The sequence below is a fragment of the Monodelphis domestica genome, chromosome 1 (assembly GCF_027887165.1).
Source record: "Monodelphis domestica isolate mMonDom1 chromosome 1, mMonDom1.pri, whole genome shotgun sequence".
NCBI classification, from domain to species: Eukaryota; Metazoa; Chordata; class Mammalia; order Didelphimorphia; family Didelphidae; genus Monodelphis; species Monodelphis domestica.
In genome coordinates this window covers 71,182,525-71,326,703 of record NC_077227.1, presented here as the reverse complement: position 1 = coordinate 71,326,703, position 144,179 = coordinate 71,182,525, and the positions used below count along the sequence as shown (strand labels likewise).

The 144,179-nt window shown below is 39.9% G+C and overlaps 2 protein-coding genes and 1 long non-coding RNA gene across 3 annotated transcripts in view; 1 reads left to right on the top strand and 2 right to left on the bottom strand.

Annotated features, from left to right (window-relative positions):
* The window catches only part of ZNF488 (zinc finger protein 488), a 46,101-nt gene extending 36,445 nt beyond the window's left edge, over nucleotides 1-9,656 (bottom strand). Inside the window, exon 1 of the mRNA XM_056800654.1 lies at nucleotides 9,637-9,656. The gene's annotated coding sequence lies outside the window, so the exon portion shown is untranslated. The remainder of the gene's footprint in view (nucleotides 1-9,636) is intronic.
* Nucleotides 9,657-33,776: 24,120 nt separating this feature from the next.
* ANTXRL (ANTXR like) lies at nucleotides 33,777-139,502 on the top strand. The gene is made up of 18 exons (XM_007478571.3): nucleotides 33,777-34,803; nucleotides 57,614-57,685; nucleotides 58,327-58,398; nucleotides 62,169-62,250; nucleotides 62,368-62,401; nucleotides 64,177-64,256; nucleotides 64,373-64,441; nucleotides 67,207-67,287; nucleotides 67,725-67,785; nucleotides 82,897-82,995; nucleotides 90,883-90,952; nucleotides 93,291-93,369; nucleotides 96,747-96,842; nucleotides 99,156-99,194; nucleotides 100,190-100,288; nucleotides 101,269-101,436; nucleotides 103,960-104,040; nucleotides 135,711-139,502. Exons 1-18 carry the CDS (start codon nucleotides 34,652-34,654, stop codon nucleotides 135,945-135,947), a joined length of 1,671 nt encoding a protein of 556 aa, XP_007478633.1. The 5' UTR covers nucleotides 33,777-34,651; the 3' UTR covers nucleotides 135,948-139,502.
* On the bottom strand, nucleotides 62,131-66,614 carry LOC107650588 (uncharacterized). Its single transcript, XR_001626143.2, has 3 exons — nucleotides 66,556-66,614; nucleotides 65,646-65,746; nucleotides 62,131-62,769 (listed from the first exon to the last, which is right to left on the bottom strand). It is a non-coding gene; the product is annotated as an uncharacterized LOC107650588 (long non-coding RNA).
* Nucleotides 139,503-144,179: the final 4,677 nt, after the last annotated feature.

The window sequence follows — 144,179 nt, the reverse complement described above, 5'->3', positions numbered from 1 at the left end:
AAATGTAGAATCAAAAATAGTCCCTTTCTTCAAGGAGACTACATTCTATTAGATGGATACAATCTATAAAAATCTAAGCAGATGAAAGAAAACACTGGTGACATGTCCAGTAGAGAAAAGAAATTTGGGGTGTCCCTCATCTTAAGCCCTCTAAGAGCCATTGGGACTCTTTGATGGATATTGGAGTTCTCCCCTTCCTAAAGGGAAGCTGTGTGAAACAATAACATTTGAGAGTAAGGAGCCAGAATACAGGCAGGAGATGGGAATCAGCAGAGCTCTGTGTACAGATGCTGGTTCAACCAAAAAAAAAAAAACCCAATACAATAAGAAAAGAAATGTAGCTAGGATTTTAGGCAATGTAGGAGCCACATGGAACAGATCCAGAATGTCAGGAGCCATTCAAGAAACTGAGAACAGAACTGGCGATTCTTCAATTTTCCATCATTTGCTTCACCCTCACTCTCTTGCTCCTTCAAGTAAAGAGAGGAGCCTGTATTCTCAACACTGATTTCTCAAGAGATCATTTGTTTTCTATTCACCATTGTTTTAAAGGGAACTTTTCTCCATGATGGTATTGATCAGTGAGGGTCCATACATGTGTATCTTTCACAGATGGGACCAGAAGGAGAGATCAATATGTAGGAGAAAGGCAGAGATAGATGTCTACAACTTCTGGGACCTTTCCAGGTTTGGAGATAAGCAAAGGAGAGAATTAGCGATTCCTATTTTTAGAACTTTCCAGAGAAGAAAAGAAAATCATGGATCCAGACTCATTCCTAGGAAAAAGTGAACAGCTCCCTTTGTGAAGAGTTGTAGGTAGCATGAAGCTGTGGAGACCACCTCAGGCACCTTCTCTTGCTCACAAGCAGATTTGAAAGGAAAACCATTCCCCTTACGGGCAAAGCCAGGGGAGATGATTAGACAGAGAGTCATCACCAAAGGGAGGAAATGGAAGGGGGGGGGAGTAAGGGAATAATTGCCATCTTCTCACCAGCACAGTAGCATCTACTTCACATCTACCCAGCTGCTGCTACACATCTATGTTATAAATGGAAGAAAAAGGAAAGAATATTAATTAATTAAGAGGATGAGAAAATGCTTTTCTAAGAGCTTACACATGCACCAAACGTTGAAAGAAGCTAGGAATTCTAAGAAATGGAGCTAAAGAGGATTCCCCATCCTTTGTTCTCTGAGATCTGGTCCTGTTCTCGTGAATAAATAAAAATTCCATTCAAACAACTGATTTCCCTTTTCTGTGCTCTATATCCTCAACTGTAAAATCAAGATAATATCCCCTCCTACATTTCTTCTTAATGCAAAATGAGGGAAGTGGTGTGAGTTTGCCCATTACACTCCTTGAAAACACAATATGTTACTTTTTTTTAATTTTTCTACTTTTTTTCTCTCCAAATAATCCATGTCCTTCCCTTTCACTAAATGTGATGCTTTATATTTGATCTTGTTGAAGGCCTTCTGAAATACTGACACTGAGAAAAAATCAACTGGAACCTGCTAGACTCCTCCTAGAAGTCGTTTGTGGTTTCATGTCCAAGTCCCTTGGCTTTTGTCTTGCTACTGGACTTCAATGACTAGGAGAGAGAGTGAGACTGAAGATTTTGTGCAACTGTCTCATTTAAATCCAATTTGTGCCCAAATCAAGCTATGATGTGACATTATCGGTCCTTTTCAGGAGCAAAGGACAAATATCCACATCCTCAGGCCAGTGGGTATCAGGGGTGAGATTTGAATCGAAGTCTTGCTAAACCCAAGACCAATTCTGTAATCATTGTATTTAATAAAAGAAAACTGAATAAGTATAAATTGGGTTTGGGTCAGAAGAATGACACTCGTGACCTCCTGATTCTTTCTGTCTATGAAAGAATCTGATTTACTAGTATAGCTACAATGAATCTGAAAGTTGATCAAGTTGACAGTTTGAAAAGTCAGGTTTATGAACTAGATACAGATAGATATTTGGCTATAGATATTTTCACATAAAATATATTATTCTATATACACAGGTGCATATACAAGTGTATATAGACATATATATCAGTATATACACTCAGGAAGTGGCACAGATGACTTAGGACTCAAATATGAGCCTTTCTAAGGCTTCAAAATTAGTGCCAAATCAATTAGGTTTTTACTTTTTAAAATTACTTTCATGAGTGTGTGTATATATACACGCATACATGTGTATACATAAACACATACATACTGCATATATACACATTACATGTGTATATCACATATATAATATGTAAATATATGTGATATTACTATATGGATACATATATGACGTCTGTGTTTACATGCATGTATGCACTACATGTGTGTGTAAATGTTCATGTGGGGGGCAGCTAGGTCTCAAAGTGGATAGAGTGTTGTGCTTGGAATCAGGAATACTCGACTTCCTGAGTTCAAACCTGGCCTCAGACACTTATTAGCTGTGTGACCCTGGGCAAGTCACTTAACCCCATTTGCCTCAGTTTCCTCACTTATAAAACATGATCTGGAAAAAGAAAAAGGCATACTACTCCAGTCTCTGCCAAGAAAATTCCAAAGAGGTTCATGAAGAGATGGACACAACAGAGAAATAACTCACAAAACATATAAAATCCTCATACATATAACAGAAAGAGCCAGAAGCAGAGTGACAGCAATTATCTGGATCTAAACTCAACAGTACTCTTTGTCTATGTAAAAAAGGCCTGATTGACAGAGTAAACTAGAACCAAGGTCCAAGCCTCCTGTAAACTGTAATGAATACTGCCTAGTAGCTGGTGATGAGATGGGGTTTGTAAATAAAAAATCTGGACCTTGGCATGATGTAATGAAACATCTGGATGACTAATTGTCTTTTTTCTACTTCATTAGAGTTAGACATCCCTTGACTCCAACTTCTTTTGGTCAACTGAAGCCCTCTTTCCCACCAGTCCTCCAGAAGCCTGGAAGAATAAATGGGGGGGGGGCATCTCCCTAAGGTTCATTTGCATCTGAGGTAGGCAAGGCAATGTCCATAGTACTATATAACCAAGTCAGATGAGACCTCAAGAATAAGAAATGCTTACTCTTTGCTTTGAATTCAGCAGAGCACTCTAAGAGCTTCACCAGAGAGCTTTCATGCATCTACAATACAATAATAATTGATGTTCTTAAGGATGATCCTAAGGAATTAAATAATCCCTATATGTTATTTGAAACATCAGAGAAAAAATAAATTATTTTCATATACAGTTTGGCTATTTTGCTGAATTTGAATCCTTTGAAAATATGTATATGATCACTTTCAGTTCAATTCAATAAATCATTATTAAATGCCTCCTGTGCAAAGCTAGGTGCCCTGGAGAATATACAAAGTTTAGATAAGATATGGTCACTGACTCCATGGCGCTCACAGCCTGGTCAGAGGATTCTTAGTGTTCAGTAGCTTCTGACTCTTTATAACCCTGAGGTTTTCTTGGCAGAGATACTGGAGTGGTTTTCCATTTTCTTTCTCCAGTGGATATAGGCAAATAGAGGTTAAATGACTTGCTCAGGGCCACATAGTTAGTTAAGTGTCTGGGGCCAGATTTGAACTCGGGTCTTCCTGACTCCAGGTTCAACACTCTACCCATAAAACCACCTAGCTGCCCCAAGAGGATTCTATCTGAACACAAGCAGCTATCACAAATATATATTAGATTTCATCTGATTTGACTGCATTATTATAGATCTGACCAGCAGGAATGCACCAGTTGGCCAAAAGAAGGTATAGTCTATCAATAGCACACCAAAGATCTGTGATTTTTACAGTGAAAAATCCCACGTAGTAATTCTCTCCACCAATTCCTATCACGACTCCTCTATTATTTAGTCTTAAAGAGTTGCTTGTAGCTCCAAGAAATTGCATGGCTTGTCCATAGTCTCATACCAAGGGAGTCTGACTTTTTTTTTAAGCATAAGAGGTGTAAGCAAAATAAAGGGGAGAGAATCCAGTGAGACATTAGCAATTAGGGGGATAGGGGGCTTCCTGGAGGAAAAGGTATTTGAGTTAATCTGAAAGGATAGGGAGGAATTCAATAAGCAGAAGGCATTGGGGTAAATGGCATTCCAGGCAAAGGGGTACAGTATAATCAAAAGCAAAAGGGTGGGAAAATGTAAGATATATGAGTACTGAGCAAGGTCAGTACAAGAAGAAATAAGGTTAGAAAGTCAAGGTGGTACACAATGTGGGTAGCTTTAAATGCCAAGCCTGGGAGCTTGACCTTTAATCAAAAGAAAATAGGAAGCCAGTCAAAAGCATTTGACTTGCCAGATGACCCTTTTCTGCAATGATAATTTGGTTCAATTCAAACACATATTTATCATGTCTCCATTATGTCCTAGAAGGCAGCTAGGTGGCACAATGGATAGAGGGCCCAGCCTGAAGTCAGAGAGACCCAAGTTCAAATCTCGTCTCAGATTCTTGTGGGGAAGTTTCCTTATCAGTTTCCTTATCTGTAAAAATGAGCTGGAGAAGTAAATAGCAAAGCACTCCAGTATCTCTGCCAAGAACCCCAAATGGGGTCACAATGAATTGGACAAGCTGAAATGACTGAACAACTAATACTATATCCCATGGGCTACGAGGTGCCCTGAGAAGAGAATGCCCTGCTCAGACACACTGTGACTAATCTATATGCCTCCTTATCGGGACTAAAAGATATTGATCAACATTTTCATGGAAATACCAATGACATACCTTTCTAGTGACCTCACATGAATTCCATGTCCAAAGCAGGTTTTTTGGCCCAAATTAACCCCACAATTACTTCAATTTGTCTACACACAGCCAGCATTCATCATTATTCCAGACTTCAATGTTGCCACTGAGTTCTTCAATAAGGGTACACCTCTTTCACTTCAGATGGTTTACGGAGCATATTCTAAATCTGAATCCATTAGGGCTGCATTTACCTACTGAATTTGATTTGGAAATTCCAATATGCTTCCTCTTTATTACTGACTGACCTTCAACTATTGGTGGTCTACAGCTCTTCAGCCTCTGCCTCATGGCATCTCAAAATTATGTTCAAGAGAGTCAAATACTTAAATGCACTGGGGAGGTCAATATCGATGGACATCTGGCAGTAAACCAGGGAATCATTTTAAGATGTACATATTTTCCCCTTCATTTATTTTTACTAGCTGCAATTTCTGGGCTTTCTTAAGGCAGAGACACTGAGGCAGGCTAAGTTGGTTCCCATCACAGTTATCATCTGTAGCACCATTTTAAAATAGGAACCATAAAGATATACCATCTAGAGACACAATCTTTTTATCTATGGGAAAATAAGTCAGAAGTTCCAAATCATGAGTGTTTGCCCTGTTCAATGTTGTAATGGATTCTCCATAGTAACTGGTAATGGGGACAGAGACTAGACCAGTGATTTCATTGGCATAGGAAACTCTCGAATGAGGAAACTCCCTCTACTGGTGTAGGTTGGCACCTCCTCGTCAATGTATAATCTTAAAAGTATTGCCCAGAGAGATGGGAGAGTTCAAGTGCCCTTTCCCCAGAGCCACACAATCAATATGAGTTAGATGCAACACCCCTACCTAAGTCTTCCTGACTCCAAAGCCCCCTCTCTGTCCAATACACCATACTATCTTGATAATGAGAAAAGATTCATAAATGGAAAATCCAAAATTGGGATTTCCATTAAAAATGAAATCTGGTTGACTAAACATTTGACATTTGAGCATATTCTTCTTACAACTCTGTTTGTTGATCATTAGATAAAGAGATGGATATAGTGGAAGAACCTTTGACAGGATGTGCTGGTCCCATCTAGACTGTACTCCTGGACTCTTCTCTACAGTGATTCTGAAGTCTTTGCACCCTTTTAGTTCACTCCAGCCATGGGCTTAACACATTGAAGTTTTTTCCACTCCTACAGTCCCTCCACCTGATTGGTTAGTTCCTCCCAGAATCTCCATTTCAGGGAGTGCATTCACCCCATCCACCTTCTGTGTCTCATTCCTCTTTAGATTGCTCCTCTTACTCTCCTCCCAGGCTTTCCCTATAGCCTTTTTTTCTTTTTTTGTCCTTTTCCATTAGAATGTACATTCTTTGAGGATAGGGAATATCTTTCTTCCTGCTCATATTTGTATTCTCAACACTTAATTATGGGCCAGGCACATGGAAGCATTTAATAAATGCTTAATGATTTGACTTACCAAGGAGAATCAGGTGGCATTGTGGGGCTTCAAAAGAGCCACTTACTGTAATATCCTAAAAGACCAATGACCTGCAGAGATGACAGACTTGGCTTCCTGAGTAGTTTCATTAGCCTCAACAATAGGCTCTACTGAATGACAAAAAACAAGGCAACATGGCCAAGAAGCATTTTTGAGAACGTCTTCCTAAAATACAGACCCCAGGGAGATGCTTATTCTGGACTGGGATGGAGGGTGAATAAAAAAGCAAAATTTTCAAACACATCCTATTCAGTGAGCTAAAGAGGACAATAGAAGGCAGAAGGGAGAGCAAAAAAAAATGTCAAAGATGTCCTGTCTCAAGCAATGTGCCACGGCTATGGCTTGTGAAGAGTCCCCAGTGCCAGACACGCTGCCAGGCAGCATTCAGAAATGAGGTGGCATTTTTTCCTAAGCAAAAACTCCAGCCATATCTGTATGAGGCTGTGTCCAAACATACAGCTGGTTTGTGTGAATTGACTGCTTGTTAGACTTTACTGGATGTTTAGTCTCATTAAAAAAGAGCCTTCTGTGCTTATAGACTAAGGACAGACTCACAAATGGGCTATAGTTGCAAATAAAATGACAGGCTTTGCTTTATGGGTACAGCCCATGGGGAGAACTGTGGGTTCTCGTCACAGCTATCTTCTGTAGTACCTTTTTTAAAATATTAACCATGAAGATTACTAGACATAGACTCAGCCTACTTATCTGAATGAAAATAAGTCAGAAGTTCAGAATCATGAATACTTGCAAAATAAGTGAATGATGAAGAAATTACCTTTATTAAAGAGAAAAGTTTTTCACCCACTCCTTTATCATAAAAAAAAATGATTAGGAGAATTGAATGAAATCTCTGGTTCTCTTTTAAAAATTCCTTTTTACCAATCCTAACAACTTTAGGCAAATGATTAAACCACTAAAGGAGAACTTGGTTCTATGATCCAGAATACAAAATATACCATGTAAATCATATATTAAAGTCATAACATGTAATTTGTTTATGATCTGTAATCTGGGTAAATATCATTCAGGTCACTGAAGTTTACATCCACAATTACTTTTGCTATTTTGAGTTTAAAAAAGCAACTCTGAAATTTTAAAAACAAAAGTCCAATGTCATTTTTCCATATATAATTCCTTTAAAAATGTTTTCCATAATGCACTGATTATGCTTCTCCCAAAACATATTCAGATTACAAATCTAGGATTTTTGTATTGTGATCATTTGTCCAAGAGTATTTATATGTAGATGAATTCACCATATATATTATAAATGAGATAAGCTAAAAGATCATTAGGGATCAGAGTAAACTAAAAATAAAGAACTAAGCTACCTCCAACAAAATGGATAGTTCACATCCTTAAAATAAATTGTATTTATTTTTAGGAAAAAATCACTCCTAAATGCCTCTTGGTCCAATAAAATGTCTCTAATTGTTACAGAAAATAATACTTTGGCATTAGAAATATTCATATTTTATGCCAAAAATAAAATTGAATTTTCTTATTTTTCTGTCAGTTTCTCTGAAATAATCTTCAAAATCAGAATAATTATTTTTCACATTAAACTGATATTTGTGTAGGTGACCACCATTCTTGACTATAACAAAATAAACATTCCATCAGACAATAGTTATTGTATCATCCAGAGCTCCCTACAATCCAGATTGTTTCTATTTTGTAAAATTTGGAATCCAATTTCCAATATTGGCTCCTACTAAAATATTCTTGTCACTCACATATTCATCTATTGTCTTTATAGAATAAAGCTCTGTGTTCTGTATCAATAGCCTTTATTTCTTGACAGAAGACCTCACAAGCACTGTAAGATATTTTGCTCAAGAATAAAGAGAATATAAGGAATATTTCCCAAAGGGTCATTCTCTTTCCAGGCACTGAAAGGTCCTTGTGTTTATTGCTAAAAGGAAACTGCTTAATGGACACCTTCAATCTAAAGCCCAAAGTGACCCTTCCAAAGTAGCCAGACCTTTGTTTCAAAGCTTTCTTCTACTATTTAAATATTTTCCACAGAAAAATCCAAATTAGCTACTGGATAAAACCTACTCACAGAACAGATGACAGAGTAAAATATAGAAACCAAAGTGAATAGACTACTATGAAAACAGCTGTCATGGAGGGAGAGGGGAGGGAGGCTGTGTTATCTATTCCCAGGGATAGTCTATGAATAGAATTCATCTTCTGTGTTGGCTATTCAAGCCCAAAGTATCATGCAAGGATTTTTATTTCTGCACAAATAGATATTGTAATTGGGTCTTCACCAAAGTGGCAGCTTATTTCAGAACATCCCCCAAAGTCAGTTTAGCCTGCCAGGGAAAGGGAAGCAAATATTTAGAATCACAGAATCTCAGAGTTGAATTCAGACCTTGCATCCATTCCTATTTCCTAATATATGCAGGAATTCATAAAGATTATTAGTCCTGAAGGAGACTTTAAAGACTACACAATTTAGCTCTTTAATTTTATAGATGAGACCCAGAGAAGTTGAGAAAGCTTTAGAAAGGGTAACAGAAGAAACATCTGAACCTAAGCCTAGTGACTATCCAGCATCTTTCACAGGTGATCATCCACCTTCTAATGATAAAAGTCCTACTGAACAAGAACTAACATCATAACCCATGCATTACATTTAAGAATGTCTCTAATTGCTAGGCAGTATTCCATGTGAAACTAGAATCTGCTTCAAGATAATTTCCATCCATTGTTCCTAGTTCTCTCCTCTGCAGACCAGCAGAATCAGTCAAACCTCATTTCTAGAGACTAGACCTTTAGATATTTGAAGACAGTTACCATGCCTTTCCCCACTAAGCTTTTTCCTCCTCTGATCTAAGTAGTCACAATTTCTGGATCCAGCACTCATATGGCATAGGTTCATAGATTTAGAGGTGAAAAGAACTTAAAAGCCAATTAAGCTCAACCCCTTACCTCCTTTTACAGGAAAAAACAGAAAAAAATGAGTTTCCGCACAGTTTGGCTGACCAAGGTCACATAGTTAATAAGTGTCTGAAGTGGGATTTGAACCCAGATCTTTCTGACTACAAATCCAGTATTCTACCCATTCTGTCAACCAGCTACATAGTTCCCCAGACTTTACACCATCCTACCTTCTTCATCCCCCTCTGGATCAGCTTCAGTTTGATAATCGCTCTTACAATGTTGTGTCCAAACCCACACTTGCAGAATATTCAGCTGTCATCCCTTAGCTTTCTGGAAACAGCTTCCCATCCATTTGTTAGTTGAAAACACAGGCAAGTTTTGTGTGTTGTGAGCTAACAAGTCCTAACTTTCCTTCCTGGCCCTTTTAAATGTTCACTACCTCCATCTGGACTCTGGTTGTCTGACAGCTAATTTCTGGAAGAGAGAGAGCAGTGAATGTCTATCTGATTCACCTACCAGTTCTCTTGCCCACTGAGCATCCTAATGTTCTCTTCCTATACTTCCTTAAGCCTGGCTTCCCCCTGCGAAACAGCTCCCTCCCTTTGCTTAGGCTTCTCTTTCCTCCTCCTTTTTCCCTATTAGTCTCTTCCTCCAGAGATTTACCTTAAAGGTAAAGCCTCCCATCAACCTGTCCAGCATTGACTTTCTCCATTCACCTTCCAGTCCCTCTCCCAGTCCTAGACCAGGTTCCTGACCTCTGCTGACACCCCAGGATCTGTTAGCCCAAAGAAGGCAAGAGAGAGGAATCCAGACCTTAATGTGATGGAAAGCAAACTAACCTGGGGGATTTAGCCTGGCAAAGGCATGTAGCTTTGTCGAACCTGGAAGCCTTTGGATCTACTGTTAGTCCGTGGAGCCAAATATCTCCTCTCCCCCCATCCCTCCACCCCTACCCCCCCACACACACACACACATACACACCCGCACCCTTCCTGTTTCAGGAATCTTGAAACTGAAAACAAAACAGAGAGGTCCAGTTTCCCATTCCCTCCTGGCACGTCTCCGAAGCATGTCTGTCTTGAAGGTTTAGCTTTCGCCCACCTGCTTGCTCCCTGGGCTCACTCTCCACTGCTCTCCTGTCAGTCTCCTTAGCAGCCCGGAATAAGCAAGGGGGCAGCCCCTTTCTGACACAGCCTTACCGGTTCCTGACGCTGCAGCCGCCGCTACAACTCGTCTCCAAGTCACCCGAGGTCCCTGCAGGTGGTCCAGACACTCAGAGGCTCATCCCGAAGCCGGTCCTCTTGAGAACCCGTAAGGGATGGATGTGAAAGGACCTGGGGATCACGTACGAAGACCTGGATGCCCCTCCAGCAAAGGCCACTGTCTGAAGGCAGAGGAGAGGAGGGAAGGAAGTGTTGAAGGGGTGTCCGAGAAGTGGAAGTCCTGATTGGGGGGATGCGAAGGGGTTCCCCGAATGCTTGCGTGTGTTCCTGCTGCTGGGGAGGAAAGTGGAGGCTGTCTCTGACTGGAGAGTGTCTCCAACCCGCGCGCACCGAGAGCCACTGAGGCGTGAGACGAGGGCAGGTCCCTTCCCTGCCTGCTTGACTGCCTTTGCCTGGGCTCCCTCTCCTCCTCCTCCCTCTTGCTCCCTACTTTTCCTCCCGCCTTTCTTTCCCTCCTCCCGCTTCCCCTGCGCCTCCCCCGCATTCCACCCCCTCCTGGAGCCCCTTCTTTCGCCTCGCCTGTCCTATTCATTCAGTTTCTCATCCCTCATCCCCATCCTCATCCCCATCCCTCCTGTCCTCTCCTCTCTCGCCCCTGCCCTGCCCTCTGCCTCTTTTCTTTCCTGTATGGTTCCTTCTCCTGATAGGGTTTTGTTTTGTTTTGTTTTTTGGGCATTGTATCCCTGGTTCTCCGATAGTCCCATCTTGCTTTTCAATCTCATTGCCGTCTTTTGGTTTTAGCGGTGCGCTCCTTGGATTGAGTTATTACATTTTCCCTACTCCAATTCCCCAGTTCCTGAAGCCCGTCCACTCTCCATTTCGCTTCATATCTCGCTTCTTTTTCCCTGACTCTTCTTTCCCCATTTTTCCTATTCTCCATCTTTGCTACCAACTCAATACTTCCGGCGCCTGAATGCCTTTCACCCCCTCCCTTTAGCCCCATTTTCCTTCTTATTTCAACCCCTCAGCTTCCTGTGCATGCCATCCGCAAATTCTACTCTCTTTCCCTAAAGCTGTTAGTGTACCTCTTCTAGGTACTCTCTTACACCTCCCACCCTGGCCAGTTAGCTCTCCCAATAGGAGCCATCAGGGCTATTTTTTCCTAATCTGCATAATCCATATGCGTTCTGCCTTTGCTTATAAACAGCTGCTTTTATTTACAGCCCTTGCTTTCTGTGGCCGAATCTCTTCTCAGACCCATTATAAATATGCTTAAGAGAGAGAGAGACTATAGATATGCTTTCTCTACTTAATTATCATTTACCCTCCAGTTATATATCTGATTGTTTCTCTGACCTGACTTGACTAGATTTCTTGAACTTCCATTACTTTCCCTTTCCTTTCCCACTATTTCTTCCTCTTCTTCCTCCTCCTCCTCCTCCTCTTCTTCTTCTTTCTTCTTCTTCTTCCTCCTCCTCCTCCTCCTCCTCCTCCTCTTCTTCTTCTTCTTCTTCTTCTTCTTCTTCTTCTTCTTCTTCTTCTTCTTCTTCTTCTTCTTCTTCTTCTTCTTCTTCTTCTTCTTCTTCTTCTTCTTCTTCTTCTTCTTCTTCTTCTTCTTCTTCTTCTTCTTCTTCTTCTTCTTCTTCTTCTTCTTCTTCTTTCTTCTTCTTTCTTTCTTTCTCTCTTTCCTCACCCTCAGCCCTCCTCCCAGTTTTTTCTGTCACTCTGTATATTTCTCTCTGACTTTCTTCCTGTGCATGTCTTTTTATTTCTAGATCTTTCTCCTCTATTATGTTTCTGTTCATGACTGGATAACTCATCTATTAGACAGTCTTTCCCATTCTCTCTTTCTTTTCCCATACATTACTCCACAGTCCTAAATGAAGAATCCCCTGATACTTTGATCTTCACATCAATCTAGGGGCTGGCCTAGTACTAGATTTCCTAAGGTCTAATTGGAAATACCAGGAAGAATCTCTTGATCAATAAAATATTTACCTTTACTGCTACCTGAAATTCCTCTAATTGGAGAAAAATTCTTTGATCCCATAAAGTTAGCAAAAGTGTAATAAGCACACACACACAATTTAGGGGTGGCAGTATATCCAAGGCAACAACAACTATTAGATTTTTCCTAAGAGCCGGTTCTGCTTGGCATTGGTGTCCCTAAATTGCCTCCCACCATCAACATCCCTGGGGTGGGACAAAAACAAGGAAAAGAGAAACTGAAGATAATTCAGCTATAGAGCTTCAAAATTTCCCCAAGGTCAGTCAGTCATTTTTATTTTTCTCCTCCATTCCAAACACCTTTCTTAGTCATTTTTTTCCCTTTCTCCCTTACTCCCAGTCATTTTTTTCTCCTCCAATCTTTCCCATTGTATCTGGTCCTTGATCTAAGTCCAATTCATAATTCTTTTTCCAATGGCTTTCTTTTCTTGGTGACCCCTCTATTCATGTCCCTACCATATCATCTTCTCTTAGGTTAGTCCCCTCAATTCCTGCTATTTTTCTGAGCATTTTTACTATCCTTGTTTCCTCATCCTCTTCAGTTATCAAGCCTCCTCCCTTGCTGTTCCAAAGAGTTAGAGGTTAGTTCCCATAAGTTTTATTGTCACCTCTCTGCAGAGAATTCACAGATCTACATATCCTGCCCATATCCAGGCCACATCACAAACCACACCCACCATAGGCATCTCAAATTCAGTATGTCCAAATCAGAACTCATCATCTTTCCTCAACCCCTACCTATTTCCTAACTTCCCTATTTCTATAGAGTACCACCATTCTTCTAATCTTCCTAGTTTGCAATTTTGGTGCAATCCTCAACTCCTTATTCTTCTACCACCTTATTCCAAAATTGTGCAGATCTTGGCATTTTTAATATCCACCAATATCTGTCAACTATTCCTTTCTCTCACTCACTTGGCTACCACTTTAGTTCAAAGCCCTTAAAACTTCTTGCCTGGACTATTGTACTAGCCTTCTAATTTGCTTGCTTGCTTCAGGTCTCTCTCTTTAATCTGTCTTTGACATAGCTGCCAAAGTAATTTTCCTAAGGAATAGACCTAACCCTGTATATTACACCCCAACTCAATAAATCATAGTGGCTCCCTATAGGATCATATAAACTTTGTTAGGAATTTAAAACTCTTCATGATCTGGCCCCAATTTGCCTTTCCAATTGCATTTCCCATTCTTTCACCAACTCTATGGTCCACAAATTGGCCTTCTTAACTTTTCCTCATAAAACATAACCTATCTCCCTGTCTCCATGCCTTGACACTGACTTCCCCTCAAGCCTGAAATGTGTTCCTTCTCCAATAGTACCTCTTAGAAACCTTGCCTTCCTTCAAGGCTCAGCTCAAGATCCACTTTTCACTAGATGCCTTCCTGATCACTTCCAGATGCTGGTGCCTCATCCCCCCCCCCCCAAAAAAAAAATTACCTTGTATTTACTTTCTAATTTGAATATGCCTAGATATATACATGTTCGTCTCCTCTAAATAATATGTAAGCCACTTGAAAGGAGGAAATGTTTTATTTTTGCCTTATATCCCTAGCAGAGTCCCTGGTACAGAGTTGGAGTTTAATGAATATAATATGATGGTTGATTGATTAGTTGGGGACTCCCAATATCCCTCTCTAGTAAAGAAGTATTTTAAGTAAATATAGAAAGAATAGAAGAAATATAAGTAATCTATTTAAATTCTTGGCCTCCAACATCAAAAATATCAGAAAGAGTTCTTTTTTTAATTACCAAATAAAATGTCCACACATAAGACTATGATGTTGAATGGGTAAAGAGTTAGACAAAAAAATTTTAAATGAAGCAACTGCCCTGTCTGGAGCTATCTTGTTACTTTGGTAATAATAATTCACATTTATCTAAAACATTGTAGTTTTCAAATCTGTTTCCTTACAAATAACCTATGACAGTCGATATAAGTATTTTAGCCCATTTTACAGACATGACAAGTCTCAGGATTTAGCCATGATTAAGCAGCCAGTAAACACCAGAGCATAATTTGAATGGAAGTCTGACTCTATGTCAATATTTTCTAGTACATAATTTCTTAGGCAAGAAAAAAGTTGATGTTCTTTGATTATATCCCTTCGATGGCTCAAGATAAAAAAAAAAGATGAGAGTCTGGTAGATTCCCTTTGTCAAAATTGTCCCTAACAAAGCTCAGAACCAGTGTATAACTACTAATATACGCTCACTATTGAGGAATAAGCACTAATGATTCAAACTCTTGATCAACTATCTTTCATCAATAAATCAAGATTTTGTTTACTGCCAAATAAATGGAATCTCTGAGAAAAACCATAACTAGGTGGCATAGTCTGTGCTTTGCCCTAGCAGACTTCTATCTTTTAGGGAACACATTTCTTCCTCGTGGCAGTCTTGAGAATATCCTTTCCTGATCCCTTCTCATGGTGTGTCTCCCAAAGGGCTTACTTTCATCCTGAACAGGATCTAGGCTGCCTCATTTTCCAATAAGACTTCATACAAGATGGAATGATCCTCTGTACCTTCAAAGCCCCTGTCACTACTGACCTCTACTCCCTTCAAACTGTCTTCCTTGAGGCTTCTCCTGACCTGCTGTTTTTGGCCCTGGATACAGCTCTGACTCTGAGATCTAGTAAATAATCATAATAAAGCTAATCAACATCCTGTCCTAGTGTTACTCCGAGCTGTCTAAGCATAAAACTGTGAGGTAAGAGGGGAAATCTGGCTGACTTACAGTTCGACCAGAGTGATTTCCTTTAACATCAATTCACTGAGTAGAGATCGCCTCACTCGGTTCATCCTGCTGAACAGAGATCAAAGGATATGACACATAGTGTAACATTTCCTGATTGGAAGTTAGCCTAGGAAAGGTGACATTTTGGGAGCTCCTCTGACCTATGGATTCTAAATGTGAGGTCTAGAGTAATTAAGCTGGTGAGTTTAAAACAAGTACACCAGAATGTAAGACTATAAGCAAGTATTGTCCTCTTTGAAGCTGAAACCTTGAAAAAAAGGTAATGCACTTGGTCTGATGCTACTGCATTGTTTATTTGGTAATTAGACTTTAAAAACAGAAACATTGGCATAGCTGGGTGGCTCAATGGATAGAGAGCCAGGACTGGAAAAGGGTTCAAATCTGTCCTCAGACACTTCTCTGTATGACCCTGGGCAAGTTACTTAACCCCCATTGCCTAGTCCTTCCCACTCTTCTGCCTTGACACCATACTCAATATGGATTCTAAGACCAAAAGGTTAGGATTTTTAAAACAAGCAAATACTATTACTTAAGATGATCACTTGTGGACTGTATATCTACTAGCACCCAATACCTTATTGCAGTCCAGCTATTTATGTGGGCACCCACAGGTTACTGTCTGAAGACAAAAGAAAAGATCCAGGAAGGACTATGGAGACTGTATCAACTCCATTGGCCTCCAACTTCCAAAGGTATATGTCAATGCCCTCGGAGTCAGGAAAACCTCCAGACAAATCCTACTTCAGAAACTTAGCTGTGCAGCTCTGGGTGAATCATTTAATAGCTTTGTGCCTCAGTCTCCTAATTTGTTAAATAAGAGAACTGAATCCACTGGTTTTTAAGGTTGCTTCCAACTCTAAGTCTATGACCCTTTGAATGTAACACCCTTTGTTCAGCTGTTGTCTGGTCATTAAACACAGAGCTTGTTTCTAGGGGTTTTGTTCATTTTTTGATGTTCCAAACAAAATGACAGTCTGTAAACAGGTCTTTTATTCCCTTTAAGTTATCTTTAATATAAATTTTAAAGCCCTTTTCAGTTCTAAGTCTATGAAAATATGGAATATTTTAATAATCTTTATTTCCAAACAATGTCTCTATCTTAAAAAAAGATCAATAATTTAAGTTGTCTCTACCTGGACTATTTCTGTTAGCCAATCATTTAGTTTAGTTTTGTTTTATTTTTTTAATTGAGTTTTTTTTCCTGTCTCCCCCTACCCCCTGCTTTATGGATTTGTCTTCCATTTCAAACAGTTCTATAAAACATTCTTTTATTTCTCAATCATTCCCATTTTCTTCTGAATTCTAATCAATTTTAAGTTGGCCATTTTATCTTTAAGGATTCTAAACCCTGCTCTCAGTGTTCTTGTTATAGCCTAGCCTAGCAATTAAACAAATGTCTTCCATCTGTTTCTTGGAATCATCGGATGTTAATGCTGGAAGAGATTATGGAATTCTTATAGGCCAACCCCCTCATTTTACAGATGGAGAAACTTACTTGAACTGTTCATTTTCATTTGCTAATCTAAGTTTGCATTTCAACTGGTCTTTTGCAATCAGATTTGGTGACATGTTGCTCTTTCCTTCTTTCATGTTTCTTGTTCTCTGTTGTCAATGCTTTGTGAAAACCTCTCAGCTTCTTATTTTCAGTGGCATGAGCAACAAACTTCCATGCTTCTTTCCCATCCTGCCTCTGCTTCTGACCGGCTAGGCTTCATAGTCATACTTTAGCTACCTTTGGGGGATGTGGGGAATTCAGGGAGGACTAGCAGCTCTGCTGTGAGGGCTGGCCAAGGCGTTTTCAGGGCTGCTCATCCACCTCACCTGGGGCTCCAAAAAGCTAAAGCTTGCTCAGCAGCCACACCCCAATAACACTGCCTCAGCAGATGGGCTAAACCAAGTAGAAGGTCTCAGATTCATCCCTGAGTGTCAAACATCTAAAGACTTTCCCTTGTGGAATGGAATGATCCACTGTTCCTAGTGCTGCTTGTCAATCAGTGCTGGGGGGAGCTCCATTGGAGGGATGCATCAGTCTGCAGCTTCAAATTCCCCGACATTTGTCACATGTGACCCACAGATTGGCATATACTATTTCTATCTTGGGGAGGAACTGAGCTGCAAGGACCCAGTCTCTTTTGCTGATGTGAACTTATCAGAATTGTCTTTGGGGTAGCTAGCTGGGTGGCTCAGTGAATTGAGAGCCAAGCCCAGAAATGGGAGGTCCTGGGTTCAAATGTGATCTTAGACACTTCCTAGCTGTGTGACCCTGAGCAAGTCACTTAACCTCAATTGCCTAGCCCTTACCACTCTTCTGCCTTGGAATTAATATACAGCATTGATTCAAAGATGGAAGGTAAGGGTTTAAAAAAGAATTATCTTTATCACCAAAAGTTACCATTATAAACTGGTTGTACCTTGAGAACTTGCTGATCCCCAGTGATTAGCCTTTCAAGATCCTACTTTCTTCATGTATTTTAATAAACTCCTTTTAATTTTCTTTGTCCTGAGTTTTGCCTTGTTAATCAGAATAAAAACCCAAAAGAAAGAATTTTCCATTCAACAGGCAAATGAGAACAGTTGGTTCCAAAGACCATGAAGGTTGTCGAAGCAAGAGCTAGGTCAGACAGTGAAGGCACCAAGGCCACCCAGCCGTCACCAGTCATCAGGACTTTCACTTTGCCATTGGACTCCGAAAAATGAAGTCAATTTCCCATAGTCACACAGTTAGTAAACATCAAAGGTGGAATCCAAACCCAGGGTTTAGCAGACTCCAGATAGCCAGCACTCTTTCTACTGCACTATACTGTCTCAAGTAAGAACAATAATATTAAAATTGAGCGAGTTGAAAATTTTAAAACAATGTTAGATTTTCAAAACAGTCATAGTGGGTAAGATTGAACCTGGAGTCCCAAAGATCTGAGTTCAGATCCTCCCTCAGATGCTACTTATGTAACCCAGATAGAACATATCTTACTAAGTCTGGTTCCTCATCTGTAAAATTGAAAGGATGAGGACTAGATGAGAACCTTTAAGTCTCATCCAGCTCTAAATCCATGATTTTTCCTTTTGTACTGTAGGATGTTAATTTTTTTTAAGTGTAAGGATTCTTTGTTTAATTACATTTTAATATATAATAATATGTTGATATAATTACATGTATAGTATAATTATCTTCAGTAGTTTTTCAGTTGTGTCAGACTCTACGTGACCCCATTTGAGGTTTTCTAGGCAAAGTTACTTGAGTGGCTTACCATTTCCTTCTCCAGCTCATTTCACAAGTGAGGAACTGAAGCAAACAGGGTTAAGTGACTTGCCCAGGGTCACACAACCAGAAAGTATCTGAGGCCATATTTCAACTCACGAAGATGTGTCTTCCTGACTCCAGGTCTGTCACTCTATCTATTATGCCACCTAGCTGCTCTATAATATAATTATAATAATACATAATAGTAGATATTTAGGGATACATATTCCTTATATGTTTGAGGGCAAATGAAAGTTTAAATTATTCCACATAAATCTGATCTCCAGGAAATAAGGTGCATCTTTTTTTTGCCCGTCCTTCCCACAAATTGAGACTCTGATTTGGTTTATGCCACTGGAAAGAAAGAAAGGGATCTCTGTTAGGCTGAGTCACTCATTTTCAGCAACAAGTGTTTGTCTACAATTACAAAGAGTTTAATAGGAAGGGAAGGAATAAGTATATTCAGTATTTCTTAAAGTTCTAGCAGGAAGTTTTCTGCAAAAAGCTGTCTGTAAGACTAAATGGAAGGATGAAACATAAAGACATTAGATATCCTACCATTGGCAAGACCAATTTGATCTCTACTAAGTCCCTTCTAGTCCCCCAATTAAAAGCTAGTTGCTGTGGATTTACAAGGCAAACTCTTTTAAGATGCAAATAATAATAGACATTTGTTTGGGCTCTTCCTTCCAACAACCTTGTCAGGCAAAGGGCTTTGCAAACTTTAAACAGCTATAGAAACATGAATTATCAATAGATAGTAAAAAATATTGCCATCTTTGTATATAAAAAATATGGGAAAACAGACATTTACTACGGTTAAATGACTTATCCAAAGACATACTGAAATGATTCAAACTCAAGTCTTCTGATTCTAATTCTAATATATTTCTACTATACTATAGCTACCTGGAAACCTGAGAGAGAACACATTAAACCAGATTACCACTCACACTATTAGAAAGTGTTACAGTTGCTGAACTCTTTTTCTTTCTAAAAGCAAGTCATGACACTTCATACTTGTGTGCCTTTACAAGCTAAGCAGGACACTTAACCTATCTCTATCTCAGTTCCCTAATCTGAAAAAAAAAAATTGATAAGGAAATCCCAGACTTGGTTAAACTTTAAGGTCTACTGTCTTGCAGAAAAGGGAATTTTGGGGGCAGCTGGGTGGCTCAGTGGATTGAGAGCCAGGTCCAGAGATGGGAGGTCCTGGGTTCAAATCTGGCCTTGGACACTTCCTAGCTGTGTGACCCTGGGCAAGTCACTTAACCCCCATTGCCTAGCCCTTATCACTCTTCTGCCTTAGAGCCAATACACAGTATTAATTCTAAAACGGAAGGTCAGGGTTTTAAAAAAAAAAGAAAAAGGAATTTTGAGGACTGAGAAAAGAGGAATAATTTCTGAGCAGCTAGGACTACTCAGGTTGTTATGGAGGACTTTAAATTCCAAGTTGAGGAGCTGGTGTTTTATCCTAGAGGAAAGATGGAACCATTGAAGGTTCTTGAATAGAGGAGTAACATAGTTGAACTTATGCTTTAGGAAGATAATTTGGGCAGCTATGTGGAGAATGAATTAGAAAGAGGAGAGGATGGAAGGTGAGAAACCAATCAGGTAGTTAGTGATAGTCTAGATGAGGGATGAAGAAGGCTTGAACTAAGGTCATGGCTGTGAAAGTGGAAAGAAAGGTGGAGATTCAAGAGATTTCCCCTATAAATTACCTTGCATTACTCAATAAACACCCCTAATATAAGAGATATTTATCCTAATAAATTATTACTTTTAAAAAGTCAAAGGAACAAGACTTGGCAACATTGCACATCAAGGGGATAGAGAGAGAAAGATCAGGGAGTGACTGAGGGCAACAGTCAAGAATGACTGAGATTGTGAACCTCATTAACTCCTTAGATAACCATATCCTCATCTGGAAGTGAAAAGAAGGGGTGGTTTGTTTGGGGGGAGGAATTACATTAAGGGACATATGAAGACACACCAAAATGGAAATCAATCGTGTCGTGAATTTGACTAAAATAAATATGGGTCTCCTTCCATGGAATTCACAAAACAAGGAAGTGAGAATGTCCAGTGTGCCGGTCCCACTCCCCACCCCATGCATTTAATCCATGGCTCCTTAAAGATTTCTGGGGCCTCGGGGACTGCAGCTCTTCTCCAGCCAAGCTGCTAACACGATTGCCTTTTTCCCTCCCACACCTCTGAGCTCAAAGCCCAGCATGGCCTGCCTAGCTAAGCCGCCCCTGTGCAGGGAGATGGATGCTCTCCCAGCAGTCAGAGCAGTGAACCAGAGACGGGGATCTGTACGCACGATCCTGTCACCTCTGCCAGCCCACACAGCTTTTGATGGCTGTCATTCCACATAAGCGTGCTTAACGCCTGGTCGAAAATGCTTGTGAGCATGTTGACAAATGAAATAAGTGAAGGTATTTGATTAATGTCCCAGCAATCTGAATACTGGCTTGTACTTGGAGCAGAGATGTCAGGCCTTTACCACACCATGCCAATGAAGCATTTCTCTTTAACTGGTGTGTGTGTGTGTGTGTGTGTGTGTGTGTGTGTGTGTGTGTGTGTGTGTTCTTGTTGGCAGCGGATTCTGCAGGGATCAAAGGGATGAGATGCTGTAGCACTTCGCCTATAATTCTAATGGGCCAATCAGAAATAAACTTGGACCTAGATCAAATTATATCCTCATGAAATGAACCTACTGAGACCACTTTCCTATTTGAGGAAAGGATTTGCTCCAGAGCCCAGAGCTGACGAGGATCTTGGGCTCGGGCTTGAGCTTGGGCTCTTGGGGTCTGCTGTTGTTTTCTAATTTGGAGATCTATCACCTTGAAGACCCCTAGAGGAGCTTGACTAGCCTGACCAGTGAGAGTTGAGACTGGGATGACAGTCTTAGAGCTTGAATTATTCTCATGATTATGAGAAGCCTAAGAATGTGTGTCTTCTAATGCCCCCAGACAGCTTCCCAGCCTCCTGCCTTGTCATCCTGAACATGCGATAATATAGAGGTTACCCCAAAAGAGCACAGCCTTGAGGCTGAAGGAACAAATGACCTTGGGTCTTATTGACATGTGCAAGACACAGATCTTACCATTCCACTGATTGGTTAAACCAACAGAACGAAAAGAATGTTCACCAGAATTCGTCAAAGAAATCCCAGAGCTATGATTCTGGACAGGAAAGGGGAAAGAGGGCAGTGAAGGAGGAAGGAGGGAGAAGACCGAGTCTTTTTAGCAATAAATAACTAAAACCCAGCTTTTTCATCCATTATGAATTTGGCAACAAAACTTTATTCAGAGAAGGGCTCCCTAGCTTTCACAACACTACCAAAGGAGTCCAAGATACAAATAAGATTAAGAGTCTCCCCTCTGGGAAAGGGTTGAAAACAGTCATACCTAAAGGAATGTATCAATCGTTATCACTCACGGTATCATTATGTAGTAGGGAAAGTACTGACTTGGGTTAAAAATCCTGACTATGCCACTTAAAACCTGTGCAACCTTGAGTAAGTGATAAAACATCTCTGAGCCTCAATTTCCCCACCTCCAAAATGAGGGAGTTGGATTAGATGACCTAATAAGGTCCCTTTTAGATCTAATCTTTGATTCTAAAAACAAAAACAGGGACTAGATTAGGAACATAACAAAAGAGTGCAGTAGATGCCTCTTTATAACTAAGAAATGCTGTCCTAGACCCTATGACATGACAGATATTTTGTTATCTCAGAAGGTTTAAGACATAGAAGGTCATATGGAGCCTCAGAGGGGAAAGTAAAGAATAGAATGAATATCCTTGACACTATTTTCTAGATGAGCTAAGGGAAAAGTTAAAGGAAACCAGCTGAATTGGGTAACATTATAATATTCAAATATTTTTATTTGTCCAGAGGGGAATACCACCCAAGTATTTTTGCTCTCCAATTCATTGGCCAGAGGTTGCTACCAGCATGACTAACCGTACAGCCTTGAGACAGCTATTCCACAAGTGTAATACAATAAAGAATCTGAAGTACTCTTCCAACAGACACCTGGGCCAGCAGCCTGGGTCCCTCTAGGGTGGTGACTGTCTCCTCAGAGCTCTGGGGGTAGCTCTGAAAGGCTAGAGGGTATTCTTCTAATACTGCATCTCACAAACTCCTCCTGCTATATGCCTCCTCCCTTGATTATCAATTGAAATAAGTTAGCCAGACTCATTACATTTTAGAAATTTTTTTAATATACTATAATTTTTTTTACTATAATACTATGGTAAAAAACAATTGGCACAAAATAGCAAACATCTATGACACATTCTCCTTCCACCCATACAGATTTCAGGAGAAAGTGAGCTTTAGAAAGCGGCAAAGGTTCCTGGTTTCTGGGAAGACTTTGTCTCCCCTTAGGTATGGGGTGGTTTCTTGGTTAAATTCCATGTAGATCTCCAATCTGCCTTTCCTTATGGCCTCCGGTCTGTCTTGACCTCCATTTGTGGGCTGTGACATTAGGACACTGCTAGGATACTAGTGGAAAAAAGTCCAAATTTTCTGGTCCTCTGAAGTTGACAGTCTTCCTCTAGTCAAAGGGGAAATGAATGATGGGGGTTGAGGAGAGAGAAGAAGACATAGATCTAAATTTACACATGTCTTTAAATGTATTTCAATCAACAAGTATTTTTTAACCCCTGACTTTGTATTGATTCTAAGGCAGAAAAGTGGTAAGAGCTAAGCAACTGGAGTTAAGTGACTGAGCACTGATCAACAACAAGTATTTATTGAGTGCCTACTATGTGCCAGTACTGTTTTCAGCACTGGGAATATAAAAACAATGAATGAAACAATCCCTACATATAATGAACATAAGTTCATTAGAACTTATGTTCTAATGGGATAGGTACACAGAACCTATAAAAATTAAAACAGTATGAATATAAAGTTAATAAATACAAATACTGTGTATACAAGGTATTTAAAATAAGGTAATTTGGGAGGGGGGATATTGGGAGTTGGGGGGACCAAGGAAGACTTTGTGCAAAAGATGGTGTTTCAGGGACCACTAAGGGGCTCAGTAGATAGAGAAATACACCTGGAGTCAGGAGCTCCTGGGTTCAAACCTAGCCTCAGACACTTCCTAGCTTTGTGACCCTGAACAAGTCACTTAGCCCCAAATGCCCAGTCCTTTCCCATCTTCCACTTTGGAACCAATACTTAGTAATAATTCTAAGACAGAAGGTAAGAGTTTAAAAAATATGGTGCTTCAGATGCATCTTAAAGAAAGGCATTCTGTGAAGTGGAGTTAAGGGTCAAGTGTATTCTGAGCAAGGGGAAATATACAAATGGGCCAAGAACAGAGATGGAATTTCAGGAATGAAGAATAGTGAGAAGGTGAGTGTGACTAGTCCGAAGAGTGTGAGAGCCATAACATCCATTAAGACTGGAAAGATAGGTTGGAAGCAGACTGGAGAGTGTTTTAAAAGTTAAATTGAGGACTTCAGATTTTATCCAAGAGGAAGTCATTGAAGTAGGTTGAGTGGGGAGTCACATGGTTAGAAATGTGCTTAAGGAGAATTACTTTGGCAAAAAATTGTTGGATGGACTAGAAAGGTGAGAGATTTGTGGCAGAGAGGCCATCCAGCTGGGAGGCTGTTGCTGTAAGACAGGAGAAAACTGATAAGAACTTGAACTAAGATGGTGGCTATGTGAGAAGAAAGAAGAAGTCAGATCTGAGGGATATTCTCAAGATAGATACAGCAGGATTTTGGCTATTGAGTAAATAACCATATGACATGGGTCAAATGTATGTGTGTGTATGTGTGTGTGTGTGAGAGAGAGAGAGAGAGAGAGACAGAGAGACAGAGAGACAGAGAGACAGAGAGACAGAGACAGAGAGAGACAGAGAGACAGAGACAGAGAGAGACAGAGAGAGACAGAGAGAGAGAGAGAGAGAGAGAGAGACAGAGAGAGAGAGAGAGAGAGAGAGAACATTAGCAGCAGCTAGGTTGTATAGTATAATAGATAATGGATTAGACTTGGATTCAAGATTATGGTCAAATCCTGCATCACACACTCATTAGCTATATAGCAAGTCACTTAATCTTCATTTGCCTCAGTTTCCTTAACTGAGGATAATGAGTAAAATGGGGATAATAATAGCATCTGTCTCACAGTAAATACTGTGAGGATGAAATGAGATCATATGTGAAAGTATATGGAGACATACAAACATTTATTGTTCATCTATCATTGGAAAATTATCAGTACTCCAAGAAATGAGCCTATATATAGCAGATATTCCAAAAGCAAAAACAAACCTCTTCAAGTCCTTTCAAATGGGATTGACCCTGACACATCTCTAGAAATAAGTACTAAGTTTAAAATCAGGAAGACCTACATTCAAATCCTGTTTTAATCTTACCAGAGTATGACCCTAGCAAAGTCATTTAATCTTAGACAATTCCCTAAGATTTATCCACAGAGTTAGAGATAGATTGGGATCTGCCTTATTCAAAGGAATTCCCACACCAGAAGTTTCCAATACTTATTGTAAAACTTCAAGCTCATATTCAATGCTATTTTTCCTGCATATAACTTACTTTGTATGTATTTATTTGCATGTTGTCTCCTCATTAGGTTGTAAGCTCTTTGAGGTTAGGGACTTTCTTTTTACCCTTTTTTATATCCTCAAACCTTAACATAGTGACTGGCACATGGTAGACCCTTACTAAATGTTTATTAATTGGTTGATTTGATCTCCTAGTAAATGCTTTTGGTACTCAAAGATGAGTCTGCTTTTTCCTATTAGAAATCTAATAAAGGGTTAACAAACCAAGATGGTGCCCACAGACAACCAGGAAAGCTACAAATCACGTAGCCCCACCAGCAATAAGATTTGAAAGCTTTATTCAAATGAGGTTAGAATTATAAAATATCCGCACACAAAGGAGTCTTTAGGATCATCCCTAAGTGAAGAAATTAATGTCCAAAACAATTAATTAGATGCTCAGGATCATGCAGGGTCAGTGGCAGAACTAAAACTAGAACTCAGGTCTTTGATGTGGTTTTTGTAATGGTCATAAAAAGGGGAATGAAAAGAAAGGTTTTCCAAAGTTCAGTTGGTTGGAATATAATGCTAATGAGGCAGATAAATCTGTGGATTAACTAGTTGGCTTTTCTGTGTTTAGTAGTCATAGACAATGCACAGCTTCTGCTCTGCTGGTCAGTGGCCAAAATGCCTTTGGTTACAAGGAAATAGCATGCAAATAGAGTAGCAGTCACAGGAAAGTCATTACCCCAGCTAGGGGGGGAAAAAACAATGGAAAGAGCATACATGCAACTTCAGACTGAGCACAGCTGTGAGGGTGTACCCAACTTCAGAATTCAATAAGTTCAAAGGTCATAAAGGGTAAAAACTGAAAAGAGAAGACCTTTTAAGTGAACATAAAATACTCCACACCTCAAGAAGGATTTGAGGCTTGAGTAGCTCAGTTTCAAATAGGGAAGCCATCTTGGGTCTTATAGCATTTACCTAATGGTATCAAGAGTCTGCTTGACCTGATTGAGCAGCAAATTGACCCATATCACTAAAACATCATTCTCCGGGAGGAGAAAGCCCAGCTGAGCAACTGAGAGATTTATCTATCACCCATGGTCCCCACTTCTCTGTGTGAGAGGCCTCCAGAAAAACAAAGAACATCATGTTCTAAAGTTGTTAGCTGCCATACACATATGCCTCATTGCCACTGTAGTGCCCACAATGCCCCACAATTCTTTTATATTTTTGGGAGTTGTACCCTAGTTTATTAGGAGGGGGGATTGCTACTGTTTTTCCTATGCTATTTGAGTAAATGCCTTTACTAAAAAAAACTAATCTACTGACTGATTGTTAAGTGGAAGCACTCTGATGGGGACTTGTAAGATTTAGAAGAGTAGCCACTCATAGGAATGCCTCTAAAACACCAAAAGTAGGTATTTTCCTAGGAATGCAACATCTGTATTGTTCATATCAACTTCCATTCTTATAGCTTCTGCAGTAATAAACAGATATCAGAATTTAACATTTGGACAAGTACATTTTCCCAAAGGAACTGGTCTGACTTCTAAAGAAAACCAGAAAACACATTGCTTATTTACTGTCTAGAAAAAATTGCTAATTTTCCTTTACTGGATTCATTCAAAGTAGGGTATCCAATTAGGAGAGTCATTTGTAGAGAATTTTGCTAGTAAACCACCTCAAATCCAAAAATCAATCAACTAAAAATCCTGAATGAGCTCCACAATGCATCACCTTCTCTATGTTTATTCTCCAACTCATGCTGACTCCGGCAGGTAAATTCCCCAGATGAGAAGATATCCACATCTCTCAGACTTCTAAGGGTAATCCTATGGGTAACTACAATACTCAGAAAATAGAGGATTGACCACACACACACACACACACACACACACACACACACACACACCAGTTAGCTCCTTCTTAACAGCCACCCTTACCAGTGGACTCCCTAATAATCAGTGAGTAGACTCATTTAATTCTTAGCAAAGACATTTATTGAAATGGCATAAGAGGCAAAGTATTCATTCCTAGCATAAAGAAGGAATTCTTTCCCAGGGAAAGAAACTTATGCCACAATATCCCACAAATATACATGGAGTCCATTGGTGGGGACAGAGTAAAGTGACAATTACTATAATCTAAGTGAGACACACATGCACACATTAACCAAAATAACTTACAACTTCAGGACCTTCATGTTCCTTTTTATCTCTGAAATGTCTTCATAAAGTTCACTAAAGAACCAGGTATTATGATAATTGAGTTGATCTACTACTTACCTGGGATGGCCTTTTCTAGGGTTCAATAGCTCAGTAAGATAAATCAGTTTCTAGTGTTAGGTCAAGCAGATCACTCAACTATGGAGCTAATTCTACAATAGACTCATTTGCTTCTGGGATGGGTCAAGTAGATCACTTGGCAACTGGACAACTGCTCAGATTGGACCAATTAGATTGCTGAGAAGTTTTTTCATCTCCTGGCAGGAGACGGAAAAGTCTAGATTCCCCTGTTAAACAATCTTTTCTAGTTAAGAACTGACTTCCCTCAATTAGGATCTTCACCTTTACTCTTGCTCAGTTATAGTTCCCAGATTCCTTTAGGGTTTTATGAGTAATTGGAGACGAAGGTATTCAATAAGTCTATGTCCTGGAACAAGTTGGTTTTCTTTCTGGTCTCTTCCTAGCAATTGAGCTATTCAAAGGCTCAGGCATTTTTGAAGATAGAAAATGTTTACTTTGCATTAGAAAGCCTTTCCTTCCCCTTTAGAGTTCACATGCAGGCCCCCTTTCCAACCTTTAATCCAGCTCATGTCTAAACAGGATACATCCATACACATAGTATAATGTTGTACAAATGATGGGGTATCCCTTGAATGATGAAGAAAACTCTTATATCTTTGCAAGTCTGGGTGAATTGTACCGATAACACCTAAAGCCCACTTTTTAGCTTATAGTATGATAGACAAAAGATCATGTCATATTGACCATCAATTTTCATCCATTTTAGTAGAATTGGACTAAAATAGCCCACCATTCCCTAATTATGTGTGGTGGTTTAACAATCTGAGAATTTGTCTCAACTATTTTTGTGAAGAACATTAGATGAGCCAGTTCTTCCCTGGATATGAAGTAGGAAAGCTATACACACAAATACATACCATAATGGGGAATGAAGTCAGTCATGGAACCATTAAAATTAAAGCTTAGATGGATCTGAGATGGCAATTGTACTTCCTTCTGGTTTTGGTCCATGATCCGACAAGGCCTAGAGAGATCAAATGATTCACCTGAGGGTGACACAGCAGCATGGCCCAAAATGGAATTTGGAGGTTTGACTCTAAAACCAATACTATCTCTACTTTACCTATTATGGCCAGGTCATTTGGCTTCCTTGATTTTCAGTTTCTTCATCTGTAAAATGAAAGAGTTGTATTAAGTAATGATAGCCAAAATAACTTTATATATGTAGTCAGAAGAATTTGGATTTCTCATGGCCACTGAGAGCATCTGGTAGAGAATAATGTGGGGAGTTGAGTAATTTATAGCAGGGAACAGAAACATATACTCTCCAGACTCTCTGGGGAGCTGTGTAGAAATGCATCATTCAAGGCAGGAAACTGACACAGGGACTATGACATCTGGAGGAAGAGAAGAGAGCTGAGCCTAGCTTTGAGACAATTAGCCCTGAGGGTCAAGAATTGAGCTCTGAAGGGAATAGATCTGGGAAGCCCAATTCATTATCAGATGAGATCATATTTAAAAAGCTCTTAGCACAGTGCCTGTCACATAGTAAGCACTTAATAAAGGCTTGTTTCCTCCCTCTCCAGCTGAAGGACACATTTGGCAAAGACACATACCTGGGGAAAATCAGAATGAGACCACAAGAAGAAAAGTAGTAATAGCAGGACCCTGGAGTACTAGGGGTAAAAGTTGTTTCGGGCACATTTATTTTCTAGATTACCCCTCACTACTCTAAGTTTGTTTCCACTCCATATATGGGTACTGCATGAATATATGAGAGAGTAAACCCCAACCTTATGGGGGGAGGGGGTTTGTAAGCAACTGTTCTGATCTGTCTTCTTAGTACATGCCTTTGCTTTTGACTTAATTGTGTCTTCTGGATGACTATTAAAGGGAAGGTCACCAATAGGGGCTCATGAGTGAGACTTTAGGAGCGTAGAGTTAATGAATAAGTCAACAGGCATTTATTAAGTGCTTACTATGTGCCTGGCACTGTGATAAACATTGAATATGGAAGAAATTGTAGGAATACAAATACCAGCAAAATGATAGTTCTTAGAAGACATAAAAAGGAAGCTGAAAAGGGAGGCAGGAGAAAAGGTACCTAGATAAAGGGCATAATGAAAAAGTTCAGAGAAGACTATGAAAAGATGGCTCACAGTGTGCCCCTGGAATGTGATAATAATTGCCCCTCAAATAAACCAATACTGACAAGTTGGAGCACTACATATACTGCCTCATTGGAGGCTCCCACATTTGAAATGACTCCTGAAGGCCATCAACAAGTACTTATTAATCACTTACGTGCCCGGGACTGTGAAGATAAGAAGAAAAGCTAAATCAGTCTCTGTTCTCCAGGAGCTCTAATTCTAAAGGCATTTTTGTCCCCATTTTACAAATTAGTGAAAAAAACTCAGGTTAAATTGTTCTAGATCACACATCTAATACCTCAAAGGAAGAACTTGAACACTGTCCCTATCTTTCCCTCTCCCAAGTCCAGCTACTACACAATTCTGGGTCATTTCTAAGTTTCTTTCCAGCTGGAAATTCTGTAATTGGCTAGTCAGGGAGGTAGTAAATGGCAGATCCAGTAGCCAAATGAAGGAATACAGGTCTTTGGACTACAAATCCAACACCTTGCTACTTCTCCTAATAAATTCCTCTCCTAATCTAGATAAAAGAATTTCTTTTGTGAGCTTAAAAAAAGAGTATAGATAATTGTCTCCCCTTCGATTTGGCCTACGTACACAGCCTAAAATTGCATACACAATAGAGAACTCTTCGGGCTGATCAGAGTAGGAAAAAGTTTAATAGCCTCCACTTCACGACTATTTTTCTTAACCGACAAAGAAGTGAAGAACCATTGCCCAGATAAATTCCTGAGGTTTCTCCTTCTCTCCTTCCTTCCACGCCTCCGCCCTCTTTGCCCTGTCTTCTGTGCTCTCCTTCCAGTCTGCTTAGACTGAATCCCTGCCCTTCTCAGGCGCTCGCTTTGGAGTGGAGCTTGGTTCTCTCTTAGGACCAGTTCTGCCTCCAGATGTTCCAGCAGGGAGGCGGGGCGGGGCTGGGAAGAGAGAGGCGCCAGACAAACCGGAAAGCAGAATGGACCGCTCTACTGAAGGAAGAAATACTCTCTGAGGGCCGCTGGGATGATGAGCCTCGAGCCAGCAAGCCTTCCTTCTCACCAGAGTTCTCAGGGTTCCCCTTTTCGCGTGAGCTGGTCAGAGGCTTAGAGAAAGGCTCGAAAAGGTTGATAGAAGACTGGCAGGGATAGATCAGGACTGGGGAGAGAGAACATTAAGGGGAGTTGGGAGTTGAGGAGCTTGGCAATGAGGCATTCAAGGGCTGAGATCCTTTGCAGCAGATTACTGCCCAGACTCATTTCCCTAACCGTCTCCTGAAGCTCAGGAATTTGCCTTTCCCCACTTTTTAGCTCCAGGCAAACCACTAGCTCCCCTTAAGAGAAGGTCTAGTTGCTTTCTCTTAACTCGTTGAGATCACCCTGGACCTCGACAGAAGAACTCTCTGGCAAATGAGGAAAGCGCTGCTGCCTTAACTGTCGACCCCAAAGTGTCAGGGCAACTGGAGGCTGGAAAGGGAGAGGAGGCTAGGGAGTGAGACTAGTATTAGCATCACCACCACTCCATGCCCCCTGAGAACTACATTTCCCAGAGGGCTATGTGATTGGTCCCTGAAAATTGGGCTGGGAGGAAAGAGGAAAGAAAGAATCAGAAGACTGGAGGAGATATAGTAATGGGAGGTGAGCAGAGGAGCTGGAGAGGGGAACGAAGAGGAGGGGAAGGAGAGAGACACACCAAACAGAAGTGGGGAGAAGAAAAGAAAGCAGAAGAAAGGAGGGGGGTTAATAAAGAGAAGATGAGTCAGAGGAGAGAGAGGAGAAAGAAGGGAGCAGGAAAAAAGAGGGAAGAGAACATTATGGGAGAGAGGAAAGTAAAGGAAGGGGAAGAGAAGAGAGAACAACTGAGCAGTGGAAGGAGGAGGAAGAAGAAGTGGAAGGAGCAGAGAAAAGGAGATCACCAAAGGAGAAGAGAAATGGGGAGACAGAGAAGAATTGTAGATGTTAAAGGGAAGCTGAGGGAAAAGAAGAGAAAATCATCAGAATCACTCAAGCTTTAATGTTTGTATTAATGTCAGAACTACCAACAACAGTTCACCCAAAGGGTTCTAAACAAGGTACATTATAGTGTATATTGCATTGGCTGGAAAGGAAAGTACCCTACACAAACACATTTGTATCTAAAATTTGGCCCTGTCCCCTCACTGGATGAAATCAGAGCTTGGCCTCCAGTGTGTCTGTTCTTCTGAGTTCAGCAATTCTTCAGGCAATTTCCCCTACCCTGTCTTCCATGGTCCCCAGGCAAGAAAAGTAAAAGCCAGTAAAAGGACACTTTGCATGTTCTAGCAAATCTCTTCTGCCACCCAGGAAATAAATCTTCTTTCAAAATTCTTCCACATGGGTTCTCCCTCCTCCTCCCTCTCTCTCTTTAGAAAACCAAACCAAACAAAACTGCAGCTGTACTTAAGGCATCTCCTTAAGGCAAGCCTAAACTAGAGAAATCAAATGTGTTAGTAATTTACTATGATTTCAGCAGTTCACATTCCCCCTCCCTTTCTATACCTCATACCAATGAATATTTGAGAGCAGCTGACATTGATTCAGTACCTTGTAGGAACACAGGAGAAGCCATATCAATATAACTTTATATGCATCCTCCTTTAGGCCATCCAGACTTCTTCCAGCCTGGATGTCACAGCTATCAGCCAGGAAAGCAACTTTAGTTGCCACTTGGCCATTTTCTCTGAGGTGCTGCAACCTCTGTTTATATAACCCTGTTATATCCCATTAGGATATGAACTTATAGGAAACAGAAACTGAGTCATTTTTCTATTTGTATCCCCATCACTTTGCACATAACCTATTGATGAGTATTTTTTTCATTATTTCACTTTTATCTATGGTATATACTCAGAAGGATGGGCATATGGGCATATCTCTGGGAAGTAAAATCTCTGTTTAATTCTAGAAGAATTCTAAGCAATAGATTCCTTTCTAAAATTAAGACACAGAAGCCATAGCACAGTTACATAGATATGTATGGAAGAGTTCCCTTGAAAATAATAATAGCTAGCATTTATAGCACTTTTCAAGATTTGCAATGTTTTGCAAATATTATTTCATTACATCCACCCTGGTAAATAGGTGCTATGATTACTCCAGTTTTATAGATGAGGAAACTGAAGTAGATAGAAGTTAAATGACTTACCAGGATAACACAGTATCTGAGGGCAGATTTGAATCCAGGTCTTCCTGATTCTTACTACTTTGCCCTCTGAGAGAACTATTTAGTCTAATCACTGGTCGATCAAATGAAGTGTGGATTTCTTGGTGCTTGCCATAAAATGCCTGTCTCCCAAAACAAGACCCACATTAGACATAACTAGCTGTATATTGGGACTGTGTAATAGATGAGTCTGAGGAAAGGAGAAGGGGGAGGAAAGGGATAATTCACATAATAAAGACAATGATCTAAAAATAGAAACAACTTAAAAATCAGATAAAAGAAAAACTATATCCATGTGGTAATGATCATAATTAGCAGTAGTAAAAAAAAAAGATTAAAGACAGAGGAAGTGGAGGAGATGATGAAGATGGCCATCATTATCATCCTTAGATTTCAAAGCTGAAAAATCTAACATTTAGAGATTTAGTCCCTCACTTGACAAATTAGTAAACCCAGGTCAGGAGAGGTTAACTATATATAAATGTTTTGCCCAGGACCACTGAGGATCCTGTATTAGCTTCAAGATCCAGGGCCTCCCACATCAGGCTTCTTTCCACTACCTCAGATTGATTTCCAGTGTCCGATTCATCCTGTGTTCAATGAGACCTTGGAGGAGGTGGCCTCTGAGGCATGTTCCCTTCCTAGTATCCTGTGATCCACTCAGTGGTTCCATCCCATGTGCAAATAGCACCACACTCCTAAGGCCCTCACTAAGTACTAGCTACTCTCACTGCTGTTGTGACTCATGACTGGGATCATGGGACAGAGTTGGTTTGGTTCTGTTATGCTTGTGAATGGTTTCCATACTTGGACCAAAGTTGGTATTTATCTGTTTATTAAAAGGAAATCTTTTCTTGGTCATCTGCCTCCTTCTCCAGCAGGAATCTATATAAAGCTTAATTTGTGGAAAGTGACTGAGTCACCTCCCCAGTCTGTCCAATGGGATGCCAGGGAGGGTAGAAAGCAATAATTTTACTGTTATATTGACTATTAATTCATCTTCCAGAACATCACTTACAGGATATTATTGCCCTTTACATAAAAAATAAAGATCATTTCTCTGCTCTCTACCCTACCTTCCAAATTAGACATTATAACTCCCTTCTTCATCATTATTGCCTTATTTTACAAATGCTGAAATTGATGTCTAAAAAATTGATGACTTGCTCAAGGTACCATTGGTAGCAAATAGCAAGAAACAACATCTAGATGTTCATACTACAAAGCCAGGGCTCTTTGTACCTCCATCATGGTCATCTATCATCCTCTAGTAATTACTAAGTCTTTGCGAATGGAATATCAAATTTAATATGGAATTGGTTCTGCAACAAGCATGGAAAATGCTTCGAGAAAGTCAACCAGCCAGCTAGCTGGGGATCCTCGGAGATCAGTGAGGAGAGTACCTGGAAGGTCTCCGCTCTCTAGACAAACTCCCTCTGGTTTCTCCAGGCTTTGAACCTCGCTTGCCTGCAGAAAGTGTGCAATTATTTCTCTTAATCCTTGGAAGCACAAAGAATAAAACACACTGCGGAAAGTGTAGTATGGGGGGGGGGGGGATTCATTTGGCCAGCAGATGATGACCTGGCCGGCGATTTCCTGGAGCCCGACGATCCACAAACTTCCCTCAAGTACACAGGGCAGGCCAATGTCTCGAAAACGTGCAGTCAGCGCGAATTTCCCCCGCCCTTCCCAGGCGCCCAGTTTAATTCTCAAACTTTTCCTTTAGCTCATACAGCATCTTTCGGATGGTCTCCACCGTGGAGAACTGGAGGGCAGGCTTGCATTGGTCTGGAAGTTTTGGGGGCGCGTCGGTGCAGCTCTCGACTCTCTCCCGGAGTCTCTAGAGCCCCTCGTTTTCTTCCCGGAACAGGAAAAGCCGAGCCCCGGATCCCCCCTCTTCCGAGCCATCCATCCTTCCCAGCGCGCATTGGACGGGAGGGAGGAGGGAGCCAGCTGGGGCTGGGCTCCCATCACCAAAGCCAGCCTCCTCTGGAGAAGCAGGGATGGAGGAGGGGAGGAGGAGATCGGAGGGGGGCGGGGGGAGGGCGGGTTGAGGTGAAGCCGCCGAAGTCGCTCATCCCCGCAGCAGCGCAGAGGGAAGTCTGGGCACCGCAACAGCGTGGGCTGGCCCCGCGCTCCCAGCGGCGACTTTCCTGGGGGATCACCGCGCAACTTTGTTGCTCTTCGCCTTCTGTGTGCCTGAGCCGAGTGCCAGCCCACCCCTACAAAGTTACTGGAAGGGGGCGGTCTGGGGGGGAGGAAAGGCAAAGAAAATGGCGAGTCGTGGGACTAACGTGCGGGCCTCAGCTCTCTTCTTACTGCTGCTCTTCGCCACTTGGAGTGGTGGCTGCGCCCAAGCCGAGGAGGAGATGGAGGAACAGCGCTCCTGCCACGGTGCCTTCGATCTCTATTTCATCTTGGACAAGTAAGTGGCAGGCCTGGCCCGGCTCAGGGCTGGACTTTCTCTGGAGAAGGCGAGGCTGCTTAGTCTAACGCTTGGGGCTGATCGCCAGGGCAGTTCCCCCTTCGGAGCTCCCTTAGACACAAAGAGTTCTGTGAAAGGGAAAGGATAAGCCAGGCATGCATTCCTTTGGAGGGAAATCACGCCAGATTCCAAACAGCCCCCAACGCGAACCAAGAAAGGTAGTCTGTGCACCCCCGTGCGCCCGGGCGCCTAGGCAGAAGGACAGACACACGCAGATGAAGACGAGGGTGCGCGCACACACACACACACTCACACACACTCACACACACTCACACACACTCACACACACTCACACACACTCACACACACACACACACACACACACACACACACACACACACACACAGAGTGACAAGCCACAAGCGCACTGACTCCTCGCACAGGAGGTCAGGAAGCGCAGAGGTGCTTTGTTTGGGTGGCTCTGGTGCGATCTGATGGGACTACTAAGTTATTTCAAAGGCCAGCCCAGACCTTAAAGACCAGGCTCCGGGATAGGAGACACGCTGCTGCTAAGTTGGAAAGGAGAGGCTATTGGAATTGAGGCCCGACGTTTCCCTAGTCCTGGAGATGGGAGGCGCTTCTCATTGGGAGCAATGCCCTTAAGGAGCTAACATTCCCACCTAACTTTTGTCTGGCCGGCATTTGTCAGCCAGAGCTGCACACACGGGAGCAGGGTTCGTCCTACGTACATCCTCGTCTCTCCGCAGCTGCTTAAGCGGAGCTGCTCGGCTGAGGGGTAGATGGGGTGAAAGGCTGGCTCCAGGGGGTGGGACTACACCAGATGCTGGGCCAAAAAAAGGCCAGTAGTTACAAAGGCTTCCAGAGGGAAAACTGCTACCATTAATCCAAACAGGCACCAAGAGATTCAGCTACTGTAACTTCTTTGTCTGCGGAAGACAAAAAGAATCCTTAGGGCATCTATTCCACTTTCCCTTCCAGCTGGAAATTCTCAGATTCCCTACAATTCTTTCTTTTCTTTTTTTAATTTAAAAAAGAAAAAGCAGCTCAATGGAGTTTTGTTATGCTTTTTGCCAGAGCTGGAACTCAGGCTAGGCAAAGTGGACCACTTCCCAGGACAAAATATACAGGGGGAAAGAGGACCCACAGGACCTTTAAAAAAATATCGATTCCTTTTAAAAAGTGCAAATATTTTTATATACTCTCTATGGTATATAGGAATGTTGTGATAAATCAGCTCTAATATGTTGTAATGAAGATCTGGTAACCTGAGTTCCTCTCTCCCAACCCATTCCTAAAGCTTTCAGAATGCTGGATACTCTTCAAACTTTTGCTAGGGTTCAAACGATGTTTTACTCCTTTCAATCAACCTGGTGCTACTAAATATATTTAGTTGTTATTGTTAAAGTGTTTTCAATTCTTGGTGACCCCATTAAGGGTTTTCTTAGGAAAGATATCGGAGTAGTTTGGTATTTCTTTCTCCAGCTCGTTTTACAGAAGAGGAAACTGAGGCAGATAGGCTGAAGGAACTTGCCTAGGATCGTGCAACTTTTGTCTGAGGTCAAATTTAAACCCAGGTTTTCCTGACTCCAGAGCCTCCTACCTAGCTGCCCTACATACTCTATATGACCTCATAAAAAAAGCATTTAAACATGTTGGTTCCTTGGAACTTTGTCTTGCTTTCTTTCTGTAAGCTGTTGAACTTTTAATATACGTTTGTATGTATGTGTATTGGGATTTACATGACTTAAAAACATTTCACAACCAGATTTTCTTGTAGATATCTTATTTTAATCTAGTTTATTAGAATAAATATTTAAAGTTATTATTAAGAGTAATATTAATAAATAATTGTTATTCTTATAATTATATTTTGTCTAGACTTGTTATTATTTCATCTGTGCAGGAAATTCCTGCCATAACATTTCTCTAACATATAACTTGGACTACTGCCTCAAGGCACAGAGAAATTTAATGATTGGCCCAGGATCACACAGCCATTATATGCAGTTAGAATCTGAATCCAGGCCTTTCTGCCTTCAAAACTAATCCTCTGTACTCCGTTGATGTCACTACTCTGAATAAAGAGTGGCTTGAGATATTTCTTTTAACTCCTAAGGCCATATTTCACTTTTTAATGTGTTTTACAAAAATAATTTAGGTGGTTGAGATGCAGATGAGGGAAAAAATGAATTATGTAAAATATACTTTGGTTACTTTTTAAAAAACTCTTACCTTCTGTCTTAGAATCAATATTCTCTACTGGTTCCAAGGCAGAAGAGCAATAAGGGCTAGTCAATGAGAGTTAAGTGACTTGCCCAGGGTCACACACCTAGAAAGTATCTGAATTCAGATTTGAACACAGGACCTCCCATCTCCAGGCCTGGCTTGATATCCACTGAGCCACCTAACTTCCCCCTATTCTTTATTTTTATTTTTAAGGTTGGCCCCTGAAGACCTCTTCATGGACTCTGTCAGTTTGCAAATATTTATTAAGCATTTGATTTGTGGCTGGCACTGTGCCAAGTAGTCAGGCATGCAAAGAAAGAAAAAAAAAAACAGTAGGCCCCTTTCAGTAAATGAGATCATAGTCAGATCTTGAAGGAAGATGGAAGACAGCATTCTAGGCATAGAAGATAGTGGGAAATGCCAATGGGTGACAAAATGTCAGGAAAAAAGTTATTAAAATTATATCTAAAGGGGCAACTTGGTGAATCAGTGGATAACGATTCAGATTCAGAGACAGGAAGTCATGGGTTCAGATATGACTTAACCACTTAACCACAATTTACCACTTTTCTGCCTTGGAACCAAAGTATTGATTCTAAGACAGAAGGTAATGAATTTTTAATTGTATCTATGTGTAATCTGGAAAATGTTTTAAAAATAAAACATGAAATAAAAAGTCATTGAAGCAGGAAGATAGTGTGCTATATATGAAGAACTAGAAATAAGCCATCTGAATGGGATTGTAATTTGTGGAAAGTGTGAGGAAAGTGGAAATATAGAAAGGGGTGAGTTTGCTTAGACCTTCAATTTCCAAACAAAGGATTTTGTATTTTAGCCTAGAGGCACAAGGAGGGGACAAGAGCTTATTGGGGTAGAGGGCAGGAGTTAATCGGTAGGATATGAGTTTGGGGAAGCACTTTGGCAGCTGAAAGGAGAATGGAATGGAATGGGGAAAGACTGGAATCAAGAAGGTTATTGCAATAGTCCAGGTGTCAGGTGATGAAGGTCTGAACTGGGCAACAGATGTGTGAGGGCATGGAGAGAAGCAGATGTTATCTTGGAGGTGTGAAGGTAGAAATGATAAGCATTGGAAACACATTGGATGTGTGGGGCGAGAACAGATGAGGATCCAAGGATGGATGACCCTGAGGTCCTCAGTAGTGGGAAAGTCAAGAGAGTTTCAGATTGGGTTGAGAAAAAGAATTAGTTCCATTAATTTAGGGAAGTATGAGTGTTCTGGAAAGGTCTTTGGCTGAGATGGTAGGCAGGGGGATGCCAAAGGAAGCTTGAAGAGGGATAGGAGCCAGGCACTGACCTCATTGAGGAGAGAAGAATGCCCTGGGAATTCATAGAAAATGACCAGCATCTGCACTGGATGATACATTTGGTTATTTTGAACCATTAATTGGTTCAATCAATCAGAGGTTGCTGATTGGTGTTAGCAGAAAGAGACTGGAAGCAGCAGTAGGGAGAAAGGAGCATTCTAACTTCAACCTTGAGAAGTGAGCTAGGCAGGGGCTTGGGGAATGTGCTAAAGCTCAATCTGTACCATAAAAGGGGGCCAGGGAAGCTGGGCCATCAGGAAGGAAGATCTTAGAGAAAGCCAGGAGATAGGAGGGAGAAAGAAAAAACGTTTAAGGTGGAATCAGATTTGGTCATTATGGAGCAATAGTGTAAGAGGAGAGTACAACTAAAAGGGAAGAGTAAAGCTTCCCTATTCTGGTGCTGAAGAATAAAGGGGAAAGAGTCTCTTCTGTGGCTCAATGGAATGGTAGCCTGCCTCCATTCCTGCAATAGTTCTCTATGAAGTTGGAAAAATATTGCTGATGACTAATTAATTATATTAAATTCATCATAACAATATCTATAGTACTTTATTCTTTAGAATTTTTTTAAACCCTGACCTTAGGTCTTAGAATCAATACTCTATAATGGTTTCAAGGAGGAAGAATGATAAGTACTAGGCAATTGGGATTAAGTGACTTGTCCAGGGTCACACAGCTAGGAAGTACTAGGTCATATTTGAATCCAGGACCTCCCATCTCTAGTCCTGGTTCTCAATCCACTGAGTCACCTACCTATCCTTCTAATTCTTTATAATTTTGAAAATGCTTTCATATACATCATCTCATATCATTCAATTTTAAGCACCTATCATGTGCCAGGCATCATGTGAAGTACTGAATAATAGTCAGCACAGACATTATTATTGCCTGAAGTCAGACAGCTGTAAAGGCTGGAACTCCCCTTCTGGCTGCTAGTTCAATGTTTGTTGGTTTTTTCCACTAGATGAGATTGTATCACAGAATGTGCAAGGTAGAAGGACCTCAGTGTCGATCTAGGCTAACACATCCTCCCAAGGAACCCCTTACTCTAACATGGCCAGCAGGTGGTCCTCTAATGACTAGTTGAAGCTCTTCAAAGAAGGAAGGGAGCTCATGCCTAAAGAAGAATGAGCTTGCTTTGGGATTGCTTTAATTATTGGGAAGTTTTTTCCTGATGCCAAGCCTAAATTCATCTCTTTGTAACTTCCACTTAAGGCTCCTAGTTCTGCCTACTGGGATAAAACAGAACAAGTCCAGTCACTCCTACATATGATAGCACCTCAAATGCTAGAAGACAGTTCTCATACTCTCTTTTTTTAAAACTCTACCTTCCATCTTAGAGTCAATACTGTGTATTGTATAAGGGCTAGGCAATGGGGGTTAAGTGACTTGCCTAGGGTCACACAGCTAGGAAGTATCTGAGGTCAGATTTGAACCCAGGTCTCTGGACCTGACTCTCAATCAACTGAGCCATCTAACTGTCCCCATATTATCCTCTTACGTCTTCCAGGCTAAGCATCTTCAGTTCCTTCATCAGATCTTCCTACAAAGGCTCTTTACCATCTTTTTTACCCTCTTCTAATCACTCACATCCTTTGACTGGCTTTTTTACTGATGAGGAAAGTGTCATTGAAGTGACAAACCAATGGCAAAGCAGAGCTAGCAACTTGGAGCCCTGAGATGTTCAGCATACCACCCAGCTGTGGTCAACTTGAGAGTAGTTTTCTGACTAGAGAGTGCATCTTTCTTGGGGTGTTTAGTATAATTTATTGCTCCATTCATCTCCAAACCACTTCTGTTGGGGGAATGGGGCACCTCAAATCATTTTATAAGAGTAAAGATGGAGAATGAAGTGGACATTTGTGTAAGGCCAGAGAATTAAATCTCTTGGTTTTTTACTTCAAGGAAGATCTCTGTGCCAAAAGAATTCTGGCAACATATTTCTTTTGCCCTGATGCTGTATTGTTGCTTTAGGCATATCTGCTTCTTTGAAATCCCATTTGTGATTTTCTTGGCAAAGATACTAGCATGGTTTGTCATTCCCTTCTCCTGTTCCTTTTACAAATGAGGAAACTGAGGCAAATAGGATTAAGTGATTTGTCCAGGGTTACACAACTAGTAAGTGTCTGAGGCCAGATTTGAATTCAGGAAGTTCCAGAGTCAGTACTTTATCCGCTGCAACACCTAGCTACTCTAGTGCAATACTGTTGTTTTGGGGTTTTTTTGTAGTTTAGGCTTGTCCAACTCTTTGTGATCCCATTTGGGGTTTTCTTGGCAAAGCTACTGGAGTAGTTTGCACTTCCTCCTCCAGCTCACTATACAAATGAGAAAACTGAGACAGAGTTAGGTGACTTGCCCAGGGTCACACTGCTAGTAAGTATATAAGGACAAATTTCAACTCAGGTTTTCCTGACTCAAAAGCCAGCATCCTATCCACTACACCACCTCACTGCCCAATGCCATATTACTTAATTCCATTTCCTTTTGTCAGAAAAGATCAGTGTTCATCACTATTCCTGTTCATATCCACTGTATATCTCATGTAGTTCTCATGACTACCCTCACTTCTCCAAAGAAGGGAGAGTAGTTTTATGTCACTTGCTGCTTTATTAGTTTACAGGAGGAGTACAAAGTAGGAGAACTTGAAGAATCCTCTAGTCAGAACCAGATGACAGAAAACAGATAAGGAAACTGAGTAATAAATGGCGGAGTTCGGATTTGAGCCTGCATGCTCTTGATCCCAAATCCAATGTTCTTTCTGCTCTTCCATGATCATTTGGAAATATTCCTTTGCCACGTTAGCTGTTAACAAAAAGAAAATGAGGATGGAGATGGAGTCAGAGATCAAGCTCCTGCCATATCTTCCAGGTGCCTCTTACTTCCTGTAGGCTATGTTTGTGAGGTCATCACATTCACTGGTCAGATTTTTATCAATGAGGACACTGAGCTACTTCCACTCCTCCTCAAAGCTGGCTATGACTGATGTAGCAGAGGGACTTCTTGTAAGAAAAACTTCCTAACAACTAGAGCTAACCAAAAGTGAAGTAGACTGCTTCAGGAGGTATTGGCTGCCTTAAAAGTCTTCAATCAGAGTCTAGATGACCACTTGTTGAGTATGATGCAGTGGACCTTTTTAAAATAGAAGTTGTATGCTTCTGTGATTTGTCTACTTTCTGGACACATAGCTTGAGGCAGATTGGGAAGAAAACAATAGTTTTATTGCTTTTGCCCCATATCTGATATTCAGATAAATTACCAAGAAAAGACATAGACATACACATGCAAAGTATGTCAAAGGAATTGCATTTGACAGTGGCCTGCCATCAAGAAAGGGGATTCTGTCAACAATTGACAGGGCCAGGGTTTGGGGGGTCCTGTCCATTTTTCTGCCTCCTCAGGCATTCAATGAGGAGCTGGCAGAATCTTGTAGCTCACGATTGCAAGAACGAGCTTGTCAACAGCTAAATCAAAATCCACTGCCCCAGGAAAATAACATGACTGTGGAGCTATAATTTCACAGTTACCTTTAGTGCTGAGTCCACACTTGTGGGTATAAAAGACCTAAAAGGAATACATCCAAAAGAAAACATCTTTCTCAGCTCTCCAGAAGGGCTGGCAACAATCTGATAAACTCAACAGGGGTAGAAGAGAAGGTGGGGTGTAATGGGACACCTAAAAGGCAGAGGACTGACGGGTGATTGAACGCTCTGCTACAAAGGCTGATCCATACAACTTTGAAGGGAAATAGGCCGTTAGGAAGTGACTCGATGGGCTAAGATGACATCTTCCCTTGGGCACCTAGTTATTAATGGATGCTCTCTGAGTCAAAGCCTCTTTGGGGGAATGTAAGACTACTTGGACATGGGTTGGCCAGGAGAGACCGGGGCATGAAAACAATCAAGTTTTTGTTGCCATGGAGATATTTTTGGAATGCCTCAAGGGTAAAGAATCTGGAGGCTATTGGGATATTAATAATAAGAGCTGACATTCCTATTGCAGCACTTGAAGGTTTTACAAAGTACTTTATATAATTCTGCCTCTCATAATCCTCACAATGACCCTGGGAGGTATAACTTCCAGGTATCTGTCTCTTTTATGGAGAAGTTGACCTAGATTCAAGGAAGTTAAATTATTTGCCCATGATTACACAGGGAAAGGTGGAATTCTATCCCAAGGCCAAGACTAATTCCCTCCCAAAGTAGTGGGTTTTTATTTCACTAGTCAATCAATGAGCGTTTGTTGGGTCTTACTACATGCCAGGTTCTGAGATAGGTGTTGGAGATCCAAAAACAAAAAGAAAACAGCCCCTGGCTTTAAGAAGCTTGCATTCTACCCAGGGAGGTGTACACACATGTAAGTGTGTACAAAGTAAATATAGGATATTTTTCTTGTGCTGGGAATGAGCCACTAGAAGATATAATGTTCCTATAAGTGACCAACATCTACTTAGTCATAAAGTTTTTCAGGGCTACACCTGCAAGGGCATGGCCATTTATTGGTAAAGAGCCATGGGGCCATCTTGGAAGAGTTTCTCTAGAGCTGGATATACCTAGAGGATAGGACCCAAACTTGAGTATTCTTCCAAACTCCTTTTTGGTTCTATTTTATATGTTACAGAAGCTCTAGAGTCTGAAGACTCAAGTCTACTGGTTAAAGAAACACAAAGGATTCTTGGAATGAGGCCACCCAATGAAAGACTTCTTGAGGTGCTAAAGCCTAGGGTAGGGCCCCAAGAGTGCCTTGAATTTGAAACCTGATTCAAAAAATGATGTCATTTGTGGAAAAGCATATAGAGAGCCCTCAAAAAAATCTCCCCAGCAGTGAGGGCCTTAACTGTTAATGCTACCTTCCTTGATAAAACAGTCCAGCTACCCACTGAATCCCACTTGGTTATGGTAAGGGGAAAAACTATTTGTAGGATCGCTAATCTAAAGTTCAAAAGGACCTCAGGATCATTCAAATCCTATTAATAGATGAGGAAACTATAGGTCAGAGAAGTTAAGCAACTTACCCAAGGTCACATAGGTCTGAAGTATCAGAAGCAGGATTTTAACCCTGCTCCCTAGAATGCACAATCAGTGCTATTTCTACTGCACCAAATAGAAATCAGAAGAATTTGGAAAACTATAATAAGAAAATGTCAATACATAAAAGCTGGCTCAGAGTTTTGGAGTGTTTTAATATTTGTTGCTATCAGTCACCTAATAATAATTTAATTTTCATACCTTCCCACTGTCCCCATTCCTCAAAAAGAGAAGATGATAGAGATAGAGTTAAACAGGGATCATAGTCTACTGGTTAGTGAACTGAACCTGAAGTCAGGAAGACTTGGTTCAAATCTGATATCACCAATGTGACCAATGAACAAGAGATTAAGCCTCTATAGGTCTCTGTTTATTCATATGTAAAAGGGACATAACAATTTTCATAATATTTTCACAATGTATTTACACGGTCCAGTTAAGATAATATATGTTCATATATATATAGTGCTTTGTAAATTTCAGAGTACTAAATGAGATTTTAGATTTAGAGCTACAGAAGAATTTAAGGTCATGTATCCAATCTGTTCTTTTTACCATTGAGGGAACTGAATTTCAGAGAAGCCTAGCGACTTATCCAAGATTACACAAGTAGGAAATGTCAGAGGTAGGATTTGAACTGAAGTCTTTCTGAATCCAGTGCTAGCACTCTACAACCTCATGCTGTCAGTTATTATGATTGTTTAATTCTATATATTATGGGCAGCAAGGTGGTGCAGTGGATGGAGTGGCCATGGAGTCAGGAAGACTTATTTACCTGAATTTGAATCTGATCTCAAATACTTATTAGCTTGTGTGACCCTGGGCAAGTCTGTTTGGATCAGGTTCCTTATCAATAGAATGAGCTGGAGAAGTTAATGCCAAACCACTGAAGTATCTTTGTCAAGAATACCCCAAATGGGATCATGAGGAGTCGGATATGACTAAAGACTGAGCATCAACAAGTTCTATATTTTAAGCCTTAAAAGAAGTGACTTATCTTTGATCATCCAAGCTTACCAGTGGAGATGGGAAGAAAAATTGAGCTCTCTGGTTTTAGGGTTAGATACATTTCAAATCTATCCTTCCATAAATGGAGCCTGTTATAAGGAAACTCCTATGACAATTTCTCCCATATAGTAACAGGTAGCCCAGTTCCTCTACATGAATTATGACTATAGCACCAAAGGGAGGGTTCATGTATAGAAAGAGGGTTGAGCTATAAGTGTATGAGCACAGTAAGTAAAGTGAATAGGAAGAACCATTGGGATGCTCTTTGACAGAGACATATTGTCCTTATGAATGGCTATGACATATCCATGGTCTCTACTGACCTTCCCAAATACTTCCTCTTTCCTTTTCTCATGTTTTCCCATTGCTTAAAAAGGGATACAGGAAATCACAGAATCTTTGGAAATACAGGGTCTTTGAATCATAGATTTAGAGATGGAATGGAACTAATCTAACTTATTCATTTTGCAGATGAGGACATTGAAGCCCAAAGACATTAACAAACTTGGCCAAAGTCACACAGGTCACGAGTGACAGAGTCAAAATTTGAACCCTTGTCATTTTACCCTAGATGGAGGACTCCTTCTACAGCACTGTAGTGGTGATATAGTCCTTGTAGTTTTAAAAATGACCATTTTCCATCTTTTTGAAGGTAAATAATTCAGAATTAACTTGTATAATGAATTAGTTCCTGTCTTTCTGGAAAAGAAAACTAAAGAGTTAAATAAGGAACCTTTTGTTTAATAACATGGCAAATGTAGTTTAACATCCCTTAGCTGTTTGTCATCCCCTTCCTGTTATCCTTTTGTCAGAGTAAGCTCTGCACTGAATTTAGTTGCCTATTACTTCAATATGGTCCATTTCCCAAGAATGTTTTAAAAAGCCCATATACTGACTAATCCTTGAATAACAATAATAAAGATGCATCTGAGGTCTCTAACTGAAAAATGTGGTAAAGGATGGCCTGGTTGGGCAATTGCATACCTCATAGACCAGAGCCCTAGGCTCATAAAGATCAAAGATTTAGAGCTGGAAAGGACCAATGAGGACATCTAGTCCGCCCCCAAATCCCTCTTTATTTTACAGATGAAGAAATGGAGGTCAATAAAGGTGAACTTGAGTGCCCCCACCATCCTAGTAATGTGTGGTAAAGCTGGAATTTGGACCTCCTTCTCTGATTCCAGGGCCAGAATTTTTCATTGCATGATAACTGCCTCTCTGCAGGAGCCTTTCCTGTGATCTTGACTTTGTTTGTGAACTTAAGGGGAAAAAAAGAAAAAGAAAACTAATTTCTCTGTGTCTTTTCTTCTCTAGTATTTTTTTTATTCCTTGAAGTCTGGGAGAAGCATGCCCTTCACCATATTCCTCTTCTGGCCTCTGAAATCAGAGCAAAGAAAAATGAAAAAGAGCAAATGAATGTCTTATCCTTTCCCCTAGTATGTTTTTCTCTTACTGCCTTCTTCGGCTTTGGAAGGGAGGAATGAGCTCAAACCACTGGTATGCTAGTTCTGTGGCATTACTCTTAGAATTGAGGGCCCTGACCCATGAAGAGAGCCTCACCACATCTCCATTTCTCCTTTTCAAAGCTGGAGCAAAGACATTGATCTAGTTTCTGGGGTTATGATAGTTCCCTTGTATGCTGTCCGGGTGAGACCACATCTGGACTTCTGTATTTAGCATCTGGACTTCTGTATTTAACTCAAGCATCACATTTTGATCAGCTGGAAAGTGTCTAAAGAAAGGCTACTAGTATGCCGAAGGGTCTGAAGATCTTGCTATTCGGTGTTCAGCTGAAGAAATTGGAGATATTCAATTTGGAGAAAGAGAAAGTTTATATGAGAAATATGATGGTTGCTTCAGGCACATGAAGGCCTATCATGTATAAGAAAGATTAAGCATTCCATAAGATCATAGAATAGAAGTTGCAAAAAGTTTAGGTTTGATGTCAGGAAAAAATTATCTGATTATTATCTACAAATATTCTAATAAATAATGACCAGATGGGTCAATGGATAGAGCACTGAACATGCAGTCAAGAAGACCTGAGTTCAAATCTGACCTCAGATATTCATTAACTGTGTGTCCCTGGGCAAATCACTTAAATTCTGTTTGCTAAATCCAGCAGAGAAGCAAACTACTCTGGTATCTTTGCCAAGAAAACCCCATATGGAGTCACCAAGAATAAGACATGACTGAACAACAAACAACTAAAAAAAGTGGAATGGGTTGCCTTGAAAAAGAAAGGGATCCCATGACCACTTCTAAAGTATCTTGGAGGGGATGTTTGTTGACTTACAGTTTGGAATAGAGGACTGCTGTAATCCCTTCTAACTAGCTCTGAGTATTTTTATTTTGTTGTTGGGGCAATTGTTAGCTGTGTTTCTCTTCCTTTTTCAGTTGGTGGTCTAGCTGTGATCTACTAATAGGAACTGTATTTGACTGCCTTCTCCTTTCAGGGAATTTCAGATGGGAATATTTTCTCCCTCTCCAGCAAAAATACAATTTCTTTTTCTCACTGGACCCCATGCTTCTCTCATGTACCTAAGGTTTTTCATAATTATTTCCCTTGGTTTTTGGCTGTCTGTTCCGTCTTCTGTCTATCTGCATTTTCCAGCCTAAAAGAAACACATAAAAACATATCAAGGACTTGTGATTTTAAAGGTATAGGAACTAGCTTATTGCCTTAAAGAGTTGTCCAAGCTTCAAGTAGACTAAGTGTCTTGTCTGTGACCACACAGTTCGGAAGTGTCAAAAGCTAGATTGAGCCCAGACTTCCTGATTCCTAAGCCCAATACTCTTATTTGTGGCACCATATATGAATGGGTTCATATACAAATGGTGAAAGGATAGAAGAGAAAACCACAAGGGATCTCACCAGAGTCGCCCTGGACACTTGTAAGGAAGGAGTGCCCTAAAAACACTAACAATGATTTGAGGAAGGAATAGTACATTTGCTCCAAAGAAAGAGATTTAATTTATTTCCTTTCTGTTTACAACTTAAGTGGAGAGTGTATGGCAAAAAAAAAAGTGTAGAACTTGGTATAAAAGCTTAGTGTTCCTGAACACACCTATTCTGTTGTGCTAAGTGATTGCCATAGCAAAATAATTTGTGGCTGTTCTGCAGACAAGTGGCCTTACCTCATTAAGTGGAGGGAGATTAAGAGGCTGTCATAAAACTAATTTGTCCCATTTGAAGAGAGTAAAGACAACATTAAAAAGAAGAGTGGAAAATTCTGACCAGTAACGAGGAAATCCTTGCCTTTGCAGGGCAAGAATTCACCCATCATGAATTCTGTAGACTTTAGCTAATTCCACATAAAGGTTAAGTTATGTGGTGTAAGGCAGGATGACAACTTCTCTTAGTAGAGAGGAAATCTGCTCCGAACCCTGAGGATTCCTCTAAAAATGGGAACCTATATTCATCCTCTTCATCTCTCCCAATTTTCTTCTCCCAACTTCTACAACTAAGTGTTAAGAATATGCCTGTCCATTCACCCCTTTCTCTTCCTTACTCAAAAGGAGTCACAAAAATGTTTTTAAATAGTAATAGCCACAAAGAGTTTTTTTAAAAAGGAAAACAAGCATCTATTTGGAAGGTTCTGTGGTTTTCTATCACATATGTTCCATCCCACCCCTTCCCCCCTTCTGAACACTTCTGAAAGGGTTCTTTGAAGAGTAAATGGGAACCCTGCTTATCAGTGATTCAGAGGACGATGGGTGCTAATCAGAGACGTAGCAGATGACTACTCAATCAATAGATCCCCAATCTCTCTCCTGAACTTCAGGCCCATACCCACTAGCTGTCTTCTGAACATCTTCTTTTCAGTGTCCTATAGATTTCTCAAACTCAGCAGATAAAAAAATCATCCTCTTTGCCATAAGCATCTTTAAATCTAAACCTCCTTACATTGGTTGAGGGTATCATTATTCTTCCTATTGTAACATAGGTTTGTAATCCATCATGTGGGAGAAGCCTTGACTATTTCCTCTTGCTAAATCCCAATGGCTAATCAGTTACCAAGATGTTGATTCTACCTCTACCTCCAAAAAGATTGATATATAGATATATATATATATATTTGTATATATATATATATACATATACATATATTATCTAGACACCGCTTTAGTTTTAGCACCCATTAACTCATCTTAGATAACTTTAATAATCTCCTAATTGATCTCCTGATTCCAGCTTCTTTGCTCTCTGATTCATCCTTCATATAGCTACAAAAATAATCTTCCTAAGGCACAAATCTGACCTGGTCCCACTATTTCCCAAAAGAATAATCAAGGGATAACTAAGTGGTTTGATGAATTGAGAGTCAAATCTGGCCTCAGATAATTCCTAACTGTATGACCTGGAGCAAGTCACTTACCCTCCCCACCATTGTCTAGCCCTTACCACTCTTCTGACTTGGAACTAATACACAGTATTGATTCTAAGACAGAAGGTAAGGCTTTAACGAAAATAATAACTCCCTATTGCTTCACGTTTAAAGATATGAAGTCCTTATCTCAGCACTTAAAATCTATCGTCATTTCCTTGTCCATTTCCAAACCATGCTCCTGGTAGTCCAGCCATCACCCTCAAACTCCTTCCCCTGGAAACCACATAGCGAGTGCTTACTAAATGGTTTGTCATTCATTCATTCACGCAATATAGTTCTGTTCTTCTTTTCAAGCTTTATTTCGTACAATTTCTGGATTCTAGACAAGCTGGAATGCTAGCCATTGCCCAGATTCAATATTGCATCTCTTATTTCCGTGCTATTACACAAGCCATTTGTCGTGGCTGGAATGCACTCCTTCCTTTCCTCTGTCTCAAGACTTAATTCAAATGCCACCCCCTATAGGAAGCTTTTCCTGATGCCCACTGATGCCCACCCGGGATAGTTAGTGTTCACTCCTTCCTTAGCTTTCCTAGTGCCCCATCCTCTTTGAAGAGTGTAAGCTCCTTGATGGCAAAGAATACCTCCTTCTTATCATTATACCCCCCCTTCCTAGCAGTGTCTTACACATTTGTTGTTGTTATTCAGTCACTTTAATCATGCCCAACTCTTCATGTCCCCATTTGGGGTTTTCTTGGCAGAGATTCTGGAGTCATTTGCCATTTCCTGCTCCAACTCATTTTACAGATGAGGAAACTGAGGTGAACAGGGTTACGTGACTTGCTCAGGAACCCCCAGTTAGAGTCTGAGGCTATATTTGAACCCATGAAGATGAGTCTTCCTGACACCAAACCTGACACCGTATGCACTATGGTGTCACCTAACGGCCCCTACACAGCAGGTATTTAAATATTTGTTGAATTAAACTGAATGGAATTAGGTGAAATTGAATTGAATTTTGGTTGTTGTGGCATTTCCCCTGCCTGGATTTTCTCCTACTCTTTATTTTTTAAACCTTTACCTTCCACATTAGAATCAATATTGTATATTGTTTCCAAGGCAAAAGAGAAGTAAGGATTAGGCAATGGGCGTTAAGTGACTTGCCCCCAGTCACACAGCTAGGAAGTGTTTGAGACCAGATTTGAACCCAGGACCTCCCTTCTCTAGTCTTAGCTTTCAATTCACTGAGCTCCTCCTCCTCCTCCTCTTGCTTCTGTGCCCTCTTCAACCTCCCTTCTTCTATCTCCCACTCCCTAAGTATTTGTCCTACAGTGCTCTGTCATGGTTCTTCTCTCTCTATTCTTTCTCCCTTAGATTTAACTCGTTCTCTGATCCTGGACAAGTCACTTAACCCTATTTGCCTCAGTTTCCTCATCTGCAAAATGATCTGGAGAAGGAATTGGCAAACCACTCCAATATCTTTGCCCAGAACACCCCAGGCAGACCCCAAATGGTATCACAAAGAGTTGGATACCACTCAACAATAACAAAAAAATGAATAGAATGCTTCAAGAATTGCAAAGCACCTTTACAAATATATCATTTCAACTTCACAACAACTAGCTTGGGAGGCAGATGGTATTACTTGTCTCTATTTTACAGATTAAGAAACCAAAATTTAAGGAAGGTTAAATGACTTTTCCAGGGCCACACAGTTGTTGTCTGAGGGTGGATTTGAACCCTGATCTCCTTGACTCTGGGTCTAGTGCTATATCCACTGGCCTTCCTAGCTGTCCCTTTGTATCTGGAATGCCTAAGAAAATGTCTTGAACTTAGTAGATGTTTAATAAATGTCCAGAGATAGCTCCAAAGTAAATCCATTTTGAGACATTATCTTGTTGGGTGAGGAAATCTAGTACTACGCAAGGAACTTGAGGGCAATCCAGGTTTGGAATCTGTCCTGTGAGACTACATTCTCCACTCAGGAGAATGAGAGAGTGCAGGCTCTTGACCATCTCTGCCCAAAATCATACACACCAGTGGATTTTCCATTGCATACAAAATGATGGGTCTTAAGTGCTTTGAGTTTTCCTGGTGGTTTCATAGTAGGGAAAACTCCTGAGGAAGAGCCATGTCATTGTCCCAGAGAATCTGGAGCTAGAATTGGACTTCATTCTATTGGCTCATGGATATGGAAGAAGGAATATTGCCTCCTTGAAATCCTTTGTTGTGTACATCAGCCAAGACAATCTCTTGGTTGCAGAAACACTTACTCTGCTAGATTCTAACCACTGTGGGCTTTTCTGTTTGTGCATATCCCCTCCTTCATGTGGTATATACTTTGTTGGCTTGTGATTCATGCCCAGGCCCTTACTTGGCGCTGAATCAGCCATGGGGGAAGGGAGAGACAGAAATCCAGATGTTTACAGAAAAGGGTTGGCATTTCACAGTCCATCCAAGAAAGTGGGCCATGTGGTGAATCTTTCCCCCATGAGTTGCTCTTATAAATTCAGGCTCAGGTTCTATCCTCAAAGCTTAGACTTAACCAAAGGCAGGCCATAATCTGGAAATACTAGTGGATTGGTCCACGAGTTATGGGATTGAGTAGAAAAGCACGTTTCAGGTGTGGTTCTTCTTGTGTGGCCCCAGATTCATGAGGCCAATAGTTAATGGCACTTATGGAGGGTCCAGGGTGCTCTCTGCTTAAGACTACCACCCATAAAGTCAGGAGACCCAAATTTGGACCCTGCCACCAACAAATACCCTCTAGCTTTACTGGGAACATCAAAAGATCATGTATACAAAGAGACAATGCGGACAGGGCACTGGCCTGGGAGTAGAAAGACCCCAATTCAAACCCTGCCTCAAACACTTACTGGAAGTATGACCCTGAGCTGGTCTTGATTTCCTAATCTATAAAATGGGATGGAAATAGCACTTACCTCACAGAGTTGTTGTGCGGATTAAGTGAGACAATATATGTAAAGTGCTTTGGAAACCTTCAAGTGCCATATAAATAGGATCTGTTATTATTCAACCTTCAAACACTATATAAATGTCAGCGATTATTATAACCAGCTGTGGGACTCTTGGCCAACTTTTTAGCTTTATTACAAAATGAAGATAATAATACTTGTACTACTTACCTCACAGGGCTGTTGTAGGGAAAACATTTTCTACATCTAAAAGGGCTGTATAAATGTGAGTTATTATCTGTATTATTTGACCAAGAGAGTAGACAGTGAGTTTGGGAATGGAAAGATCATGGTTCAAGTCCTGTCTTTGACACAAGCTAGCTGTGAGGCCACAGGCAAGTGATTTAATTTCTCAGTGACACCAGGCAACACTCGAACCCCAAAAAACTATAGACTAGCTGGCTACCTGTACTGGAAGAGAGAGATTTCACACCAGAACTCCCCACACCAATGAAATCCTAGATTTGCTACCACCATACCAACAAAAGACTTTATTTTTGTTTTCTTTTTAAGCAACTGGGCATTTCTCATTCCCTAAGTATCCACATATATACTCATCCCTCTACCATCAGCTTGAGAGGATGAGTCACATGGAATGAAGAATCTACATATGGAGATACCATGGGATTAGGGATACCATGACAAACAAAATTGTCATTTTGGTTATTGAAGGAGGAAAGAAGTAAATGGTGTTAAGGGAGCTTGTCCTCAGCCTACCATTCATACAATCAAACTTAGCTTCTGGAATAATGAGACCCAGGTCTACTCATTAATATGATGACCCACAGCAGACCTTGTAGTGTCAGGAAGAAACTCCTGTCTGATGGGCTAGCTCTTTTGTCAGTAAACAAATTAATTAACAAGTCTTTTAGTTCTCTCTCTCTCTCTCTCTCTCTCTATCTATCTATCTATCTATCTATCTATCTATCTATCTATCTATCTCCCTCCCTCTCCTGTCCCTCTCTACCTCACCTCTTTGTTTGTCTCTTCCTCTGTCTCTATCTCTCTGTCTCTCCCTCTCCCTTCCTCTCTCCCTCTCCCTCTCTCCCTCCTTCTCTCCCTCTCCCCCTCTCCCTCTCTCTCTTTCTCTCCCTCCCTTTTCCTTCCCTCTCCCTCCCTCTTTCTCACTCCTTCCCTCTCCCTCTCCCTTCCTCCCTCCCTTCCTTCCTGTCCTTCTCTCCCTTCCTGTTCCTTTCTCCCTCTCTTCTTCTCTCCCTCTTCCTTCCCTTTCCCTCCCTCCCTCTCCCTCTCTCTCCCTGCCTCCCTCTCCCTCTCCCTTTTTCCCCCTCTTTCTCCTTCCCTCCCTCTCTCTCTCTCCCTCCCTCTTCTCTCTCTCTATCCTCTCCCCTCCCTCTTCCTTCATCTTTCTCTCTGCCTCTGTTTCTCTCTGTATCCATCCCTGTCTCCCTCTTTGTCTCCCTCTCTCAGTCAAGGATGATAAGGATAAAGAATAGCCTTTAGATTTGGTAGTTAAAAGACTGCTAGTGAGAGAGAGCAATTTCAGTTGACTAATAAGATTGGAACCCAGATTTGAGAGGACTACTGTCTGTGATTCAAGGAAACATAGGGTCAAAATCTTTAGTGCTACATAAACTGTCTAATTCAACTGAATTTTACAAATGAAGAAAGTGAGGCTCAGAGAGGAGAATGACTTGCCCAAGATCCCTAACTCACTAGTGCAGAGCTAACCCTCTCAAATCCCCTGAGTACCAATTCAGGGTTGTTCCCAGTATACAGTTGTGTTGACCTGCCACATTGACCTATCAAAAATGAGTTGTAAGTTATATAATAATGAGATTCTGGCATATAGCACAAGTCACCAGCTCTAGGTGAACACAGAGGAAGAAATGCTCTGACACCAAAATTGTGGGGTTTGTTCCTGAAAAAGAAAAATCAAATTTATTGATTGAGGATGTTCTTTTTTACTGTTTGCTAAACCTCAACATCTCTGAACCTCTGAACCTCTTGTTCTAGGCAGCACACTTATCTCAGCGGGATTGAAAGGATCATTGCCAAAGTCATCTTTTCATAAAAATCTTTTCTTTTCAGGATTAAAAAATTAATGGGAACTTAAATAATCATAAACATTTCTGTATACAAAAAGCAGAAAGAGGCCTGTACCTGACACCATTCTTCAACAGATTTCAGGGCTGGAAGAAATTGGAGGTCATTTAGTCCCACCTCCCACTCAATTCAAGGATTTCCATTATAATAACCCAGTTGGGTATTCTACTTTTGCTAGAAGTCCCAGTGATGGGCAAGTCAGGACCCCTTGAGGCAGCCCATTCCATTTCCAGCTAGCTCTAGCTGGTAGAAACTCCATTATCATAAATGAGCTGCCTTCCTGTAATTTCTCCATATTAGCCCAACTCTTCTCTTGGGAACTATATCAAATAGGTCTAGACCCTCCTCCATAGTCTGATCTTTTAAGAGCAAGATAATCTTGTCCTTACTGAGCCTTCTCCCTTCTATTCTAAAACACCCCTGGTTCCTGTTACTGATGGATCCTAGATCCCTATGTTCTCTTCATTCTTCAGCACTATGACCAGTTTCCAGACCCTTCTTCCAATCAGGACTTGGTGCTATCCCCAAATGACCCACACACACACCTTATCCCCAATTCTGCCATCTTGTGCATATCTGGAATAATCTTATGCAAGATCCTGACCAACTTTTATCCTGTTTTGCCAGACTCGGGTTAGGATAAAAGGAATGAGCATCTTTATATCTCATATCATTTGTATTTGATGTTTACTTTCCTCTGTGTGTTTCCACTTCATGTCTTTTACAAGATGGTAGGGAGAAAAGAAAAGAAGAGAAAACAAAGGAGCTAATATGAACACTCTATTTGGATAGTCTGTTTGATGGGTGTTTCGTGTACTTTGAAATGTAAGTTCTTTGAAGGGATAGAGTCATATTGCTTTATATAGATTCAGCATTTATTGCCACACCTTGAATATATAATCTTGGGTCATTTGCCTCAATTTCTTCATCAAGAAATTAGAGATAATATTTTGACCATCTACCTTAGAAGGTCATTATGAGGCTTCATTGATTTGAATCAGTATGTGTTGTGGGTAGAGCACTGGACTTGGAGGCAATATGACTTATCACATCTTGCCTCAGATATGTAGTAGCCATATGTGACCCTGGGAAAGTCATCTAATTGATCTGTGCCTCAGTTTCCTCATCTGTAAAATAAAGGTATTGGACTTGATGGCCTTTTGAGTTCCTTCTAGCTCTAAATCTACGATCCTATGACTTTGAAAAGTATAGTTGCTTTTGTTCAGTTGTTTTAGTCATATCTGACTCTTTGTTATTCTGTTTGGAGTTTCTTTGGCTAAGATAACAAGTAGTTTACCATTTACTACTTGGGGTCATTTTACAGATGAGGAAACTGAGGCAAACACAGTTAGGTGACTTGCCCAGAATCACATAGCTAGTAAGTATCTGAGGCTGGATTTAAACTCGAGTCTTTCTGACTTAAGGGCCAGTAGCACCCTGTCCACTTCACCACCCAGCTGCCCATAAAATCATATATAAAGGTCAACTTTTATTTTGTTAAGCATTTAAATAAAAATTTTATTGACTTGAAACCAAGTGATGGGCATTCAGGACATATTAAATAACAGAAGCAGAAAACTTTGCTGATAACATTTTTAGGATGGCTTTGATGGAAAGTCCACAGCAAACTGAGATGGCCTAGGTTGTCTTACTTCCATTTGCCAATTTTAAGTTGGAAAAATTGAAAGAGAAGCTAAGTTAGTTGTTATAAAGACCCTATGTCCTAGTGGATAGAATGCTGGGCTAGGAGTTAGGACATTTAAGAGCTAGTTAAACTTGAGTATAAGTTACTTAAACCTCAATTAGCTTTAATTTCCTCATCTGCATGATGAGATTAATAACCCCTGTAGTACAGGTTGTTATTAGGGTCAAGTACTGCATGGATTGTTGGCATGCTATATATTTAGTGGAAAGCACTATGGGATAGTATAATGAGGAAGCTAGTTGGTGCAGTGGGGAGGGTGCTATAACAGATGCCAGGAAGACTCATCTGTGTCAGTTCAAATCTGACCTCAGACACTTCCTAGCTATGTGTCCCTGGGCAAGTCACTTAACCCTGTTGGTCACAATTTCCTCATCTGTAAAATGAGCTGGAAAAAGAAATGACAAACCAATCCAGTATTTTTGCCAAGAAAACTACACATGGGGTGTTGAAGAGTTATATAAAACTTGCTGAACAACATGTGTTCTTGGAGGTATAACAGAGATAAATAAAACATAGTTATTTATCCTCAAGGAATTTACAATCTCTTGAGAGAAAAAGAGTGATTGGCCATTGATTAGATCAGAAAAATATCCCCAAGTGCCCTTCTGATAAGTTCACATGTATGCCACGGGCTAAAAAGCACTGGAAGATATTTGTTTATCCACTCAATGGGCTAGTAGTTCTAAAGACCAGATTCTAGTTCTACCTGTGTGATCTTAGACAAGTGACTTAACCTTTCTAACTCGGTGTTCTCATCTTTAAAATGAGGATAATTATCCTCTTCTCAGTAATGGCTTGAAGGTGAGATGAGATCATGGACTTAAAAACTTGCTGAACATGTAGAAGTGCTATTCAGATGGCAGGTCATTAACACGGACAGGAAAGATAACGCAATCCATTATTTTTATTATTCTTTTCAGACTTCTCCCTCTACCTTACAGCATAGAAAGCATATGTATTTGCCAAGTATAATGAATAACCTATATATGGAGACGTGAAAAGGCTAGGATATGGTTTTTCTGGCTATTGATGGAGGAGGAGTGAGGTAGATTGTGATAAGAAAGGTCTATTTCCAACCAAGAGCCCATCTATTTTGTTCATTAGTGTTTTCTAGGAAAGACCACAGAACCACCTGGTTCCTATCGAAGTTACTATCTTTTTTAGCCCAAATTCTGGTGATAGACATGCCCACAGAGATCATTAGTTAAGAGCATCACAAAGTAGCAAAGAATTGGAAATTGAGAGAATGTCCTTCAATTGGGGGATGGCTGTATAAGTTGTGGTATATGATTGTAATGGAATACTAATGTGGTATAATAAATGATGATCGGGATGATTTCAGAAAGACTTGGAAAAACTTACATGAACTGAAACAAAGTGAAGTGAGCAGAACCAGGTGCACATTGTACACAGTAACAGCAATAAGATAGGATGATCAGTTGTGAATGACTTAGCTGTTTATAGCAATGCATTGATCCAAGACAATGCTGAAGAACTTAGGATAAAAAATACCATGGGTCTCCAGAGAAAGAGCTGATGGAGTCTGAAAAACCAAAACATTCTATATTTCACTTTGTCTTCATTTCTTTTTGTTCTCTTCCACAAAATGACTAATATGGAAATGTTTTACATTATTGCACATGTAACATCTATATCAGATTGTTTCCTGTCTCAGGAAGGTGGAAAGGGAGGGAGAGTATTTGGCTCAAAATTTTAAGAAAAGAACATTACTGAGTAAATACCATTGAGATATCTGAGGAAGGAACCATGTTCTTTAGAAGCAAAGTGTTTATGATCTAACATCATTGAGGGGGAAAAACACAAGATCAGAGGATGTGGGTTTGAACCTTAACTGTGGTACATATTACCTTTGTATCCTTGAGCAAGTAACTTTACCTCTTTAGGCCTCAATTTCCTCATCAATAACCCAGGGGAGTTGAACTAAATGATCTCTGAGACCCATTTCAGCTATAAGTCAAATAATTCTATGGTTCATTTCTCCTCCTAGGAAGTTGTTAAAGTTAAGACATCACCATGACAAAGAACTAAAATGGCATGGAATATGTTAAATTAATGATTTCTGGATCTTCTAATTAACTTTATCATCTAACTTACCATTGTTTTTATTTAGGTCTGGAAGTGTGAAACACCACTGGATAGAAATTTATTCCTTTGTTGAAAGTCTGGCTGAAAAATTCATAAGGTACAGTTTTTCAAAGTTGAAATCAGATTTTTCATATCTGTGGCACTACCATATAGTTCCTTATTATTTTACATGGATATATTTGTCCTTTGGGTGGGATTGAGCCCAAGAAAAGCTTTTAAGGCAAGAGGGGCATGAGGATTTGGGGGGGGGAGACTGAGAGGAGGGATAAGCGGCAGAATTAACTAGATATATCCTTTAGAGAATTCATTTAATTTTTTATGATTACTAAAGAGCACCTGAGAATGGCCATTTGCATTGAGGAGGGTGGTGGTGGTAAAGACAGCATCCAGGGAAAGATGGCATCCTGCTCTTTTCTAAGCCCAATTCATTTTGACTATATTTAGATTATTAAGGCCCCTGATAGTCTATTTTCAATACCAAATTAATTTGCAGGGGTCAGAGGGGAGGGGAGAGGGATAGATGGAAGGGATGTTAATTTTCTAAGGACCCTTTTCCCTGATCTGGAACCCAAATGAAAGGGTGCCACGAAAATAACAATTTGCATCCACCTTATATTTCTTATTATTGATCATTTCAAAGAGGTGGACATTAGAGGTAAAGGTAGTGGTCATTTTTCTTTTCTGTAAAAATGTGTCAAACATAATTTTATTGTACAAAATCTTTTGTTCCCTTTCCAGTCCAATGTTGCGGATGTCTTTCATTGTCTTCTCTTCTAAGGGAACTACAATCATGAAGTTGACAGAAGACAGGTAAGTATTCCCTCTCAGATTCATAATCCATGACCATGTCTTCACAGTGAGATTTATCTAGAGAACTGAGATAATTATTCAGATATCTCAAGATGATGAATGAAGGAATGAATATAATGAATGAAAAAGTGTCTAGATATTAATGAGAAAAGGCAGAAGAGCACCTATAGGATTGGCTTAGCTCTGAGCAGAGTTGAGAAACAAAGTTTGTCCAGTACTTCTCATCCTGATTTAATATTCCCATAGCCTGCCGGTGTCCGCATCAGGTTAAGCAGTGAATTCTTATGTTCCAAGTTTTTCCTTTATTCTTCCTTCCACAACCAATCAAAGCTTCCCATTCCTAGCTCCCATCTCCGTAAGACTTTCTCTCTGACAGAAAACTCAACCACTCAAAATGTTAAAGATTGATAATGGCTTTACCCCTTTGAGATAAAGTTCATGTATAGATCCCAAAAGCATTACCAGTGTTGTAGCTGTTTTATTGGTTGATGTTTGAGGGGCTTTCCCTCTCAACCCCATGTTAAGTTTAACAAATTTTTAAAGTATTTACTATATAGGTACTAGTAATACAAAACAAAAATTCAAAAGTCCCTGCCTTTAAGGAGCTTGTGTTCCATGAGTAGATAGTGTAGAAAATAATGTATATAGAAAATTACAAAATATATACTGTAAAAATAAAAGGAGAGCCTGCAAAAACTAACATAGGCAATGAATTTGATTATCATTTATAAACTGATTTCAGATACTTTGCTTGCTGAGCTCACAAAGTATCCTCAGTTTATATCAGTGAAGTGAAGCTCATAAATGAACTTCTCTTCAGGGCCAGGTGCAAGGATGCTAAAGAGACTCTGATTATAAAAAATAAAATATTTATTGAAATATATAAGGATAAAAAAGGATTTCTAACTCTTATGAAATTCTAACTCCACCCAAATAAAACTCCCTGGTTTTGCAAGGAACCACTTCTCCTGTTTTTCACAGGCTACACTAATCCTTCCTGATCTGGCTAACTCAAATCTTCCCTATTCGACAATAAACTATACTATGATCTTTATAATTCTTAACTTCGCCTCCAAGTTATAAAAATAACAAAGGCTAGCTGGTTGAGTTTCAACAAGAATCAAGTTAGGACTCTGAGCCTTAGCATACTCAGAGTCCAGACAAAAGACCAGGTCTTTCTTTGGCCTTATCAGAGTTAAACAATCTATAAAGACAGTAATAGATAGCAAATTGTGTTTCCCAAGTTGGAAAAAGAAAATACTTAACTCCTTCAGGTTTTTACCTCAGTCAGATGTATATATATGTATATATATATATATATATATATATATATATATATAGAGAGAGAGAGAGAGAGAGAGAGAGAGAGAGAGAATTACCTCCTCAAAGCCCTCCAAGCAAGAGTGCCTGTGTGTGACTCTGCCAACTGCCAGAGACCAACTACCAGAGAGAAACCATGACAACTCTCAACATTTGAAATTGACACTCTCAGCTCTGCTTGAAACTCCAATTCTTTCTCAAACCAGCTTCTCTACTTCTTATCTCTAAACTTCTATAACAAGACCCAATTTATAATATCATCTTTATAATACAAAGTAATTTGTGGGGGATGATGCTAGCTCCTGGTGCTGCCTATAGCAGATGGTATTTGGCTGAGCTTTAAAATCTACAAGAGAATGTCAAACAAGTAGAAAAGAGTAATATGCTATCCATTGAGTATTCTTCATATATGCCAGCTGTGTTGGCACAGATCACCACCGGTCTTTACAATAAGCCAAAGTGTGAAAGGCTTTAATAGCCAAACAGAGAGATTCCTATTTATCCTAGATGTAAGAGGGAGCCAGTGCAGTTTCTTGAGCAGAGGAATGAAATGGTCAAATCTATGCTTTGGAGTTATTACTTTGGCAGCTGTGTGAAGAATGGATTCGAGAGAACAAGAGACTGGAGACAGGGCTATAGGTGATGAGAGCCTATAGGGCTATAGGGTGATGAGTGGAGAGACAAGATATAAAGTATATTATGGATTTAAAACTTGATAATTGATTAAACATGAGGTGTGAGTGAGATGATAAAGGTTGAGGATGACAAGGAGGTTAGCAACTTCAAAGACTGAATATAGAGAAATTAAAATGGGTAATCAATCCCCTCTTCACTCAGTCTTTCTTTTGAACCTAAAGGTAGAGCCAGCCAGCCCTGGGGTCCTGGATTATCCATATCATCCAATAATATTGACCCAAATTCATGCCTGTAGGATTTAGAACTGGAAAGAACTTTTGAATCATAGATATTGAGCTCCTTAGGACCTTAAGCGTTTATCTCATTGCATCTGCTTCATTTACAGAGGGGCAGTGTGTGCCCCAGTACATACAAATAGTAAGTAGACTAGTGGTCTCCTGACTTCAGATCCAATGTTTTCCACTACATGACTTTGCCTCTTCCTCAGATAACTCCACAAACCCATGTTTTGCCTTGTCTGTTAGACCTAGGCCCAGTATATGTCTCAAACTGTTGATTATTCTTCATCTATGCCAATAGATGTTGGCCCCAATCATCACTGGACTTTACAAGCCATGTGCTTTTAATAGTGGCTGACAAAATTTCTGTTGCTGCTAGCAACCTGGGAATTGATGCTAAATGGTACTTCTCGTTTATAAGAAAGTTCTGTCTTTCCAACTTTGGGTGATTAAAAAAAAAAAGAATATTTGAAATCAAGAAAGCTAAAAACAACCTTGGCTGGAGATTTTGGAGATTTTTATGGCTTTATATAACAAACCTGAGAGAAGGAGAACAGGATGCTAAAGAAACTCTGGTTTCTGGAGTTAAAGATAAAATAACTGAAATGGGAAGTTGTGGTTAGAGCTGGGAAAAGAACAGATAGTCTGGAAAGGTACAGGAAGAGAAAAATAAAGAATGCAGAATGTAAGCTTCCTGATGGCAAGGACTCATTTTTTTTTGCCTTTGTTTAACCATTGCCTAGAATAGAGCACCTGTCACATAAGATGCTTGTAACATTAAAAATGTTTTTTCAAATCCAATTCTATTCCCAAGGTACAACATTAAGAAGAGAAGGGAATAAACATGTATAATGATAAAAATAATGATACCTAGCACTTACAGTGCATTCTGTGTGTAAATATCTCATTTAATCCTCACAACAACCCTGGGAGGTAGGTGCTATAATCATCTCTATTTTACAGTTGAAGAAACCGAGTCAGACAGATACTGAGTAATTTTGTCCACAGTCACACAGCTAGACTGAGACTTCATTTTAATTCAGACCTTCCTGACTGCAGTTCTAGGGCTCTAGCTACCAACTGCCTCTAAAGGCAATCAATAAATTAATAACTCAGCACATATGTACCTTGCATTCTTGCTCATTACTTGTGGTCATAGGGCAGGAAATGAAGTTCTGCTTATGATCATCTATGGCCCCAAACTGGATCCAGTCTTGGTCAAGGAGGTCTTCATAGGACAAAACAACCCATTTGGAGTTTAGAGTTCCTCTCTCTCTCTTTTACCCATACTGCCTCCTCCCGTTCCCTTTCACAGTAGAGGCAACCAAGAATTGACAAGAGGCCAGAGCAAAAGCCTTCTTAGAAAACAAGGCAGCTAATTAGAAAGATGCCCAATAGAACAGTAGCATATCACAGCCATTTGACTGTATACTTTCCTATCCAAGGAGTTTGGGGCAACACATTTATTCTGTAATGCTTCAGAGTCAGAAAAAAGACATTTTTAAAGAAAACTTAAACTTTGTTTCTTTATTTCAGAGAAGCAATACGCCAGGGTCTTGAGGTCCTTCGGTATGAAGTGCCTGGAGGAGACACATTCATGCATAAAGGATTTGAAAGGGTAGAGACTGCTGGATCTGGGGGATTTTGTCATGGGTTACAAATTCTGCTTTTATTGCCTTTGCTGGATTTAACTGAAGAGCTAAAATATCTTTTTCTTCTTCCTCTTTTTTAATAGGCAAATGAACAGATTTACCATGAAAATTATGGAGGTAGGATACCTGAGTGTTTCTTGTCATTCTTCCCATTTCCTGGAAGACATTTTTTCCCTGCTTTTGACCCCAGGTTAAGCAATGCCAAAGAAAAAAAGGGACAGAAAGAGGGTTTCAGTTTCTAATTAAACACAGGAATTCAGTTGACAATAGACAGTTTTGATTTCCTTTTCGATTTGTCCCCAGCTGCAACAGATACATTCTTGTCCCTCCATTCAAAGATCATTTCTATTTTTTGAGTTTCATTGACTTTAACTGTTTATGGCTGTGGCATCCATATACACATAACTTAAGGAGAAGGACTATATTAGAAGAAAGCTGCCAAAATCAATGCTCCCGTTAATCTTAGACTATACTGGTAACAGCATCTGAAAGATAAAAAAATGTTGAGGGGGATAATGGGGAAGGAGACTTAACTGATCCTGAAGTTTGGACGTGCCTTCAGTGTCCTAGATAAGTTAACTAAGCCAGTGGTTCCATACAAGATTATATCTGACTATTTTTCTCAATTTCCTTGGACAGCTCAAAAGAATATGTCATTCTTAAACAGGAAACAGGTTCTAATTCTGAAGGAAGTACTGGGGAGGAATTATATAAATAGAATCAGGCCCTTTTGTAGAAATTTGAATGATTTTTTTTTTTTCGCCAAGAAGGTATTATGGAAAAACCATTGACTCTGAAGTCAGAGGAACTGGGTTCAGATCTTGCCTCTTTGTGCTTCCTAACATTAATTAGAATTGATTAATTTAATTGGATTTGAATTAATTGATTTAATTTGAATTTAATTACTTGGATTAATTTGGGATTAACTTCTTTGAGCTAAAGTGCTTTCTCTGTAAAATGAGAGATGTAGACTAGGTTGCCCCTGAAGATTCCTTCTGTGATCCTAAAAATCTAATCCTTTACAACTGACAAGATTTCGCATTCTTTTCACAGCACAAATTTAACCACAAAGAATGGTAATGAGTTGGTTTTCCCATAAGGTTTTAACTCCTACCATTAAGTCTCTAGTTTATAACATTTTGTGACAAATGATCAGATAATCTCACCAAGTAAATAAACCAGGTGGCTTAGTGGATTGAGAGCCACACTTAGAGCCCAGGAGATCCTGAGTTCAAATTTGACCTCAGACATTTCCTAGCTGTATGACCCTGTAAGTCACTTAGCCCTCTTGCCTAGCCTTTACCATTCTTCTGTCTTAGAACCAATACACAGTATTGATTCCAAGGTAGAAGGTAAGATTCTCTCTTTAATTCACTTCAACTGGCATCACCAATGTGTTGTGTGACTGGAAGGATAATTGAGTCTCTGTATTCAGAATGTTTCTTAATTGCTTATAAAAGATTGGTATTTCTCAAGCTACTATGTGAACAGAAAGAGAGCCAGGATGCATTGAAGAGGGTGGTATCCCAGGAAGCCATATTTAGAGGGTGCTGACAGCACTCAAAATCCTTCAACAACATAAAAACAACAGAATTTAGCACCTAGTTAGCAAAAATAATTAGTTAAGATAAATTTTCAGATGGTAAACTGAAGTGAGCTCCTCTTCTCCATCCCTCCCCCTGCACATATTAATCCCCAATCAGTGATCTCCTATTGGTGTCCAGGGCTCTCTGTCTCCCCACATTGGGTGGGTGTGTCACTTTCCACAGTCCTCTGAGGTGTTCTTCATGCCACTTGCTCTATGCATGGCTTATGTTACTTTCCCCACTGCAAAAATTCCTGATTGACCCCCATGCTAATGTAACACCAGTCATTCATTGCATTGTTCCTAGGTCTCCGTACTGCTAGTGTAATCATCGCCCTGACCGATGGAGAATTACAGAAAGAACAATTTTATTTTGCAGAGAAAGAAGTAAGTCTCACTTACCACTGAAAGTATTTCCATCCAATTCATTACAATTTTTTGAGTTTCAAATATTGTTTAAACTTTCTTCTGAAGCTTTAAACTCAATGATGTCTTTCATTTAGGCAGACAGAGCCAGGACCTTTGGGGCTATTGTCTACTGCGTGGGAGTGAAAGATTTTAATGAGACACAGGTAACTTGGACCAAAAGTCTAACCATTCTCCATTGCTGGGCCAGATACTCAGGCAGTAGTACCAATGGTTACATTATTGTGGCATTCATATTCTTCATAGTTAACTTTAAAAATACTAGATTTCTTCACTCTAGGAAAGTCAGTGAGACTTTTGAGCACAAAAGTGTGACTCATGATTCCTCTAGAACAAATTGGGAACTTTTGAAGACTGCATTAACTCTGAAGAGGCCATGAAAATAAACAGATGCTTCAAGTAATCTCAAGTCTCACAGCTAGAATCAGGATGGTGCAGAAGCCAGCTCAAACTATCTCACAAGAGCTGATTATTACATTTTCTATTTAATAGAAATTTGTGTTTGCATCTAGTAAATCAGCAAATAATTCATATTAGAGCTTGGTTTATGGTTTTGCTGAGAGCCTAGACTTAATAAAGTGATAGGAAAAAATATTAGTAATTCAGCTTAAAATTAAAAGTGTACTGTATGTGAATCTTTTTAAAACCCAGTTGTTAAACATTTCCCTGGTTACAAGAGACCTCAGTGACTATTAGTCAAACCCCAATCTAGAACATATTCGACAAATGGTCAACCAGCTTCGTTACATTCTATTTGTTTATAGTCTTTTTCCCCCATAACTTTTTGAGTACTAAGTTGCCCTAAAGTTAATGCAAGTGAAATAATAATGACAAATAATAGCAGCAACTAATTTATGTAGTGTTTTAAACTTTGCCAAGCATCTTCTATGCATAATTAAATTGATCTTGACAACAATCAAGAGAGGTAAGTGCCATGATTATCCCCACTTTTCAGACGAGGAAACCAGCCCAAGAAGGTAAACCTTGACTCACACAATTAAGCCTTTCCTGAATGTCTCAATGGTCTTTGTCTTTCCCTCCATAGTTATATTATATCTGCATTTATGTGTGTGTGGGTGTGTGTATATATACACATACACATATGTCTATATTTTATTATATTATTATTTATTATATACGTATGTATTTTGTAACTACATGTATGTATGTGTGGTCTCCCTCCACTAGACTATAAGCTCCTTGAAGACAGGCATTCTTTTGATTTTGTTATTGAATTTCTAATATTTAGCACAGTGCCTAGCATATAATAGGCATCCAATAAATTCTTGCTTATTTGGAAGTGATATACAGTTGGGGTAATGTATAGGTATATAGTCTCATGCAACTCACTTATTTTGACAGAGGTTAAGCAAAGTAATGGCCTCTTTTAGATTCTTCCTGGATTCATTATAACTCAGCCCTTTCTCCATTCCAGTCATGCCCAGGGAGAACTAGAAAGAGAATTTTGAAGAGACACCAGAGTTCCTAGTGAATCAGAGTCCTCCCTCTCTGATCAGAAGTTGAAACTACACTCTTAATAGTTACTTAAATCACTCATTTCAGCTAATTTTTCTAAGGCTAGACCCTCAAAGATTCCCTAACTAGCCTTTCCCACATAATTCTGGGAGCAAATCACTTATGCTCTTGTTCCCTGATTTTATATTAGATCTCCTTTCTTTCCTGAACCCTCAAATCTTGGAGAAAACTGTAAGGATTAAAATAGGGGTTTGACAAAATAGGAGAGCAGCTTTTAATAATTTAAGTTCTAATGAGAATATATTAGAGTTGTAAATTAATGTTATTCCTTTCAGCCAGAGAAAAGAAAACTTCTAGCAGCTTTTAACATTTAACAATTTAGTTTAATTAAATAGAGAGAGTAAAAGAATATAGTAAAGGAGGGAAATACAGGAAAGAGGTAGAGAAAGAAAGTTTCCTAATGTCTATACTAGTTATCCTATGACTATCTATAACTGCCTATAATTACTATCTAAAATTGTCTATGTTTACCTATAACTGCCGCTAATAACAACCACCTCACAAAGTTCCAGCCCAGTCAAAACCAACCCAATCAGCATTTAATCCAACCCCAATTAGGTCTTTAAGTGAAGACCAGCCACCTTCCAAAAAGTTCAAGGAAGGGAAAAAAAAACCCTCTCAATAAAGCCAAAAGCCCTCTCAATAAACTCAGACTTACTTTTATATTCCAGCAACTAAATGCCAACCCACTCTACCAGCAACCAACTCCCAATGACCAACTCACCCCAGCAGCCAATTTCCCACAACTGCCAGCAACTGACAACCCTACCCACCCAGGCTCTGACCCCTTTTATAACCTCCTCTCACTTCACTTCCTGTCTCTATGGTTTCTACTTCCTGTCACTGTGGGCTGGTTAATCCCTACACAGCTCTATGGTAAGAGGACCTCCAGGTCCCCATTAAATTAAAAAAGGAATAAAAAATTCCTTTTTTACAGAACCTTTTCACTTTCACAACTCTTTCTGTATCCCCATCAAGGATCTTTATACCTCTCTCAGGAAGGTGCATCCCCAAATCTTGATCTCCAAGCTATCATTTCTGCTCAAATACCCATCCCCTAGAACAGTAGCATGCCAACCATTCATTTATCCTTCAATTTCTTTGGCATCAGCCAAGCTGGATAAACTCCAATCTCTAAGAATTCTGGGAAAGGGAATTTGTTTAACTGATAAAAATTTGAGCAATTAAAAAAGAAAAGCTAGTTTTGAGGGTGAGGTTAAAACAAACAGTATTCCTAAGGATGATCTCTTAGAAATTAATAAGGAAAATAAGGATATGGTTCTTAGTAATTAATTCTGAGAAGTGTAAATCTCCGCCAGTACTTGGGCATTCAGCCTCTGGTTTTTCTGTGGAATCATTGTTCTTTTCTTTGCAGCTGTCAACAATTGCTGATAGCATTGACCATGTGTTCCCTGTTACTGGTGGATTTCATGCCCTTCGAGGAGTCATTGACTCAGTGAGTATGAGATAAGTGAAGATGGTAGGACTTTTCCTAACCAGGGTTGGATTGTCTGCCTTTACCCCAGGGTATTGCATTTGAAAAGTGCTGATAGGTTTTTTAGTCTTTTAGCAGTAGAGAAATGAAAGCCTACAAACTGGTTAGCAAGAAAAATTCATTAAAACTGGAAGTTACCAGATGATGAGATGGGAAAAAATTTTCCACACTGCCCTGTTTTCCCTCTCCTCCCCAAAATATGGAGCTACCTGTCACCAGTACCCTAGGACTACTCTCTCCCCACCACAGGGTGTTGGACTGTGCCTTACACCTACCCTCTTAGCTAATGACTTGCTTCCTGCTGCTTACTTTGGGTGTAATTTGGGTACTTGCCCTAAGCCCTACAATTCCTAGTTATGGTACTGACTTTCTTATCCTCCCAACTATTTGCTTTGTAGATCCTGAAGAAATCCTGCATTGAAATCTTAGCAGTGGAGCCTTCTAGCGTGTGTGCAGGAGGTGAGTTGGTATCTCTCATTTAATTACTGTAAAGCAAAAAAAGCTGTAGATCCAGATAAATGCACAAAATATGTGTTAGCTTCATGGGTGATGAGTAGTAGTAATAATAATCATAAACACCAGAGGGCTTGAGAGTTATAAAAAAATTTTAATTTTAATTAATTAATGTTAATACCCATTATCCCATTTGGTCCTCATAACAACCTTGTAGGATAGAAGTATAGTGCAACTATGATTATCTCCATTTTACAGATGGAAGACTGAGAGCAGTTAAGGATGTTACCTAAGTTACCTGATCATGAAAGGAGAGAACTGGGGCTCAAATTCATGCCTTCCCTGGATGTCTGGTGTCCCTTATTACCTACTCTATTACCTGATATGATGCGAGATATGTGGCAAGGTGTTTGGGGATTTGAGATTAATTGTTTTGCCCTATTCATCATGAAAGAGTCCAAGGTGGTACTGTTGTGATCTGTGCTGGAGCAGTCTTCATCTGGGGTACCTAGAATGGTGGGCTGTAGTCAGGAAAATTCTCAAATCCAACCTCAGATAGTTCTTAACTGTGTGACGTTGGGCAAGTCACTTAGCCCTGTTTGCCTCAGTTGCCTCATCTGTAAAATGACCTAGAGAAGGAAATGACAAACCCTTCCAGCATCTTTGCCAAGAAAATTCCAAATGGGGTCACAAAGAGTTGGACACAACTGAAAAACGACTGAACAACAAAAGACCTAAACAGTACAGACTTTTAGAATATCTCTCTTCAGTGAAATTGGTGGGTTATAAGTATTGTGATCAGAGTTTATTAAAGCATGCTATGAAGGACTTATATAAGCAGTGATAGATATTCTGAACCCAGCTCATAAACTGTCCCTTGGCCATGTAGTCATGAGCTGCCAACAAGATCTTGTTTCATTTTGGCAAGGATGGACCAGTAGGTTTGGGGCAGAAACACTGGGTTTCTTAGGCAACATTTTTGAAGCATGCTGGGAAAGAGTTTCTGTTGAATTGTTATTGAAAATGTTTGAAAGGGGAGGCCTATTTAGTATGAAATGGCAATGGTGTAATCACTATAAAAGATTTCTTTCTTTTCAGAATTTCCAGTTTCTTCATCTGTAGAATGAGGGGGTTGGACTAGCTTCTCTCTAACATTTTCTGATTAATTCTTCCCATGAAAATCTGCTTAACTAGTTCTTATGTCTTCTTCATGCAATTGAGAAAGAGGTGGGAGAATCCAGGGAAAGAACTGGGGGGGGGGGGGGAATACAGAGAGAGGATGTGTTAGAGAAAAGGAAAAATGTTTCAGGAAATATCGGTTCTGTCATTCAGAATTTTACTGTATTCTAGCATCTTTTGACTGAACTCAGTGCTATTCTCATGTCCCTATTCCTTGTCATCCCATTTCTGGGGGCTAGCTTGCATACTGGAAACCTCTGGGCCCTATGTTATTAGAAAAATAAGATGTTTATAAAAGAAAGAGCCAGTTTGGCATAATGCATGGAGTTGAGGCTTCAAGTCCTGCTTCTGACACATGTTGGCCATGTGACCTTGGGCAAGTTAAAAACCTCTTCGTGTTCTAGGCAAGTCTCTAACACAGTAAGTTGACAACCTGCATTGGTAAAGGGAATGTCCTTGCCTTGGAGTTCCCTCTGATTATGAAATAACAGATCTAGTACCTATCCCTCCCCTCCAAAACAAAAAGCGAACATGATATTTATAAGACATTTGGGGGTTTCATTGGGTTCCCAGAGAGTTAGCTGCTCCCACTGATTAGAACAAAAAATTAAAATTTGTAAAAGAAATTTTAAAAAGTAATGCTGATAGGGTATACTGCAAACCTAAGGGCAGCTAGGTGGCTCAGGGGGATTGAGAGCCAGGGCTAGAGATGGGAGGTCCAGGTTCAAATTTGTTCTCAGATCCTTCCTAGCTATGTGACCCTGCAAGTCATTTAATTTCCATTGCCTAGCCCTTCCTGTTCTATGACCCTGGACGAATCAATTCCCTCTGCCTCAGTTTCCTCATCTGTAAAATGAACTGGAAAAGGAAATGACAAACAGCTTTGTCAAGAAAACCCCAAATGGGGTCATAAAAAGTTGGATAAAATAACAGTATAATAAGGGATAATAGTAGCCCCACCCTCAAAGGGGTTGTTGTGAGGATCCAATGAGATAACCTATGTGAGGTGTTTGCAACCTTTAAAGTGCTAGCTTTATTGGCACAGGCGAAATCCCACAACACTGTCTTGCACAGAATCTTCAAACTGGCTGTTATAACTCCGTTGCTAGAAATCACATTCTCAGCCTGAAGGCAAATCTGCAAAGCAATAATTATCTCTTGGACACTTTGCTAAGCACTAAGTATACAAAGACAGAAGGGATACAGTCTGTTCTCAAGAAGCTTACATTCCATCAGCAGACACATCGTATACAAATAGAGATAGATACAAAATATATGTAGGCTTATGGGGTGGAAGAGACAGAAGCACCCGAAGTAGAAAGTGGTGCCCCACCAGACTTGGAGACAGGAAGTTCTGGGTTCTAATCTGGATCCAGACACTTTCTAGCTGTGTGATCCTGGGCAGGTCATTTAACTCTCATTCCTTAGCCCTTCCCGTTTTTCTGCCTTGGAGCCATTACACAATACTGATTCTAAGATAGAAGATAAGGGTTTAAAAATAATCATAAACTCTTTATGAAGTTTAAAAGCATAGATTTTTACTAGTCACTAAATATTTCATTATGTTCCACTCTGTGCTAAGCATCATTTTTTCCTATTTATTGTCTTTATCATCCCTTCTACTTTTTTCCTTTTGTTTGGAGTTTTTAATGGACTTGATCTCCTTCTTGTCATTATTTTATTAACACTGATCAGTAACCTTCCCGCCGTTCCTATCAAGTCTTCCTGCCACTGTGATTAAAGTCACTGGGCAAATTCTTCCCAATTGCCATGAATGTCATTTCTGTTACTAACTATTTAGCCTCAGCCTTGGGTTTGGGGTTTTTACAGGAAGTCATTTACAAAAGCTTCGGCTGACTGAGCCAGGGGGCTGACGGTTGAGGACAGCTCTCTGACACCTAATGTTTTCTGACCCTAGAAATCTGTAGTGCTTGGTGGTGGGAGGGAAGAAAATGTTTGAGGCTTCATCTGCTCCTGGTGATTTAAAGTGACCAAGACATACTGCCTGGAAATAGGCTATCAGGGCAAGGCAGAGGGGCCCCACTCCCTATTTGACAGCATCATTGTTTTGATTATGCTCCTGGGACACAGATGTAATTGAAAGGTTTTGCTGGGATGTGGCATCCAAGCAGCCGTATCAAATCCCAGGTGAGGATGCAAGCTGTCAGCTTCTCATCAGAGTCACACAAGCGGAGCTGACAGTCTAACTTCCCAGCACCAGCTCCAACCCACCATCTTGCTGCCAGCGCTGCCCAGCAATTTCAGTGCTGACCTTTTTCCCTTTGCTGGCTTGTCAAAAGCTGCAACGGAGAGTCTGACAGTAACGCAGGAAGAAAAGAATGAGGCCTGATCCAGGACCTCAAATTAGATAGAATTAGCCATTTCAAGCATCCATCATCTAGAATAAATTAATGGGCGAGAGCATCTGATGATTTGGTAGGGAAGGGGGATGGAGAGAGAGAGAGAGAGAGAGAGAGAGACAGACAGACAGAGAGAGACAGAGAGACAGACAGAGAGAATGATTTGTATAAAGAGGAGGAGATGAACAGAGTGTGAGAGGAAAATATGCATAGACTCAATAACTAGCCACTCTGTTGTTTGTGTATTGATAGAGTTTTCCCCACTGCTTACATTTTATTACAGTAAAATCTTGATTAATCAGAATGACAAAGAACTAACCGTTAATTGGGAATGATGGAGAAATTTATTTTGATTTTACCTCTTGTTGCAAATCTATTGAAAAAGCAGGGGTCAGCTGGGTTGCTCAGTGGATTGAGAATCAGTCCTAGAGATGGGAGGTCCTAAGTTCTTATCTGGCCTCAGACACTTCCCAGCTGTGTGACTTTGGGCAAGTCACTTAACCCCCATTGCCTAGTCCTTCTGCCTTGGAACCAATATAAGTATTGATTCCAAGATGGAAAGTAAGGGCTTAAAAAAAAGAAAGAAAGAAAAAGCAGTAGAATTCCCAGGTTGGTGTGAGTTTAGGACTGGTAACAACATGACATCATCTCACTTATTCCCTCTTCATTTTGTTGTTTGGGAAAATAAAGCTATAGCTGAAATGCCTGTTCAGATGCACCCAGTTAGTTAGTGGTAGATCTCAGACTAGAATCCAGGACCGGTACAGGTTCTGGGTTTAATGAATATTCCTTTCTTTGATCACAGGGATGTTACACATCTTCTCAGGGTCATTATTGTGAACATGAATGATTATTGTCCAGTCCTGGAGATAATTACAGGTGGAGGAGTTTGGGCTGAATTTATATCGACCTCAGAACATCCCCTCTACGTTTATTTTATGACTCAGTCTCTGATTTGTGGCTTGCCTTTTTCTCCTAAAAGAAGAGTATGAACAAAGTGAAATCCAATTGCAGGCCTGTTATTCAATTTCAGTCCCTTTATTTAAAAAGTAATGCTTGAGCACCCATTATGTATAGAGAAGCAGAATCTTGAAGCTCAAAGATACAGATATTCTAGTCTCACCAATACCTGAACCAGAATCCCCTTGACAGTATCCCAGACAAGTGATGATCCAACCTCTGCTTGAAGATTTCCAGTCATGGTAATGATAACCCCTGCAGCTTTTAGTCCTTTTAAACAACTTACAATTTCAGACAACTCTAATAAGTAATAAATATTGGAAATTTCTTTTTTTAATGTGGGGCTCAAATTTACCTCTTTGTGGGTAGGTACCTGGGTAGCTAGTCTAGTAGATTAGGTGTTGGACCTAGAGTCAGGAAGACCTGAATTCAAGTCAAGCCTCAGACATTCATTGACTGTGTGACCCTGGCAAGTCACTGTCTCAGTTTCCTTAAATAAAACAGGGATAATAATAGCCTCTTACAGTTGTTGTGAGGAACAAATGAGATAATATTTGTAAAGTACTTACTACAGTACCTGACATATAAAAGACGCTATATAAATGCTAGCTATTATTTCTTATTTACATTATTATTATTACCATAGCTTCCACCCCATTGCTCCTAATCTAGATTGTTGGGGAAGTAAATTAAATTGAACCCCCATTCCATATGGCAAACCAAATACTTGAAATTAGGTATTATGTGCTACCAAATCCTTTTCTTCTTCAGCCTATATATCCCCATATCATTTATGGGTGGTCAATCATATCTTTATCTAGAGTAATATCTTTTCTTTTCACCATCCTGGTTCCATTCTTCTAGATGTACTCTATCAGGGTCCTTCCTACCACAAAATTGCCACCAAGACCTAAAAAAATACTCCAAGAAAGATCTGACCCAGACAGAGCACAACTGAACTATGATTCACTTTCTGTGTTCTGAAAAAAAAGCTTCTCTTAGTACATCCTAAAATTGCATTTATTTTGGCTTATGTTGCACTATTGACTTCAGATCTTGAATTCTACCAAGAACCTGAGAGCCTTCTCACATAAACTTATAGGAAATCATGTTTCTCTCATTCTATACTTGTGCAGTTGACTTTTTTAATGTTGGTTGTGGGATTTTATCTTTATTCCTCTCATATTTCACTTTATAGGATTTGATCCATTATTCTGCCCTGTGAAGAGTTTTTAGATCTTGACAGTCAACCAAAACATTAGCCTTTACTATCAGTTTTATGTTTCCTGCAAATATGAGAAGCATGACTGTATGACTTTGTCTGAGTAATTGATTAAAATGTCAAATAGCAAAGGACCAAGAGTACATACTGGGCATCTAAGTAGTGCAGTAGATAGAGTCCCAGGCATGGAATCAGGAAGACCTGAGTTCAGATACTAGCTTGTGTGACCCTGGACAAGTCACTTAACCCTGTTTTCCTCAGTTTCCTCATCTGTAAAATGAACTGGAGAAGGAAATGGCAAACCACTCCAGTATCTCTGCTAAGAATACCCTAAATGGGGTCACAGAACCTGACAAGACTAAAACAAATAAACAACAGCACCTGCTCCAAAACTTTATCCACATCCTTTCAACCAATTGTGAATTCATTCAGGCTCTACCACCTGCAAGGGATAAGCCTTTTAGGGTCCTCCACACCATTAGTGTCACTTGACTTAATCAAAACAATAGCTGAATGGAATCTGCTTGCTGAATGGGAGATTGGAGAAGAATAAAGCAATATAGTGAAGAAAGGGAAAGGTTTAAGTAAAAGAAAAAAGTGAATGGGATTATTTACGAGGGAGGATCTGATTCCTATTGTCATATGAAGCCTTTATCTTGGGCTTCCCCAATTTCCTCCCTTTTCTCCTTATTATAGGTATTGATGGTTTCCCCTAACCTTAAAAATCCTAGTACTTCTCTGTACCCAATACCTGGGCATCCTAAAGTTACTGCATTTCTATAGTGTATATCTCCCCCAAAGGTCCTTTTATCTGTACCCCTGAGGATTGTACAACATGCAAGAAAAGATAAAAAAACTCAGCAGCTGCCCATTTTAGTCCCCACTCATAGAACCCTGGGACAAAACACAAGCATGTCTATCACTTAAATAATTCCATCTTGAGTCAGCCACTAAATCTGTCTGAGCTTTAGTTTCCTCATCTATAAAATGGGGACGAGGGGGCTGATAGGATTGAGATAACATATGTGTGTATTTATATGTTTGAAAACTTTAAAGTGATATTTAAATGTTAACTTTGATGATGATGATGATGATGGAGGGAACTGATTGTAACAGCTAATAAGGGGAAAGAAGCAGAAGTAGCAGCAAGATTTTGATTATTGAAGCCTGGCTGAACAGTGGTGGCATTGTTGGAAAAGTGAAGTCCAGAAGGAGGTAGATTTATCCTCATTACTGTTGGGACAGGCATAATGTCCTACATATAAAAGATGCTCAATAGATATTTATCTGACAATAACAGTGTCTTTTATTATTCTCATATAGAGAAAAAAAGCCCTTAAGGAGGATTTTTTTCATGCTTTTTGTTTGTATTCAGAGCCTACCTTTGACTTTGAGTCATGCCCAGCTGCAACTGTTAGGTTCCATACCTAATAGACTCAGTAAGTCAATAAACATTTATTAAGCACTTACTGTGTGCCAGACACTGTGTTAAATGTTGGCAATGCAAAAGAGAGCAAAAAGACATTCTTTTCTTTACAGAACTCACAATCTAGCTGGATGCTACCTTTTTTTTCTTTAAATTTTTTTTTGTTACAATACTCACTTTATTTCCCTCCCTCCCCTCCACCCACCCTTCCTGCAGCTGACACACAATTTCATTGGGTATTACTTGTGTCCTTGATCAGAACCTATTTCCATATTGTTGTTTGCACTAGGATGTTCATTTAGAGTCTACATATCACACATATCACAATCTAACTGGGAAAAACAATACACAAAAGGAGAGAAAGCTACTCAGTTTAGCAAAGTACAGATGAGTGGAAAATAAAGAGTCTAGGGGAGGATGTCAAGGGTCAAACTAGGCAATATATATTGCTGTTCAGTTATTTTAGTTATGTCTGACTCTTCACGATCCCATTTTGGATTTTCTTTGCAGAGATACTGGAATGGTTTGCCATTTCCTTCTCTGGTTCATTTTACAGATGAGGCAACTGAGGCTAACAGTATTAAGTGACTTGCCCAGGGTCACATAGCTCATGTCTAAGGCAAGATTTAAACCAGGTCTTCTTGATTCCAAGTCCATTGCTCTGTCCACTGCACCACACTACCCCCATGTTAACCCAAATGAAATCTAAACTTAGACGGTTCAACCTTATCCCACAACCAGCCTAAGCCCAGTGTGTCCTAGGGATACAGTGACAAAAATAAACCTGTCCTGGACATGTGATCTGTGGCCAGACTATAGTTTCATCAGACTTTGAAAATGAAATGACATCCATAGTGGCCAGCTCTTAAGACCTTCATACTTCCTGTAGTTCTCATACCTTTTCCTTTGTGCTCAGGGGAGTCTCTCCTTCACACCTGGTCTCTGTTCAGCCCCTTCCAGGTGTCTCTAGTGGAATTTTATGCCTTCACCCTGTAATCTGCCCTGACAAGTTTAAAACAGGTCTTAAAAGCATCCTGTTACAGCACAAGAGTCAAAGTAGACATTTCTACCATTAGCAGAAAAAGCCATTTGAACGTCAAATGACTTCAGCCTGGGGAGGCGGTGATTCCTCATGCCAGTAATCCACAGGAGCTTCCAGCTTGGAATCCTAAAATAGAAGCCAGGGCCCTTCTCGAGGCAGAGTGGGGTGGCAAGCTGAGGCTGGTCCGTAGACTGTTTCCAAAGCAATCGTGTCATCCTCAGTTATCTGGAGCCTTCTGACTAATGGGGGGAGCTTGGCAGGCTCGTGAATCTGGACAGAAATGGTTTGCCTCGTCCCTCCCAGCCGTCACACCTTCCCTATAAGAAAAGCTTTGAATGGGGGGGGGGAGTCAGCTACAAAGCCAACTGAGTAGCGGTGACAGATGGGGTTTTTGGTACAGGAACCCACTGGGGATGAATAAAAGATTGCTCAATGGCACAAGTACATTAGCCCAGCGCTGTTTCCACTGTAAAATGTCTGCAGAGACTATATTCCTGCCAGCAACATGCAGTGTCTGGGTTCGCAAGACTACATACACAATATCCTAATTGTCCAATCTGCACAATGGAATTAATCAGCACAATACTGGGGTTCTCTATTTGTAACGATCAGGGGACAGTTTGGGTCTGTCTCTTGACAGAGGCTCCTTAACTTGACCAGTCCCACACTGGGGTTTTCACTGACTCACAAAAGTCTTCATTCATTTCTTGAAACATCATAGTATTATTGTTTAAAAAATTTAATTATTGTTATTTTTTTATTTTTAATTTGTTTTTTATTTTTATTTTTTGTTATTGTTAAAAATAATTGTTATTTTTATTTGTTTTTTTTTGTTTGTTTTTGTTATTGTTAAAAAAAAAATTATTGGGGCAGCTAGGTAGCCCAGTGGATAGAACCCCAGGCTTAGAAATGAGTTCAAATCTAGCCTCAGACACTTCTGAGCAAGTCACTTTGCCCCCAATTGCCTAAACTTTGTTGCTTTTCTGTCTTCGAATAGATACTGGGGGCAGCTGGGTGGCTCAGTGGATTGAGAGCCAGGCCTAGAGATGGGAGGTCTTAGGTTCAAATCTGGCCTCAGACACTTCTCAGCTGTGTGACCCTGGGCAAGTCACTTGACCCCCATTGCCTAGCCCTTACTGCTCTTCTGCTTTGGAGCCAATACATAGTATTGACTCCAAGACGGAAGGTAAGGGTTAAAAAAAAAAAAAGAATAGATACTAAAATAGGAAGTGTTTTGTTTTTTTTAACCTAGGTAGATCCCTGAGTTAGTTACATCACTGTATATAGAAAATAGAAGATTAAACTGGCAAGAAAGCAAGTAATGTTTTCCATGTAAGTCATTTTTAGCTAGGGAATATTTGTATGATCCAGGATGATACCAGGACAAGAGTGCTATATTTGGAATCAGAGCCAAGGGTTGATTCCCAGCTCTGCAATTTACTACCTATGTGACCTTGGATATGTCCCTTAACTTCTGTAGACCTCAGTTTCCTCACCTGTAAAATCAGGTTAAGGTTGGACTGTATGGCCCCTAAGAGTCCTTTCTACCCTAAGTATAATCTTAAAAGTGGTCTTTAGGGACAAAAGGGTTGGAATAGCTGCAGTTATAGAAAATCTTTTAAATTGTCCATATGCTAATCACATGCCTCTTTCTCCATATCCTTTAGGCATGTATCCCATGCAATGACAAGTCAGATCATCTTGTCCAGCCCTAACCTATGTCCTTTCCTCCAGGATCATATCTCCAACTGCCTATTGTACATCTCAAACTATATGTACTGTAGATATTTTAAACTCAACATGTCCAAAATTGAATTCATTAAAGGAGAGATTGGGAGTGAAAAAAAAAAGATCACAGTTAAAGACTATAGTAAAATCTAGAAAAGGAAATGGGAACAAAGCCTCAGCAAGTTGTCTTCCTCTTCTGAACCTGGAGAGATGGAGTAAAAGATGGAGGGATACACAGAAGTGTTAAGCTAGGGAGGGAAGAAAAAAACTGTCACAATAGGTACCATTGATCATGTTTGTGAATTAGATGAGCCTTAAGACAAGAGAAAATGGGACACGGGCAGAGCTTAGAGACGCTGGTTGGCAAATTTCTTGGGTTGCTGTGGAATCAGTACATATAGCCACCTCAGCAGACTGTCCTGTGTAAATACCTTTTCTTTCTGCCTGGGGCCCATTGCTCAGTTTGGGCTTGGGCAAAATGCCCATAAAATGCCATGAGCTCTCTATGATGCTCTCAGGTGAAGGAAGAGGCTGAAATGAAACAAGCTACAAGCCCTCTGAGGTAGCCTCCCCAGGTTCTGGGCACATCATAGTTAAGAATCCTCTCCAAACCACATAGCTCACCAAAATTCACAGTGTGTTTATGTGCATTAGTCAGTGTAAGGGGGAAATGGGGTTAATTTTAAAAGAATTGGACTTGATTATTTAAGAGTGTGGTTGCCAGGAATTTAATTCATTGCAAAGAGATTTTATTTATAATTTATTTACAAAATGTAGAAAGCATGAAGTAAGAAATCAGAGAGAGGATAAGGTAAGATATCTAGCCTAAACACTAAGTAATTTACTCCTGGCCCCTGGGCAGAGAGAGTTAGTTCTGAACTAGAGGGGCCTCAGCCCTTGTAGCTGAGGCCCTGGGGATGCAGGGAATCTCTCTCAAGAGGATAGGTCTCTCCTGAATATCCAGCAGTTAAAAGTCAGCTTTTCACTCACCACGTGTCAGTCTAAAGAACAGGGTCTCACCATTCACATTTTTACAAATGTGGGAGGTGGGGATTATAATTGTACTTCACTTCAGCTACTAAAATGGACCCTTTCTTCTTGTTGCAAATAACTCAGAGGCAGGAAAAAAGATCAGAGTCGAGAAAAAATCTAAAATTCATGTTTGAAGATGCCTCAAAATCAATTTGAGATATTTAGCTCATTAATTTTTTGAAAGATTGTTATACAATTGCAACCAGTTTTGATGAAGCCCATCCATCATCTATGTGACAATCTCTACAAGGTTTATACAATATTTGTTCAGTATAGTTATAGGGAAAAGGTAACAGATTACAAAAATAGTTAAAACACAGTAGATTAAAATGATTCAGTGTAACAGAATAGTATTGAATACATTAATACATGAACTTAAAACCAACTAAATTAAATCTTAAACAAAACAAAATAATCAGCAAAATACAATAAAATAGAGAGGCATTTATAAAACAATGGAGTCTGAAAAGGCTCAAAAATTTCACCTCCAGACTCTTTAAAATTACCTGGGAGGGGGCAGCTGAGTGGCTCAGTGGATTGAGAGCCAAGCCTAGAGACAGGAGGTCCTAGGTTCAAATCTGGCCTCAGACACTTCCCAGCTGTGTGACCCTGGACAAGTCACTTGACCCCCATTGCCTAGCCCTTACCACTCTTCTGCCTTGGAGCCAACACACAGTATTAACTCCAAGACAGAAGGTAAGGGTTTAAAAATAAATAAATAAAGTTACTGGGATCTCCCATAGTGAGAGTTTGAGGAATCCCAAACTGAATGAATCTTGGCAATGGATTGTAGGAAGATGAATTTCTCCCCTCAATCTCAGGCAATAAAAGCAAAAGGATCAGTGCACTCATGAATGGTACAAACTGTTTGAAGTAGGCAAGGCACTGCTCCTTCATAGAGTATGCCATACTTGTAATTAACTTCCTATTTGGAAGAGTAAAAACTTCTCCCCATCCTCTCCCAAACGTTTCCCCAGAGGGAGTTAGGAGACTAATCACTTAAGGCAAAAGACACCCCAGTTTGTTTGTTTTTTAACATCTGCCCTGAGGAGGGGCTCCAAGGACTCCTAGCTTCTCCTCTGCAACAGCAGGATCAGCAACAGTGAAGGCCAATTTAGGAGTGGAGCCAGAGTTCAAGAGGAGGATTGCTGGGGGCCAGATGAGTGATCAGGGTTGGGGGCTGGAGGAAGCAGTATCAGCAACTCCAGAGGCAGCAGCGAGGAATGAGGAACATGAACACCGGCTCAAGTAGATCTGTGAAAGAAATGGCTTAGCTCTTCTTTGCCAAGAGTCCCAGCTGGTTAAAAATAACCCAGCCAGTAGGGAGAGTAACTGGGCAAAAGGAGGGAAAGAAAAAGACAGCAGCTCTGGTAGAGAGTTATGAGTTCTCTCAGAGTTTGTGAGAGTGGGTAGGTGAAAAGCCTTGGCAGAAGAAACATGGCTTAAAAATTTATCTAGGCTATCTTTTAAAAAAAATTGAGAGTTTTTCTCATCCCTTCTGGTTGCCAACTATAAAAGTTAAAATTAAATCTCAATAATAAAAATGTTATATTTTAAGGGATTTATTAAATGACCATTAGGAACCAATGAATAAAGAGGATACAAAATAAAAACCATGTGCCCATGGCTGATTAGCCATTTCAAAATCTCCACTCACCACCATCACAACGCTGGCTGCACACCAAGGAGGCTGAGCAAGACTGCCCACTGAATATTTATTCCCTGTCTACAGGAAGTACATAATGCAGGAAATCAGTGGGCTCCCGAGAAATATAGTTCTTTTTAGGGTAGCAGATTTTCAGTTATACTAGGTCCAGTCAGAAGATCCTTCTGCCCCTCTTCACCAGCCTCAACTCAAAAGCATGAAGAATTGAACTTTTCTTAGGAAGTTGTCACTACCTTTTAAAGACATTTTCTCTTGTGTCACTTCCTGTATCTTCCCCTAATTTTACATCTACCAATCACAGTTGACATTCTGCTCTAGGACTGCCCAGAAGGCAGTCAGTCAATTCTGATTCATCACCCACTATCACACACGTGGGTCACAGACCTCCCACTCAACGATTAAGTGGAATGTTTACACTTTTGGTGATTAAATCTAAAAATGGGCAGATCTCCATACTCAACTTTTAAGTAGGGTATTCTAAAAATAAATTAGAATTTAATCTTCACAATCAGGGGAAAGTTAAATTTAATCTTCACATCAGTCAGAGGATGCAATTAGTTAAAAGCAAAAGCATTGAATGAAATAGCATCACATAACAACAGGACACTTCTCTAACTTTCATGAATTTTCCCTTAAATATATACATCCTCAATTGAATGAATAGGGATCACTCATGAGACATACACATATTAGGAACATATGTGGCACATTTGATAATCATATATATCCAGGGTTTAGACATGAAGGGGTAACTTGTGCCTGCAGTGTTGAAGAGCTGCCAATATTTTCTGGTGATGTTTTCATGACAGCCCTCCACTGAGTGTCCCTTTGGGGAGTCTCTTTTGGCTGTATCCCACTGGATATATCTTCACTCTAACTGGCCTTCAGCTGTTTTATTATTTTTACTGCTACCTAACTTTCTTTCAGTTCACCATATACTCAAGATGCTGTGGTTATTAAGCCTCTCCCTACAAGTTAAGACTTTAGCTTTTTCTGCCAACAGCTACAAACTATTTTCACCCCAGATAGGCTATACCAGAGGGGGTAGTGAATGGATGGCCAAGTTCATATCACCATGATCTTTGAAGTCTTCATTCTTATACACTTCCTCTATCCTGAAGTTCAACTCTCATCTGACTTGAGTTCAGAAACCCATTTTAGTTTTGGGTTTTTTTTTTAATTTTTAACCCTTACCTTCTAGCTATTAGGTGTCTGAAACCAAATTTAAATTTAGGAAGAGGAGTCTTTCTGACTCCAGCCCAATTCTCTATCCACTCGACCACCTAGCTGCTCATTGAATGAAGTAGTGTACCATAACTGATATTTCTCTAATGACCATCACCTAAGTTTTACTGATACCTTTTATTTTTGTCAGTCATTTTTATATGTCTGCCCTACCAATCCAATGAGCCATATCTCATAACAAATAATTGAGTAAAACCAACCAAAATAGAAATTCAGATAGTACATGCACATCCCGCATCTCTAGATCCATACTTCTCCAAGAAAAATAGAAAAGTGCAATTCTTATCTCATTTCTAGGTTCAATATTTATATAGGGTTACATATATAGCATTCAGTTTTATTTTAGTATTCTTTTGCTTATATTATTATTCATTATTGTAGTCATTATATATATTGTTTTCTTGATTATTTGCTTCATCCATCCATCCAAATCTCTGAATTCTTCATTTATTATTTCCTTATACTACAGTAGTCATCCATTACTATGATTTGTCATAATTATTCAGACATCTAGGACATTTGTTTTAATGGTACTGTCAAGAACCTTGGCTCTATCTCCTTAGGCATAAAATAAATATGATAGGAAAGATCATTTCCCACTAAACAAATGTAAAAAGAGGACTGATATAACTGGTCAGGAAGGAATTTATTGTTATTCAGCTCCCTGAGAAGGAGAAAATCCATTCAAACTGAATTTCAGAATTCAAAGTTCAAATTCATTAATCCAAGAAACTCTCAACTGAAAAAAGAAACCACTTCTTGCTTCATTTACCACTTTGTTCTGAAGAATTTATGTGGGATTTCAAGTATTAGAATCTTATCCTTGTTTATACTTCCCAATAAAAATAAGAGAGATAAATTAGGCAGTAGGATAAGACATGGCTTCCATGAGCCCCACAGAAACCGGAGATCATTACTGATAAATTGGCAGGCAAGAGCAGAACAAGTGGGCTCAGTGTTCACAATATTGCATCCAAACAGTGTATGTTGCCTACCCCAGCCCCTTGCAAAATTATAGACACTTTTTAAAAAGCCTTTTGATAATGGCACCAAGGCCAGATTTCAGTTCAAGATTCCCACAGAGTTACACCGGATGAGGATTTGGCCCAGGGTGAAGATAGTGACTCAAGAACAGCAGCTGCTAAGTAGAAGTCCTATGGGCTGGTTGGAGAGGAGGAGCCACTCAAAAGGCAAGTTCAGAAGGAAAACAGAGCCAAACCATTTTTCATGTGTCTTTTTGAATTTTTGTCTTTGCAGAGTCCTTCCAAGTGGTGGTGCGAGGCAATGGCTTTTATCATGCCCGGAATATTGACCAAGTCCTCTGCAGCTTTAAGATCAATGACACTGTGACCATTAGTAAGTAGATAATTGGCTACCTCGAAGTCATGTCTCTATAAATGCATAGAAAGAGCATGGAAGGTGAGTCAGGACACTTGGGGCTCTCCGCCTCTTGCTGCCTGTTCTTGGACTGCCGGCAAACTAACCACTCTTTGCTCTCCTTCTAGGGCCATTTAGAAACAGGCAGAGATGGGCCCAAGAGCCATGGTTTGCTAGCCCTTGGATGAGATGATTTCTTAAATTCCTTTTCTTCTCTAAGTCGTCCATGCGTCTAACAGTTTAGGAAATATTGGCCCAATCATTTTTATTGTATCCACAAGAAATAAGCAGAAGGAAATCTGGTTAGCTCCATTTTCAGATGGAAAAATTTTGCCATATTGGAGAATTTTTGTGAGTGCTTGGGGAAAAAGTGGGCAATTCTGAACATTCTAGAGCTGTTACTCTCTAATCATCATGTTAAATTATGAGACAGGTTCATGATTTCATCCTTATGCTCTTGGTTCTCCTTCCACCCTGTAGGGAACTTTTATCCCTGTATGGATTGCTCCTTCCACCAATGTGGAGTACTTTATAGTAACCTTCAGTGTTGAAAGCTACTTGGAACACTGGGAAGTTGAAGTAATATTGCCCCGATCACACAGCTAGTATATGTAAGAAGCAAGACTTGAGCTCAGGTCTTTCTGACTCCAAGACCAGCACTATCCATTATGCCACATGACCTCTAATTAGAAAATATATTTCTCGGCTCATTCCCAGTGCCCTCTGTTGGACTGGGGTTCAACTGTCCCAGTTATAAATTTTGGATTTAAATTACAAATTTATGCATTAAAAGTTATAAAGTTATAAATATTAGTTATGAATTAATGGCTTTGGATCATTAAAATAAATCATCTCCCAGGACAAATAGGTTCCTAGCCATTTCTTTCTTAATTTCAGAGACTAGTATAGATGTGATACTTGACAAACTAAGGAACTAATCAATGTAGAACAAAGGAGCCCAACCTGTAGCCCTTGGCTTGTCTTTATTGAACCCTCTGTTCATTATTAAAGTCACTAAATTCTATAGTTTCTCATGCATATCCATTAAAAAATAAAATAAAGAAAGTTGGGTGGCTCAGTGGACTGAGAGCCAGGAGGTCCTGGGTTCATATCTGGCCTCAGTCACTTCCTAGATGTGTGACCTTGGGCAAATCATTTAATCCCTATTGCCTAGTCCTTGCTGCTTTTCTGCCTTGTAGCCAATACTTAGTATTTATTCTAAGTTGGAAGGTAAAAGTTTAAAGTTTAAAAACTTTAAAAAACATTAAACTTTTAAAATGTTTAAAACAAAGAGATTAATTTTGATAGGACAATACCAAAATATTCCCACTACCCCTTGATGAGTTTTTTGTAACCTCCTGGGGACATGGGTACCCCAGGTTGGGAACCACTGGTCTAGAATATACCCCTTTCTTTTCTTCTGCATCTTCAATTATCCCACAAAATATAAGTTTCCAGAGGGCAAGGACTGTGTCCTTTTTGCCTCTAGCACCTAGCACAGTGCCCTCAGAGGTGTTCATTCCATTGAGCAGATATAGTGCCTACTCTAGAAGAGATTCCCTACAGGGATTTTTAAATCTATAGAGCTGCTTCTCCGGGCCTGCTTTTTTCTCACCACTTTGGGCTTCAGGGCCTAATGATTCCATAGAGCAGAGGCCACAACTGTTGTCCTGCCTATCTAGGTTCAACTCAGGACAGGAGCCATTCCAAAGCTCTATTCTAAGTTGGCTGCCTAGTCGACGGACTGTGAAACAAGGGTCTGGCGCCCATCCAGTTCCCAGGAATTCATCAAACGAGGCACTACAGCAAAAAAGCATGAATTGGCCACTCAGGAATCCAAACAGAGAAGCCAAGGATGGCATCAATCACAGAAACTGAGCTTTTTCTGTCCCCATGCAGGGCCTGCTTCTAAAAGAAGTTTTACCCAATTGGCAAGGGAATGATGGATTTCTGCTTTCGAGTTTATTTCTGATCTAGTGCTGAATGGAATTTTCAAGATGGCGACTCTGACCCCTTTCTCCATCCTAGGTCACACCACAGAGAGAAAATAAGGCTTCATCCTGAGTCATAACTTCTCTCCCAGTTCTGGCTCATTTAAATATATATATAAATTGTTAGTCGACACTTTGGGGAAAGGGGGGTTGGAGGCGGGAGCGAGTCTATTCCAATTTCATTTGAATAGTTCTCAGAAAAGTGTGCTTGTCCTGGATGAAAGGACAGCATAGGCTGCCAGTCATGGACCCTCCTCCCACAGGACTTTCATTTCTAGGTCACTCTGCCCAAGTGCATTCCATATGTATTGGGTATGTTTGGGGAAAGGCATCCCATTATAATCAAAATATGGACAATATTTTTGCCCTTGAATACCTACCCGAAACTTTGGGTGACTAAATGTCAAGACTTTTTTTGATTCCAAGTTCAGTGTCCTATCCAATATGGCCCCCAATCACTTCAGAATAGACTCTAAGATATTTTTATAGACTTCTTTTCAACTACCTAGAATTTCCCATTTGTTTCATCTCCTCCCTAAGATCTCATAGCTCTCAGTTAAAATATGTCCTTGTTTCTCTGGAGGTATTTGCTTTTTATTCCCAGAGTATATGCTATAGAATCACTGGGAAGGACCTTAGAGCTGGAAAGGACCTTAGAGACCATCAAACTTGACCCCTTCCTTTTATAGATAAGGAGATGAAGCAACTTGTCCATAGTAGCATTCCTAAATGGCTGAGGCAAGACTCAAACACAGGTTTTTCCAGACTCCAAGACCAGGACTTTTTCCATTAAGCCACCCAGGTACATATATATATATATATATATATATATATATATATATATATATATATATATATATATATATCACTTGCTGTTTGGCTCAGTCCTCATGCTGGTGAGACAGAGGTTCACATTTCAAATATTGCTTCCAGAAGAAGAAAGGGAAATCAGGGGAGGGAAAGTGGTATGCCCCAATCCCTCAGCTGGGTTTCAAGACACCTAGAGAAAAAAGGTATTTGGAAGTCATATCATCGATATAATTGGCATATATTTGAGTCATTTACATGAATCACTTCTGCTGGTATCTCCCACTAGCTTTCTTGCCCATCCATTGATTCATAGGCTTAGAATTGAAAGAAATCTTTGGGTGTCATCTAGTTGAGCTTCCTCCTCAGTGCAGAGATCTCCTGTAGCAACTCTCATCACTCAACCTCCAATGACTTTATTGGATATTTGTGCATTAGCTCAACTGATCAGAGCATGCTATTAATAGCTCCAAGATTAGGGGTTTCATCCCCATATGGGTCTCAGTGCAAACTTTAAGATGAAGTGCCATATTGGATAGGACACTGAACTTGGAATCAAGAAAAGTCTTGACATTTAGCTTTGGGAAAGTAAAGTCTGTAGACTTCAACTGACTCCATCATGGACATCTTTTTGCTGATACAGGGTTGCCATTTCTAAGGACCCATGATCATTGATAAGATGTTAGAAATTGATTTCAACACATTGATAGGATATTAGAAAGAGTGCACCTGGATTATTAACTGGGGCAGTGTTACTGACTATGCACGTGTTTGCATGTGACACCCTTCTTTTTTCTAAAGAACTAAAGTACTTTACAGAGAGAGGCTTCTTTTTAATATTTTTGCATAGGCATAATTGTAATTATTTTGTTCTTGAAACATCCCCACAATTTGGGTAAAGGGAAATTGTCTCTGTTTTACAGATATGGAAATGGAGGCTCAGGTTATTTAAAGCTACACAGATGAGATAAACCCTGACTCTAGTTTTCATGATTCTGTTCCCAATTAGAGTACTTTGTGTTTATTCTTTGAAATATTCAGCCGCTAGGCAGCTAGATGGCACAATAGATAGAGTACTAGGACTGGAATCAGAAAGACCTGAGTTCAAATCTGACCTCAAGGTCTGTGATCTTAGGCAGGTCATTTGCCCTCAGTTTCCTCATCTATAATGAGGAAAAATAATAATACCTACTTCCTAGATTTTATATATACATAGAATACAAATAAAAATTACTTAATCCAAATCAATCAAAAAGTATTTATTAAGTGCCATAAGTGCTAGAGATATAAAAGGAGGCAAAAAGTCAGTCCTTCTCCTCAAAGAATTCCCAGTGTAATGGAAGAGCTCACAATCGAATGAATGAACCAAGAAATATTTATTCTGATATTATCAAAAGAGTATATGTAAAATCAGTACCAAGGCAGAAGAGCAATAGACTAGACAGTGGACTTGCCCCACAAAGCCAGGAAATGTCTGAGATCAGATTTGAATCCAAGGCCTCCCATCTCTGGGCCTGGCTCTCAATCCACTGAGCCATCCAGCTGCCCTCTTGACATAATATTTTAAAAGTAATTTGCAACCTTCAAAAATTATATATTAATGCTAGATTACATTATTATCTAAGTGTATTAATGTAGTTAATACTAGAGGTTATTATTAGTTTATGTCTTGTATTGAAGCCAAATGTATCCACTCCCAAGAACATTATACAGATTTTCTTGACCTAAAGGAAAGAATTTAGTACTAATTCTTAGAATATCACAGATAATAAAAATAGCAAAAACACTGATAAACTGGATAATGTCCAAAGGAAAGTCTCCAGGATGGCAAAGGGCCTCCAGATTATGCCTTAAGTGGATTTTTTACCCTGGGAAAAGAAGACTGGGGGAGAAGGGAGGGGAGTATGATCGCTGGATTTGAAGGGCTGTATACAGAAGGATGCATTTTATTCAACTTTGCCCCAAAAGGCTAGATGAGCAACACTGTTTATAGAAATGAAGAATTTGGTAAACTGATGTATAAAATAAAATTGCCAGAAACAGGAAAACCATTTAGATAATAACAATAATACTATAAAACAAACCATTTTGAAGGCTGTAAACTCTGGTCAACCATGATTCCAGGTGACTGATGATGAAACGTACTGACCACCTCCCAACAGAGATGGATTTAGGGGACAGAATAAGACAGGTATATTTTTAAACATAGACAATGAGGGGGGTTGTTTTGCTGAACTCCCCACATTTGTTACAGAAAATTTATTTTTCCTTTGTCTTTTTTGATGTGATGTGGGTGAGAGAAAATGGATTCTGTTCATTAAGAAACAAACAAACACAGGTATGGAATGCAACTGCATGTATTTTCGGATGATATCCTGCTTTGTTAGTTTTGTTTATTTTATTATAAAAGAGCTCTCATGAAGTGGAGTTAAATATTGGTAATGTACAAATGAAGGACATCAATAAAACTTTTTCAAATCAAAGGAAACATTTAATAAATGGTGAAGGGATATGAAGAGACCATTTTCAAAGGGAAAAATGGTAGCTATCAATAGTCACATAAAAATACCCGAAATCACTAATAGAGAAATACAAATTAAAACAACTCAAAGTTACCACCCATCAGACTGAGAAAGATAGGAAAAACCTAAGATGCTGGAAGGAATGTGGGAAAATAACAACACCACTGCACTGTTGGCATTGTGAAATGGTCCAACCCTTTTGGAGAAAAATCTGGAATTAAGGCAAAAGGGCTATAATATTGTGTGAAGCCTTTGGCCCGACAATACTACTACTAAGTCTGTATCCCAAGAAGATTAAAGAAAAAAGGAAAATGACCCATATTTTGAAAATGTTTAAAGCAACCCTTTTGTGGTGGTCTGGAATTAGAAATGAAGGGGATATCCATCAATTAGGGAATGGCTGAACAAGGGAATGACTGAACAAGTTATGGTATATGAATGTGAAAGAATACTATATTACTCTATAGAAAATGATGGAGGGGGGTGGTTTCAGAAAATCCCGAGAAAATATAAAAGAAATGTTACAAAGTGAAGTAAGCAGAACCAAGAAAACACTGTATAATGTAGCATTATGATGATAATCGACTGTGAGAGACTTTAGCAGTGTCTTCCTCCAGATAAAGAATTGATAGACCTAGATTGCAGATTAAGACATTTTTTTCTCCTCATTTTTCTTACTTTTTTCTTTTCCGTTGTTTGGTGAGGAGAACTAGAGATAATACAGAAATCGTTTTTGCATAACTTCATATGTATAATGGGTATCCTATTTCTTGCCTTCTCAGTGGGTAGGGGAGGGTGGACAGAGGGAGGGAATTTGGAAATGAAATACAGATTAACATTTTAGAATGTTTTAATGAAATGATAAAAGGAGAAACTTCCTAATACTTTGGAGATCTCTAAAAGTAATATGGGCTGCTTCAGGAGATAATTATTGTGACAAGGAAATCACTTTAAAAGACTGATATATATTAATTTAAGTTCGCCAAGGAATTCAGCTATGTAATTCCTAAATGAAAACTCAAGTCAGCCGTCAGCCTTTTTTTAGAGTTTAATTACAAACAGGAGGAAGAAAGGAATTAGAGAGAGAGAGAGAGAGAGAGAGAGAGAGAGAGAGAGAGAGAGAGAGAGAGAGAGAGAGAGAAAGGGGAGAGAAGGGAATAGGGCTTAAATACCCCTTCTGTTTAGGCTGGGCCAAAAGGCCCAAGCCCTTAGATAGCTGGGGCAAAGAAAAGAGATCAGTCCCTATTACTCACATGACCAAAATGGAGAAACAGTCTCAAAGGCCCCCACCTTCAGCTTCCTTCAGAGCAAGCTTCTCAGAGCACACTCCAACCACTCAGACAAACTCCTCAACCACCACCCCCCCTGTCTTCAGACCCCTCTCTCTTTAAGGAAACCATCCAAGTTCCCTCCCCTCAGTCCTCACATCTATCAATCATCTGTCCATCAATTTCCCTGTGCCAATGGAGGCTCTAGCTTAACCCAGGACCGCCCAGAGGTCTCTGGCTTTGCACATGTCTGTTGAAGGTCATATTTTCAAATAATTAAATCTTTGATCCTTTGCTACAGCCCTTTCTAAATCCTGTTAACCTGAGTAGGGTAGAGATTGGAATAATTAAATTTTGATCTATGCTGCAGCCCTTCCTCAATCCTGTTAGGACTGAGTAGGGTGGAGATTGATTCCAAGTATCTCCATTGTATCAATTCTAAAATCAATCATGACTCAAAGAAATTCCTGTTCTATGCTTAAGCATAGGTCAAAGTCCTTTCCATTGTTCAGCAAAAGGTTTCTGTCCTAAAGTAATCTTAAGAAGGGAGGAGGAGGAACTTCCCATGCCAATGGGGTTCACATTCCAATAGACTATCAGTAAGAAATTTTCCAAGTATAAAATTTCCCAATGGTGAAATTTCCAACATTTATAAGTCTAAGGAATTTTAAGGTTTACATTATTTTTCTCTCATTGGAAGTCTTCAAGCAAAAGCTACAATGCCCCTTTGTCAGAGATGTTGTAGACAAGATAACTGCTTGGATATGAGTTGGATTAGATGGTTTCTACAATCCCTCCCAACTCAAACATTCTGTAAATTTTAACAATGGTTAGGGAACAAAATATGAGTTATTTAATGAAATTTTCATAGACTAGTAGAATTTTAAACCTAGAAGGGACTTGTATTCCAGGGGCTCATTTTAAAGATGAAGAAACAGTTCTTGGGAGACCAAATAACCTCTTCAAAGCTACACAACTAAATTAGTGGCAGAAATGGATTAGAATCCAGGTCTCCTGGATCTTATTCAATTGCTTTCCCATTGCCTTTTCTAACTCCATTTCTCCATCATATTTGTGAACCATATAGGAATTAGAATTATCCATATGTAACATTGAAGTAAAGCTGTAGGAGCCAAGGTTTCTTTAGTTACACAGTGAGTTCATTAGGAAGCTGGGAATGGAATAAAATTCCTAACCTTCCACCTTGACTTTTCAACTGTGTTGTCTTCCCTAAACAGGCTTCTCATTATAGATTTTTCCTCTGTGGTTTTGTTTCAGATGAGAAACCAACGGTTGTACAAGACACATACTTATTTTGTCCTGCACCACAACTAAATGAGATTGGACAGTAAGTAATGACAGATCCTTCTCAGCCTTATTTTGCATGATCTCCTTTTACCCATTCTAATTCCCAATCACTCTACCTAGTTTTATCCATTTCTGCCGTATCCTAACTTTGTGTCTTTGATGGTGCATCTATCTCCATCCCAGACATTCATCCCTGACCTCTTTCTGTCAAAATTCCTTATTGAAAATGAAAAACATTTAAGTACTGACCCAATTTAGCAGCTCGGGCACCACTTCCTTCTTGATGCCTTCATGATTGCTGCCTCTTTGGATTTCTCATACCATTTTGTGGGGACTTTTCCTTTATATTTATCTACTTGTGTGATAGTTCCTTATGGAACTGTCTTCATCTTCCCCGCTATACTATTTGCTCCTTGATGGCAAAGACTACATATGATCCCTCATGTCCTGAACTTAGTAGAGGCTTAAGAAATCTTTGTCGAGTTTTAATTTATTGAATGAAGAGTGATATGTAGAAATGGCAAGGCTGATCTTTACTATCTTTAGGTACATAGAATTTAGAATACTGAACTAATTAATAATTACCCTCCTGAGAAGAATGTTCTAAATTTGTGGAAGACTTTCTCCTGAAAATCTTAGTGTACACACTGAACATAGAGCCCAGTGGATGAAGGACTGGCTTTAAAGCCAGGAAGACTCAACTTCCTAAATTCAAATTTGGCCTCAGATACTTACTAGCCATGTGACCTAGAGAAAGTCACTTTACCCTGTTTGACTCAGTGTCGTCATCTATAAAAATGAGCTGGAGAAGGAAATGAGAAACCACTCTAATATCTTTGTCAAGAAAACCTTTTTGGAGCAGCTAGATGACTCAGTGGATTGAAAGCCAGACCCAAGATGGAAGGTCCTGGGTTCAAATCTGGTCTCAGACACTTCCTAACTGTGTGACCCATGGCAAGTGACTTAACACCCCATTTCCTAGCCCCTACTGCTCTTCTGCCTTGGAACTAATACCCAATATTGATTTTTAAAAGGAAGGATTTTAAAAGGGAGGAAGGGAGAGAGAGAGAGAGAGAGAGAGAGAGAGAGAGAGAGAGAGAGAGAGAGAGAGAGAGAGAGAGAGAGAGAGAGAGAGAGAGAGAGGAGGGAGGGAGGGAAGGAGGGAAGGAAGGAAGGAAGGAAGGAAGGAAGGAAGGAAGGAAGGAAGGAAGGAAGGAAGGAAGGAAGGAAGGAAGGAAGGAAGGAAGGAAGGAAGGAAGGAAGGAAGGAAGGAAGGAAGGAAGGAAGGAAGGAAGGAAGGAAGGAGGAAACCTTTTCATGAAGAGTGAATACAACTGAATACGATGGAACTACAACAAAATCTCTCTTAAAGATGAGTCTAGGAAAACATTGAACTCTGTTCTACTCTCCCTCTATTTTATCCTTTTACATAGATGTAAACATTTACATGAGTTTATACTAACTTTGGTTTGGGATAATCCTGTGGAAGCAGATGGGATATCTTGTTTATTTTTTTAATTTAGTCTTTGATCTTCTACCACTGTGAAAATAGCCTCCACTAATGCAAGTCAGCAAGTCCTCCATATCTTATAGTTTTTTTCTGTACTTTATAATTTTAAGACCATTGCCAGGGGTCACTGAGAGATTGAGTAACTTGCCCATACTGGTCATATGTTCAATATATACGAGGCAGGATTTGAATTTAGTTCTTTCTGATTCTAACATCAGCACTCTCTCTACTGTATCATGCTACATCACAACTGAATATCAGTAGTGCCTTTTGAAATATCAGTCCTAATTTTTAAAAAACCTGACCTTCCATCTTAGAATCAATACTGTGTTTTGGGTCCAAGGCAGAAGAGCAGTAAGGGTTAGGCAATGACTTGCCCAGGGTCACACTGCTTGGAAGTCTCTTTGGCCATATTTGAACCCAGGACTTCCCATCTCTAGGTCTGGCTCTCAAGTCATTGAGCCATTTTGCTACCCCCAATAGTCCTAATTGAATGCCCTGGAGGAGGAGGCAGGTACAGAGCAACAAGGAAGGTAAGGGGCGGGTGTGGCATGGATGCCTATGAACCTCTGCATGCCCTTCCTGTGATGCCAGGGGTCTGCTTTCCCAGTGTTTAAGTGTGGTCTACCCACAGGTCACTGGGAATGTTTTACAAATTAGCAAAAATAATAAAGATGTACTTTAGTTTTGTACAGTCAGCTGACTTGTGGTGAACCCAACACTCAGGAGAACACCTGCAATCACAGCTCAGCCTTTAATGAGGCTGGATCTGCTATCCTGGCAAGAGAGTGGTTTCATGGGAAGCTGGGAATGCACAGATGCTGCTTACGTTGACCCTCTCTCCTCTCTTCCTCTCTCTCTGCTCTAGGGTGGTTTTTCTACAAGTCAGCATGAACAAGGGACTCACCTTCATCTCCAGCTCAGTCAGTATCACCAGCACCAAATGTGTGAGTATTAAGGAAAGGATCCTCTGGGTCACAGTGAATCAATCCAGAAAGGTCAATAAAGGCAGTTCTATTTTTCTTTTTTAGAGTATTTCTCTCTCGGTTGTGGAAGTGCTTGATCCCCTACTAGAGGGAGGGAAGTATGATCTCTACTGTAGAAATTAAGACACATTTTTTAAAAACCCTGGAAACAACACAAGATTTAGTCTTAGAACCTATATTCAAATCCCAGGTCTGCCACTTACTATCTTTGGGACATTGTCACTTAATTTCTCCATTTCCTCAGTCAGAAAATAAGAGTGGGAATAGATGCCTTCTGAGGTCCCTGGCAGCTCTAGAACCTATCACCCTAGGTCTAATTCCTTTTCCATATGGTGACTCTAAGTCTATAATTTACAATCCTAGAGCCGTCCCCTAGAGAAGCCGTACACTAGCTAGCAACCCTAGGATAAAACTCTTCCATTACATTTCTAATAAATGGCTCACCTTCCCTCTTAGGCTAGGATGGCATCCCGGGGTATTATCTTTGGAGGGAGTCTTGTGGTTAAAGCCATAAGCCTCTTTCTGTCATATGGCTACATCTGATATTTTAATGGAATATTACTGGAATCAATATGTGGTTTAATGAATAAACAAACTGGCCCTGAAAATGAGCCTACCTGAACAGGGTCAAGTTTTTTCCTTTTATGACCTTCCGTGTCTTTAGCCTGAAAATGCTGTCCAAGAAGAAATAAGACTGGGAAGAGGGAGGGGAGGGCCAGTGAAAAAGGGGAGATGTTTTTGGCATTGGGTTAAGTTACTTTCAGAGCAAGAGTAATTGACTATTGGAATTTTTTTTTTAATTAGTGATTGGACTCTAGGTTATTTGCATAAAACATGATGATAACTTTCAATCAGGGATGAGTGTGTGTTGTTGATTATGAGCCAGAAAGGAAGATCCAAAACTCTGTGGAACTGGGGCAGCTGGATAGAGCACCAGACCTGGAGTCCAGAGGACCAGGATCAAATCCAGCCTCAGACACTCCCTAGCTGTGTGACCTTGGGCAAGTCACTTAACCCCTATTACCTAGCCCTTAACACTCTTCTGTCTTTTAACCAATACTTAGTATTGATTCAAAGACAGAAAGTAAGGGTTTATTTGTTTATTTGTTTGTTTTAAAGACTCTATGAACCACAAGAGATTTTTTATAAATTACTCTCAACAAGGAAAGACCCTGAGTCTGGCTTCTTCCAGGAGCATGAGTGACAAAGCACCGAGACAAATGAAGGCTTAGTTCAATATGGCCCCAGTGCGTGAAATTGAAGGCACTGGCTTTCTTCCCTTGGTGCCTTGGCTGCACATCCTTAATGCCCTGGCCTTTAGCAGACAGTTCAGTGCTTAAATCCATTCACTCATTAAGGGGATCAGACCAGGTAGGGCTCATGTGAATCCAGGTGTGTTCCAAGCCTGTTCAGTCTTGTTGCATTAAGCACTTCCCTTCTCATTTTGCAGATTTCTGCAGTTTCCTTTTCTTCTCCTGTTTTCTTCTCTTGGGCTCCCCAGTTCTAGCTCTCATGGGGCTCTCTCATGACTGATGCAGTAAGTTTTCTTTCTTCTATTATCCTCTCTAAAGCTCATTTTCTGACTCTTGTCAAATTCAGGCTACAGTCTACAGAGAGGGGTGAAAGCCCCCTTTTGTATTGGTTCTTCCATGAATTGGATACCTAAAAAGGCATCACTCAGGTGCCAGCTGGTGGAGACTCAACAATTCTGTAAGCACTTAAAGTCAGGATTATAGGAGATTTCAGGGTATGGGAAATTTAGACAGGAAGAAGTTACTGAGCAGAGAGTGGTGTGTCTGCTCAATTAGCTTTTTTCTTGAATCTGGTACCAACTTGTACAGTCTTAACTACTATTTACTTAATCTTCTCCATCTAAGGAAAAGTATGTGGGTATGACTCCATGATCACTTGTCCCTGCACATCCCTGCCCATCAGCAACATTAGCTTCCCATAGCTTTTACAAATTATTTTTGTGCTTTGCTTAATGCAGCTCCAACCAACTGATTTCTACCTTTTTCTCTTTTTGTTTTAACTTGGAGCAAAGCAAACATTGTCCTTCCTCACCCACATCCTCTGCTAGCTTTCCTATTCAAGTTCCCCACTTAATCTCTCAGTCAGGAATAGGGTTCCCCCTTCCCCCTCCTCTTAGTTTTTCTCATATTTTTCTATTTTTCATTTCTTGGAACATAAAAATCTTTCTCATAAGTAGAGGCTAAGATCACTATATAAATGGAAAGTTAAGACTAAATGTCTTCAAAGGTCTCTCCTATCTGAAACCCTAAAACTGATAAGAGGCAGCATATTTTAGTGAACACGTTACTGGACTTGGAGTCAATGAGGCCTGGGTTCAAAACCTGCCTAAGACACTAGCTGTGTGACTTTAGTTAAGTCTCCTAATTCCCAGGGAAAGGAGTACTAAATGTGGAAATAAGAGACATGCGTTTTAAATCTACACATTAAGGGCAATGAGGTTGCTCAGCAGAGTGAGAGCCAAGCCCTGAGGTCCTGGGTTCAAATCTGACCTCAGATAGCTGTGTGATCCCTGGGGCAAATCATTTAACCCCCATTGCCTAGCCCTTCTTCTGCCTTAAAACCAAAATACAATATTGATTCTAAGACAGAAATTAAGGGTTCTAAAAAAAATGACATTCTAGTACCTAATAGTCAAATGACCTTAAACAAATCACTGTAGCTCTGAATTTTTGTTTCCTTATTTATAAAATGAGGATATGTACCTCAGAGAGTCGTTGAGAGAAACATGCTCCATTAACCTTAAAGCACTATAGAAGTGTTAATTATTGTTGTTATTATTTATACAATGTCCTTCTCTCATTGTGAGTCAATAGTTTACTAAATGTTATATCAATCCTCAAAAAATCTCCATAAACTAATTTAAGGTATATTAATGATATGCTAAATTTATAGTATATTAATGAACCTGAGTCTTCCAGGTTTTCTAAATAGCTGACTCTAAGAATCCATGGGGGTAAAGGAGTCGGGGTGAGAATTATTACACCTAAATGACCTGTTTCAATGACTGGGTAGTTGCGTCTAGGAATATATTATAATAAAATCAATTTATTTTAGTGTGCCATCAAGCAAAACTGAGCTGTTTATTATAGAAATCTCGGGAAAATAAGGAATTCCCAGCATCCCCCTCTGATGGAGAAAATTATGGTAATCCCCGCCATCCAATTGATGAGCTATGACATTAAATGGAACAGAGATGACCCATCATTCTGTCTATTATACCTTTGACACCTTTCAATGGCATCCCCTGCACTGGCCCTTTTGCCAATCATGGAAGTGATCTATCTGGACATTTCCTTTGTTTGCAGCTCAGTGGAACGATTCTCTTCATTGCCCTGTTGGTTCTGTTTCTGTTATTGGCGTTGGCTCTTCTCTGGTGGTTCTGGCCTCTTTGCTGCACAGTGGTAAGTACCCATTTGCCGCCATTTTGTACTTAAGATACACCTCCATATGCAGGCATGCAGATTGGAAGTTAGGTTGGGTCATGAATGAGAACTAGCTTTTCTCTTGTTTTAATTGCCACTCCTGCATCTTGCTCCTCTCTCTTCTTCCCCTCCCATGCAATCCTTTCAGTCCCCTCAATGAAGAGGACAAATAAATAGATGAGTATTAGCTCAGAATGTACACTGGTACATTAACCAGGCATCTTCTCTTCATGCTGCCTCCACTTTGGCGATCCTTCCCTTTACCCTCCTATCAAAACCTTGGACCTTGCCCCTTGGATGCCAGGATCTCATAAGGGAGATTTTGAGTCATTTTCCCTAGAACTAGACCTCTGTGGAATTTTCTGGACATCTCCACACCATATACTTCACCCCGCCCTTTCTGAGTTCCAAACCACTGACTTGATTTTTAAAAAAACTCAACCTATTTGCACAGTGGAGATTTCTATAAAGATTTTTAAAAAACTGGACGGACTTGCAGTTGGGTAGCTCAGTGGATTGAGAGGAGACCTAGAGATGGGAGGTCCTAGGTTCAAATTTGGCCTCAGACACTTCCCAGCTGTGTGACCCTGGGCAAGTCACTTGACCCCCATTGCCTAGCCCTTACCACTCTTCTGCCTTGGATCCAATACACAGTATTGACTCCAAGACAGAAGGTAAGGGTTTAAAAAAAACTGGATGAATCAGAATAATTCAATAAACTGATAATCAGAAAATTACCTTTGCTTAATAGGCAAAGCCTACTTCAGTGGCAGGTCTAGCTTATTTGACAACTTTAGAAGGGAAGGAAGGAAGGAAGGAAGGAAGGAAGGAAGGAAGGAAGGAAGGAAGGAAGGAAGGAAGGAAGGAAGGAAGGAAGGAAGGAAGGAAGGAAGGAAGGAAGGAAGGAAGGAAGGAAGTTGTGAATTAAATATTTGAGGGACCTCCAACACAGTCTAATCCCAGAAAGACTCCAAGATAAATTTTTATTTATATCAAAAGGAAGGAAGCAAGCATTTATTAAGTTCTTACTCTTAGTATTTGGATATAAATGTAATAAGAAAAAAAGATATAACCTGCACTCAAGGAGGTCACATTCTAATGAAAAATAACAAACAAAAGGGAGTTGGGGGGGGGGAGAGAAGGGAGTAGAAAAATATGAAGGTAGATAGCAAAAGAAGATACACAGAGACATAGTTTGTAAGTTCAGAAGTCAGAAATACGCCTGGAAGGAGAATGAAGGCTGGCCTGGGTCTCTCTGCAAAATGGAGGCTCCAAGAGAAACTCATCAGTAGAAGTGAGTGGACTTTGCAGAGGGATATTCCAGGTGGAGAAGGCATAGGAATAATTAAATGTTCCAGGGTAAAGAAGCCATAGGTCCTGTGAGAAGCTTTAGGTTAAGACAGTGGCAACAGAATGGTTTCAAAATTAGAAAGGATCCAGAATAAAGATAGATAGGCAGGTAGGTAGGTACATGATAAATAGACAGACAGACAGATGGGTGGATAGATAGATAGATAGATAGATAGATAGATAGATAGATAGATAGATAGATAGATAGATGGACAGACAGATGATAGACAGACAGATAGACAGACAGACAGATAGATAGATAGATAGATAGATAGATAGATAGATAGATAGATAGATGGATGGATAGATAGATAGATAGATAGATGATAGATGGATGGATGAATAGAAAGAACTTTTAATGAAGTGCTTCCTATGTTCTAGGTTGTCTGCTAAGTATTTGGGATGCAAGTGATGAATGAGACAGTGATGCCCTTAAGGAGTATATATTCTATTCAGGAAAGAAATACCTACAGGGGAACTTGGAAAGGGTGGGATGAAGTGTATCATGTGGAGATAACCAGAAATTCAACATGGAGGTCTTATCCCAGGCAAAATGAGGCAAAATCTCCTTTATTTATTATATTATATCATTAAATTTATCATAGATGCTTAGCATCTCAGGGGCAAAATCCAAATTTACAGCTGGGAGCAAAAGGAAAAGATGGCTGGAGTGAAGCAGAAGAGAAGGTGGTTGGGAAGTGTTTCAGTATCCTCCCCAAGCTATCACTAAAGGTGGTATTTGTTTCCACAGGTTATTTCCACTAATTTGCAATGAATAAACAGTTAAGGATATTAGATACTCTAGAACTGATACAAGGGAAATATTTTTAATGAATAATGAGTTCATTCAGAGGAAAGTCTGCTTACTTCCTGCCTTTTACAGCAGGCTAAAAGGGTGCCCATGAAGCCTACTTTAATACCCTGTTTTTGAATCTATTCCAGGTGATTAAGGAACCACCCCCACCTCCACCCCCACCAGCGGTAAGTCTTATTAATCCTGATTTTAGCAGCATTCAGAATTTAACCCCCAAAACTAAAGGAAAAGAGGCTCCTTTTTTTCTTTTATTCCCTAGTTTTCTAACCGAGAAAGGGGCAAGTTAAAAGAATGACAGTCTTAGAAGGGACAGAAAAGCAAGGCCAACGGGAGCAGGGGGGTGTTGGTTGGTTTAGAATTGAACAAGACTGTCCAGACACTTCCCACCCACCTCCCTAACCAAGCTAATCCTGTACTTTTCCAATCAAATTGCTAATTCTTGGGCTGCCTGTATCAGGCAACGTTTAACTGTCTGCTGAATTAAATAAAGACTTTGAATGTTCAATAAGTAGCGTCCTTCTGTTGGAATGCCTGCTCACAGTGGCCCCAAGACCATCACCATGAATGAGCATTCCCGAACCTTGCTTTCCTAGTTAATCAAGGATTTTCTGGCGTGAGCTTGCTGTCACTTGATCTGCTACAAGACAGTAGCCTGTTCTGTGCACAATTCATTCCCATGGTGTGGCCGTCTGTGCCCTCCCAAGCAAACTGTGCTCATGAATCTTTTATACAAAGTTGATATAAATAAAGGTGGCCTGGAGAGAGAAGAGGAGGGGACACCATGATGCTCGCAGGCTTCTCAGGGAAGAGCCACAGCTGTGAAAACAATAGGGTTTTTATTTACTGTTAGCATGTCAATACACCATGCTGAGGCCAACCAATCTGGAGATGCTGTGGGACGTGGCATTATCCAAGCTATTTTGTGTCACCTGGCAAGCGAGCCCCAGACAAGTGTACAGATTCCATTTGCCTCCTTGGAGTCCAATTTATCCTGTATCCATGCCTTGTCTGTACATGGTTGTTTCATGTTGTCCTCCCATGAGACTATGAGCTCCTTGAAAGCCCTCTACTTGTGTTCCCAGTACAAAACAAGTACATGGCAATGCCCTGGCACTTGGCAGGCACCTAATAAATGCTCGATGTCTTAACATGACTTGACTAGGACTCAGATGAAGAAGATGGATTGCCCAAGAAAAAGTGGCCAACGGTGGATGCCTCTTATTATGGTGGCCGAGGAGTTGGAGGAATTAAAAGAATGGAGGTAAGAATAGTCCGTTATCTGTTTAATAATTATAACTGACCTTGAGCAGAGGAAATGAAAGCCAGAACTCAGATGAGAGAGATCCTATTTGTCTTATCTAGTGCTTTTATGAATTAATTTAATAAATTTATTTTTTAAATTAATTTTATCGATAATTGGATCATTTTATTAATAATGTATTTGTAGAAATTTACATAATAAATATAGGTTTATATAATAATAGTGTTCTAATATTTATATAAATATATATTTACAGAGCCATAAATTTATTCTATTTTATAATATCATATAATATATAAAATATAATATAACATTGTTATATTTTATCATTTATAATCAATTTCTATAACAACTATTAAAATTATATCATCAATTATATACTAATAATTAGATGCACTAGACTCTTGATGTCATCAGTTGGTGAACTGGAGGGTTAGAACACATTTTCAGAACACTCAGCATCTTTAACTTACAGTGCCCAACTGAAAACTAAGGGCCTAGTTTCTAGTCTTGCCTGTGTACAACCAGAACTTTCAGTGATTTAAGTGAAGTCTTTCTGTGAAGTCAATAGGACCTCTAGCAGACTGCCTGGAATTTCTGAAAGTTGGGAGCTGGTTCACAACTATTAAATTCCAAGACCTTCCTCGTGAGAAAGTTTATAAAGATTATGTCATCAGGTTAGAGAATGTCTTGGATTTCAAACCACTGGGCCAACACGTTGACAAATAAGGAAATACTGAGTCACAGACGCACCAAGGCTGTCCTCACTCAGACTGACAAATGGAAAGGAAAAATCCTAAGTCTATTTCACCCATTTGAAAACTAATTTGGCAAAAGTCAAAGACTGCAAGCAAGTAACTCCTCAGGTTTCTGGTCAAAGGAGGTGAGAATGAGAAAGCCGTTAAGAGACTGAGCAGTTGTGTGAAGGAGAACTTAGACCAACAATGACTTCAGTTGTGTTTTTTTGTCCTTGTGCTCAGGTGAGATGGGGAGACAAAGGTTCAACAGAGGAAGGGGCCAAACTGGAAAAGCCGAAAAATGCTGTCATCAAATTACCAGACCAAGAATTTGAGCCATGGGAGCCTAAACCAAAGAAGCATAGTAGGAAAGAGCTTCCTTCACAGAGAAAATGGTACACTCCCATCAAGGTGAGACTACTGCAAGACGTGCTGGGTACATGGTTGTGGAAGAGAGTCTGAGGTATGGATTGTAATCTCGGGACCCTACATTTACGGGTCTCCTAGGATTTAGAGCTGGAAGAGGCCTTAGAGGCCATGTAACCCAAGCAAATAATTTTACAGATGAGGAAACTGAAACTCAGAGGGGTCCCATAGTTTATTAACCTAGTGGAAAGAGTCATGAGAGGTCATCTAGTCTAAGACCTTCATTTTATAGGTGATGAAGTTAAAGCCCAGAAATAAATCCCAGGGTAAATTACTTTACCAAGCCATACTGTAAATGATAGAGATAGGACCCAAACTCAGGTCCTCTGACTTCTGAAGCAATGCACTTTCTTTTCTACCATCCAGCCTCCATTGTGAACTGGGTTGGTGTCATTTAGAGTTCTTTAATTAGCTTGACATTAATACACTCAAGACCCCATCAGCCTAGCTTGTTCTTTTCCCCAGCCATGAAAACAATAATAACTTTGTCTCTAGCCCAAGACTATCTTCCCCAATAGATGGGGAACATAACTGAAGAGTGTACTCAAGTGCCCTTCTATTCAGATTCAGATGATGACAATTCTAATTCAAATTTTTTCCTTGTATTTTGTGAATTACACTGTGCTCTGGAGGAGGGATATACTGTACTATCTATACTATATTATACCATCCCAACTCATCCCATCCCATACTCTACTATACTATGTATAAGTAGGGATATTCCAAGCAATAGGGGTATACTAAGTACTAGGAATATCCCCTCAATTTGCTAATAAACCAAAAAAAAAAATTCCTGGTTTCTTTTGTGTGACCATGATACATGGGAACAAAGTCCTTCAGAAAGGCAGAGAATTGAATGCCAAAGAATGAGCATGCTCACCACCACCTCCTACACTATATCATATTCCAGCCATGGCAGAATGAATGAAAAGATACTTATTGGGCACTCTTGTATCAAATACTATGCTAAGTGTTGAGCTTACAGAGACAAGAACAAGATATCTCTGCCCTCAAAGAGTTTACACACTAAATGGGGAGGATCTGTATAAGGGATGGTAAACAACAAAGAATGTTTTTATCTGGGAAGGCACAAAGAATGATGAAAAACAGAGTTGCCTCATTCCCAAGGTATGTAGCTGTGGTTGCAGGGTTGCTCTATATGTGCTTAGAGAAAGGACATGTTTTCTTCTGTATCCGTAGATGAAAGGAAGATGGGGGACACCCATCCCCACCTAAAAAAAATGTGGTTTGCATTTAAAAAAAATTAAAGTACTATAGTCTATTCCAGATGTCTTTTGGTATAACCAGGTGAAGAAAGACAGCAAGGCAACAAACATTTGTTTAGTGCTTACTGTGTGCCAGATTCCGTGCTAATCACTGGGGATAAGAATAACAAGCAAAAAAGAAGATAGTCCTCAAGAAACTTACATTGTGATGGGAATAAGAGAGCACACAGAGGACATAAAATAAAATAAAGCATAATTGATCTGGTTCTGTGCCTAAAATGGAGGTTCCAAAAGAAAATTCACCAATGTGAAAAGGTCCCAGGAGAGACTCTTGTAATGAAACAATTAACTTACCAACTTTTTGATAGGATAAATACTTTTTGACTTGACTTGACCAGCAATAACCTACCTCCAATATCTAAACAATGCTGTACTGAATAGATAACAGAAGCAACGGTGGCATCCTCAAGTCTCATTGGCTGGAACGAACTGCACAGAGAAGCTAAGAGTTGGGAGCGAGAGAGGTTGATTCTCTGTCTCTCAAACAGCTGTTCCCACTAAAGGCTACACATATGCCTTTATCAACATTTCCCAAACCTCTTATTTTGGGGCATCTCAATAAATCTTAGGAATTATTTTGGGGGGACCTAATTCCATTTCAGTCTTTTGATGTTCAGTTTTTTCAGTCATATCCAATTCTTTGTGACCCTGTTTTGGGGTCTTTTTGATTCCAAACCCAGTGTTCTATCCATTGTGCCACCTAATTGCCCATTTCAGTCTATACAATACTAGATTTGAAGTCAAAAGACTTAATTAAAACATTAAAAATTTTACATCCCATTCCAATCATTCACTATCTGTGTGCCTTGGAGTCTCACTTTGCTCATGTGAAAATGGGCATTAGAGTAGATGACCACAAATGTTGCTTTGACCTCAAAACACATATCCTGTAATGAATGATCATTTCCTTTTCCATCATAACCTAGTCTTTAATCTGCCCATTATCTCTAGGATTACAAACTCTCCATTCCCTTCCTAGCAATCCCTTTCATTTCAGAATTTCTTCTCCCTAACTACCAAGCTTGATTTTAATTCCTGACCCTGATCCCGACCACCCCCCTCCCAATAGATCTCTTCAGAGATGAGTCATGGTCTTTGGGGAAATGTACTAGTTTAGGGAATAATACTTCACTTGTACCATGCAAGAATTATGAGAAAGTTACCTAAGTTATGATTTTTAAATCTACAAATGCTAAAAAGGAACATTTGGTTCTTTTTTTAGGGCAAACTGGATGCTTTGTGGGCATTGGTTCGACAAGGTTATGACCAAGTGTCCCTTATGAGACCCCAGCCAGGAGACAAGGTAAGTCATCAAGCATGTGGTCTCATGAATTTTTTTTTGGTCAGCAGCATCCTTTTCTTCTGCATCGTGGATGTCCTCTTCTTACTTCATTAAAAATCTTTCTGGGAGAAGCTCAGTGGATTTAGAGCCAAGCCTAGAGATGTGATGTCCTTAGTTCAAAGCTGGCCTCAGATACTTCCTGGCTGAAGTATATGAAGGATACTAACCCTGGGCAAGTCACTTAATCCCAATTGCCTAGCCCTTACCATTCTTCTGCCTTGGAACCAATACATAGTATTGATACGAAGATGGAAGGTATGGGTTTTTTTAAAAAAGAATGTTTCTACATTGAACTATGGAAAAATCCAGTAGAAAAAAAGATTTATAACAGAAAGTTTCAATAACAAGGTCTTTGGTTCATAGTGTCAATATGACAGTCATCATGGATTGGAGAAGGGAAAGACTGGAAGCAGGCAAACCAGTTATAACGCTATCCTCCAACTGAGGAGTGATGGCCTGAATTATGGTGTTATATTATGAGGAGAGATATGATGAAAAAAAAGCAAGAGCTCTTATGGATGTAAAAATCAACAAGATTTGAGAAATGATGGGAGGTGGTTGGTGCCTGAGAGAAGAATTAAAGATAATTCCTGGGTTATGATCAAAAGAATGGTGGTACCCACCACAGAAATTGGGTGGTTTAAAGGATGGGGGTTTGTCTAAGGGGAAAGACTATGAGTTCTGTTTTGAGCATGTTCACTTTAAGATGTTGTATGAGATTTTCAAATGGAGATGATCTATGGTTAGAGATGTGAGACCAAAACGCATTCATCTTTTAAACCCCAAACTGACTTAAATATGAGAGAAATGTTAACATTTGCTATTGAAATGTTTGGTGAATGTCAAAATCAGTCTGATGAGCACTCAGAATCATTACCTTGAAGATGATTGTAAAATTTATTTTATGTAGTATATTTACAGTTTATTTTGGTTATTGGTTACAAAGTTTTTACTTCTGTTCAGTTATAAGGATCTTTCACCAATGTACAATCATTAGTCCCTTTCCTTTTGGTTTTGAGATCTTAGGTGGTAACCCATTTTGTTGGAATTAATTCATGCTATTACTGTCCAAAGCAAATGCACTGCCCTCTAATGCTAGAATGCCATAGTGTGGATTGGTCTAAAGCATTACATCCTGTAGGACAGCTGAAATGCAAGCCAACCATTCCTTAGTTCACTTGTCATGAATCTAAAGTAATTTGAGAGAACAAAGTGGCATCTTTCTTTGGAGGGCAGTTTGATCTCTTTGTTTCGTTATCTGTTGATAATTCTGGGGTAAAATCAAACCTCTGAAATGTGCTCCTTGATCAACACTGAATTTTTACATGAAATTCCATTATGAGAATTGATCATCAAATGACTGCCCCAATCTGAAATGAAAATCTTTATTGTAACAACTTGGAGTTGGAAGTAAGAATAGCTTAGAGTGCCCTGCACCTTGGAGATGCTTAACAAAGACTGAATTTAGTTAAAAGCACTAGGCAAAGTTCCTCCATTTAGGCATGGGTGTGTTCCATTGTGATCAGACCATTTGTAAAAAGCTAGGTATGCATCTTCTCTGGCAGAATTTTATCATATTGGATTGAATAGAGACAAAGCTTAATTGTGAAATCTTAGTATAATGAAACCCAAGAACTGCTTATGACGAGAGAGAGAGAGAGAGAGAGAGAGAGAGAGAGAGAGAGAGAGAGAGAGAGAGAGAGAGAGAGAGAGAGAGAGAGAGAGAAGGAGGGAAGGAGGGAAGGAGGGAAGGAAGGAAGGAAGGAAGGAAGGAAGGAAGGAAGGAAGGAAGGAAGGAAGGAAGGAAGGAAGGAAGGAAGGAAGGAAGGAAGGAAGGAAGGAAGGAAGGAAGGAAGGAAGGAAGGAAGGAAGGAAGGAAGGAAGGAAGGAAGGAAGGAAGGAAGAAAGGAAGAAAGAAAGAAAGAAAGGAAGAAAGAAAGAAAGAAAGAAAGAAAGAAAGAAAGAAAGAAAGAAAGAAAGAAAGAAAGAAAGAAAGAAAGAAAGAAAGAAAGAAAGAAAGAAAGGGAGAGAGAAGAGAGAATAGAAAGGGAAAGAGAAGAGAGAGAGAGCTGGATTCATTTTTCATATGAGATTACTTATTTCTTTCTGACTTCATGATGAGGTCTGTACTAGTCATTTCCCTAAAAATTAACAGAACCAGCAATAAATCACTCAGATTGCACTTAGATTCTCTATAGTACCTAGGAGGTAAGTAAGAGTTTGACCCTTAATGGGATATTAGCAGAAGCTTCCATGTTCTTCCCATTCAGAAATTGAAAGATGAACACCTCTGGCACCAAACAGTCTTTTTGCTGCTTTCCCTGAATGAGGATTCCTTGGGCAGCTGGGCTTCAGGCTTCATATTGACTTTAGGTCTGCCTCTGGGTCCTTGAATGGGCCTTTTAATCCCAGCTGTATTTTGATAGAAGTTACATTATAGAATCTGATTTCATCCCATGCCTTTCCCTGGCGCTGCTAGTAGATTTCTGTCACCCATGACACAATGCCACCACTGTGGTCAGGGCAGCCCAGAAACATTTCCAAACAAGGGTACTCAGTTACTCTCATGTAAAGTGCTCCTGGGTGGTAAGGGAAGGACAAAAAAAGAACAAGACTGAGGTTAATTAAAATGGGGCACGCCAAATAGAGGGCAAAGTCAACGAATCAAATGTTCATCAAGGCAAGAGGACAAAAAAGGTCTTATTGTCGGGCAGCATTAGAAGCCAGCACTCCTTTTGTGGCCAACAAAATTAGCTTGAGTTGGCAAAGGTTGAAAAGGAAGTAATAAATGACCCCAAATCATTCTATTTTCCCAAAAGCAATCATTTGAAGCTGAGATTACAAAGAGGGAAATAATATGGGCCAGTGCATAGGACCGTGGACTGGGAATCAATGGTGCTGGATTCGATGCTCTACCACTGACAGATTTTGTGATCATTCATCTCTTAGTCCTTTTGATCTCAGCTAATCCATCCCCCATTAGCAGATACCATTAGGGCAAATGGGAATATTTATTCAATCACTTTGACTTCTTTGGAAGAAAGGTATTTGGGGGCTCAAAATATTATTATGATATATATATCTTTTAAAGGCAACCTAGAGTCATGGATAGAATACCAGACTCAGAGTTGGGAAGACAGAATCCAGAAAGTATTGCCTATGATACATAATGGCTGTCTGACACTGGCAAATCAACCTCTCAGTGCCCCAAACAACTCTTTACTATTGCTAATAAAGATGATGATAATGATGATGGGGATATGGACTAGACCTGTGATTTTATTTATTTAGGAAACTCCCAAGTAAGGAAGCTTCCTCTCTCAATGCAAGTTAGCATCCTCTGAGCATTTATAGTCTTAGTAAGTTGCCTTGGATATACAGAGAGGTATTTCTCTAGCATCATAGACACTTATGTCAGAAAGAGAACTTGAACCCAGTTTTTCCTAGATCCAATTCAGCCCTCTATCTAGTATGCCATGTTGTTTGGTCATTTTCAGTCATGCCTGACTCTTCATGAATCCATTTTGATTTTTCTTGTGGTTTGCCAGTTCCTTCTTCAGCTCATTTTACAGATGAGTAAAATGAGGCAAACAGGATTATGTAATTTGTCCAGGGTGTCACAACTAGTAAGTGTCCAAAGTCAAATTTGAACTCAGAACCTCCTGACCAATGCTCTATTCACTGTACCCACCCAGGTGCCTTATCTGTTAGACATCTACCCACTTTAAGAATTATAAGATGGGAGGCAGCTAGTTGGCTCAGTGGATGGAAAACCTAAAGACAAGAGATCCTGGGTTCAAATGTGACCTCAGACACTTCCCAGCTGTGTGATCCTATGAAAATCATTTAATCCCAGTTGCTGAGCCTTTGCCACTCTTCTGCTTTGGAATCAATATTTAGTATTAATTCTAAGATGGAAGGTAAGAGTTAAAAAAAACTACTTACAAGATCCAGATCAGGGAACCAGTATATGCATTGATAGAAGTTTCCTGAGAGTTCCCTTCACCAATGAAATCACAGATCTAGAATGCCTGCCCCGACCCTTCCTACGAGAAAATTATTTCAGCCACTTTAGTTTTTAAAGCTGTTTTTTAATGTACTAACGCTTCTTGGTGCTCTTGTTATTGTATGGTTTCTAACATACAAAGGTAGGAATTTCATGGATATATTGGAATCCATGAGAACAGCAAGGTACAGAAAATATTTTGGAAAAAAATAAAGGGTCTTTTTATGCTAGGTTAGTTAGTTATGCTAGATAGTTAATCCAGATCGTGAAAAGGAATGTGGTTATGTGCATGGTTTGTGTCATGCACTGATTCATCAGTATGACTCAGATTGTGTTTCCAGATCCATGCCTTGGCATTTCATATGACCCATGTTTCCATTCCATATTATGAGGAAAACAATCATGGAATCACAGTGTGGTGTAGTGGATAAGGTGCCAGCCTTGGAGTCAGAAAGATCTGGGTTCAAGTCCAGCCTCTTAGTGACCCTTTGCAAGTCGATTAGTACCTCTGGCAACTGTCAAAGCTAAGTTTCAGAGAAGGCAGAAATCAATCTGCACTAGTAGACAAAGTTTCCTCATACTTCCCTATACTGATTCAATTGTAGATGTGGTAAAAATTAATTAACAAATAACAGAAAGAGATTTTGATCTTTTTTTCTAGGCATAGTGGGAAATGGTAGCTATTACCAAAGACAGCCCAGCCTACCTCAGAAAGCACCCATCTGAGGCCACAAATAAGGTTGTTAGACTTTTCCCCATGTTCTATCTCATTTCCAGATCTGTTAGTTTAGTATCTAACTCTCTGACTTAGCCTCCTCTGCCCATCCATTTTAGTTGTGCCACTCTGGGACCAAGCGATACAAGTGCAATCTGTCTTCTAATGTTGTTCAGTCGTGTCCCACTCTCCATGATTCCATTGGCGATTTTCTTGGCAAAGATACTGAAGTGGTTTGCCAATTCCTTCTCCTGCTCATTTTACAGATGGGGAATCTAAGGTAAATAAGGTTAAGTGACTTGCCCAGTGTCACGCAGCTAGGAAGGATCTAAGGCTAGATTTGAACTCAGGAAGATGAATCTTCCCAACTCAAAGCCTGTCACTCCATCCATTGCACCATCGTACCACCTAGCCATTACCCTTCCAATGACAGCCCTTCAAATACTTAAGGACAGCTACCTTTTTCCTCTACTCATAGATCCTCTTTTCTCCAGATGCTAGTTCCTCCAAGCAAACTTTCTCTGTACTAGTTACCAATTGTTATCCCAGGTGCTTACTTTGGACATACTAGTCTGTCAATTGTCTTTCCTAAAATATGATACCTCTAAACTGGACACAACACTCCATGGGTAGTCTGATCAGGGCAAAGGGCAGTGAAACCTTCTGATCTTTTGTTTTGGGCAATGGTTTCCATTAATGCAATCTATTGCATTGCCATTTGGGGCCACCATATTGTACCATCAATTCCCATTGAACTTGTGTCTCTTGTCTCCTTTAGATTATAAGCTCTTTGTGAGGCTTATTTATTTTATTCTTTGTACTTGCCTCCCCAGTGACGAGCACAGTGCCTGGCACTTTATAAATGTTGGTTGATCACCTCATTTATTAACTCTCCCATTTAGCTTTGTGCCATCTTCTGATTACATTTATGCCTTACTCCAACTCATTAATAAGGAGTTGGTACTCAGTGTTAGATATTTAACAAAAACATAAAATGTGGAGAAATGAAATTATTATTTTGTAATTCACAAAGCCAAAAGAGCAGATATGTGCTATCCCTGCCTCTATGCAGAATGGTTTTTTGAGATTTAGTTTCAGAGTAACTCTTTAAGAAAGGTTTTCATTGAATCCAAGGCCCATTCCTTCATTCCATTTGAGGATGCTTTGTCAGTAGAAAGACTGTGAGGAGAGAAAGGACCACTGGAATGTGGAGAACATTGATGAGGTAGGAAAAGAGATGGGCCTCAGTATTTCCTGGAGCCCTAATTAAATCAGGTTTCTGAGAAAACTAATCATTAGCCTTGCCTTTGAAGGGGACTGTGGTGAGAATATCAACTATACTCCATTCCAGCCTCAGGAGACAGACAGTGGGCTAGGGGAAAGGACTATGGAGAGGGAGCGACTACCTCCCTCAGGCCACCATCATTTTAAATAAAGTAGTAATTTGTGGGAACACATTCTATCCCCATGTCCTGACCTCCTGGCATTTAAATAGGTATCTATGTAAATGTGCTTCTTGTCCAGTCCTTTTGTTCATGCATGAAGCAGGTAAATCTCCCACCATCTTGGACTCTCTAAACAGGAATGAACCTAGTAGCCACTGAGACATCTTAAGATGCAAGAGTTTTGTTTTTTTTTTTTGGAAAAAAGTTTGACCATAATTCTTGGATTCAAATTTCACCATTAGGGGATGTGATGAGAGGACTAGATACAAGATCCTCAGTAGAGAAAGATAATGTAGACAACACTGGCTTTGTGCTGGCTTTAGAATCATAGGGCTTGAATTTAAGACACAGACTACCTGTGACTTTGGGTAAGTCACCTACTCTCTCTGGGCCTCAGTTTCCTCATCTGTAAGGTAAGGATGGCTAGACTAGGTGAACTCTAGGGATATCCTTTCCTACTCTAAATTTAAAGCCCTATGACATTAATTTCCTCATCTCCATGTCTTGCCACTTACACACTGTACTAGAGGATTAGTCACCCTGAAGAAGCTTGGACTTTAGTACTAAATGAATAGTGAGGTAATTCTCATGTACTTTCTGAAAGAGCTGTTAAGATCGTTTAACAGAAAAGAATAATGAAGGTGATACTGAAAAAAGAACAGGAAAGGGTTAAGATTAATGGAGTCTGAGTAAGTTAGTTTCTATATGAACAAAACAAAATTTTAGTTTCGAGAGAACCACAGAAACAGAGTATCCTAATGGTTACAGCAGGATTAACATTCCTTATCCAACAGAGTCATTCCCACTCTTAGTTCTGCCTCCACTAAGGTCTCACTCTGAGGTGTGGTCATAGCAAACAGGTGACCCAAATGTCCTCAAAGATTATCAAGTGAGTATAAGCCTTGGCAGGCTACCATATTGGAAACAACTTGAATGTGGGCCTGCTGTTGGTCTGTATTATATGTCTGCCATCCAAAGAACTGCCTGACTGAGTTTGTAGAAGCTTATCAGAATGTCTTTGGAGGGGATGAATTGTTTAGCCACAGCAAGTCTCAATGAAATCATAGAAATGGATGGGATCTGTATCAGGCGTTGAGAGAATATTCAAATTGATGAAATCGTAGGTCATTAAAATATCGAAATGCCTGATTTCATACGTGAAGTAGATATCAGCCTTGGACATCCCATTCCTCAGAAGTAAAAGTCCTTCTTGGCACATCTTTGGGCCATTTATAAAAATATCCTATTGGGCAATTTTTCTAAGAAAGTAACAGCACTTGGGGCCCACTCAACTATAGGCTTCCAGAAGGCTACCTTGGGTCCTACTTTGCAGATCAGAATCCTCTATAAACTATAACTCAAAAGCCCCACTGACATGTTGACTTTTGTTAGTCATCCAGATGACATACTTCATATAAAGCAAAGGAATTGAATGAAATAGCATAGCAACCAAATATAAGAACATTCTTCCCATCAATCTTGAGTTTTCTCACACAAATCTCCATATATTCAGTGGGAAGTTTGAACATGCATAGGGATCTGGAGTGGGGCACACACCACTTAATAAATGTTCTTGGAAAAAAAAACTTAAAAATAAATATTCTTTGAATGAAAAGAAATTCCATGCCATAAATGGTAGTAATCTGATTAGTCTTCACCTATTTAGCTGACAGGATGTTCTCCTCATTCTTTTGAAAGGAAAAACAAAACAGAAAAGAAAGAAGTAACCTGGAAAAAGTGAAAATGGAACCTTGCCCTTTCTTCTCCTATATCAATAGCAATTTGTTTCTAAACTTCTCCTTTTTCTCATTATTGGCCAAGAATGTTCACGGTCTTAAGTGCATAAGAAGTTCAGAAAGTTAAATCATTTTTTAAAGTTTGGTGTTGAGCTGAGCAAGAAAGGAGTAATGCCTCCAAAATGCCTGTTTAGTTGCTTGTTTCAGCAAATCCATTGATTTCTGCACTTCAGCACATAATATCACAGGAAACTCTGAAAGGCTTGGTTGACCAAAAACCTCAGCTAAAAAAAGACTGCATTTTTTTTCAGCAGAACTAGTCTTGTTTACTTAAAGTTTTAGAAAATGAAAATCTCCTCTTGCCCCATTCCCTCCTTCAGCTGCTGGAAGTAGATGGCTTACCAAGACGCCATCGATAGACAGACCTAGCTAGGTTCTCCTATCAAATCCTTCCCTATCCAAAAAAAAAAAAAAGAGGTATTGCCCCAGTTGGAAGATTAACTTATTGTTGTAGCATCAGGGTAAAGGAAGAGAGCATTGCATTTGGACTCGGAGGACCTGGGCTCAAATCTCAGCTCTACTATTAACTAACTGTATGACCTCATTTCTCTGGAGTCTCTCTTTGTGATCAGACTACACACTATACCAGTCCCATTCATTTTGGCAGTGATGTGATGTAGTAGGAAATGCCATGTCTGGAATCAGAAGAAATCCAAATTCAAATCTTGGTTCTGTCACACTTTCTGTGCAGCCTTGGGCAAATCATCCTCTCCGTACCTCAGTTTCTCCATCTATAAAATAAAGGAGTTGAATTAGACAACTTCTAACTGTTTGTAGTAACTTCTTACTGGAGAAGATATTAAGAGAGAAACAAAAGACAACTAACATAGAAGGGTCTTCCTACTCTGACGCCAGTCTCTCTCTCCTACTTTACCTCCTACTGTAGCCTTTCATAAAAACACTACACTACACTCCAGCCAACCTGAACTTCTTTTTACTTTCCATACATGACTCACGGGCTACCACCTTGGCGACTATCCTTATGCTAATCCCACCCACTGCAATCCTCAGCTCTATCCTCAAAGTCCACTTCAGATGCCATATCCTATCTAAAGGAATTTAGTAGGCACCAGTAAATATCTATTGAGTCAGAGTTCAACCCCTGCCCTGCCAAGACAACAAATCCATCAACTTTTCTAAGCCATAGTTTACCTGTCTGGAAAATAATATAACCCTATACTACTACTTCTGTAGGATTTAAATCAATGTCCAAAACTCTTAAGTATTAATTTTATAAAGTTTATTAATAATCACTTGAAGTAGGAGCAACAAAAAAAGGAAATAGAACTATAAAAACCTAATTATCTAACAAAATTAAAAGCATGTGAGCAAGTTCTCCTGCCTCACCTCACCTCACCTCACCTCACCTCCACAGTATGCCATCACAGAAAGAGAGAGCGAGACGCCAGTACATAACATGAGAGGAATATAGGATGCTGAGAATTGGAGTTCTAAGGTACAGAAATTAATTATAGAATCCCCCCTGTGATTCCATTGGGAAATGAGCATGTAAAAATCTCCCAGATTTACATGCCTAGTTTCCCCATGGAATCAGTACACATAACCAACTTATATCTCAAAATATCTTTAACTAAAGAAACATACAATATTGCACTTTCTAAGGGGAAATTACATTAATTTGGGGATAAGAGGGAAATAAAAGAAAGAGAACAAAACTATGATTGTGAGGCACATTGACAAAAGGCCAATGAGGGAGCAGTCTCCTTTGGCATAGGAGTGTACATTCAAAATAAATGCATTCAATCCCCCATCATTCAATTTCACTACATCCAAAAGTTCATTCTGGATCTTTTGGTACAGTGTGAAGTTTCTGCAGGCATCTCTATGGTGCCTTCTTCAAACAGTTCACTTTCTTGATTAGGGGAGGGAAGAAGTTTCTTATCCTAAAATTACTCTCTAACAAGAAAAAAATTTATAAATATAAAATCATATTCCAATTATACACTTCACTGAATTGTAATAATGGTAATGAGAAATATCTGGACAATGATTAGTTCCAGGATAGAATGACATATAAATGCAATGTTTTGATTATGGTGATCAAAGTAAGTTTTGGAGTCCTTGGCCCTTTAAGAGGAAATTTTTGTTGTTCATTCACTGATCAACACAATTTTAATTGAATGCCTGTTAGAAAGCCATGAAAAAGTAGAATTTGAGATGGGCCTGAAGCAATGGATAGGAATTGGGTAGAGGGACTCAGTTTCCAAGTAAAGCAAATAGCATTATCAAAGGCAGCAGGCAGGAACCCGTGGACCATTTCCTCAGTGATACCAAGTGGTATAGTTTAGTTGGAGTTCAGGGTTTGTGAAAAAACATAACCAGGACTAAAGCTGGAAAAGTAGATTGACCAAATTATGAAGAGCTTTCAGTATCATTTGAAGGAATAAGCATATTGTGGTAGGTGCTGAAGGAATTTGAAAGATAAACAAGACACAATCTCTGTCCTCAAGGAGCATACAATCTAGATTAAACCTGGAGACATACTGCAAATTAGAGGATCATAAGTAGAAGAGAACCAAATGAAATGTTTGAGATCAGATAAAGGAGAAGTTATTTCCAGCTTGAGGAGAGTGTGAAGAGGAATCAGGGACAGTTATATGGAATAAGTAGCATTTATACTGAGTCTTAAAGTGTAGAAGGCATAGTAGATAGAATGCTGGGCCTGGAGTCAGGAAGAACTGGACTCAGATCCAACTTCAGATACTGTGTGACCCTCGGCAAGTCACTTAGCCCTGCTTGCCTCGATTTCCTCATCTATAGAATGAATTGGAGAAGGAAATGGCAAAGCACTCCAGTATCTTTGCCAAGAAAGCCCCAAAAAGGGTCACAAAGAGTTGGACATGACTGAAAAACAACTGACTTCATTTTATTTATTTTTTAATCATGCAAAATATTTCTATGTTGTTCATTTTTGTAAGTGAATAATCATATAAAACCAAAAACGCAAATAATCTAAAGTGAAAAATAGTATGCTTTGATCTATACTTCCAATTCCAACAGTTCTTTCTCTGGACATAGATAGCATTTTCTGTCATAAGTCCCCCAGAATTGTCCCGGATCATTGTATTAAAAGCAACTGAAAAGGATTTTAAGAGGCCAAGTTGGGGTAAAGGAGATGCAAAGGACAGGGAATCAATGAAGAAGAACCTCCAGGCAGAGAGAATAGCATGAATAAAGGTCAAGGCACAAAGGTAAGAGAGGGGTTTGAATAATCCATTTTAGTTGGAATGTGGAGAATATGGGGAGCAAAGAAGAAGCAGAAGATGTAAATGAGAAGGTAAATTGACTGAATAATTGTGAAGAACTTTGAATGCCAAGCTAAGGAATTTGACTTTTATTTAGTAAGTTTGGGAGAAATCTTTGAGTTTTTTAGTATATTGAGACATGCAAAGGCATGGAACTAAAAGGTGAAATAGCAAATTTAGGCAGTGGCAATCAATAAGCATTAATTCAGCACCCACGTATGCCAAGCATGATGTTAGGTACTGGGTATACAGACACAAAAGTGAGATATTCCTTGCCCCAAATCTGCCAGTTTGACTGGAATGGAGAACTCAAGAAAGGGAGTGTTATGAAATGACTATGAAAAGGTTGGCTGACCTTAAAGGCCAAATAGAAGAATTTGCATTTTATCCTAGGCACAATAGCGAATCACCAAAGATTCTTGAGTAGAAAAGTGACTTAGGTAAGGTCTTTGTCCTAGGAAGATTATTTTCATGGCTGTGTGGTCTCTTGTCTTCTCAAATATTCCCTGTTTATTACCCTTCTTCAAAGTTGATTAACAATAGATCTGGAATCCTGTCTGAAGGTTCTTTACTGTAAAGTTCTGGAAATGGAAGGAGAGTGTGGCAGCTACATCTAGAGTATTTGGGTTGCAAGATAAAGAAAGGCAATGCAAATGGAACCCCAGAGGGGAGGGGAGCAAGTGGGGCCCTTTGAACCTCAAAAAATCTAGGAAAGTCCACCCAGAGGGGAGGCTTCATATACCTTGATGAGACATACACATATTTACAAATGTCTTTTTGAAGCTTCCAAGAGCTCATCAGAGAGTTCCCTATGCAGCCATACCCCTTTCTTTTGATCTTTCTCTTTTCTTCTTTCTCATTTTCATTATTTATGCATTTATAGTCAAGAATTTCACTTTCTAAAAAGTATCTCTAATGCCTAGTGAGTTGCATCACCTTCTATAGTCTCTAACCATAATACCATATTTTTTATAACTTCATGCTAAATAAATGTTTGTTGAGTGACTGACTAAATTCTAAGGTGCCTTTTCAGGTTTTATGTCAAATGTTCCATTTTGTGTTATTGCAAATACATGAATACCTTCTCCCAAAGTTATTATGATTTCCCCATTGCCAAATCAAATGGCTTTTCCTTATAGATCAGAATTAAATTCTCTTCCTTCAGTGAAATAAAACTGTCAGTTTGGCACATTACCTTTTAAAAAACTCTGGAAGAAAGGGCAGCTAGGTGACTCAGTGAATCCAGAGCCAAGCCTGGAGAGAGGAGGTCCCAAGTTCAAATGTGACTTCAGATACTTCTTAGCTATGTGACCCTGGGTAAGTTGCTTAACTATTATTGCCAAGCGCTCACTGTTCTTCTGCCTTGAAAGTAATACATATTATCAATTACAAGGAAAGCTAAAGGTTTTTTAGAAACTGGAAGGAGAGGAAGAAATAGTAGAAGTGAAGAAAAGCTAAAACAAAGGAAGTTAAGACTAAAAAATTAAAAACCATTTTGGTGCCTTCTCCTAAGTAATTGATTCAGCTTTAAAATATCAGAATAGAAGTGAGTACCATGCCATCTTGTCTAGTCAAAATGCTGGCCATTAGTATTTGACTTGATGGAATGCATGCCATCCAGAGCAAATTTAGCTTTCCAAGCTCCCATGACCCTTCTGACCCATGGGCCCAAGGCAAAGGGGGAGGGGGGAGGAGGGAAGGGAAGAGAAAGAGAGGGGAAGGGAAGAAGGAAAAAGAGAGAGAGAGAAGAAGAAGAAGGGAGAAGAAAGGGAGAAAGGGAAGACAGATGGAAAGAGAGGGAGAGAAGAAAGGGAAAAAGGGAAGAACAGAAGAAAGGAGAGGAGGGAGGGAAAGAGAAAGAGAGACAACACAGTTCTTCTCCCTCTTGGCATTCAGCAGATCATAAAAGGAAGAAAGAAAACAGAAAAGGCTTAGGAAGATAATGTTTCATTCCATTCCTGGAGTTTGTAGTTTCGGTTCTTGCTCCTCACTCTCCAGAGCTCTATGGATCAGTGTCTGTGACCCCATCAGAAATCTGCCCAAATTCCTGTGGAGGCCAAGTTCCCTGCTTTTAGAAACCCTGGAGGATAAAGAGAACAAGTCCACATACTTCACATTACATCGTATTATCTGGGGTATTTGGCTCTCCCAACTACAAGATGGGGGTTATGTGGTCAAATTCTCTACTAACCCAAGATATTTCCCGGATCTATGGCTGTAAAGGACAGACCACTGACTGGGGTCTGAGCTCAGCCATTTTTTGGTTGTAGGACACTAGGGGTCAGCAAGGATAAGAACGCTGGCACTCCCTCACTCCTTGTCTGCTGTGGGTATCCAGTGAGGTGATTCAAGTAAGCCCCATTGAAAGGGGAAAGGTTAATTAGACCGATAATAATAATAACAGCTCACATCTAGCTAGAGCGTTTCAGGTTTGCAGAGCACTTTGTGTGTTTGATTTCTTCTGATCCTCCCAACAGCCGTGGGAGTGGGTGCTATTATTTATCCCTGTCGATCAGGAATCAACAAGCACCTACTATGTTCTTGGCACAGGGGATGCAAAGACAAAAATGAAAAAGTCTTTGTCTTCATGGAGATTATAATTTAATGGAGAGGGCAGTGTTATACCCCCCATATACACACATAGCATGTATATGATACACGTATATACACACACAGAAATATGTATATCCTGCTACATATACAAACATGTGTGACATGCATAACTCATGTGTGTTCTATCTACATGTGTGTATCATGCAAGCACATACATGACATGCCTAGTCACTGGTGTGTATGCTCTATGAACACATACGTATATACTGTACATGCACAAAATACATACGAAGCATATACAAAGTAACTTGGGGAATTAGGCACTAGCACCGGGCAAGATTCTTAGGCTAGAGTCTATAAGCATATTTTGAAATACTTTCATAACTGTATTCCAATATAATTGGTTTTCTTTGCAATCCTATCTCTTATTTCATCCATTTACCATGATTATTCTGAGAAGGGGCATGCTATGACCCAGGGGGCCATGAAAAGTTGGACACAATGAATTCTGGGAATTTTTAGTTATTGAGACAAATATTTAGATAAATAAAGGGGTCCTCAGGCTTCATCAGACTGCCAAAGGAGGCTATGGTACAAAAAAAGCTAAGCGCCCCTGACTCAGGCGGATCAAGAAAGGGCTCCTGCAAATGTTGAAGCTTCAGCTAAATCCTGACAGAAACCAGGGATCCCAAGAAGCAAGCAATGGGGAGGAAATGCAGTCTAGACTTGGGGGACAGAGTGATGTATGAGGATCAGCCAAAAGATTCATGTGGTGAGACTATGGAGGGAATGAATAAGGCTCAGGATAAAGGCAGGACAGAGCCAGGTGGTGTAGACTTTAAATGGCAGCCAAGGAGTTTCCATCCAATCCCTTTTTTACAGATGAAGGACAAGGCTGAAAAGGGATGATGGACCCAGTTTGTGAAGAGCTTTAAACATCAAGCAGAGGCCTTCATGTTTACTTCCCATTTGATAGATAAAGAAAGTGAGGCTTAAAGAAAGCAATTTGTATTCCAGAGAAATATGCACAAGCCAAATCACACAATCTTGGGACGTACTGGATATTATAGATGTAATGGAGAGGAAAGATCATTGAAGGGGGCTTTGTTTTTCGTGAGACTTTAAAAAGAAGTCAACAAGATTTCACCGCTTTCCTCATCAGCTTCACAAAGCAAACCAGAAAATCTGGGATGACTAAAATATAGGCTCTAAGGAGGATAAACCAGCCATCAATAATATCCTTTGAGAAACATGCAAAAGTTAATCCAGCACCTGGAAAACATGTACCCTGTCTCTGTGCGTGATTTGAATAGCACATCCCAGGGACGCCTGGGGTCTCCATCCCAGCATCAGGGTGAGGCTAGAGGGAATGAAGCCAAAGGGGCATGTGTTCACTTTCAGCCCTGGTGCTGCAGAGTAGTCAGGGCTGTTCCACAGGAAGCAGGTCGCAGTAGAAGCCAGCTTGGAACTAGGCGGCACAAAACAGATTTTTGGCAAATATGGGCCCTCAGTGACTCTGGTCCCAATTCAAGGGCTGGTGAAATGGGAGGGTGGCTACATTTGGAAACCAGTGTTTGGCTCTTGTGTAGAGACGGTGACTAGGCAGCCTAGCTCAAGCCTAGGATTAGTCAAAGTCTTGTATAGAAAGTGAAGAATTGCTCACAAAGCTCTCCAAGGATTAAGGATTTAAGAATTGGGCTAGACAGTTGTACTTTAGAGAGCCTTAAGGGCACACAGACACACAAGGCAGATAAACATTGGCTGAACTCCATTTATACATGGCACTGATATTATTTACACAGAAAGTATAATATATCTAAAAAATTTAAAAATTAATGCCCCTGAAACTCAATCTCCATGTGTATAAAATGGAGGCATCAAATCAAGTCAAAGGGCATTTATTAAAATGGAAGAAAGAAAGAGAGAGAGAGAGAGAGAGAGAGAGAGAGAGAGAGAGAGAGAGAGAGAGAGAGAGAGAGAGAGAAAGAAAGAAAGAAAGAAAGAAAGAAAGAAAGAAAGAAAGAAAGAAAGAAAGAAAGAGAGAGAAAGAAAAAGGAAGGAAGGAAGGAAGGAAGGAAGGAAGGAAGGAAGGAAGGAAGGAAGGAAGGAAGGAAGGAAGGAAGGAAGGAAGGAAGGAAGGAAGGAAGGAAGGAAGGAAGGAAGGAAGGAAGGAAGGAAAAAGAGAAGAAAGAACAAAGGAGAAAAAATGACAACTTCAATGGAATGATATGATCTTCCACTTTTAGAGTAGTATACACCTTTTCACAGGGGTCATCCCATTTGCATCTCACAACACATTGTCTGGCAGGCAAACAATATTCATTTTTTTACCCTTACCTTCCATCTTAGAATTAGCACTAAGTATCAGTTCCAAGGCAGAAGAACAGTAAGGGTTAGGCTATTGGGATTAAGGGACTTGCCCAGGGTCTGACATCTAGGAAGTATCTGAGGCCATATTTGAAACCAGAACCTCCCATCTGTAGGCTTAGGTCTCTATCCACAGAGCTGCCTCTAGAATATTCAATTTTCCAGTGTGGAAACTAAGAATAAGAGGTTAAACTTACCCAAAGTCTCAAGACAGTAACAGTACTAGAGCACAGTCAAATTATGATTCTAGTCTCAATTTTTGTGGCCTGTGTATCCTTCTTCAACTGGAATCCCCCTATATAGAGGAAAGGGGAATAATGCATAGGTTTAGAGCTAGAAAGGACATTAGAGGACATTGAGTCCAACTCCCTTGTTTTACAAGACATGGAAACTGAGGCACAGAGAAGTTAAACAACTTGTCCAGCTATATCTTTCAGTAAAAAAAAAAAAAGGCAGAAATATTACTAAAACAATGTCTTTGCCCATCCTAATGTTTTGTTTTGTTTTGTTTTCTGTTTCATATCCTGGAAACATTTTAAAATAAGGGCTATAGTCAGTAATATAGATAATAAATCACAGACTTGAAGCTGCAAGAGGTCTTCAGAACTACCTATTCAAGTACAGGAGGTAGTTTTTCTGATTTTCTATCAAGTGTTCTGACCACCATACCAGCTGCCTCTCCAGCCAGTCCCAACTAATGTCCACACAGTCTCAGACTCCTTTTATGAGAGGGAACAAAGAACACCAGAGCATGCCGGTGATAAACTTGAGAATAGATTTGAAGCACTTCAGTCTATTAGCTCAGTTCTCAAACCCAGGCCTCCGTCTAGGGCAAGAGCTCTTAATGTATCCGCATGACTTAGACCCCTTTGATAATCTTGTAAAAACCTGCATACCTCTTTTCAGAATACTCTTTTGTTGCCTTGTTGTTCGGTCATATCCCACTCTTTAGGTCACTATAGATTATCCATGGCATTTTCTCAGAAAGGATACTTGTAGTAATTTGCTATTTCCTTCTCCAGTAGATCCTTTTTCAGACAATCAGAAGTTAAGTGACTTGCCCAAGGTCACACAGCTAGGAAGTGTATGAGGCTGGTTTTGAACTCAGTTCTTCCTGACTCCAGACCCAGTGCTCTTAACCACTGAGCCACAGCTGCCTCTATTATTGTTATCTACATTTGTAATTTGAAGAAAATCAATGTTCAATTTCAGTTTAAGGTATAATGCTTTTCTCCATCCAAGTTCATGCCTTTGTTGAAATCTGTCCATAATTCCTAGATTAAGACCTAAAATATAATATTAACCAGGGACCCTGGGATTCAGATCCACCCCCAAACACTTCCCAGTTGTGTGACCCCAACCACAAAATAGAGATAAGAATAGCACCTATTTCTCAAGTTATGTATTGGTTGAATGCCCCCCAATAGAAAATGGACAGAGAATACTCTCCACAAGGATCATGCAATTTGTGAAGAATTAGAGCAGTATCTAGCACAAATACTAAATGCCTGCTCACTTCCCATTGAAGCAATTGTGGCTGCCTTTTTGTCTGAGCTGTTTTAAATAGGGGGCATGTAAAATTTTGGGAAATGCAACTTTTTAGAGCTTGTTTTAACCCCAAGGAAACAACCCAAAAGCTTAGAAAGTTTCCCAGGCAAATGCACTAGAAAGGGGAAATTAATTTATAAGCTTTGGAGAACTGAAAAAAACCTGGTATTTCATTTCCCCTTCCTTGTTTAATGGGTAAGGTTAATAAGTACTTGTTCAGTGCCTCCTAGATGGAAAATACACAAAGAATACACTTCTTGGGGATTACACAATCTTAGGGCATACCACATTAAAAAAAAATATTGCTAAGTGTATGGTGCGTGTGTGTGTGTGTGTGTGTGTGTGTGTGTGTGTGTGTGTGTGTAAAACACAATGGGTCTGGAAGTGAAGGACCCTGGTTCAAATTACAATCATCATAAAAACAAGTAAAAACAGGAGGAAATTTTAATGAATGATTGTTTCTGGGTCATAATGGGAAGAGGCAACTTGATGGAGCAAATCTCTAATTGGCATGAGAGCCAAGACCTGGGTTCTAGTTCCACCTCTGTCTTTGTGACCCTTTGTGACTCTAGAGACATGGTTTGAGCCCTCAGCACTCCAGAGAACTGCCCAAAACTAAGTTACAGAGAAGCTGACCTACATTTGTAAGGGATAATCCTTACTTGGTACTTTTCACACCAATGAAATCATAGGTCCAGTAAAAAATAAAAAATAAAGGGTGGGGAAGGGAATTACATCCTTCTTTTAAAGTTGGAAGCAGAGTCCTTCAAGTCTAATCTTCCCCTTCCTCAATTTTAAAGATAAACAGAGGCCAAGGTTAAATGCCTTGACTAGAATCATACACCTAAGAAGTGTCTGGGCTGGATTTGAACCCAGATCCTCCCCACTCCTAGTTCAGTGCCATATCTATCTCACTCCTACAGACCCTTCTATCCATTTGAATGGCTACCACCCTAGTTCAGTCCTTCATCACCTCTTGTTTAGACTTAAGGGGCAACTTCCAAAGTGGTTGTTCTGTTTGCAGGCTCTCCCCTTTCTAATCCATCCTCCACACAGCTGCCAAAAGAATCTTTTTAAAAGCCAGCTCCAACTGAGTTACTCCTCAACTCAGGAATCTTCGGGGAGTCCCTGCTGCCTCTGAGATATAATGCTAACTCCTTAGCCTGTCATTTCAGCCTTGTAGGAATGGCTCCAACATACTGCCCATTACATCCTTGAATGTACTCTATATTCCAGTCAAGCTGGACTATTAATAAGCATCAATGAAGATAAATGTTAAGTTTAGTATTAGGTGTTGGATATAGAAATATTTGAGCAACTATCTAGGTGGCAGGGTGGATGGAGCACTGGGCTTGGAATCGGGAAGACTCATCTTCTGAAGTTCAAACCTGGCCTCAGGTACTTCTAGCTGTGTGATCCTGGGCTAATCACTTCACCCTGGCTACCTCAGTTTCCTCTTCTGTAAAATAAGCCTGAGAAGGAAATGGCAAGTCATTCCAAGATCTATACCAAGAAAACTCCCAAAATGGGGTCAGGAAGAGTCAGAATGACTGAAATAACTGAACAACAAATGCAAATACAAAAGTGAGGTATTCCTTACCTATAAAGAACTTATAGGTAAAGGGAGTGGAGAGAGAGAAGAATGATAGAAGTAAATAAATATATAATAAATCTATACATTTATAACAACATAGAATTATTATATATTAAATGTAATAATATCATTAATAATATATAATATATCTGTGAATATATCATTCTTCTCCTCCCTTTGCCCATAAATTGTGTGTGTGTGATACAAAGTGACTGGAGGTAGACAAAGTTAACATCTAGGGAAATCAGGAAAATCATCTTAAAGGGCAGAACACTTAAGCTAACCCTTGAAGGGAGTAAGCCATTCCAAAAGGCAGAGATAAGGAGGGGAGTACATTTAAGGCATAGAAGAGAGCCTGTGCAAAAGTTCAGAGGGGTGAAAATTTAAATTAATATCCAATAACTCCCAAGTATTGTCTTTTATAAGATTTATTAATAATCATTTGAAATAGAAAAAATACAAGAACAAAAGTAAAACCTGAGTAAAAAAACACCTGAAAAAATTCTCCTGCCTGGCACTCACCTAAACCTCCTCAAACCGCTTTCCTACAAAAAGAGAGAGCAAGAGGAGGGGCTACATCAAAATACATCCTCCCTATGTAAGGATGTAGTAGGTAAATACATAAATGGGATGCTGGGATCTAGAGTCCTGGGGAGCAAAATTCTGGGAATAGATGGAATATTCAGTAAGGGAAATGGTAAGTAGGCCAGTTTAGCTAAAGATCAAACGAGTAATGGGGAGCAAGGTGTAATCAACCTAAAAGGAAGGACTGGAGCCAGATTGGAGAGGCCTTTAGATACCAAACAGAGAAATCTGTGGGTTATCCTAGAGGCAACAGAAAGCCCCAGAAGCGATTTGAGGCTGGAATGGATTCCATTCTTCCTTTACCTTTTTTTAGAATCCTTTGATTCTTTCAAGGTTTGGCTCAGATACCACATGCTAAAGAATTAACTCACATTTCCTAAAATTCTTAGTTATCTGATATTTACTTATCTGTTCTTGCCCAGTCAAATGTAATCTCTTGGAGGACAAGGACCATTTTTCTTTCTTCACATCCCTAATATCCAGCATTGTGCCTTGCATGATAATAAATACTAAATAAATGTTTGCTGAGTTGACTTTTTGATGGACTGAAATTCAGTGGCTGTCTCTCTTTAAAAGATGTTCTTTTGCTTTTCTTCCATGGGTTTTGTTTTCTGGTTTTTGGTCACTTGGTTTTACCTGATGTGGCTTAGCTTTGGCTTAAAAATATCTGATGCTCACATCCAGGAGAGTATGTTTTGTGAATCTCTATCTAGCAATTTGGCTTTGTCATCAGGAGGCTGGCAAGTGTCTCTATTCCTTCTTCCTCATGAACAAGCCTCATTCTGTATCCAACTGGCTCAATTCGAGTTCGAAAACCAAGCTGGATAACATAGCCCAGTGGGTAGCCTTTGAAGCTCCTCATTGGTCCAAGAGTCAAAATGGTAGAAGGAGCTCTCATCTGCCTCAAGTTGACCTAAATCTGTAACTGACGGGAAAGTCATTTGGACAGATCATTATAGAGCATGAATATATATGGTAATGTTTGTTGTTCAACTGTTTTCATCTGTGTCCAACTCTGTGACTCCGTATTATTCAGGGGAAATTTTTCACTATATTTCCAAATCTATCTCCCTTTAAGCAAATCTGATACATAAAAACATTCATAAGATCATAGTTGAAAGGGACCTTAGAGGTTACCCAGTACAACTTCGTCATTTTACAGATGGAGAAACTGAGGGCAAATTAGGAGAAGTAACTTGCCCAAAGACATGTAAGTGACATAACCAGAATTCATACTTGGATCCTTCTATTCTAAAATCCATCACTTTGGGGGGCAACTAGATAGCATAATAGAAAGGGCACCAAGCTAGAGTTGAGAGGACCAGGTTCAAATCTAGCCTCAGACACTATCTAGCTGTATGACCCTGGGCAAGTCACCTAATTCCAATTGTCTAGCCCTTAGTATTTTTCTGACTTAGTACTGTATCTAAGACAGAAGATAAGGATTTGTTTTTGTTTTGTTTTAAACCCTTATCTTCTATCTTAGCATTGATACTAAGTATGGGTTCCAAGGCTGAAGTATTGATTCTAAGTTGCAAGGTAAGGTTTTTTCCAAATAAATAAAACACAATCTATCACTTTTTCCACTGCTGGAAGATTCATATTTACCAAGCAAATACATTTTGTGCAGTTCTTTAATCCTCATTATAGAATTTCTTTAAATAGTAAACTAATCCTGAGGGCATTTATAAAAAAGGAAACGTTAGATTTACACCTAAATTTCAAGGACTTGATTGCTGTAAAAAAAAAACATGCCAGAGAAGATACCCACAAGATGCCCTCAATCACATCCTACCAAGGTTCACCTCCAAGCAGTCAGTCAATATAAAAGGCCTCCTTCTCTAAGGCTCCTTTCCCATTCTGAATACTTGTTCATAGCAAAGAAAGGCAGCCTGGGAAGTGGTCAGAAGAAGCTAAGAGTAATGCTCCCCCATTTACCAGGAGAGCCCAGCAATACTTAAATGCTCAGAAGAGACTCTCTCTGGGCAAGTAGAGCAGGGAAGAGGATTAACAAGGAGTCAGTGATTTCCAGGAGCCTGCCCTGGCTTGCCAAAACTGCTTTGGTTTTAGAACTTTTCTGAAAGGGCTTGACTCAGTTGGCTCCTCAGTGATTCTAGCTCCCAGAGAAAAGGAATGCAGGTCCTGTTGAGACATAAGGCTCTCAATTTTGTGTCTGGGTTGGTTAGGATGAGCCTTGGTTTTGTGCCAGTGTTTTCAATTAGGTTTTTGAGGTAGGTAATGGGACTCTGTGTGGTTATTGGGGGTGGGAGTCAGTTTTAAGGCTGGCTTTGTTTCTTATTTGTAGGTGTCCTTCAGAAAACCATGACTGGGGGCAGCTAGGTGGCTCAGTGTATTGAGAGCCAGGCCTAGAGACAGGAGGTCTTAGGTTCAAATCTGGTCTCAGACACTTCCTAGCTGTGTGACCCTGGGCAAGTCACTTGACCCCCATTGCCTAGCCCTTACCACTCTTCTGCCTTGGAGCCAATATATAGTATTGACTCCAGGATGGAAGGTAAAGGTTTAAAAAAAAATCATAACTAGGGAGATGGGAGATCCTAGGTTCAAATCTGGCCTCAGACACTTCCTAGCTGTGTGACTCTAGGAAAGTCACTTAATACTTTGTTGCCTAGCCCTTACCCCTCTTCTCCCTTGGAACCAATACATAGTATTCTAAGACAGAAAGTAAGGATTTTTAAAGAAAAAGAAAATCATGATAAGGGGATACAGTAGTTGGAAAAGGTCAAGGCAGAGGAGACTTAGAATCAGAAAGTCCTGAGTTTAAATTCTGCGTCAAAGACCTCCTAGCTCTGTGACCCTGAACAAGTTTGCACTTAAATTTTTGTTGCCTAGTCCTTACCCCTCTTCTCCTTTGGAATCAATACATAGTATTCTAAGACAGAAATTAAGGATTTTTTAAAAGAAAAAGAAAATTATGACAAGGTGATACAATAGTTGGAAAAGATCAAGGCAGAGGAGATTTAGAATCAAAAAGACCTGCGTTCAAATTCTGCCTCAGATACTTCCTAGTGACCTGAACAAATCATATAACCAACTTGGTCTCAGTTTCCTCAGCTATAAAGTGGGGATAATTAAAGCATATACCTCCATGGGTTGTGTAAGGATGAAAAAAGATGATATGTGAATTGTTCTGCAAACCTTCACACACTATGTAAATGTTGTTGTGCTGTTATCCCTTTTTGTTCATTCTCTACAGAGATGATACAGAATAACAGTTCTGAACCACCTCATCTCCCATTGCTACTGGAAGAACTTCCAATGGCAAAGATGACTACAAGAAAATGAATAAGCTCCAATCCAAAGGTTTTGTTATTTTTTTTGATGAGTGAAGGTTGTTGGTTTTTTAATTTTCACCATCATATAGCACATCTGGCAGTTTCCAGCTGTTCGATGACAAGTATGCTATTCTGTGCTGTGCCTCCAGAATGCCTGCAAAGAGCATCTCCCATCCCCTTCCCCCCCCCACCTTCACTGATTATCTCCACCACATGTTTAAGATCCATTTAACAAGGGGGGGGGGGATATCTTTCATGAGATGAGGCATAAAAGTCAGTGTCTGTGGGAGAACTTACACAGTGGCTTAATTTCCACAGGAATCCTGTCCAGTCCAACCCAGTAAACGAGTATTAAATGCCTGCTATCAGTGAGGTGCCAGGGCCAGGGAAGAGAAGGATTCCAGATGTGAGAGCCCAGAAGAGAGAACTGAAAAGAAAAATCTTTCTGAAAACTATAAACTAATAGCAAAAGCAAGCAAACTAGAAGGCTCCAGCTTGGCCTGGGACCTAGAGGAAGCTGAGGTGCCTTGTTCATCTGGCTGGCTTCTAGTTCATTTACTTATGCCTAAAGTCTTTGCTCCCTTTCTCTTTAAGCCAAGAAGTGGTAAGGACATCCTTGAGTTGATTTACCTGAACAGGGAACAAGGATGAGACCAGAGCTGACATCAGTCGACCTGGCTTCTGTTGCCATTATTCAGGTGTTATATTCATGACCCCATTTGTGATTTTCTTGGCAAGGATACTGCAGTGGTTTGCCATTTCCTTCTCCAGCTCCTTTTACAGATGAGGAAACTGAGGCAAACTAGGTTAAGTTGATTTGCCCAAAGACACATAAATAGTAAGTGTCTGAGGTTGAATTTGAACACAGGTCTTCCTAACTCCATACCCAGTGCTCTATCCACTGTGCCACTTAGCTGCCTTGACTCCTGGCCCCAACCCTGCCCTAACTTTTGGCAGCAATTGTGAATCATTGAGAGGACCATCTCCAAAGTCCCTCCAATCCCTACAGAGTTAGAATCAGAATCACAGACATTTTTGTAGCTATATTAGACCTTTGATATATCATTTTCCAGATGAGGAAAGAGGCTCACAACATTTGTGACTTCTTTGATTCAAATGGCACTTATCAGATTCTTACTTTGTTTCGGGCATCACGAGAGATGCCAAGCACACGGAGACAAAAACAACAGTCCCTGGCTAGTATTTATAGAGAGCATTTTAAATTTTTTTAAGTTCTTTAAGTATCTCATCTGTTACAACAATCCTGGGTGTTAGGTGCTGTAATTATCCCCATTTTACAGATGAGGAAATTGAGCCTGGGAGAAGTCAAATTACTTCTCAGAGTCACATAGCTAGTATCTAAAACAAGATCCAAACTCAAGTCCTCTTGACTCTCTACCTCCAAAGAAATGGGGTTTAATAAGTCTTAATGAGCTAATTGTATTAAAATGGTTACCCAAAAAGAATTTTAAAACAAGTTCAAGGAACCCAGTTTGAGAATTAGGGAGGTGGAACATGCTCCCAGATGAGTAAGTAAGGAATCTCTAGAAAATAAATAATAATGGACTGGAGAGGCACCAACAACAGGGTGAATGAGGAGAGACCTGGAAGGAAGTGATAGTTGAGCTAAGTGTTCCAGAGGCCAACAGAAAGAGATTTGTTTGGCTTGAGATGCCCACAAGACATCCAACTAGAAGCACAGTTGGAGATGCAGGACTCCAGCTCCAAAGACTCAAGGAGTCTCTTGTACAGAGATAAAGGAGAGAATTCTAGGAGATGGAGGAGGAAGGGAACTTGTACATAGAATGTTGTCTTATAGGCAGGCCATTTTGTCTAGATGATAGTGTACAAGGAGGAAAAATGTGAAATGTCTGCCAAGTAGCTTTAAATGGCAAACCCATAAGCTTTTATTTTATCCACGTGGTAATAGGGAGACATTGAAGTTTTTTGAGCAAGAGACTAACTGAGATTTTCTTGAGTGGTAGTCAGTAGAATAGTCAGTAGTAGTGGTAGTCAATAGAGTGGTTAGGTGGCACAGTAGATAGAGCATTGGGCCTTAAATCAGGAAGACCTGAGTTCAAATCCAGCCTCAGATACTAGCTATATGACCCTAGGTAAATCACTTAACCCTTTTTGCCTCAGTTTCCTCATCTTCCTGAGTTCAAATCTGGCCTGGGGGTGGGAGGGTAGATAGATGACTACATGGATTGAGAGTCAGGCCTAGAGACAGAAAGTCCTGTGTTTAAATCTGACCTCAGTCATTTCCTAGCGGTGTGACCCTGGACACATCATTTGACTCTGTTTGCCTCAGTTTCCTCATCTGTAAAATGAGCTTGAGAAAGAAATGTCAAACCACTCCAAGTATCTTTGCCAAGAAAAGCCCAAACAAAGTCTTGAAGACTCAAACAGGACTAAAGGACAACAAAAAGCAGGAGGAACCATTTGGCTAGGTAGAGCTTTCAGAATCATGAGGATCTATCCAATTTGACTCTCAGTCATGCCCCCAAGGACAGAGCCGATAGTACCCATCTCAGGGATCAGCCTTGTTACTCCTCCAGGGTGGAAAACTCAAGGCACGACCCTGCAGGTTTCGTTTCTTGTTGTTGGCTGGGGGGGAGGGAGGGGCTTTTTTTCTCCAAGTGTGGTTTGGGTTAGAGTTCGAGCCTGTCTGATGCTTGGATGGAGAATGTGCTACTCAGTCATTTTGTTACCACAGAGGAAATGGAGCGGCGTAATAGCTGTTTATCCCTTGTTCTGACACTGGCCACAGTCTGGAGCCGAGAGCTGCAGCCTCCCCACGGACGGCCTTAGCAGAGGCCGCTGGAGGTGTCCCTCCTTCTGCGCAGTCCTTGTACCTTCCCTTCTCCCAGCCCGGAATTTTCCCCCTAGGAAAGCAGCAGAGGTTCCGTCGCTACCGGCCCCTTCTCCCGCTCCCCGCTGCGGGTTGGGGGGCATTTTCCCCTGTTCACAGCCCCGTCTGTGGCCTTGAGGACTGATTTTGGATGGAATGGGGGGCCGGGGGCCGCCTCTCTCCCCAGCAGCAGTAGGGACCATCCCAGAGCTGAGATGGAAGAAGAAAAGATGTGCCAAAAGGAACACAGAGACAAGGGCGGCCCCGGCTTGGGGCTGAACTCAGGGCAAGGCTTCACTCTGCCTGGTCCCTGCACTGGACTCCAGCTGCCCTTTATTAGCATCATGGATGGGTTTCTGAGGCCTAACAGAAAAAAGAAAACGAAAACTGCTTCTGGAGGCGAGTTTACAGCTGAAAAGCCAGACCCTCTAGACCTCAGCTACTTCCTCGGAAGCCTATTCAGCATGCTGGAAAGGGCATTTCCTGCCAGAGGACCAGCTGCCAAGGGAGGCCTGGCCGTGGAGGCAGAAGGAAGGGAGTGATGGGAGGAGGCCAGCAGGAAAGCAGCCTCCACTGGCCAGTTATTCTGGTGTTTCCTAAGTGTAACCTCAGAGCTTTCACCTGAAAATGGAGACCTGGCGGACTCCGAGAGGAAGAACAGTAGAGGCTAAGACCCAGGCAGTCCTGACCCTGACCCAGAGGGAAGAAGGGCCTGACAAGGGCAGAACCTTTCCTGAGAGGGGGCCCAAGAGAGGCCAGAAATCTACCCAAGAACTTGCTGGCTGAGCCTGGAATTCTGTCCCTCCTTGCCTCCCCCTCCTGATTTCCTCCCTTCCTAAGCTCAGATCCCACCTCTCTGCAGGCATTTCTCAGGCTCTGCCACTGCTGGAGGCCTCCCTCTGAGACGATCTTCCATTTAGACATCTATATCTTTTATGCATATGATTGTCCCATACTGGCTGCCAGACCCTGAGCAAATCGATTTGCTTCAGTTTCCTCACTGGTAAAAGGAAGATTAAAAAAAAAAATTTTTTTTAAGATAATTTAAAAAAAAAACTTACCTCCCTAGGATTGTTGTGAGGGTCAAATGACATCATTACAGAGCTCTTCCCAGAAGGTCTGGCACATAGTAGGTGCTATATAAATGTTAGTTATTATTATCGTCTGCATTTTCTTCCCCTCTTTCCTTGAGGAAAGGGACAGTGTTCTACTCATTGTCAGCACTGACCTGGTCCTTTGTGGTTCCCAAATATTATCTCATTGGATCCTCACAACAACCCTGGGGGTAGATGCTATTCTTATTCCAATTTTACAGATGAAAAAACTGAGGTCGACAACAGTGAAGCAACTTGTTCAGGGGCTTATGGTTAGTAAGTTTCTAAGATTGGATGAACTCTGCTCTTCCTGCCTCCAAATCCAGGTTCCACTGACTGCACTGCCTCATTGCATCTAGATTTACCTTTCTTTGTATACCGAATGCTTAGCTTAGTGCCTGGCACATAGTAAAGCTCTAAATGCTTCCTATATACAACCCACTCTTTCATAGAAATCATAGGCATACGTAGGGTCCACAGACCTCTAATGGGCCCATAGATAGCGTTCAGGGCATACCTGAACTTGGAGCTTTCATTTTCACCAAGTTCCAGCTGAAATGCAGCATTTCTTTCAATAGTTCAGAAACTTCAGAGGTAACTGGGTGGCTCAGTGGATAGAGGTTCAAGCCTGGAGATGAAAGGTCCCGAGTTCCAATCTGGCCTCAGATATTTCCTAGCTGGGTGACCCTGGGCAAGTCACTTAACCTCAGCTGCCTAGCCCTTACCGCTCTTCTGCCTTGGTACGATACTTAGTATTGTTCTAAAACAGAAGGTAAGGGGGTTGTTTTGTTTTGTCTCAACTTCATTGTGAGAAGGGGTCCAGAGGCTTCGCCAAGTAGCTATAGGGGTACATAACTCACCCCCAAAAAGACCAAAACTGCTACGAATATGCAGTTATAAAATTTAGGGACCATTTTTTTAGATCTATGATTTCATAGGTATATGGAACCCCCCTGAATGAGGAAAGGTCCTCTGACAAAGCAGGCTGGAACCCTCTTTTCAATGGGTGGTCTTACAAAGTTGTTTAGAACAGGAGGCAATTCCACATGGAAGCAACATGAGGTAGTTCACCAGAAGACCTGAGTTCAGGTCCCAACTCTGAAGGAGATTCCCTCCCTCAGCACAGATATACACCCATTCTGATATTTAATCTTTAAAAGTGAATCATGTAACCATAAGAAAATATTCTTAATTAATTAAATAAAAATAGAAAAATGGGGGGATCTTTAAAAGTTGCCTGAGGAGGACTGAGAGGGTAAGTGTCTTGCCCAGGTTGAGAAGGATAGGAAGAAGAGAGAGAAGGGACCAGATATTCATTGATAATTGGTGCTCTCATGCAGAAGGCAGCTAGGTGGTACAGTGGATAGAGTACCAGACCTAGAATCAGGAAGATCTGAGTTCAAATGTGACCTTACTAGCTTTGTGACTGTGGGCAAGTTACCACCCCTATTTGCTTCAGTCCTTCATCTGTAAAATGGGAGAAGGGGATGACAAACCACCCCGATCATTGCTAAGAAAACCTCGTAGCATCAGCCAAAACTGAACAGTAACATCTCCTCACTTGGAAAGAAACCTGAAGCATCTGAAGTCACCGGCTTCCTTCTTTTTCTACCCATTTGACAGCTCAGTTGACATGAATACTCTCCTCACAGGATTGTCCTGAAGCTCAAACTTGACCATCTGTTAAAAAAAAATGCTTTGTAAACCTTAAAGTACCATATAAATGTCAGTTGTTACTGTAATTATTATCATTTTAGAGACATACACCCGTGGCTCAGGCTTCCAAAGCAATCCTGGGGTGACATTTTGTTTATCGAAAAGATCTCGAAAATTCATTGGGGGAGTGGCCAAAGCTGAGGATTTTTCCAAGATCACATCCCTTGATTTCATCAATATAAGGAATTCCCAATGCAACTTATTTCAAAAAATATTTAGCAATTAACCCACTATATACCAGATCCTGAACTAGGGGATAGGAAGACAAGTATAGAAATCAAACAGTCTCTATCCTCAAAGAACTTACATTCTTCACTTTCTGGCATGGAAACTTTCCTCACCAATGTGGAATGACCACCTGATTGTAAGTTATAGTCTTTATATTAAATTATTTGCCCGTGATCACATGGCCGTTGTGTGTCTGAAACAGGATTTGAATGGAGGTCTTTTTCATTTGCTGTAAAATGTTTTCAGTAATAAAAATTTCAAAAGTTCAAACATCCCTACTTGGTTTTTTCCTCACCTGAGTATTCTTTTCATTATCCCTGTGATAATCTCCTGTTTCTCTTCCTTCCCTCCTTTCCTTGATTTCTTCTAAGACTTCTTTTAAAAAAAAATCTTATTTACTGCCTTAGAATCAATACTGGCAGAAGAGCAGTAAGGGTTAGGCAAGGTGGGCTTAAGTGACTTGCCCAGGATCATACAGCTAGGAAGTGCCTGAGGCCAGATTTGTACCCAGAACCCCCCATCTCCAGACCTGACTTTCTGTCTACTAGCTGCCCCAAATCAATCTTTTTTTAACTCTTACTTTCCATCTTAGAATCAGTACAGAATATTGGCTCCAAGGCAGAAGAGCGGTAAGGGCTAGGCAATGGGGGTTAAATGACTTGCCCAGGGTCACACAGCTAAGAAGTGTCTGAGGCCATATTTGAACCCCAAACCTTCCATCTCTAGGCCTGGCTCCCAATTCACTTAGCCATCAAGCTGCCCCCATTTTCATGACATCTTAAAGCCTCTACCGAGCATCTTTCCACAGGTCACTGTAAGCATCCCACACTAAACATGTCCAAAGCAGAACTCATTATCTTTTACTCTCCACTTCAGAACTTTCCAGGTACTATTGAGGGCACCACCATGCTCTCAGTCACCCAACTCACAACCTCAATGTCATCCTTAACTAGTCACTGTCACCCCTCATATCCAGGCAGCTGCCACGTCATGTTGTTTAGCATGCATCCCCTTCTTTGGTAGAGAAAGTTCCTTGCTAGGGGCTTTGTTACAATAAATCACAGATCTAGGTTTTAAAGAAATATCAGTGCCCTAACAATCAAACTTCCAAAAAACTATAGAACAAGAAAAAAATGCATCTGGAAGAACAAAATATCAAGAATATCAAGGGGAATAATAAAAAAAACTGTGAAAGCAGGTGGCCCAGCAGTACCAGTTCTTATACAGTACTATAAAGCAGTGATCATCAAAATAATCTGGTACTAAGAAAGAGAAGGGTGGATCAATGGAATAAATTAGGGGTACATAGAACAGTTTACCTGTCAGATCTAGGAGAAAGGGAAGAATTTAAGACCAAGCAAAAGATAGAAAACATTATAAGATGTAAAATGAATATTTTTATTATATTAATTTAAAAGGTTTTGTACAAACAAAATCCACGCAACCAAGATTAGAAGGGAAATACAAACTGGGGGAAAATTTGTAACAAATTTCACTGATAAAGTTGTCATTTGTCAAATATATGAAGAACAAATCAGATTTATAAGAATACAATTCATTCCCCAAATGACAAATCATCAAAAGATATGAATAAGCAGTTTTCAGATGAAGAAATCAGAGCTATCTATAATCATATTAAAAAAATGTTCCAAATACCTCTTGATTAGAGAAATTCCAATTAAAACAACTCTGAGTGACAACCTCACACTATCAGATTGGCCAATATAACAGCAAAGGAAAATAATAATTGTTGGAGAGAATGTGGCAAAATTGGGACACTAATGCATTGTTGGTGGAGCTATGAACTGATCCAAACATTCTGGCAATTTGGAACCGTGACCAAAGGGCTATAAAACAATGTATACCCTTTGATCCAATAGTAGGTCTAAATTCTAAAGAAATTTTTAAAATGAAGAGGGGAGACCTACTTGAACAAAAATATTTATAGCAGCTCTTTCTGAAGTGGCAAAGAATTGGAAATCAAGGGGGTGTCCATCAATTGGGGAATGGCTCAAAAATTGTGGTATATGACATATATGAATACTATTGTGCTGTAAGTAATGATGCACAAGTAATGTATAATCTCAGAAAGACTTTAATGAGTGGATGCAGAGGGAAATATGCAGAACCAGGAGAATATTGTATACAGTAACCGCAATGTTGTGGAATGATCAATTGTGATAGACTTCACTACTCTCAGCAATACAAAGATTCAGGACAATTCTGAGGGACTTAGGACAAAGAATGCTATCCCCCTCCAGAGAGTCAAAATGCAAATGAAAGCATACAATTTTTCAATTGTTTATTTGGGTTTATGTTTTGGGATTTGAGTTTTATAAATTGCTCATTTACAAAAGTGAATAATATGGAAAAAATAAAATGAATAAAATTGAATGATTTTTAAAATACCTTAGCATTCACAATAACCCTACTGGCCCTACTTCTGCCTTACTCCAGGAAAACAGGGCCTACAGGTTATTAACCACTTCTGTATACCACTCACAATTAGCACTGTAGCAATTACTAATTCCTGATTCATTTTCATTGACTATTGGTTTTTTCTCTCCCCAACAGGGAAGATGTATCAACTTCACTCGTGTAAAGTCTGATGGCAAACCAACTGCCTTCAAACCACCACCAAGATCACCACCCAGCCATGAGAGCGTCCCCCTCAACAATGCCCCCCGGGGCCCTCCTCCTCCTCCGACATCTCTCCAGCCTCCTTCCAGGCAGCTGCCTCCTGTTCCGCCTCCTGCTCGCCTCCCCCCAGGACCCCCACCATCCCGCCCACCCCCTCAGCCTGACTTTTAAAATTCCAGAGGAACCAAGATCGACAAAACCCAGTTCTTTGCTGAACTCAACATATTTATTGAGTCTTGGTTTACAGCTGAAAAATATTGGAATTTGTTGCTGGTCAGCAAAAAACAAAGCAAAATTACCACATCAATTTACTATATGAAATATTTTTATATATCATGTACATTGAGTGGATTTATCAGTAGATAAATCCAGGTATCTGCTCTGATGTATATGTGGGTGCCTAGGTCCCTAGATATACTCAATTAAGTCATTTATATACCTGGATGACTCATCCACTCCTAATCTTTCCTCTTTATTCACAATTCAGAATAGAGCATTCAGAAATTAACAGGGTCTGCTTTCCTTGGAAGGATCAGAAAAGCTCTTTGAGCTGCGAATGAAACAACCATTTCTCCTTCACACAAAGAGAATACTTCTCTCCCCAAATCTTTTCAGGTCAGTCCTATCGACCCTCTTTTCTCCCTTGTTCCACGTGCCCAGTTTCTGTTGGCATGATCAAGAATTCTTCATGTGGTACAGGGCAGCATGCCCCTCTATAGGGTGAATTGGATGGCATTGATTCTGCCCTCTTTCCAACTACAGAGATATTATATTAATTCAAACTTCTGAAACCACATCCAAGCCCTCAACTTTGATCCAATTTGGCCTCGATCCACAATCGTTTTCAGTTCCATTGGTGGGTGGCTGATAGAAGAAAGCAGCAAGTCCTTTCCTTGATTTTTATCCTTGGCCACCTTCAAAGAAAGCGGGCTTTCTGGGAAAGGGTAGTTCTATGTCAGAGCACATTATCCTCATAAGCGTGCGTATGTTAAGGGGGAGAGTACCTGGTGTCGCCCCATGCATACAAATATACCAAAATTTTCTGACGTGGGATGACGTGGAGTGATTCAGGAGTGGTCCAGGAAGGCAAAGCCACAAATGAGCTGCACCCCATCATCCCGAATGAATCTTGATAAGTTAAACTTCCTAGTCTCGTATGTTATATTTATACCATATCAGAAGGAGTTTCTCTGCAGGGCAAAGTACAAATCTGAATGTGTTTGGTTTTGTTTGTGTGTATGTTTGTGTTTTTTTTTTAGACAGCATCGTTTGTATTAGTTGTGTAGTTGTAGAAATGATATGATCTTCCCATTTTTTCTTTTTTTATGTTTTGCTGGTATGGTATGTATATAATGTACATGCACGTGCTATTGGCAGGGGCATCTAGGACAAACTGACTTCATGCCTTCAAGTAACCATGTCTGTGAGTCATTATTTCCAATGGAAATCCCCACTTGCGGCACAATAACCCTTCCTCACAAGGGGACTCAAGATTCTCTTCTTTCTTCTCAGCTTGTCCACACTATCACAGCTTTCCACATCCAAAGGGCAAGTCTTGGCTAAATGAGATTGGCTCCTTGCCCATCACATTTGAATGAGATAATATTTGTAAAGCACTTAGTGTGTGCCTGGCACATAGTTGGCACTTAATAAATGCATGTTCTCTTCTCTACTATCCCTTTTAACACTCAGCCTAAAGCTGCGCAGATTAGTTCCTATCACCTTCCTCCTTCTCTTCCCTCATATTCCTCAAAATAGTTACAGACATCTAATTTACCTACCAACCTGCCCCCGGCCTTGTGAGAGTTATGCTTCTTTGCTTGTACAGGACCTTGGATCTCTTACAGAAAGGGTTCTAGCTAAATGAAAAGCAATAAAACAGTGATGGCATTTTTTGGAGGGAGTGCAGGTAATTGCAGAAACATTATTGCCTCCATGTTGCTGGCTCCCTGAAGGTGTGGGTGACAAGGGGAGGAGGACAGAGGGAAACCCCAATCAGAACCTCAGGATGTCAGATCAACTTGGTTATTGCTTGGAGAAGACTTTGTCTGTTGTTTCCTGGTTCATGATAAATGGTAAAAGCTTTGGTTCTGGAGTGCCCCTTCTGGGACTTACTACCTATATGACCTTGGACAAGTCAACCTCTCTGAGCCTCATCTTAGTTCCCTCATCTGTAAAATGAGTGAGTTGGCCTAGATGACTTCTGAGACCCCTTCCAGGTCTAGATCTATGTTCCTACACCTTCTTTGGCTTTAAATTTGCCTAACTAGAGGTATTCCACTGCAGTTTCTTAAGGTTATAACTTTGCATTACTTTTGCAACAGAATCCCCTTTGGTTTCTTCAAGTGACCAATCATAGGGTTCGTGATGGCTCAGAGTCCACACTTAAAGATGTCTGGACAAATTAGAGGTTTGTTTTAATGTACACGTGAAGTTGAATGTGTCCTGAAGCCCTTCCCACATGTGGACTGGCTTTTTCAAGTACACACCAAAGCAAATGCTCTCCTTGGACCCCATGCCCAATGGCAAGCACTGAGGCAGACCGATAAAGCGCCAGCCTCTGGACCTGGAGGCCGGGGCTCTCTCAACCTTGCCTTGTCATCCTGACGTGGCACTTAACTGGGGTTTGGTTTTCACTTCTCAAAATGGAGGGGAGCCATAGTTGCAACTCCCAAAACTCTTGAGGAGTCAGCTGGTAGAACAGTGTATGTTCTAACATTTCAGAGAATTCTTTGCCCTGGATTCAGAGCATTTGCTAGTGGGTGTTGGGGCCTGAATGTCTTTTTCATGAGGGGAGCTCTCTGCTTGAATGGCAAGGAACTACCTAGTGAGTTTCATAACAAGCCCATTCGCACTGGCTTTAAAAAAGTAAAGTCAACCCTAAACCTTACTTCCTGTTATTCTTCATAGAATGTGATCCCTAACTTTGGAGTCTGGGGGAGCTTGGCTTTTGTTTTTTATAAAAAGCAACTCTTTCCCCCTTCTGTAAATATTGATAATTTTTTTACATGGAGGAACAGAGCATTTTTGCTTTACTGCTGGACAGTTAGAGTAATTTATTACAAGGGGCTTATGGTGGATGGCTTACAGGTGGCTCGGCATACCATGCATGCAGGCAAAAGCCAGTATAGTCCAAAGTGGCATGTTCCAGGTCCTCCGCAGTTATGGGAAAGGGATGGGGGATGGGGAAGGCCATGGTATGTTCTAGTATTCTTAGTGTATATCAGTCTATGCTTATAAGTAATGCCTAGCACAGTAGAAATAGGAAATCCAGAAGATCCACTCATTTAATGCTTTAAAAAGATAGCTAGGAAAGCTTGGTCTTTTAGGGATAAGAGGAAGAGTGTATCGTGCAGATCATTTCAAGAAGCATAAGTTCTCAAGGCAAAAAAAAAAAAGAATGACAGTGGGATGTCAGGCTGAACAGTGGAAGGAAAGAGCTGTTGTCTTAAAGTCTTGGACTTTGGGGAAGGAACAGAAAGTGGTTTACAGGACGTCGTTGGTTTGAAAGGAAGGTATATGTACAGCTTTCTGAATTTAACTTGCTGTTTCCACATTAGAATTGTGCAACCATTGAATGTGATTGTGTGTCTGCCATTCATTTCTGTGAAACTCTGTGGCAACAGGACCACAATAAAATGTGGGAAAGTGTATCTGAAATCCAATATTACAATATAACATATTCTTACGGATTAAAAGCCAGCAATAAACCTGTTTAAAAATTAACTTCTGGAAGGTTTTTGTTTATTATTATTTTATTTTCAATCACATTGGAGGGGAAATAAAATGCATCATTCATCATTCTGCGCCTCATAAAGGCAGAACTTGAGCGTTATAGAAAAGTTTGAAAGAAGTCAGCCAAGAAAATGACAGCAAAGTGACAAATCTTCCTCTGTTCTTACTGCTTGTATAACTATTGAAATGATACAAATTGAAGATTAATATTATTGAAGATATTTTTATCTGTAGGGTTCTAAACCAATGTCCAACTATGGATAGATTTTAGGAAGTCTTGGAACATGAAAGGGGTAAAGATTACATTTTTAATTTTCATTAAATTCTAACTGAAATTAAGCATTTCCTTAAATTAGGACTTAAAAAAAAAACCCTTACCTTCTGTCTTAGAAACAATTGTGTGTTTTGGTTCTAAGGCAGAAGGGTAGTAAGGGCTAGACAATGGGGGGTTAAGTGATTTACTCAGTCACCATGCTGGAAGTGGCTGAGGCCAGGTTTGAAACCAGAACCTCTTGTCTCTAGGCCTGACTCTCAATCTATCAAGCCATCTAGCTGGCCCTCAAATATGATTTTTTTTAATTTCTTATGAGGAAACCATAGATTTTATCAGACTGTCATTTTCCCACCTAGTTAGGAAAGTATATCCTTATTAAAAAATCAAATCCCTAAAATAATTATACTCAGGTTTTCTGAAAACGAAATTCTTATAAGATGGCTATTATAAGAGGGTTTATATATATAAATATATATATATATATTTACATCTAAGAAATCCTGAAAAATCTTCATATGTGGATGAATATGAGATGCCTTTTTGTAAAAGATCTAATCCTTTGGATTTCATGGCAAGTATGCTCTATTCTCTCCACCAAGGGGGATCGTCTGGCTTCTGGAGTGATTTTCTCTGCCATTAGTCTTGGTATCGTATGTCATTCATCACTGACTACATAACCTGGTCACTTCTTCAGTGACCTACTGCCAAAACTGGTCACCTCTCTAGGTGGAATCAATTTATTATCCTCAATGTAATGTATATCATAAATAAGTCAAGGAATTCTTACCTTATCAAAGAGATGCCTAAATTAAGTCCTCATCAGTAGATAATGAGAACTCAAAGCAATACCTGACCTTTCCACAACATTTTTATTTAACTTTTCATATGTGCTTTGTTTACTGATTTTGGTTGCGAATTCCCTAATGTCAGACTATTTCTTATACTTCTTCATGCCCCCATACACACAGTATCCCCCACAGGGTTTTGCACACAGTAAGCATTCGCTAAACCTTCATTGAATGAATAAATGTGATCCCCCCGCCCCATCCCAAGGTATCTTTTTAAGATTCTCATTCTCATTTAAATCCAGTTTAGCAGGATTTTGGATAGACATAGTCCTCAATCATAGACCCAGACTTAGCCTGGGAATGTTATAAATGTTCAACTGTATAATCATTTTGGGAATCTAGGACATCTGGGGCTGTGACCACAGCAACCACAATATTAACAGTCACTATGGAAACCTCCAAAAACATTCAGTGGTATCATGGTCTGGTATGATGGTCATCTAGATGTATTTCTGAGTGGGAAAATATCAAAGGAAGAGATGGCTTCCTTGTCAAGGGCCTAAAATATGGTCTAAAGCAAAGAATCTGATTAACATGAGATGTACGAAGTCATTTCTCTAAAACAACCTACATCCACATATACATATTGTTACAGAATGAGGCAATGAGGCATAGGAGAAAGATAAAAGAATTTGACATTAGAGGGCCTGGATCCCAGCCCTTTGTCTGCTACCTGTTGTGTCTATGACCTTGAACAAGACATTCCACCTCTCTCTCCCCAAGGTATCTCATAGACGAAATGAAACCTTAGACAAAATGATCTCTCCAGGTCCCATCCAACTCTAAATCCAGGATTCTATGATTATGCCATGACCTCTCATGAGCTCAGCTTATCTGGAAAATAAAAAGAATGACCTAAATGATCAGTCGAGTTCCTTCCACCTCCAAAGCTTATGAGATTATCATGTACATTTGTTGTGTTATGAAAAGTATAATCACAATTGCCTATGCAAAACTCCAAGATATAAATGTGCTCTTGAATATGACATTCAATTTTGAAGTAGAAAATGTGAGTCATCTCGAGTTCTTTGAGAAGGATGTAAATCACATATACATAATTATTTGCTTTGCATGTTTCCCATCTCTACCCCATTCTCCTCTTAGAATTTACATTCTAAGAGAGGCTTTACATTTCTTTGTATACCCAGGACTTAGAACAATGCTAAACCATAGGAACCACTTAATAAATACTTGTAGATAGGTAGATACATACATATGTATATAGACAGATTAGATAAATAGGTAATTAGATTAGATAGAGAGAGGAACAGATATAGGCAAATAGATAAAAGGACAAATTTATTAGACAAATAGAAAGATACATAGACACCAGATAGATACATGGATAGATACAATATAGATACATAGATAACAGATTAAACAAGAAAATCTATTAGATACAGAAATAGGTGAGTAGATACATACACACAGAAATGAAAAGGATAATTAGATTAGATAAAGAGAGACACAGAAAGATAAACAGACAAATCAATTAGATAGACAAACAAATTAGAAAGATACATAGAAACCAAATATATACATAGATACATAGGTAGATACATAGATAGCAAATAGATTAAACAAGAAAACCTAGTAGATACAGAAATAGGTGAATAGATACATACATACATAGATGAAAAAGAGATAATTAGATTAGATAGAGAGACGGAGACACAGACAGATAAACAAATCTATTAGATAAATAAATTAGAAAGATACATAGAAACCAAATATATACATAGACAGATACATAGGTAGATACATAGATAGCAAATAGGTTAGATAGGCAAATCTAACAGTTACACATCTAGATTAGATACATACATAGATTAGATCAATAGATTAGGAAGAGAGGCAGAGGTAGACAGATAAACAGGCAAGTCTATTAGAAAGACAGATTAGAAAGATACATAGATACCAGATAGATACATAGATAGTTACATAGATACAAAAGAGATACATAGATTACATAAAAATAAACACGAAAATGTATTAGATATACAAATAGATTAGATGCATAGATACATAGACAGTTACATAGATAACAAATAGATTAGATAGACAAGCAAATTAGCCAAATAGATGCATAGATACCAGATAGATACAAGAGAGATATACATATATAGATTACATAGACACATAGATTAAAAAGGTATTCCTATATGTGTATGCATACATATACATACACATATGTGAAGGGTATGCATGTGTGTGTGGTCAGAGTATGCGTAGGACTAAACCTGTAATTTCAATGCTATAGGGAACATCAAGGTGAGGGAATTGCCTTTAGGAATTCAGGTTGGACCCTTCATCTTCACATCTGGACAACTTTGGTATTGATCTTGATACTGAAGGTTTAGAACTTTGCCTAAAGCATTATGAGGTTGTGGTATGCCCCGAATTGTACAGCCAACATGTACCAGAGGTAGTACCTTCAATCCAAGTCTCCCTGGCTTCCTAGGTCAACTCTGTATCCATTACACCACAGTGTCTCTCCATGTATATTATGGCATAATATATAAACTGTAATATTTCATACTCAGTTCTAACAATAACCAAATAGAGACCCCATTTTAATGACTTCAAAACTCCTAAGGCAGAAGCTCCCTTAGCTTTTAGCTTTTTCTGGATATCCTCGGAGGTTAGTATAGTACCTGGAGAAAAATACATGCTTTCTAATGATTGACTTACTGCTTGGGTCTCCTTGTGTCCATCTGAATTGGAGGCATACCTTCTCATCTTGCACAATTCTTACCTACAACTTTCCAAAAAGCTTCCATTGAGATGTGCTCAACAGACTAGAGGCCTTCCTCAAATTGTTTTTGCATTTCTCATGCCTCACTCAAGTCAATAGCTTTCATGTGCTTCCTTAGGTTCACAATATACATAATGATCAGTGGCCAATTGAAAAGAGCCCAAAGTAGAGATTGTTAGAAGGCAGCAACTTCAATGAAGGTCTGTGGTTGGTTAAGAGGAAGACCAAGAAATAACTTATCTTTAGAGATATGGTGAATAAACCAAGACATAGTCTGAGTTTACACACATGTTCAATATTTGCTAGAGGCAATAAGGTGGCAAAATGGGTAGAGTGCTGGAATTGGAGACTACAAGACCCAAGTTTGAATCCTGCTTCAAACACTTAAAATAGCTGCCTGACTCTGGGCAATTCACATAACATTTCTCAGCCTAGGTTTCTCCATTTATAAAATGAGGGTGATAATAGCACTTACCTCCCATGGCTCTTTTAAGAATCAAACAAGATAAGATTTAAATTGTTTTGCAAACCTCAAAACACTATGCTTTCTATAATTATTGTTATGCAAGCTCTTAGATAAAAGTGATTTCTTAGTGGAAAAAAATGCATGATTGGGTTAGACTATAGCTATGTCCAGATATGTCTATACATGGGATATATTACTGATCCAAAAATGGATTTACTTTCTCTTTTCTTTCACCCTATACCAGTGATGGCAACTCTTTTAGAAACCTCTTATTGTGGCCTTCCCTCACAGAGACCAAGTGCCACACACTCCCCTCCCCTTGCCA

Excerpts from the sequence above, each read along its gene's own strand:
- ANTXRL (XM_007478571.3), top strand. The coding sequence starts at position 34,652 with ATGGCGAGTCGTGGGACTAACGTGCGGGCCTCAGCTCTCTTCTTACTG. Across the intron at positions 64,442-67,206 it reads AAGATTTTAATGAGACACAG|CTGTCAACAATTGCTGATAG; the intron begins GTAACTTGGACC and ends TTTTCTTTGCAG. Across the intron at positions 100,289-101,268 it reads GAGGAATTAAAAGAATGGAG|GTGAGATGGGGAGACAAAGG; the intron begins GTAAGAATAGTC and ends CCTTGTGCTCAG.